Source organism: Melozone crissalis, unplaced genomic scaffold, assembly GCF_028551555.1.
Source record: "Melozone crissalis strain CALT ecotype California unplaced genomic scaffold, PUWL_Pcris_2 ptg000132l_1, whole genome shotgun sequence".
Classification (NCBI taxonomy): Eukaryota; Metazoa; Chordata; class Aves; order Passeriformes; family Passerellidae; genus Melozone; species Melozone crissalis.
Genome location: NW_026535905.1, coordinates 198658 through 342836, shown reverse-complemented (window position 1 = coordinate 342836; position 144179 = coordinate 198658). Strand labels below are relative to the sequence as shown.

Genomic DNA, 144179 nt, shown 5'->3' with positions numbered 1-144179 from the left:
TTTTCCAGGGAAGTCAGCCAGTTTTTAAAGGAGGCCAAATCTGTTTCCACATGGAAATTGGCTCATTTTTGGAGCATAGATGAGTTTTGCATAAAATATATTAAATTCCTTCCCCCACCCACAACCGTGTACACTTTCATGCATCTTGATGGGAGAACTGCTGTTCCACCATCACAGGGAAATGCAATTTCAAAAAGTGCAATATTATGTAATTAAAATGCCAGTCATGTCAGTATGGATGAAATAGAGAAAATAAAGGAAAAAAATCTGGAAAACAAAGATTATCCAATTCAGTCAGCTCTTGGAAATGCTTTTTCAATCTACCTAAGCACTTCCAGAAGCTGCACATGGGTGCAGATACTGTCAACATTCTTGTCTTTCAAAAAATAATCAAAGCCTCAGCAATAGAAAATAAAGTTTGGAAAAAAATCCACAAGCCATGACATAACTATTAACAACTGCATGGTATATTGCCATTAATTAGCAAAAGGCCAGTTATACAACTTTTTCAACGTTAACAACCCCATTTGGACAGCAAGTTTGTTCCAAGAAGCACACCCTCCTCAAATGAGGAGTATCATGGAAAAAAGAAAGATGTTTTAATACATATGTACCAAAGGACCAAGATGCGCTGAAAAACACATGGCATGTCCCAATGCCTCTCTCTGAAGTGTCTGCCATTCGGAATATTGTAATTTAAATACTTTGCCTGTTTATTCTATTTTGAATGGTTTCATTATAGGACTGCAGGGAAATTGTCCGGAGAAACTAGAAAAATAAAAGTTTTTGAAAGTATTTCAGGCTCAGAATTCTCAGAATGCCCCATTTTAACTTTTTCAGTGAAAGAAAAAAATCACTGCATGTTGACACTCAGATATGTATTCTACAATATGTATCTATAAAATAGCTAGGAAATAAATAGTATATTGATTCAAAAGTATATGGCTTAGAAATGACCAAAGAAGATTTCAGGTGGTCTGCATTAAATGCTAAGGGAAAAATTCTGTCCAAAAATGTCAACATTTTGTCAAGTTACATGAGATGGAAACCCAAGTCTTACCCTCCTGTAATCTTACACATCCTGGATCAATTGCATCTTTAGTAAAGGAGATCCTAATGCTTGACTGATGGATGTGAAACCTTATTCCAGATAAGCCTGGAACTACAGCAATGTGTAATTTTGGCACTCACAACCATGCTGGCTATGAGGAAGAAACCTGTGCAAACATGTAGGAATCCCAGTTTATCCAGCTCTTCTCTTGTGGAGAAAGGTCATTGCTTCATTCAGGCGTTCACTAAATATAGAAAATGTTCAGGAAGGTAAGAACTTTGATCTGGAAATATTTGTAGGCTCAGTGCTATGAAGGGATGAGGGAAATGTTTAAAAATGATTGAGGGAAACAGATGTTTGGCTTCTCCATCCACTGCCACTAAATCAGTCACTGGCCTGAACCAGTATTTAACACAGGTGATTTTCCACAAAGCTAATCCTGCTTTCATTCAGGGCATTCCTCTTGCAATAAAAGTCCATCTGCTTGCCTAGCTTTAGACACCAGCATAAATTTTGGCTTGTCCAAATGGATCTTGCAAGGGGGTCTCTGCACCAAGGCTGAGAGAGCCACATGCTGCTTAGTGAGAAATCACAGAGCTGCTCACAGCTTGAGCTGTCTGAGTCACCAGCTGATGAGAAACATGACTTTTTGCTTGATTTTTTTCCCCCCTGTTCTTTTTTTAAAAGGAAGCTTTAAAAAATAAATAAACCCTGCAGGCAAGCAAGGAAGCAAGCAAACTTTCTCATTTCATAGGCACCTCCTCTGAGCCATGGTTAAACACACCACAAAATCCATTTTCTCATGGATTTTTTTCATTTATTTCCTGCTTGCCTCCTTTTGTTTTTCCACAGGCATTAGTGTCATTTTCTCCTCCTGCACACAGGCTGTGAGCATTTACTTACACAGGAAAGGGCTACCAACTGTTCCATACCCCAGCAGCTGCAGCCAATTCCCCTTTGCAAACAAGGAGCCACACTCAGAGGGTTTTGCTAAAGGAAGGTGACAGCAACAGTTTTGAGTTATTGGGTTGCAGGGTAAGGGCAGTAGACTTGGAAATCAAGTCAGCCAGGTCCTCCCCTTGCAGCCCCAGCCCTAATTTAAGGGCTAAGCTCACTGAAGCATCCCATGGTCAGCCCAGGCTGGGTCTGCAGCTCACAGCTTTTCTCCTCTCACAGCTCTTCTCCACTCCCAGCTCATATTGGTCCTGAAGAGCAGACCCAGATGCTTATGGACCAGTCAATAAACACAGATAATAGCTTAAAACGCTTAGCTCCATGCAACTGTCCAGACAATTATCTACTTAATGTATTTACATCATTCTTATTATGTCTCATCAGCTCCCATGAATTAATGGACTTTATCCTCTGCAAGTGCCTGCCACAATAGGGCAAAAAATTATGTCAACATTTGTTCTTATTTTTCTTATGCCAGGGTTCTTCTGATCATCAAAATAGTTTTTTATCTTTAAAATGCTGCAAAAAACCGTACTGTCAACAAAAGCAAGTTTGTACTGGAAAGCTTACAAGTTCAACAAAAGTAATGCTGCTGCTTAACAAAACTGTGATTGCAAAAGAACTCAAAACATTTACACTGCCATGAGTGCAATTTAAGGATATTTAGCCTTTGCTCAACCTTTTACAGACAAAATGGTGTTTCACCCTGTCTATTATAACAACATTTAGATTGCAAAACCTAAATAAGAGTATTAGCAGCAAAACTGCATTGTGAATGCTAAAGTTGTGTTACAATGCTGCAGCTTTACAAATAGATAAATGATTTCATAGAAAGAACCTTTTAAATTTTTTATCATCAAAATTTGATTGTAAGATAAAATTTGTTTAATGTCAGCATATAGGGTAACTTTGCTTATGGCATGCATTTTAGTTCCCTATTACATGTTGGGAACAACAGGTGATAACATGTCAGTATCTTACAGGAAATAAACCATTGGTAAAATCACTGGACTTTTATTTCATAGTTCTGGATTAATCCAGAGCTTTTGTAGAAAGGTATGGCAATTCTTGTAGTCTGGGGCCACTGCAGACTTCTCACAGACTTCTGCAAGCTGAGTCTGTCAAAGCTTAGCCAGGATGAAAAACATTGGAGGATGTTTTGCTTCTCTCTGATTCTGAGAGAATTCTGGGCCAGTTTTTGGTAAAGACTGAAGTGTACCCAGACACAAGAGAACACACTTGGTTCAGGGTACCACAATTTGCACACTCCACTGAAAAAAGATCATGCCGATCAATAAAATACCTGAAATTAAATTATAAATTTAATAATAATAATAAATTATCTTCTGAAATAAATTGCTAAACAAAAATCAACATTGTGATACATAACTTGAATCCACACTTTTTTTTTAAGCTTTAGGCTTCCTTTGGGAAATTCTGTTATGTGTTCACCCACAAAATCAACTCTCTTTTTTCCCTCTACCCTTAACACACATTTTACCCACAAAGGGTGAGACGTGCTGCTCAGTTCATGGCCTCATGGACTGGAATTGGAGGTGAAAGTTGTTTTGGGCTAAAGGAGTATACAGCTGATGTATTGCTTCCATTTATTATTTGATCTCATTCTATTGTGTGCTTCCTTATGGCACACTCAATAGGTCTGCAATCATGGGGAACAAGATAGAAAGGGTAGGGCAAGGATTGTATTTCCTGCCTTGGCTGGTGAATAATTTTTATTAGAGCTTATTTTGAAACACAACTTTGAGATAAGAATACAGCATGAAGGATTAGAGATAGAGTGTTCTGGACTGAAACCTACAGTTATTTATTTTAGCTTTATGTAAGCAACATGAAGAGTTAATGCACTGTCCACTTTTTAACAGCTGAAATGTTTGAGCTTTTGTTTAAAAAAAAATGGGAAATGATACAGTGCTGTTTAAAAAAATTGTTTTTCCAGCTCCTGTGGTACAACAATTGTTCGATATAAACTTTCATGACACTGCGAGCTTCCTCTGTGCTAATAGCCCAAATGTTCTTTTTCCAGCAGGAGGAAAGTGCCTGTGTCCAGGGATAGATCACACAGCTGCCCCAGGACAAGAAACCCCATGGTGGTGCCAAGGAGGGCTCAGCAAGGACACGGAGCCATGTGGGGTTCGGCACTCGGGGAGGATGGAGGGAGGGGAAGGCAGGGGAGTGTCGTTTTTAAAGGAAAAGCCTCGTGCAGCGTGGCTCCTGAGGGAAAGGAGGACGTGCAGTAGAGAATTAAACGCAGCTGTTTGCTTACCAAGGGGAACAGGCAGCCCTGTGCCTGCCCCAGAGCCCTGAGTGCTGCAGGGAAGGTGGAGGGGTGGCACCACAGCAGGTGAGATGTGGGCAGAGCTTGTGTCCATCTGAGGACATGGAGAGGGGCTGTCCTGCAGATGAGAGCATGGCAGTGCCCAGGGACAGGGCTGGCAAGAGGCCCAGGGAGCAGCATCCCTGCTCCACTCTGTGGGAACCCAGCACATCCCTCTGGCTGTCCAGGACCCTGCCAGGGGGCTCAGAGGCCCTGGCACAGAGCCCAGAACACCTCTGGGTTTGATTATGGCCCATGGAGCAAGTTACCAACCTTGTATGAAGATCAGCAAGCCACAACAGTTTAGGTAGAATAATAGGGAAGTTATCACAGAGTGGAAAAAGTAGATTTTGGGGTTTTTGGTATGGGGGTTCAGGAGGCAAGATGGAGGAATCTGGGCATGTCCAGCCTTTCTCCTTCTTCTTCTTGGCCTCCATCTTCTGCTGTGATGGTGGCACTTTTGGATTGGTTTAGAGTAGAAGCTCACTGTCTAACACAGGTGATAGGTATTGGAAAGTAATGTTATATGTAGTTTTTAGTATAAAGACATAACACCACCCCGGGGGCAGGCAGAATGCCTGGAACTGTCCTGCTGGATGGACCTCGGCAGGGCAGGAGAAAGAATTTTATAGATAAGGAACAATAAACAACCTTGAGACCGAGAACTGAAGAGCCCTGACTCCTTCTTCAAGCTCTGGGCTGGGAAAAGAGACTTTAACATTTCTCGGGGTCACTCTGAGCAGCTGGAGATCCCAACACCACTCCCAAGAAACATCACTCCCCTTATGGGCATGGGGAGGATGGGATGAGGATATCCCACCTCCAGCCTTGGGGCTGGGCAAGGCAGAGGGCAACATCTCTGGCAGCAGGTTCCCAGAGATCAGAGGGGCAGAGCCGTGCTTTGATCAATGTGTGATGATGACTTTTGGGAATTATGGCTGAGGAAATGAAAGAAACTTTGCAGTGCAGCCACATGGCTCTTGGAATAATAAAAACCACTTGAGAAGCTGCAGGTTAGGACAGGCCTGGTCAGAAGTTTTCAGAGAAACCTTCAACTCCTTCTTGATGTAGCTTGTTGAAGCGGAGATCTTGCCAGGCTTTTGCTCGTAAAAAAAGCTGAAAGATCCCCCAAAAAAAGTCTTGCCCAGGAAGCAGGTTGCACGAACTCAGGTCATCCAAACCTTCCCACCTTCAGCTGCCTGGTGAGGGTGGCCCATGCCTGACCTGCAGCTGTGCCCCTCACACACACAACACCACTTGTGAGCAGGAAAACCAAGCAATGGACCCTGGCCCAAACAGCCCCTGGGACTGTCCCACGCCAGGAGTGCCAGTGTAGATGGAAATGTGCATCCCTTACCACGGGCTCCACGAGCAGGCTCCTCCTGTCTCTGCAGCCAAGGGGGCACCAGCCAGGGCCAGCAAGGCCCCTTTGCACGCCTCAGATGTCTCCCACCAGCCTGAAACAAGTGCAGCATCCACAGTGCTGAGCTCTCTGAGGAGTCAGTCCCTCGCTGTGGGCTCTGCAGAGCCCCCCTCTGTGTGCCCCAGGGAGCAGGGCCAGCACAGAGCAGTCATCACACTCAGCAAATGCCCTGCAACACCCTGACTTGCCATCACTCAGCCCCTCCCTGGGCTTCTCACTGCTGGATTGCCCAAAGCCCCAGACCTCTGATCCCTGCACACTTTGTCTCAGGCCCCTCTGGCCCTCAGTCTGTCTGTCCAGGCAGGCGGGATGGTGCAGGTACTGCAGCAGTAAAATGGAGGTGAGTGCTGAAGCTCTTCTGCACCAGATGTGCAGCAGTTAATTTGGGATGGCAAACAGCCCACAGTGGCCAGTTCCTGTGTCCTGTCCAAAAGGTGATGACATTCCCTGATTGAAAACATGATCCTGTGCACCTCACAGACAATTGCAGTCACAGGCTAAATCGTATAAATCTACTTTCACAAAAGATAAAATCTTCCCTTGTATATTTTTCCATTGCTCAATTAACTATTGTTTTGCTCAGCATGCTTTAATCATAAGTAAGTTCATTAATAGATGTGCTCTTTGGAATCATGGGGGACTCTGTGATATAATAGCATTAATCTTTCTGAATAACATCATTAATATCCTTTGCCCCTTAAAGGCACCCAGTCTGTCCCCCAGGCAATTATAAAACTTTGTTCCATGGTACTGAATGAGCTCATCCAGCTAAAGTGACTACAATGCATGTCTGCAGAATATTGCTGTTGGTTGAATTCTATTTATTTATCCTACTGGTCAGACACTATTAGAATTGTTTGTGAACATGTTGGCTCTTTTGCTGTAAAGCCACCAGCTCAGCTGGCTGCTCCCCATCTGGATCTCAGGAGAGCTGTCCTATAGAAGGGTCATGAAAGAAGAAGGAGATCTAGAAATCCCTAAGCTGGAAGCTTTTTGACAATTCTCTTTAATAATCTAGCAGTTTGACCACTAGAGATCTATCCTGTTAGGGAGACTCCCATGAATTCAGCAGGTTTGGGAATCTTGCTGAGCTTACTTGGCATTTCAACCAGCCTTGCTAAAACAGAATTCCCAGTTTCTGAGTGAACTGGCAGTTTTCTGCCCAGAGCAGCATCTCCACTCAGTGAGAGGCTGGGCCATGTCTGTCAAAGATTTCCAGCACCAGAACATGTTTGAATATATTACATTTTCCCTCCAGACATTTTGTATTTGGGTTCCCCCCAGACAAAGGGGGGAACGATGAATCTGACTCCATGTCCTCAGAAGGCTAATTTATTATTTTATGATATGATATGATATGATATGATATGATATGATATTATATTATATTATATAATGCTGTACTAAACTATACTAAAGAATACAGAAAGGATACTTACTGAAGGCTAAAAAGATAGTAATGAAAACTCATTACACCCTCCAGAGTCTCGACACAGCTTGGCCCTAAATGGCCAAAGAGTGAAAACAACTCACACCAGAAATTCAATGAAATAATCACCTTTGGTAAACAATCTCCAAACACATTCTAAAGGAGTAAAACACAGGAGAAGCAATTCAGATAATTATTATTTTCTTTCTTCTCGGAGGCTTCTCACTTTTTTAGGAGAAAAATCCTGGGTGAGGGGATTTTTCCAGAAAATGAGAATGCCACACAGACACTTACATCTTCCCATCTTGGAGTCAAGATGCAAACTTCTAAAGAATTTGGGTTTACCTTTTATTCATCCCACCTCCTCTTCAGAAAAACAGACACACTGCTCTTCCCTCCTTTATGCAGCAGGCTGGGAACTATAGATAAAAATTCCTATAGAGAGGTGAGATATCTGAATTTTTTCATGAGTGTACTGGGTAGCTGCTGTGTGCTCTGAGCAGAGCAGCAGAGTTTCGTGGGCTTGCTGTGTTTATTCTGTCCATATTTGGATGGGAAGAGACATAGGCAGCAGATGAAAGTAGTTCATATAATAAAACTGGGTTTGGATGAAGGTCAGCACTATATTGCTGCTTCGTTTCAGCACTCCTGAAATAGTAAGACCTTGTCAAATTCAGTCCCAGAGGAGAGGACCAGGCAGATTTCAGCTCCAACATGTGCCACATAGTTGCACTTGGCCATATTTGCTCACATTATGGCATCTATGTGTGGAGGAAGAAGGGAAGAATTTCCCCGTTTCTAAGCTGTAAAATGTCTTTCAACACCTCTCTCCCTTCCTGCAGTAGCAATTTGTCATTACTGGTCACAGGGAGAGGCGATTACACAGCTACAGCCACTCCATCTGCACAGCCATCCAAAATGTGGATCCAGCTTAAGTTTAAGCAGGAGGAATTAACATTTTTTTTCTTAAATTCCAACTTGCATCTCAAAAATCCCCCAAAGCAACCCAACTCTTCTTGCTCCCTGTTTAATTTCCAGCTATGCACAAATTCCTGAATACAGGAGCACAGCCTTTTGACCAGGGGTTTCATAGGTGCTCCCACAGGCATGATGCACTTTGAGGCTGCAAGTTACATGAGAGGAAGGGACAGAGAAGCATTCATGGACAAGGAACTCTGCTAAACCTTGAGCACAAAAAGGAGTGGCCAAATTCCACCCACTGCTGAAGGACAGTGTCCAAGGCCAGGCTGGATGGGGCTTTGGGAAACCTGCTCCAGTGGGAGGTGTCCCTGCCCAGGGCAGTGGAGGGCTGCAATTAGATGATCTTTAAGGTCCCTTTCAACCCAAACCATTCTATGATTCTGTGGTTCTGTTTGCAGCTTTGTAGTCAGATTTATCTGATGGGGAAGTACGGAGAGGATGGGGAAGCTGCACCCAAATATGACAATGTTTAAAGGTACCTGGAGTCTGAGATCAGGGAGGAGGCATTGATCAGAAACATCCTTTTGTTCATTCCAGTAGGAGGAGGGACACGACCACCCTAGCACAGGGATGCTGCTTCTCCTGGAGGCCAGAATCCTGATTTTAGCAGAAGGGCGCTCCTGGGAGATGAATATCCCCCAATCCCTGCAATGTTAGAACCAGTTACACCTTGAGTTGTTCCTTCTGTCCAGTATAACCATGTGGGGTGAAGGAATGCACCCATCTCACTGAGACCAGCCCAGCACAGGAAACCAGGGTGTCTTACTAACCCAAACTGAGCAGGCAGTGCTCCTCCTTGCTGTGCCACAGCATTCCCAGACATCAGGAACTCCTCAGTGCCAGAAATGCTCTCTCTGTGAGGTGGGAATAATTCCTTTCTCCCACACCTGGACTGTGTGGGGTACTTTGGACAGGGATCTCACGGCTGCAGCTTTGCAGGCAGGCTGTGCACTGTTTTTAGCACAGTGGGAGCCCAGACCCCAGGCAGGCCCTGCAGGCCCAGCAGCGCAGGCCGGTGTCAGGGCTGCGGCCTGTCCTGCCCTGCCCTGCTCGCCAGGCCTCCAACCCCCCTGTCAGGGACATCTGCAGGGCAGCCACAGGCACAGTGCTGCTGACCCCTCAAAAGGAGGGTGGGACAGCTTTTCACCACACTCCTTGCATCCATAGGGGCATGCAAGTTTAGAAATATTGGATGAATAATTCCTCAGCTGCATGTAAGGCACAGGCCAGAGCAAACTCTCTGCTGACTGCAGACCTGTTGCCTTGCAGCTCTCAAACAACATATCTGGTTTAAACCTACTTTCATGCCTTCATCCAAATGTTCCTGCCAAAGTTCACATGTCTGAATATCCCGCTCCTGCCTCCTGCTCCCTCTCCCTCCATCTTCCTCCCCACAGCCGTGGGAACAGAGTTCATCACTTGAGAAAAATGCCCTGCTCGTACCCCCCACTGCTGCTCGCAGCAGACAAAAAAAATTAAACTCTTTTGAGCAGAGAATCCTTGTCAGGACAAGAAATAACACTGAGCTCAGCGAGGATGGCACGTAGAGCCAGAGAGGTGGCTCAGGCTGCGTGTGCTGCAACCAGCTGTCTGTCTGTCACTACAATACAGTGGGGAGGATATGGAATATAATTTCCCTCTCCATTTACATTTAATACAATGGCTTTGGACCACACATTATTTAAAAAAAAAAACAACGTGAAGCCTCAGCACTTGGCTTTCACTAATGGCTTGTTACTCCTCTAACACTGTCACTTCAGTGAAGAGTGACAGTGTGATTTGTGTCTCTCCCAATGACTCCCCTTGCCTTCTCCCCTGCCCTGTCTGAAATCTCCTACTTTTTAAAAATAACACCTCTGTAAACAGTGGGAGGACAGGACTCACATGGGTGGTCTCTTATAATGAAGATAGAGTATCTGGGAACAATATTTTAATGTGTTTTTCTTCTAATTGAGTTTTTCCAGCCTTTGGGATAATTATTTCTACCAATTAGCCCAGTGGTATTGTTAGCTGGAGGCAACCAGACCTTCTTCAGGCCTCTGACAGAGGTTTACAGTATGCACAATGGTGCACAGTCCAGTTTATGAGAAAAAAATTGCCCCTCTGCTCCCAAAAGTATGGGAAACTACTCCATTGTGAGACAAACATTTCCCATGGAAATTGTCCTGAGAAGCTACAGAAGGGTCCACGTTTCAGATAAAAGCAAGTGGGTGGGGATTGTGAACCACAGCTCAGGAAAGAGGGGATAATCCCTGGAAGGGGCAGTGGCACAGGAGAGGGGAGGCAGGGGACGGCTTTGGCCCTTGCACTGTCCCAGAGGAGATGCCAACCCACCACCCTGGGACCTTCCTACCCCAGAAATGGAAGAACAGTGCAAGATTTAACAACAGAAAATAAATTAGGAGTGAACTTAAGGCCCTTCTTTGCAAACATAAGAGCTAAACACTTGTTTTCCCTAATAAATGGGAGCTGAGGGATGGTGCAGTCAGGGAAGGGCCAGAGCAGTGGCCTTGGGCACAAGCCTGGAGTGGCTTTGTTTCACCTCAGCCCTGAGCTGGGCACTTTTAAACACTCTGCTGCTCACAGGCCTGGCAAGAACTCTGTGCAAGGTCCCTGCAACAAAAATATACAATTGTTATAAAGGTAAACACTAATGAGGGGTAATATCTGATTGAAAATAGGCACAACACTGGATAATTTCAAGCCACATCTTACAGGACCAAAAATATTACTTTGGCCTAAATTCAGTTAGTGAAAGCAGCAAAATTTTTCAAGTCGAAGATGAATGAGGCCTTTACATAGCCTGAAATGCAAATGACCTGGTGATGATGGACATATAAATATAAATTCTTACCTAGACTTAAAAAAAAAAAATTCTACCCAAGTTTTTAAAGAAAGTAGGGGAAGAAATGCTCCTCTGTATAAATATCTTAGTGGAATCCTTCTCATTAGAAAATGGTCATTCCTGGCAAAAGAAGACATTTTTGGAAGCTGAAGAGCATCAAGAGAGTTGTCTCCAAATTCAGGATTTTTAAGATAAATCCTTTAAATATGGCTCATTTTATGAACTCTTAGATGTATGTTTGTCCCTATCTTCCTCACCTTCCTTCCCTTCCCCTAACAGGAATAAATTCTTCCCATATTGCAAGAGTCTCTGAACTACTGATGACAATTTCAGTGCTTTAGCAGAGAAGCAGAGAATTTATTACTAAGATAAAAGCCCCAAACATCCATTTCAGCACGTGCTAGGTGTCCTGGTAGCAAGCCCTCAACACAACAAATATCTCCATACAGAGCCAAGAAGACTGAAACTCCAATGGAGGCACTCACGATGACCAGGAGGTGTGGCACAAAGGTTTGGACTGATTCCCATGAGGATTAAGGAGCCAATTAATGAGAATATCAAAAATACAACTCATTCACACCCATTGCCCTTGCCATGCTTCTTTATTTATGAAACATTTTATATTATGTATAAATGGATATATTTAAGGAACGAGCCTCTATTTGTCATGGTTTTTCCTTGGAAGCAATTGCACCAGTTTTTTCCAAGGACCAATACTCCTGTGAGTAGAAATCTGGTGATCCATTTGCCTAGACCATTCCCAATGCTGTCTGAGCTGCTCTGCCAAACCTGCAGTCACAGAGACTCTACAATACCTTTTGTAAATTTTCATTTCATCTGAAAAGTGAGAAAATAAGGGTGAGTGTCTTAAAAGCAGAACTGGATACAAAGGAGGTTTTCTAGCTTGAAAAATATTGTTTGATCTTCTCTTAATGTTGTCAGGTATCCTTTACATTTCAGACCAACAGTGTCTGGTGTTTGGGTCCCAGTTTTAACCACCTCAGGCCAGCCTGTACTGGCTTTTACAAAAGATGAGCAAACTCTATTATAGTTCCAGGTAGGAAAGGGTTTTTTTAATTGAGATCACGCCATAATAAATTTCCTGGTGTCTGTTCTAGCAAAGTTTTAGTAACCTTAAAAGATGGGGGGAAAAAGAAAAAAGATAGAATCCCAACTACCAAATCTTGAAACAATTTCTTTAAAAGAGAGGTCTGTCTCAGATTATAAGAAAGTCCCACTGTGGCTTTCCACAAACTGCTACAGAAAAGCTTAAAATAGTGGCTTGGGCAGTAGTCAACAGGGACAGCCTGGATCAGACCTAATGCACATCCATGCAAGACATTTTTTAACATGTAAGCCAGCATCAGATGCTTCAGAGAAAATTCATGCAGCTGTGGGATAATCTGCCTGCCAGGACAATTTCATCCTAAATCTTTATACTGAAACACTTAAACCCTGAAGAATGAGGTCTGATAGTATTTCCAAGCCTCTGGTTTTGTTAGCTTTGGAGTTACAGTTCACTCTGCACTTGCTCTCACTATAAAATGTCCAATTCCTACTTGAACATTGCTAAATCCTTAGCTTCAAAGAGGTTCAGTTTCAACAATCTACCTAGACTTTGTCAAAAAGGTAAGGAGAAAGAAAAAATGTTGCAAGTGCCTTAGGTATCAGAACCAGCTCCAAGAGAATATAACACTGAGGAAGATAAAGAAGTGTAACTTCAAAAGGTCAGAGAGCAAACTTCTGAAACAGCTGAAGAAAAGCCATCTCTCACTCCAGGTTTAAGATAACTGGCAGAAGAAGAAAATAATTTTGAATGATACCTGCTTCCCCCATGCAAAATGAGGTTTTCACTGGTAAATATGCTAACCTGAAGCTGTTTAATATCACTTTTTCAACAGATGTTGGCTACGTTTGCAAATAGTAACTCCAGGAAATGGTTGAGGTGGATGCAAAGGTACTTGGAAATGCTTTATAAAGCACTGCAGCTTTCCTGCAGGCAGTGGAACTCTGCCAGTTGCACAAGATGAAGATCTGGCCTACCCATTAAAGTTCTCAGATCTTCAAGGAAAGAGGTAGGCATGTGTTCAGAGCTGAGCTCCCTGACCTAAAAACCTAAGGAGAGAGCAGCAGAAGGGAGCGGCACATCTGAACATCCCCTGGGTGACTGTGGGTCACAACTCAGAGGGGCACTGACAATCACACCTGGGTCTTTCAAAGAAGAAATTGCTCATATTTCTGGAGGGTGTACTGGAAAAGGGATCTCAATTTTGCATGTCTTTGTGGGAGGCAGAGAAGGGCACTGCTAATGAGATGTGGGAGCCCTGCTTCTGCTGAAGTTGTGAAATGGGCCCTGAATGTCTGTGTAAAGCAGAAGCTGGTCTAAGGTAGTGAAAATCAGAGCATCAACTTTAGATTAAAATATATACAACCATGCATTTCTCACTCTACACAGATATTTCTGGGCAAAACTGCAGAATAGACCACCTCAAGTGAGGGCAATGCCCTACCTGTCCTATCAGTGCCTGAGAGAAAGCAAACACAACATATGTAGGTCAAGTATTTCCATGCTATACACCCCAAAAGTGCAGTCAGCCAGGGATTTAGCGAGCTGGAAGAACACTTCATTTAATAACTGCTCTTGGACTCTTCCTCCTTGAAAATGCCTTTTTTGAACTCATTTATAATTTTGGCCTCCACATCATCCCTAGCAATGATTTTCACAATTCCACTGGGTGAAAAATTAGAGCTTTCGTAGAACTTATTTTTAAACCTGGTAATTTGACTGGGTGCCCTTGACTTTTTGGGTTGTATTCACCTTCTCCACATTGCTGAGGATTTTATGTGTCTTCATTGCCTTCAGCCACCTCACTTGCAAGCTGAAGGCTCGCAGCCTGCACATGAAAGCTGTTCCATTCTTCTCTGTCCTTTTTGCTTTTCTTTGTGCCAGTTCTCCCACATCTTTCTGAGCATGAGGATGATTAGGATTACACTTTATACCCAAAATAGAAAAGGACCCATTAGTGTGTATTTCTTCTCTCTTTTCCCCAGAAAAGTGCATTTTAAAAGAAGATAATACAAGATTTGCCAAGATCTCTGAAAAGCCCCATTGATTTTATTGTTTCTTCTTAAAGTAAACCACTTTTGCAGGACTATTTCCTTAGATCCTATAGACTTGGCTGTTTTTCCAATAAACTTCAAAGCTAAGTTCTCACTTCCTTTAGCAGGCCCTTTGCTTCAGCACTTGAGTTGCATAATTGTTAATCCAAAACATCCTGCCTCAGTGATGCCAAGCACTTTAAAATTAAAATACACCAAAACTTGGAAAGTTGTACGAGTCACCCCAAAAATAGCCATGCTGCCATTTTCCAGCAGATAGGATTTAGTGCTGCAGTGAGTGCTTGGTGTGTCTCTGGATAATGCCTTGCTCTGGGAGGTGTGAACACTCATCTTGGGCTCTGCAGAGGCACCAGAGCTGCCGGCAACACAAGCACACAGGATCCATTCTGTAGTCTCTGCTGGGACAGGGTTAGGCACAGATTTCACAGCATTTCTTCACTGACCACAGCTGAAGATCACTTTTACTGATTCAGTTCATTCACAGCTCACCTGTTTCTCCTTGTGGTGTTTCTTTTGGCTTCAGGGTGTGAGGTGTCACACTCTGTGTGTGACCCATGATCTTGCTGTCCTTGTGCTGATCCACCTGCCCTTCCTCCCTGCCTGCATCCTGCTGGGAGCCACATGGGTTTCTCTGGACATACTAATTCGTTGTTTTGGGAGGCATTGAGGAAGGACCAGCCTTCCCAGGAGATGCTCTGAAAGTGTGGACGCAGCAACGTCCCTTGCCAAAGACCTTACAGCTGGTGTAGAGCTGTGAAAATTATTCACACAACAAGAGGTTTGAAGTACCAGCAGTTTTCACATGGCAGAAAGGATGGACCACATTTGTTCTGGTTCTTTTATGTGCCCAGTCCTAGGGACCACGGGGTGAATCCTGGGAGATACTTAGGAGAGCCTCACTATTCAGAATAATAATTAAGAATGAATGACTGGATCTTTACCTCCAGCACGTAGAGTTGCCATGTCCAACACAGTTGGCAAAAGGCAGCCTTCAATTCATGCAGGATCAGACCTGTTTAATCCATTAATCTTCACAACATGTTGAAGCAGCTGGTTTTATCATCCTTATTTTTGCAGAAGGAAGAACTCAGGCAGCAAAGTAGGGTGACTTGTCATTTGCCAGAGAGGTTTTCTCCTTTTGTTCCTCTTAGTGGTGCTAAAGATCCCACCTTTTCTAGAATAAAGGACTTAACCAGAAGTCAGCTGGAAGAAGGGTTGAGTTTGGATCAGTCCAGGTTCAGAAAAGAAGGATTTGAACGGCAGGTTGTCCTGGAATGACTCTCACATGACACCCTTGTGTTATCACGCTCACACCCTTGTTTTGTGTCTTTCAGGCAGATTCAACTCTCCCCAAGTAATTCCTGGATTAAAAGTGCAGGCTCATGCTCATCCAGTGCTCAGCACCTCCTGTTTCTTCTGCAGGAGGAATGAAGCTCAATAAACTGCATAACATGCTGAGCTCAATAAGCTGAGTAACAACTCAGCATTACCCAAAAATAGGCCAGGTGTGAAGAGAACCAGAATTCCCTGAAGCCAAACTGCATGTTCATGCAATGCAACACCTTTCTTTATCACATCCAGTGCTGCAGGGGCTTTTTTGCCTTTTTTTTTTTTAAGAGATCTTTTGTTTTCAGAAAATGACAGATCAAGATCAATAACAGCATTAAGCATGGATCATGGTAACAAGGAGCTGGTGGAAGTTTATGGCCACTCAATCTACTTAACTCTGCCAAAGCAATACACACCACCAGGGTTATAAATTATTGAGCTGAGTCTGTAGTTTTAAAATGTTATCCAAAATCAATTGCCCCCCCCCCCCCCCCCCCCGCATTAGACCATTTGTTGTCAACCACTTTGTTAAAGAATAAGCCAGTGGTTCACATCTGCCTGGGAGCAGAGTCAGGCTTGAGCTGTTTCCCTGGCTACTCCAGCTGAATCCATGTCTGTTATCATTAACATGAGTGTGGGTAGGAAAGCAAAAAACCACGCTGGAAATGAAACCAAGCTCTCCTCCCACTGCCCCAAGCACATAAATCTTGTGAGTTAATGGTGCCACAGAATGGGTCTGGGTGGCTGCAGCGGGGTCAGGGATGCACCAGGAATGTGGGGTCAAGCCCTGAGCAGCACTGACCTTTGGAGGAGGCGTGTGTGTCACTGCAGCCCCCCCAAATGTGTGCTCAGTGCCCATCCAAGGTCATTAGTGTCTATCCCCACAGAGCCCTGACAGCCCCTGCAGCCCCTCTGCTTTGTCCCTTGCTATGTCAGCAGCTGTGGGAGGAGCTGAGCTCTCCAGAATGCCCAGAAGGATGGGAAACTCAGCTGGGGTCAGTGGCCACAGGTCATCAGTGGGGAAATGATGATGATGATGACCTTTCTGAGGCCAGCTCCATCCTTTCTCTCCGTGGGACAGGGACACTGCATGTAAAGGGGAGGATGAACCTGTGAATTATGGCCCAGGAGAAGAGGAAGAGAGTAGCTGGGGTGCACCAACCCAGGGGCAGGGGGTCAGGACAAAGTGTGGCTCACACCAGACACTGCCTGGTGTCCTGGGCATCTCCCTGGTGTGCCAAAGGGCTGCCTTGCCTGGGCACAGCTCTGCACTCCTCTTGGCAGGGTGGTGATGGTGGGGTATTGTGTGCTGCACTGAGGGTGGACACTGCCACAGCTTGATGTCAACCCTCTCCACCTTGCTTCTTCCAGTGGGATCACCAAGAGTCAGGATCTTAGCACAGACCACACTTTAAACATTAAAACTAGCACATCAATGCAACCAGCAAGGCTGACAGAAGTTGTTTTTCTCTCACACCAGTTGTATGCTGTTGGCTCTCTGGGGACATCGGCAACGTATCTCCTGGATCTGTAACTGCAGCTACATCACACATTTTGCACTCTCTGTTTCATCACTTGACAGCATTGTTGATCCAGACAAGATGTTGTCATTATAGTGCAAGAGTTCTATTGTGAGTACAGTGCAAGGGTTCCACATTGCCAGAGTTTTGTACCTCCTTGTTGTTTCTCATAGGCAGCTCCTCCAGGCACCGACTGTTCCTTGTCCTCACTGCAGCCAACTGACTCCAGCTCCCACCAATCCACTCTTTTATAGCACTCTTCTTATTGGCCACAGGTGTGGCCTGTTAACATCAGGCCTGCTCCTAACCCTGAATAATTAACCCAGCTGTAACTCTTTAGGGGGTAAGATTACATTCTATACCACCTTTATTTACCTATATTCTATTCCCCTACAACAAGAGGCTGCTGATTTGTGCTCCTGTAGGTGACCAGGCTGCTGTTTGCAGAAGCACCAAGAGCCCAGCTGTGTCATTCACACAGCAGTGGCACTCCTGGGCAGCAAGAAATTAGGCTGGGCACAGAAAGAAAACTTATTTAAAGCTTTTCTCCACTACACTCTTCCTAAATTAGTTTGTTTTGACTCCTGGTAGCTTTTCCACTGGTGTCCAAGCAGATGACTCCAGCATTCTGGATTCACCTTTTCTGTCAAGGGTTTCATGAAGGCAGCTGATCCATAAAGGAATTTAGGAAGAGCTGAATTTGATGAATAGCACACAGTGTCACACAGGTATTTGTACCTGTTTTTTAGCACTATTCTCTACATTTTCAAGACAGGACAAAGTACAACAGTGCCACAGCAGAGCCACCTTACCCAGGGATGGGAAAGCAGGGACCAGCAGACCTCACACAGAGATGGGAGAGCAGGGACTAGGAGATCTCCCAACAGCTTTTTGCCTTGCTCTCACCACCATGTTACACGTGTAAAATTCAAGTGGGCATAAAACCTTCGCATTGACATTACTCAAAGCCCAGCTCTACCCTCACACTGCTCTTTCCTCTGGAGCACATCCCATGCTCCTGTGTGCAGTTATTTCTATTTCTTCATGCTGTCCTTTCCAGCAGGCTGTTCTACTTAACACCCCCCCAGCAGAGCATTCCCAGCAGGGCCTCTCTGCAGCAGCACTGCTTTTAACCTACCATCATCATGGCCATAATTCACTGCCATTGTATTTCTGCCCCCCTCAATGTTAAACATTAATCTTGGGCCCACTATTGACTGCAGAAGGCATCTGCTGCAATCATGTGGGAAATACTGGGCATTATTTGGCTCTTCAGGAGATGGAGGCATGCAGAGGTCCATGCTGTGTTGTTTAGGGGAAGAGCAGGAAATGTCTGTGCATGGACAGTTTTAAAATTTAAATTGAGCTTTCATAACTTCTGCTTCCAAAGGCTGGTTCAGTAAAGCACTAAATCTTTTCCACAGCCATAGGATTCAGAAAGCACAGAAGTTTCCTTGATGATCAACCTTGTTAGCTTGAAGCACCTATTCTTTCAGAGTCGTCATTGTGTGGCAAGAAGAAAGAAAAAATGAGTTCTTGGAAGTAAGAACCCTCCTTCTGTTCAGGTTTGAATAAAGAAAGGGTCACTGCCCCTGAAGGCTTGCCTCTCTCTTTTCCTTTTCTTAGACCACATAAAGAGAAGAGTAGCACCAGTCCATAAGCTGAATACATCAGGTTCTGATCATACACCAAAGCTTTGCAACACATGAAAGTCATATTTGCTGTCACATGCACAAGGTGTCACGTACACGTTAATGCTACTCAGGATTGACTGGGCAGATTCTTGTCTTTCTGTGGTGTGTATCTCCCGTGGCACAATCCCCAAAATTCACTCTGCCCTTGGAAGGAAAACCTGAGAATGTTTTGAACTCTTTTTAACCTGCAAATTGAAGGCTCATGGCAGGATTAGTAGGCACCAATGGAAGTACTAGAAAGTGGGAATCCTGAGAAACATCTCCTTTTCCTTTGTCTTCAAAGCCTTGACAAGCCTCCCTCTCCCTGCTTTTATCTCACCCAAGCTTACCAGCCAGCAAAATCCCTTCCACCAAGTCATCCATGACTCCCAGCCTTCTTTTACTTTTCTGCTGTTTTGAAACACCTACCATGCATAAAAGCAAGGTAAATCTAACTGGCTCATCCTCCTCTCCTTCCCTGTAACAGCTCACAGTGGCAGACTGGAGGCATCCCATAACATCCTTCACATGAGTGCAGCATCCAGCATCTCATGTGTGGGGCCTCCCATCCCTATTAATTGCATTTAAATATCCTTGGGGGCATTTAAATATCCTGTGATGGTCCTGTTTGCAAACCCAAACAGTTTATGGTCAGAGCAGACAAAATTTTATTGTTCTCCCATGTAGTATGGGATGCAAATTACTCCATGGGGATGGAAGGGACATTAAATATTATTCCAACCTCCCTGCTTTGAGCAGGAGCACCTTTCACTGCACCAGGTTGTTAAAAGCCCCACCGAACCCAGCCCTGAGTATCTTCAGGGATGAAGCATCCAAAACATCTCAGGGCAGCCTGTGCCTCACCACATTCACAGGAAAGAATTTCTTCCTAACAGCTAAACTAAATCTGTGTCTGCCATCTTTCAATTTAAAGCCATTCTCCCTTGTCCTATCCACACAAACACTTGTAAAGTCTCTCTTCAGTTCTCTTGTGGCCCTTTAGGTACTGGCAGGCTGCTCGAAGGTCTCCCTGAAGCCTTCTCTTCTCTCTTCTTTCTCTCTTCTCTTCTCCACCTTCAGTCTATTTTCACTGCAGAGGTGCTACAGCCCTCTGAGCATTCTCATGGCCTTTTCTGGACTCACTTCAGCAGGTCCATGTCCTTCTTATGCTGGGGATCCCAGAGCTGGATGCAGCTCTGCCGGTGGGGTTTCACCAGAGAAGAGGAGCAGAATCCCCTCCCTCATCTGGTATCTCTCCTTTGTACCCTCTGGTGAATATATTCAGTTTAATCACAGTATCCCTTTCTGCTCTTTTTCTCTTCTGTCTCGTGTCTTGCCAGTTTTATATCACTGTGAGCATTTGGAGGTTTTTGTTGGAGAAAAGTGAAGCAAACAACATTAATTATGTTTTACTTCTCTAGGTCATCTGCACCACTCCTGTTTCTCATTAGGTAATGGGCTGATGCCTGCTGCTGTCTTTCTCTTACTTTACTGTATTTATAGCACCTTTCTCTTTGTATCCTAACACTCCACACTGGTTGTAATTCATTTAGCACTGAAACCTTTGTGCCCTACATGCTTATTTTATTCCTTGATCTCATCCTCAGTAATGTGACCTCATTCTTCTTTTTAAAATGATTCTTCTGGGACTCTCCTATCCTTACCCTACCCTCTGGCTATCCACAGTGGGTAGAGGTGGATTGGTGAGCTGTTGTCATTATAGTGCAAGAGTTCTATATCACTGTATTGTAAAAGTTCCACATTGCCAGAGTTTCATACCTCCTTGGTGTTTCTTGTAGGCAGCTCCTCCAGGCACTGCCTCTTCCTTGTCCTCACAGCAGCCAGCTGACTCCAGTCCCCTAAACCAACCAATCCACTGTTTTATAACACTCTTCTTGCTGGCTACAGGTGTGGCCTGTTCAAATCAGGCCTGCTCCTAATCTTCAGTAATTAACCCAGCTGCAACTCTTTAGGGGATAAGATTACATTCTATACACCTTCATTTACTGATATTCTATCCCCCTACAGTGAGCAATGTCCCCTGGCTCAGATGCTTGCTGCCTGTGAGGGCAGCTCTTGCCCCTGGCCCTGCTGAGAAACCCTTGTCAAGATGTGGGATCTCACTCAAACAGCAAGGCTTTCTCCAGCACTTAAATCATTCCAAATCCTCCCAGCACCCTCAGGAAGGGGATGTGCCCCAGACAGAGGATGAGGGCAATGACTGTCCCCTGCACTCAGTGCTGGCAGGTCACACCTTGAATCCTGGATTCAGTTTTGAGCCCCTAACAACAAAAAGGGTATTGAGGTGCTGGAGTAAGTCCAGAGAAGGGAAATGAGCTGGGGATGGTGTGAAGCACAAATTTTACAAGAAGGGGCTGAGTGGACTGGAGGTTTAGCCTGGGGAAAAGGAGGCTCAGGAGTTTCTCACTCTCTACAACTCCCTGAAAGAAGGTTGTAGTGAGGTGGGGCTCAGGCTCTCCTGCCACATAACAAGTGACAGGGCAAAAGCAAATGTCCTCAGGTTGCACCAGGAGAAGTTTAGATGGAATATTAGTAAAAATTTCTTTACTGCAAGGGTGGTCAGGCATTGGAATAGGCTGCCTAGGGCAGTGGTGAAATCACCATTCCTGGAAGTGCTCAGATGTGTGTGGATGGGGCAGCTGGGGACATGGTTTAGTGGTGAACATGGTTGTGTTGGGTTAACAGCTGGACTTGATGAACTTAAGGTCTTTTCTAACCTTAATATTTCTATGATTTTATATATCAGGGACACGCCAAAGGAGATCTTCTGTATCCCATGCTGCTGACATGTTGTGACAGCCAAGGGTGGGAATAGTAGACCTCAATGCCACCAGCAGAGGACAAGGGAGCATCCAGAGAGAGGTGATCAGGGCATTACAAAAAATTCTCTGCCCCCAATCAGTGAGGAAAAGCCTCATTTGCCCTCCAGTTGTCATGTCTGATGGATACCTTAGTGTCAGCTAGATACTTGGTTCTGTTCTGCAGCCGAGATGAGCGTTTGCCTGTGCAGATGCTCTGCAGCAAAGTTAAAGGGATGCAGATCTGCCTTGCTCCACTCCTCCTCCCCACTCACACAGGAACCAACACTTCCCAAAGCCACCTCTGTAAAGCCTGCAGGGAGTTAGCACAGCACTGGCAGAAGTGAGGCTGTAAAAAACAATGTTTAAAATGTTAAAATAGATATCTTCTCTGGCAACATCATCTGACATAGAAAGCCCCATGGTACAATGACTCAAACAGTACTGGGAGCTTTGTATGTGTCCGGTCAGTGTGTGCTGCAGGAGGGGGATGCTCGGGCAAGGGAGTCTCACCCACATTTGACTTGCTGAAGACATGAGGGGTTGTAGCCTCACCTGTTCCCTCCCAGGGCTCAGCAGCTCCCACGCTGCAGTCCCTGCAGTGCTCTGCTTCACCCAGCAGCAGCTGAAATGCCTTAGGGCATTTCATGTAACCTCAGCGGGGGTGGCCCTTGGAAACACTGGTAAGGGAATAATTAAAAAAAATTAAAACAAGCAGATAAAGAACTGATCGCAGCCCCAGTACAAGCAGGACACAAAAAAAACCCTTTACATTTACAATTACAGCCCTCTAGGTAGGACACCAAAGACTTGCTCTGTCCAGTCTGGGCTTGGTGAAAACTACAGTGGTTCTGCTAAGACTTGATTTAGTCTCTCTAGGTAGTTTTCCTTCACAATATAAGGTGTCAAATGATTTGCAAAATGTTTGTGATTGCATTGATACATGCCGGCTTTACTGGCCATGCATGTTCTTTGGGAAGTGCTTCCTCAAAACTTTTCCTCTCTGAGACTGCAGGGACTCAGGACTCAGAGGGGAAGGGAAAGGAAAGCTGTTGTGATTTCTGAAACAGGGTGTTCTATTTCAGGGCATCCGGAGGCAAATAGCTCCAGAGAGCCCTGTCTCTGTCATTAGAGACCACAGTTAATGCAGGGCTCAGAACAGAAATCAACAACACTCATGGACTCCTCTTCCAGCCTTCCTAGATGAAAACCTGATTCTAAAATATTTTAAAGATGAGTTTTTATAACACTCACTTATCACATATATGTCTGAGTACTGTGGTGTGTTGAAGCATCAGTTTTAATATCACAGCACCCCTCTACTGCTAACATGACCCTAAATGATCTCATTTACCCAGAAAAGGTTGGGGTTTTATGCCTTAATTCCTTAAATTCAGGTAACTCCAAGGAGTTTCCCAAAGTCAGCCGTGAGCCTGGGGGAGGATCAACAGGGCTGGTTATTTTCCAGCCCACAGCTGATGCAGGCCCTGGCTGCTGCCTGTCTCACCCAGCGAGACCTTGGTTGAACCAGCCTGGCCCCACCAGCCGCCCTATCGGGTTGTGTGGATGCAATCTAAATTCAGCAAGCAGCCCTGATGAATGTTCCTTGTGTTTATTTGACTCACTGAAGATACGCATCGACCTAAGTAGTAAATCTCATGGTTGCATAGGAACTACAGGGATCAGTTCCTTTCCAAATGTGTCCTGGATAGAGCCCAAGATATCTAATACTGTGGGGAAAACACATATTGAGTGTCAAATAAAAGCAACAGCGGCTCTGCAACAAATGGCAACTTCCTCTTGGAAGAGTCAAAGATGGCTGTGACTGCTGCTGGTTTTAAATGTACTTTCAGATTATTAATAGAGACTATTTAAAATAGTTCCTCTCACTCCAATTCCTGCTTTAACTCATACCCCACTGCTAAACATACTGTGGCTGCTCCTACTAATACACTCTCTAACAAATCACAGCCATGCATAGGTTTCCTCTCAGTATTTCCAATTTACTCTTTAATGGGAGACAAATGTGTCTTATTTGCTGACTGCTTAATGAGTCTGAAAGATTTTCCAGGCAGGCAGTGGGATGCTGCTTACTAGAGCTGCTTGCAAATTGTTTTACTTGCTTAAATCTGTGGTCATGGGATATTCACTGGCACCTAGATGCTGGACTGGCTGGTGCAACACTAACATGTGAATTAGTGTACTATGTAAAGAAATAGACATTTTGGTAGGGCTGTTCCCATTTCCACTTGACAAGAGTCAGAAACCAACATATTGAGCTGACAAGATGTGCATGTAAATAGCTGCTTTGCTTGTGTAGTTGTAGGATAGTAATTGCTGTCTGGCTTCCTATTGTAGAAATTCACTGAGTAGCTGATCCTGGCAACTTCAGGTCTGTTGGATTTCATGCTCCTGAGCTTTACTATTGATTATTCAGAGGGACTCTTTGTTTTGGTGGCCATGCAAAGGAAATGTGCCCTCTTTGTCCATTTGTACATGTGTTTTGGGACTGGATTTATTTTTCCTGTATTTTTTTTCCAAGTGTGACGATTCCACCAGGAAACATTTCCGAGCGCAGACTCCCTGACATAAATATTTATCTAATCACCTGCCTTTCCACCTGCTCCCAGGCACTGGGTCAGAGGTGGGAGGCATGGGTCAGGGCTGGGGACGAGGGTAAATGCAGCAGGGAGAGAAGCTGAGGGGGCTGAGTTGAGGAAAGGGGGCCTGGGGCGTGAGAACGGCTGGAGCAGTCGAGGGAGGGCAAGGCACGGAGCCATGGGCAGGGGATTGGTAAAAATATACATTAAAAATTTCATTTGGGGTGGGATGGAAGCAGGCTTTCACTGGCAAATCTCTGGGTGTCCATCTCTCCTCCTTCACAAAGGAAGGGTGGTTTGTGGGTGCTGGGGTTTGTGCAGGCTGTCGCTGCGGGCGTTGCAAAGCAACAAAGAGCCAGATGCAGCGAGTTTGATCAGAGCCAGATGGGGTTTGGGGGAATAAAGCACCCCAAAAGAGGTGGCCATTGGAATAGAAACAAAAAGAGAAATTGTACATTGACCCTGAATTCATGTGACTCAAAAAAAAGGAATAAATCCCTCATTTTTCCAGCATGAAAACCTACACAGTTTTTAGAGACTAAAAGGCCTTAGATCTTATTGCTTTGTCTTTCTTACTGCTAGTAGGGCATTCAGGCTTAAGACACCCATTAAGGACATGCTTTCTCAGGGTATCTGAGGCTTTTTGCTGTTCAATAACAGGAGAAAAAATGAATTAATATTATTCTGTTGGTTTCACAAACTGAGAGAGGGGACTTTTGAGGTTTTCCTCTCTTAGAAAAGTTTTACTTTTCATCTCTCAACTGCACCAAAATTACCCACATTTAGTGCAGAATAGCCCTGTCAGTGTGTGTAGCGTGTATTTGAAATATAGAGGCGTGCCAGATGAAAACCAGCAGTGTGAAATCAGCAGTGCACCCAGAGAAAAAGGCACGGACCAGCTCAGACCCTCTGGGCTCGCTGCAGCCTGTGTGCGCTCCCCTCCACTCCCAGCGCCCTTCATTGCTCAGGCTGCTTTGAAAGACAAAAAGAAAGTTGGGAATCATACACTGACAGATGGGTCCTTGGTTAGTTACTCTTTATTTAGATGGGAACAACTGCGATTCATCAGCTTTTGCTTTTTTTTTTTTTATTATAGCTACATCATGGTGAACTTTCAACTCCTGATCTATTTCTAAGGAGTATTGTGTGGCAAGCGTCTATTAATAACAAACCTTGGGCTGACTGGAAATTTCCTTTTCTCTATTCATATTCCAGTTTCTGAGATGTTTTCACCCAATTTTGTTTCACTTTTCAATGAAAGAACTATGCAGAAACTTTTCCAGTGAATGTCATATTAAAGATATTGCTTACATGCCCATAAATAGGACATAGATATTTCTTTCTTATTCTTGGACTCGCTTTCTTTCTCTTAATTGGGAATTGATAGCTAATTAACTCCTTGTTTCTTATTTTGATAATGAACAGTTTTGATTGATTTTTTGGGGGAAGTATGCTTGTATCTCCTTCCTAGGCATATCAGAGTTAAGCTGTATATGTGAATTGTCCTTTTGAATAGTATTTTAGAAAACTCTATATGCATTTAAAGTTAAGAATGTCCAAATATAAGGTGTCTAGATGAAAGTCTGAAACAAATATTTACAATGATTGACTTAAATTTGAAGAGTGGCTGTGTGCAATAAATGGAAAAAACTTGTATTACATTCCTGCTCATGCCTAGAGGTTCATTTTCCTTTTGGGTTGATGTAGGATTTCACTGCACGTCTTAGACCCAAGTGAATAGTGATTTCTCCAGGATTCACTAATTAAAGGAAAATCCTGTTTAAAAAAAATCCAAACAACAAGAGATTCAGACTCTTTCGGGGTTTTTGTTTCACGTTTCCTACCATCCATCATTACAGGCCTGCACCAGAGTTACTGCAAACAAAGCTGCAGATGGAGTAGTGTCCAAATTTTCTTTTACAGACATAGGGGAGACTTTCACTGATACATTTTTTCCAGCAGCACAAACTCAAAATATCAGAATTACTCACTTTTTCAGGTATTAAAATGGGTTGAATTTTAAAAAAAGATTGCTACGTTGGTCTTTCAAAAATACATTAAATTATTTTAGATTTGAAAAACAGAAGGGGACCATGTCTATGCTTAGTTACCATAAAGCACTTAATGCATCTGTGGCTATTCATTTTTTAAGGAATTCATTCTGATTTTTTTCAGGGGAAAATCTCAGGGAGCTCAAATGGTAAATTTAATGTCTTTAATTCTAATAGAATCGATCCAAGTCTGCTCTAAATTATTTTCTATTTGGACCTGATCTACCTCAAAAGCAGTCCATAGCTGACCATTTTCAGGTCACTCAGTGCTATGCAGGTTCAACTTGGAAATTCTTCCTTTTTTCACGTGCTATTAACACTATCAAATCTTTACCTCAAGGTTTGTTCTTTAACAGGCAAAGTGAAAGAAGAGCCCCTTTGTCAGAGGATATGCCCCAGTGCTGCCTTCTAGACAAGAGCTGAGTACACTGATAACCCGTGAGGAATGGCATGCTGGTGGGAGATGGGATCATTGGCATGAACAACCCCCTTCCTTGCAAATTGCTGTCTTCTTCACGTCTCTTTGGCAAAAAGCTCTCATTGATAAACCTCAAAGGAAATGGGCATTCCCTCTGTGCTATCCTCAGCTCACCTGTGTCAGCCTGAGCTGGCCCAGGGCTGCTGGAAGGCACTGGGATGGTGCCATGGTTTTGCATGGATAAAGAAGATGCCATGAGAGGATTCAGTGGGAGGCCCCTTAGACAAACCTGTCCAAATGCCAGGAGCACTATTCAGGGATTCGTTTTGTGCACGTTCTCCTTGCAGGAGAGCTCGAGGCAGCCAGCACTGCTGACCTGGTCCAGCTCCTCATGGTGGGGATGGCCACAAACCAGCGCCAGCGCAGAGCCCGGCCCTGCAGGCACCTCCCTGCCCCGAGCCACAGATCCTGCAGCTCCTCCTCCTCCTCCTCCTCTTCCCCTCTCTGGCTCTGCTCTGAAACCCCCGCGGGTCACACAGTGGCCAAGGAGATTAGGGCTGGGATTTGTAAAGATGATGCCTTTTCAGAGAGCTTAATAGGCCAGATGCTCAGCTGAGGATCAGGCCATCTGTCCATTCCAGCCCTACCTGTGCAGCAGGTTATGGCTGAGAGAGGGAGGGTGACAACTTGGGACTGCAGCCCCAAAACCCAGGGACACAGCATCCTCCTGACACAAAAAACTTGGAAGAGAAAATGGGAGGTGATGTTCCTGGCTGATGTAGGCACTAGTAAGAGGGACACAAGCCCCACTGCATGCATGGCAAAGAACTTCTTTGCTCTTCCAGCAGATATGAAGGAGCCTGAGAGTCAGCAAAACCCATAATTATGCTCACTTTAAAATCTTTTGCTCTAGCAGAGTAGAGTGAATGGAGCCCCCCCAGAAATGAGAGTCAGGCCCAGTCCCCAAAGCCAGCTGCTGCTTTAGTGCAGTGATCTGTCTCCATACTCCCTGATAAGCAGTCTATGCCCTGTGACTTAAAATAAAAGGGAATGATGGTCTCTGCACAAACCCAGAGAAGAGGTATTGATTTGCAAATAGTTTAAAAGAATATTCAGGGGTCATGAGCTGACCCTTTCTCAGCTCTGACATTTTATATCAGGGGGGATCCCATTGAGATGGGAATTCATATCCTAGACATTGTTTTGTCCTGTTTCATAAATAAGTTGAATAGCTTAATTGATTGACACCCACTGCACTTTCCCAGCTTCCTCAGGCTCAAAAGTACACTGCTGGTTTCTGCCATAAATAATATGAACTTTCAATCAGCTGCCAGGCACAAAAAGGAACTGAAAATTCTTCATACAATAGCTGCAATCTGGCATACGAGGCACGGCAGGTCTGAAGGGAGAGCAGTGTTGGATGTCACCAGGTACCCATTTATTTCCTGTGGCACCAATAGCATTTTGCTACCCAAACGACCTCAATCCTAAAGGAGAAGCACCCAGGGGCCCTGCAAGGAGGAAGGCTGGTTTGCCCTGGGGTTGAGGTGTGGGTTAAGAGCCTGGTTTGCAATACTGTGAGCACAGCATGGAACCACATGCTGGACCATCAAGTCCAGTCCCTTGGAAATGCTGGTACAGCATCCCTTCTTCCCTTTTAGATTCTGATCCAACTTCATCTCAACCCAAGTGACAATATTCTCCCCCAAGGGCCCCATTTGTCCTCAGACCTCACTCCTCTGATTATTAAAATCTCCTAATTTTCAATCTTTGCTTAAATACATGCTTTGTGTTTGGCTGAGATCGATCTGTTCTTATGGCAAGTTTATTTTTTACTTAAAAAGTTCTTTTCCTCCCTGGATATTTAGTCCCCAATGTATTTTGTTTACATTGCTCCTCCTCAGTCTTGCATGCACTAAGGGAAATGAGCTACACACTTTACATCTCTTATTTTTAATACAATTTAATGGCCTTCTCAGCAATTCTGGTGGCTTTCAGAGAGCTCTTGGCTAAGATACGGCCCACACTTTCAAAAAGCAGATGCAAAAAGAGTGTGAAAGTGTTGAGGACTTCCTCTCAGGGAAGGAAGGTGTGGATGTAAGCACTTACCTTCAGCTGCCCAAGTTGGAAAATGTTAGCTTCTGACCTCCCTGTGCTTTAATTTCCTCACCTGTAAAACAGAAAGAACAACACAGACCTCAAAGGGGAGTGATTAAGTTTTCCAGAGTGCTCCAAGACCTTCAAGGTTTTGCACGTGAAGCTCTTTGGTGTGTTGTTCTTCACCTGTTACCTCTCAGGCAGTGCAAGCCCGGCAGTGAGGGCACTGAGCCAGGCTAAAGCCAAGGAGGTTCCTCCCTTGACTGCAGTGGGAACCTTTTGTGCAAAAGGCTTCATAAGGGGTGGCAAGCATCTGTTGTTAAACAGAGCAATAAACACTGGGAGAGAAAGAACTCTGGCTGAAACCATTGCAAGGCCAAGTGAGAAGATCAGTATTTTTTCTTTAGAAATAGCAGCAAACAGTTAAATCTATTTTTCTTGCTTTGCTTCAGCAGAAATTTCTCCAAGGATGATCACCATACTGCACCCTCATCTGTAATTAATAAATGTTTGGAAGGACACTTTCCCACTCAACATATGAAACTGTAGATGATCCCTTAATTCCCCAGACATTTGCAAGCCTTGTCTTGTCAGAATTGAATTTACTACAACTGATTACCCTGAGAATGCACTGACCTTCTTAGCTCCTGCTGTGGTCTTTATTTTTTCCATGGCAGATAATATGGAGACCAGAAACTGGGGACTTGGTAGTGGGGATTATGTGATACTAATGAGACAAGGCTTATTGTTGATGTTAGCTGTTATTACCACTAAAAAAAGTGCACAACTCCAGACAGATGGACTTCACTTTGTTACACCAGGAGGGAGCGAATGCATTTTGACAGTAGCAGCATCTATTTAAAATCTGGACCACATCTGGTGCCTCTCTGAAGCAGACCATATCTGATCAATCAGAATTATGGCTCTTCAGTCTCCAGACGAGTTAGAAGAAATTCATTATCTGTTTTGAAGCCTGCTTCTCTTTCATCTATTAAAAAAAATGAATTGTCATCAGATCCATTTAGCTAAAGAAGGAAAGGAAAAAAAAAAGGACAGTAATTAAACTAACTAGCAAGCTCCGCATCTGAAGATATGATTAATTCTTTGAAACACAGTGCATGTAGGTACTTGGCTCATGCAAGGCTTCAGTCAACAGTTTCTTAGCTGATGAAATAGATAGCCTAGGACTTATCTCCATTTCTGGTTAATTCATAAACTCCTGGAAATACCTGCATGAATTTCTCCAAACTCTGTCAGAAGTCAATATTTGTCTTTCAGTGACATTCAGCCCCTGGGCATGAGAGTCACCACTGGGACAGCAGAGTCTCCCTGGGGGCTCCTGCTCCAGAGGTGGCACCCCTGTCCTGTGCCCCCTCCTGGACCAGCAGCTTCAATGCTGAAAGCTGGCACTGAATGCTGTGGATTCTGCCCCGCGTGCTCTGCTGACCCCAGAGGGGCTGCGAGCCTGGCCTTAGCAATGAGCAGGCACGGAGTGCACAAGGGTCCTGCTCTGGATCGCTTGAATTCCTTTGGGTTTTTCTGATTACAGGGTTTCTTCTTGCCTTTGCTGATGAACACAATCACCACACCAACTGGAACTCAGCCTCTGAAGTTGTCACTGCTCCCATCCTTACCGTGTTTTAATGGGACAGTTCAGAAAGAAGCCTTGTGAAAGCAATTGGCTTGTATCTCCCTCATTCACAGCTTCTCAAACAAAACTTTTATTAAAAGTTAAAGCATTTTATAGGTGTTATAACTAAAGTTAGTGCGAGGGTAGGGAAGCACAGCTTTCATGTGCAAAAGTATAACCTTGGAAGAACAATTTAAAATTCTCACCAATATTTATGATTTATTTCTCAAAATTCTTTGTAAAACTGTTGTTTTTAATTCCTGCTAATGAGAGCCAGTGAAATTATCTACTTTTTTGAGTGAGGTGGAGGCAGTGACTGCAACCTTCCAGAGCAGCATCAGGTGTGCAAAAGAGACCAAGGCTGGCATTAATTTCTTCTGTAGCGGTGATAGCTCAGGAGCAAATGATTTTGACTGCTTGTTGATCACGTCCAGATGGGTAAAGCACAAAATGAGGTTATAATAACTGCCTGCCTCAATGCTAAACCACCCTCAAAATTAGGTGGGGCAGCTCCAAAGCCATTTATCTACCATGGGTGCAGGACTGTCATGGGAAAATTGACTCAGGATGATATATATCAAAATCTCCTGCTGGCAGTAGTAACTCCTCTGGAATTTCTACAAATCATGGATGACAATTTTCTAACCAAGAAATAAAAGCTAACAGTAACTAAGGTGGAAATGATTATGTTGGATCCCTGTCTGAGCCAGTTAAAAACACATGGTGTTGAGCACAACCAGGTTCACAAAGCTGAAACAAGTACAAGCCAGTTGTAAGGAAGGACTGGAGACTAAATGTGGTGCAGGCAGTGAATGGTTTAAAATTATTTAGCTAGATGTAGAAATAACCAAGTAACAACAACAAAAACAGACTAAAACTGTAAGTAAGGAAGCAAGCGTTGTCCAAAAATCTAGAATAGAAAAGGATGCAAAACAAGCAATAATAATGGATGGATGTTTATAAAACAGATGTTACAAACACTGAAAATACATCCTGGAGCTAGACAAAATTAATAAGGAAGCAAAGGGATGCAAGGAAATATATATGGACAAAAAAAAGGACAGTAAGTAGCAGATGTTTGAGTCCATTGGGACTAAGACTAACCCTACTAATACTGAAACCCATGACTAGTAAGAGCACCAGAATAGTCAGTAATAATGCAGAAAATCAGACGTGTTTAACAAATGTATTCCTTCTCTTCCCAGGAATAAGCCAGGACATGTTCATATCATAAGAAAAGAATGAATATTTTCTACTCAGGCCATAATAAAAATGGAAGGAAAACAGTAACTACTAAAGTAACTTTTTAACAACCAGCTATGTGGCACCAGGACTACTAAAAGTGCAGGTTAGCAAGTTCCTCTGAATGCTGATTTTAGTAACTCAGGCCCAGCAATGGCAGAAACATGAGAGAAAGCAAATACTATTGCAATGTTTGGACAGGGTGAAGGAAATGATCAAATAAGTATAAATCTGTCATCCTGGCACTCACAAAGGGTTGCAATAACAGAACAATTTTACAAGACTTAACTACTAAAGATTTCAAGTAGGTATTCTAAATATTTTGCAATTTATGGAAAACATAAATTTGCTGTTATAATCACTGGCAAAGACAGAGACAGATAAGACCTGTTGACTTCACTTGTTCTCACCTCCAGAAAAGATGGGAAATATTCTGCATATTCACCAAGTAAGAAATATTTGGGGTTTCGAAAAATGTGACATAAAATACAGACTTACTTTCTTTGAAAAATATTTGTTATCAATCTCAGAAGGATGAAGGAGGTCCTAATTAGTGCTTGTAGAATTTGACCTAATTTTTAATTTAAAATTATCAGCTGTAATCTGTAAAATTTTTATTTAGATGCGGTGATGAAGTAATGTTTTTTTGTCAGTATACTGTTTTAAGAATGGTTTAAGGCTTTAAGGCAGTGCAATCCAAAACACCTGTAGACATCCACAGCTGATACAAAATACTCTTCTCTCTATTGTTACGTAGGCTTCAGTAATTAACCTCTGATATAAAGAAATAAAGAATTTGTGACAGAAGTGGAAGAGAAACAGTTCAATTCCATCTAATTTCCACCCAAGTCAGAAACAGGCATGAAGCCTGGTCTCCAAAAATAACTGAAATGCTTCCTCTTTTTTTTTTTCCTTTTAAATCTGTCATTTCTTTGCTGAAATAAGGCATATCAATTCCTAGAGGTGAAGAGATAAACTCCCTTTTCATCCTGAACTTTCTGCAATAGCCCCCTCTCCCAGATGGAGCGTGCAAGGCAGGTTGTGGGGTTCAGGGGATTCTGTGGCTCGAGCTGCCGAGCGCTTCCCCATTTCTGCCTTTCCCAACAGCCCTTTTGCCATATGGAGAGGAAACCCAACTTTCTATCTCTGAACCATCACACCTGCTTTGAAACTGTCTGTGACTTGAGGGGTGGGACTGAGATCCAAGATTAGGACCACAGCAAAGTGCCTAAATTCCCATTTTGGTCAGTGGAAATGGAATCGACACCGTCTGAGAGCTATTTTCCTGTAGAAGGCACTCACTCTTATCAGCAGGTTAAATTCCACAGAAGTCCCTTTAACATCCAATTTTTTTCAGAGAAATTGATCCAGTGTTTTGCAGCAGGACAACAGAGCCCTCTTTTCCAGGGCAATATTTCAATCTAAGTTTCTCTTTAATAAAATTTCTCCCTAGGGTCATAGAGAAGGCATTGCTTGCTTCTTTAAAGGAAATGTTCTTTTAAAGACCCCATAGTTCCTCAGCTTTTGTAAACTTCTCTGCTTCACAGCTCTGTCCTCTCAAATCTTGATGTCTCAGAGGTGCAGCTACACCAAGACTTTTGCAAGCACCGTTCAAGAATAAGTAAAAACAAAGCTTTGCATTGATATCGGCCTGGTTTTGGCTCTCTGTGAGAATTCACTCCTCCTTAATTCCAGATGTGCCCACTAACTCTCTTGCAGGAAGGCAAAGGACAGTCTCCTCCCAAATGCTGAGTGTGCACAGCTGGGACAGAACAGCATTGGAGGCAGGCTTGCAGGGGCTGCAGATCCCTTGCGCCAAGAGGGATTGGCTCCCTTCCTCAGCCGGAGCAGGCACAGCACCCTGTCCTGCACAGAGCCCGCAAACCACCGCAGGCCTGGCTCAGGTCACAGCCCGGGCCAGCACAACCTCCAGCTCCAGGAGCAGGGTGGGAGCTGCATGGGAACGCCCGAGGGAAGGAGGCACATCTGCACCACATCTCTGACCAGCAAGATAAGCTGCCAGGAGGCTGTTTATGGGCGCTCTGTTATCGCATTGTGATTTGCAATATTCCAACATACCGTACAAAAGAAGACCCCAAACTGAGACAATGCCCCACAGCACCAACTCTGATGGTACAAAAAGATTTTCCACACCTGCTAGCCTCACACCCAAACCCACATCTGTTTAATAAACAGTAGCAGGAATAAAAAATACCAGCTCTGGAGTTTCACCAACAATTAGAGTAAACTTGTTGTTATGTCCACAATCAGCTATTTCTGCTTGAGGACTGTCACACATGAGAATGTTTCTGAGTTGCTCTTATTTGGGACAAGGGCATGATACAGGTGTCATTTTAAAAGCACTCAGATAACCTGACATAGATTACTTTTAAAGGGCTCTCATGGTGGAACTCAGACACAAAGTTATCTTGCTCATACATGTGGTATCAGCATATTTTCATCCCTGATTGAGTTTGAATTTTAAAGTTAATTACATTAAGTTAGACGAGATGAGGAGATTTTGAAGTGTGCTGACAGCCTTTTTGCTTTGCAAGCCATGCCAAATGTCAGTGACTAGCACCTTACAATCTTCTCATCTTCATTCCCAACATTTTTCCTCAAAGTCTTGTATTTCAAATTCTTTAGGTATTCTACAGAGCCCTACCTAATCTTCCCATATAGTGTTGTTCACTCACCTTCCACACATGCCAAGCATTACAATGCTTGTTGACTTAGCAATGCAGCCTTGCAAGACCCCAACACACTTGTCATAACGAGGCTTAGAGTGAAAATGCTCCATGGAAGAAAAAAGAAAACACTTGTATTTCTTTTTTCTTTCATTTTGCTGAAATACTGCATTTTAATTTGTTTCTTTAAGAAAGTATTAAACACAAAATATTAATAGTTTTTATGGCTTTTACAAGAATAAACATATTAAAGCAAGACTGAGCTGGACCAAGAGTGCAACAAAGCATTATACTCCTAATTCCTAAAACCAAGTAAAAATTCAATGTTGTGGCAGGAGTCAAGGTTCCTCCAGCTGATTATTACAGATTTCAGTAATCTGGGAACTGTAATGAACCTAGCCCAAACCCTTCAGCTGTTAAATGAGCCTACAAAAGAGAAGCACTTTGCCAGGGTCCCCACTGAAGCACGTCTGCCATCAGCTGTGGACACGTCCTGCTGGGTCCCAGCCCTGCTGGGATGTGCTCCCCTCTCAAAGCCAGCCAAACCCATTTGTGTCACATGCTCTGCCTGCCCAGGACCATCCCCTCTCTGCCCCTGTGCCCGTTTGGCAGGGCCCCAGCCCTTCCTCCAGCCCATGCTCCTGTCACACACACAGATTGCAGCCTGAGCGCCCATTTGGCACCTCAAACGCACAACACCTGTTTTGAAGGTTAACAGATAGTGACAAGCATAATCACAGCTTCTGCTGAAGTTTGAGCCTGCCAGACAGCCACTTATGCTATTATTTTCAATAGTTTTTTTCTCCCCACGCACAAAACCCATCACTTTTTCAAGGCAGTGCCACAGGCAGCTGCAAGGTGCTCTGTTTTGGAAAGGTGGTCACCTTTCCTTGGGCTCCTTCCTGATGGCCAGCAGCTCTCAGTGCCATTCCCACCATGCCATGGCACTGCTCGTGGATGCTGCCCCTCAAAGGTCACGGTACAAGGATGCTCCAGCAGCTTTTCCCACCTTGTGTCCGTCAGGTGAGGCCATGTCTGAGCTCTGTCCTCACGTTTCACCTTTGGGGTCCTGGGGGCCGTGGCCAAGAGCAGTCACGAGCTGCCCCAGTTGTGGTCACGCTGCAGGCCGGGGACTGGAGCTGGGGTCACTGCCAGGGCAGCAGGGGGAGGATTATATATCCTGTATGTCCTTGTCTGAAGGTTCCCACGGCCGCAGAGTTCCTCATCATCCCAGCACAGGGGCTTTCGTTTGTCAGTGAGCTGCTTTGACAGAGGTCTGCTCCACAGGCAGCAGCTGGGCTTGTCTCTTGTGCAGGGAGGAAGAGAGGGGAAAGGGGCTTAAAAACTGGGAGTGCAGTAACAACCCAGCTCCCCCAATGCACTGGCATTCAGCCCTGCAGCCTCATCTGGGACACAAGTCCTGGCCATTACAATGTGAACAAAAACACTGTCCTAAACCTTCATATTTTCAGCATTAGGCTTCCAGAAACTTCAGACGAGAAGCAATTATTCATTTTGCAGTGCACCATTTTCGTTTCATCTTGGCACAGAGAGGAGAGACCAAGCGTTCTCCTTCCTTTCCTGGAAGAAGGTCTAAAGACACCAGCAACACACCCAAGGTCCATTTCAAGGTCCAGCTCTATTGCAAGCCCTGCTGACCTGAGCTGAGCAGCACAGACACAAGTGAGGACTCTTTCTTCAGGGTGCTTAACACACTCTGCAATTGAATACCTGGGGCAGAAAACAAACACTGGGCATGGTGGATGACCTGGAAGGACAGGGGATGAAAACCAGGTTGTTACTCCACAAAACAGGGGCACACAACTTTTTGAAAAGACCTTTATTTTTCCAATTAAACTGAAAAATAAAGGAAGCTTTATATGCTCATTTGAGGGGTCATTAATTCTGTCACCAAAAATATAACAAATATAGCAGCATGGCAAACAGCCATGATGAGATGGCAGTCTGCAGCACTCCTCTCCAGTGAAATCCATTGCTTGTTTCCACTGGAGCTGATGTGCTTTCTGTAGGACCACACAAAATAGACAGCCCTGTCCCCATCCCATGAGTGGGGACAGTAGCCATGGTTAGCAGCTTTGCAGATGGTGACAGGGACAGCACTGGCATTTTCATTGTGAAAGTCAAAGGCTCAGGATGTAGCTAGGAAAAAATTACATTACTGGTGTTTGTGATGTGCCAGCATAGGGAAACTCAGAGGACTGTTTCCTTTGGGGTGGGAAGATGGATAGGGAATTAGGTTTTTCTCTGCTTGCTTCCCTTCTACCTGGGGTGCAGATGAGCACGGCTTTCTCCTAGTTTTGGGGAAGGTAATGTTTCCCCTGTAACTTTCTGGCAAAATACCAGTTTGGGGAACCCACAATTTCCCTGCAGACAGGAAGCTGATGGCAGCACAGTTTCCAGTGCCCCTCTTACTTGCTGTGAGTTGGAAGGTTCACAGACCTGCACAGGGGGGTAGTCATGGGGGACCTGGAGTCGTCAGATGCCAAAATCTCGTGCCAGCTTTCCCTGACCTGAGGTTGCACTGGGGATACTTGGAGGCATCATATCCCAGAAGACAAGCAGAGGGGCTTGGCATGGAAGCGGAGCTGAGGAGATAAACAGCTGTCAACAACAAGCCCAGACCCCACCTGCCCTGGGCAGTGAGAGGGCTGGGACAGAGCAAGGAGCAGAGGAAGCTGGGATCAGCTCCTGTGCATTCCAGAGTGGCCTCATGGTGCAGTTGGCTTCAAGAGATGGGAGATGGGCCTGTCGTACCTGGTGTATCTCCTACCTGCACCACGGGCTGGGAGGGGAGTCATGGAACATACCCAGAGTTGCAGAGGGTGGTTGCCTGACAGGGAAGCTCACAGCAGCCCATGATCCACCTGCTTCTGGTGTGGGGCTTCCCCCCTCCACGTGCTAAATTTTTGGCCGCTATTGTGGATGCTAAGAAACAGAACAGCTCAGCAAAACAGCCTGCAGGAGGGAAGAGGTTATTCAGAGGGTGTTTGCCCGGGCTCTGCAGCAGCAGTGCTGTGTTTGGAGGCTGACAGCCCTGCTGGGGGGAGCAGTGCGAGGTGAGGAGACAAGTGCCAAGTTCTCATCAGCCTTTTCCAATCACAACACTGCAGCTAAATTTAAACGAAATCTGTTCCCGTCCATTCTGCCTGCCGTGCTCTCCCCTGTCACACACACAGAGACCTGAATTTGATACACCCCCCAGTCACTTTTTATTTATTTATTTATCTTCAACCTGTTCACCTGGTGACCACCCATCCCTCCAGAACGCCCCATGACCTCTGGAGCAGGCAGTGTGCCAGGGGCACTCAACCACCCCTGCATGGGAAAGGACAGAAAAATGCAATAAATTTGCTGAGGAGGTGCACTCACAGTCTCCAGGAATTATTCAGGACCTGCAGCTTGTCCAGTTCCCAGGTACCCTGGACAACCATGGGGTACCTTCTCCACTAAGAGTAGGGCTTACAAAAACCAAACAGCTTAAACCAAAGCTGTTCCCAAAGAGAGGACAACTTCACAAATGTTATTTTTTTCTGAGTGCAGATATTCTTGGCAAATGCTTTTCCTTTTTCTGAGAGAGACAGAGCAAAAGTCTGCTCAGACCTCCTGCGTCCTCAGCTGTAGGACAGGCCAGTGAAGAGCAATGAAGCAGCCCATCAGCTGAGCCCATGCTATTAAACCAGTGGTGCCACACAAGTTTTCTCCATATCATATCATCAAATAAAACTGAAATTCCCATTCCTTTTCCATCCTGCACTAATGCCACTGGAATGACGTGTAGGATAACACCGGGAAAGTTACTGGTGCAAAGTAATTAAGGTTTTAATTTGCACACTGCATGGGCTGGGGGTTGTTACCCATTTAATAAATCTCTTTTGTCATGTATCAGAGGCAGAACCTTTGAGAAAAAAATCTGTTTACACACTGCCTATAACTGACACTGCTAATTAAAATATTGTGTGGTATATTGTTGATAGGATACTAGAAAAGCCCAAAACAGGAAGAACACCATTAACAAAAATATAGGGCATGTCCTCAGCAGAAGGAAGAGACAAAACACACCCATATTCCACAATGGTATCCAAAATTTCCCTGTTTGGCAAAGACAAAATATTGTCCTGAACACAGCACTTTTGAATGAAATTCAAGATGGGTGGGTGGGAAAATGCCAGAACCTGTTATTTTTTCTTCAAAAGGGAAGGGAAGGGAAAGGAAAGGAAAGGAAAGGAAAGGAAAGGAAAGGAAAGGAAAGGAAAGGAAAGGAAAGGAAAGGAAAGGAAAGGAAAGGAAAGGAAAGGAAAGGAAAGGAAAGGAAAGGAAAGGAAAGGAAAAGGAAAAGGAAAAGGAAAGGAACAACAAAAATTCCTTATGATCCTGCCAAAGCAGTTTTTGTAATTACTAACCCAGGAGAGACCTAGGTTATCAGTGGGGTTTCTCAGTGTGTAATTAATTAAAGTAATACATAACAACATTAAAGAACTTGTTTGTTTTGCCATGGTCAGTTATGACCTTACATGAGACCTGTGACCAAACTACCAGGACTTTCTTGTGTCTGGTCCCAAGGTGCTGGGATTTGGTTTTTATTAAGTAACTGCACAGTGTGCATGTGCTCTCCACATAAAACCAAGGCTGTGAGCTCTCAGTGCCACTGAGCACATTCCCCCTGATGTGCCCAACAGCTCCCAAACACACACCTAGCCCAATCCCTTCCCCAGAGATGACATGAGGACTCATCAGTTTTAGCTGGTTACATTTAAAAATAAAGAGGATATTTGTTTTTCATAACTTCCTTTTAGAGTCTACAGAATCTCATAAACAACAATGGTGGACTCTGGGAAGATTTTAAAAATCTCCTCCTGCTTTGGAAGTCAGAAGTGAGACTCTTTGACACTACACAGGCAGGTGTGCAGAGGATCCCTTTGATAGCTGGACCCAACCTCTTCTGCATTTCTACTTAGCTGAAAATAATCAGATAAATAATTACTGATTAATGCTGGTTAATGCTGAACCACTCTGTGTCAACTCACAAATGATCTACCGGTGCTACACAAGACACATGACCAAAGCCTTCACCCTGGAATAATCTAGAAGAGGGCTCATATTTCTGATTCAATATCTGTTTTTGCCACAGAGGAAAAATTATTTCTGCAATACGGACTTGGAGACAGCTCTGCTGATGATAACTTGTCAACAGGGCAGCAGAAAGGCAAAGGCATTAGCCTTTCAGTCCCTGTGTATGGAAATGTGGATGGATTTCTGGGCTGCTGCTCGAGCCCAGATACCAGCTCTGCACTGTGTTTGGAGCAGCAGATAAATAAAGCCACCTACATCACTTATGAATAGCCAGAAATGGTGGAGAGCAGGGAGCGCCTCCTCAGGCCTTCAGGCAATGGCCACAGCTGAGCTGAGGGCAGGGGCTGCTCCTGACCCGCGGCTGAGAGCACTCCCACAGCACTGAGTCATGCCAGGACACGGATCCACCCTGGTGCCTCCAGCATGGCAGGTGGCACAGGGCAGCATCCCCTAGCCCTGACTCATCCCTGCACGGCACTGGGCACCCCAGAGCAGCAGCGTGGGGACCCCAGCCCTGTCTGAGCTGGAGCCCAGACCAGGCCCCAGCCATGGCCTGCAGGGCCAGGCCTGCCCACCAAGGACACCTCACACACGTTTATTTCAAATACAGGGAGGTGATCCTCTCCACCGGGCAGCTCAGTGATGCTCAGCCAGTTAGACTGATCCGAGAGTCCTCAGTGGGATAGAGTCAGCATTTAAGTAGATCATTGACAGAAATAGAAAATCAGGAGGACCTAGGAGCTATTTTGGTCTAGCCTTTGACTGTAAATGGTGTGGCTGATAGCTGAGATGACTGGCTCCATTACAAGTAAAACACTCATCTAGAGTAAACAGATGAACTGACTCAAACAGACCAGCTTCTGTTTTTACATTTTTTAAAAGCCTTTTCCTATGAGAAGTACTCTTAACAAGGTCTGCAGTGCCTTATCCCAAGGTCCCTTACAAGTGAAACAATTAACCCATGCTCTCACCAAATACCTTCTCTTTTTCAAGTGTATGCAGTTATTGATGTACACAACCATTTTTAGATGACCCCTTTTCATGCAGAACAACAATATCCATATATGAAAATATAGCTCATATCTCCTAGTGCTATCAGAGAATTTAGTTTCTAGTAGATAAGATTGCTGCACTAAACCATGTTTGGGAATGCAATATCCAGCCTCTGATCTTTGACTGCTTTAATATTGGCTTCCCTCTGTAGCATTTGAGAAATGTTAATGGTCTCTTTTTTTGAACAGCCAACACCTGTGAGAGGGAGGGAAGTGGAATTCTCTGTTTTACAGAGGATCACCATTAGCAGAAACAAGCAAAGGCCAAGGTTATCTGCAATGTCTACAGCCCAGCCACAAATAGTTCTTCTGGGTTCTATGGAGGTTATTAGAAAGGTGAGAAAGTTGGTCAAAATATTTCTTGGAAACCAAACTTACCCTGGCAGTAGAAGAATGCTTAATCCAGAAAGAAATAAAACAAAACCCAGCAAATGAAAACAAGCCCCCAACACAAACCCAGAGGGTGGAAGCCCAATTAAAGCACTGAAATACAGAGTATTTTTCCCAGCTGTGAGGATCTCCCAGAAATTAGGTCCTTCAGTCCTTCATTTAAGAGTTTTAACACAAATTCATTTGGAATCCCTAAGCTTGATACAAAATGATGTTGTGTGGTTGAACATGGGGGAGGTCAGACTAAAAGAACATCACAGTCCCTTGCAGCCTGAAAGTCTGTGACAGATCAGTGTCTTTCATATGGACAGCTCTTGCTCCAAGCAGATGTTGAATTATTTCAGCATTTAAGTGTTTTGCTGCTGGCTCTGATAGGATTCTGTGCTCCTCCATGCTGCTTCCCAGCTCTTTATCTCCAGGAGAATGCCCTGCTGGTAAGGGCTGACATGAGCCTTGTCTTCCAGACACCATGTTATTATAAAAAGTACCAGATCCAGAAATGGACTGGCAATCCAAGATAAGAGAGTGGCAAAATATCAATTTACAGCTTCTTGCTCAAGACAGGCACGTCCCAGAAACAGAACAGGACACATGGACGGGCTGCCTGCTCACATTGCTCCACCATGCCAAGGATCCTCAAGGCTACATGCCTGGAAGATTTCCAACAGTACCTGGGATGCCAGAACTGTGCTTTAGTAGATGACACCTCCCAGTATGTCACTTTGGACTGATGTCACTTGTGGAGGAACCTATTAGAGTTCAGCCTAATTGCAAAATCATGAAATAATTTAGGATGCAAGGCACCTCTGGAGACCCCTATGCCAACCCTTGTTTGAAATAGGGTCACCTTCAGAGCTGCCTGCTCCACTTTTAAGTCTCTTCAAGGATGGAGAATCCAAAAACTGAAACTACTGAAAGAAGAGCCATAAGTAATGGAAACAAACTCTTCTTGCCAGCGGTAGAGGGTAGAGCAAGAGGGACTAATAAAGGGGAGCACAGGAGGTTTCCAGCAGCAGCTCAAGGCTCAGCCTAGCAGCTCTGGGACCTGTGACTGGAGATGGGGTGTGAGCTCCACCCCTGGAGGTTTTCCAGAGCAGGTGGCACAAAGGCTGTGCTGGCCTCACCTCTTGTGGCCTGCTTTGGATGGAGGTTGGATTAGGGATCACCAGAGGTCCCTCCCAACCAGTGTGTCTGTGATTCTGTCAACAGACTGTTCAATGGATCAATCAATCAATGGAAGCAAACATAGTTTTTGCAAAGTTGTACCTCAAAATTCTATCAGATATTTTGGAAGGATTGCCAACCATGAGGGACAGAGCAGCTGGGTTGATTCACTGCACCTGGTTTTGAAAAACACTGATTATTGGTAAAGTCTCCAAATAATTAATTGCCATGGGTTATCATAAACTCATACCAGATAAAAACATAGAAAGTTAAAAGAGGAATAAAGGATGGTATGAATGCACACATACACATATGGCTCCATATTTTTGCATCTATTTGTACATTCTGACATATGTAACAGAAGAAGAATTCTTGGAAAGTCCCCCAACACCTTGTAACCCGTGCTGGAGTTTCAGGTGATTAGTGCAATCACAGTCATCTGGGAAGAGAATGAGTGAGGGGGGAAATGACCAATGATCAAGTATTTAAAGTTATTCAAGATTTTCTGATCTAAGCCTGAATGGCAGTTATGGTGGAAAAATGACAATAAATAGCCAGGCAATGAAGCCACAGTTAAAAGTAAGTATCAATAAACACAGATTAATTTATGTGGGAGAAATCATCCTAGCCATACACAGAAAAAGAACTGAATAATTGTGAATAATTGTCTGAAAATTACAGGCCAGAGGCTTTGAAACAGAGAGTGATAGCGTTTATCAGAAGAGGGCAGAGAACAAAATTAAAGTCCATTGCACACCCTCAAACTTTGCGGAGAGAAATGCTGATCAGAGACCTGGAGTGGCATTTGTGTGCCAAGTGACAGCATGAGCCCTGCAGCCTGCAAAGAGCTGATGGTGGGGTGTGTCCCCACATGCAGTGACACCAGAAGCTGGCTGCTCCATCTCTGGGTTGGCTTTCCCCTGGCCCTGGCACGGGTTCCTTGCAAAAAGCATAGCTATGCACAATTCATACCCAGGTGCCACCCATAACATGTGCAGGAGACAGGACAACTAGCAGCCTGACACCACTTAAATATTTCATTCTGCATGGCCAAATTTCAAATGTGACAAGGTCCACCCAAAACCCCCAATTTCAGCTTGCAGAGGGAGAGTGAGAGAAGGGAAGAAAGCAAGAGACAGACCTCTGACTCACAAGTGCTCAAGTGTGATAAGAATAAAAGAGAAATGGCTCAAAAAAAGTGGCTCAACATCTTTCACACCCACAGGCTCCATGACGGGACTGTAACAACCATGTAGTCTTCCAGAGGCATCAGGAACAGCAGGGATTCCAGTTCAAGGCCACTACTGTCTACTTATTAATAGTATCAGTGAGTGGAAACTCCAATTTCCAGTTTTGTAAGAGAACTAATTGCTCTAGAAATCTCTGCTCTGTGCAGGAAAAATAGTGACATGGGCTGTGGCAGGTTCAACAGCCTGGAGGACAAGGCCTGGGCACACTGTATTCCATGGGCCAAATCAGGCCTGGTGCACAAAATCTGACTCACCTGTAACTGTTCCCAGGTAATGAGTCCAGTGAAAGAAAAGCTGTGAAGCTGTCTGCCTCTTGGATCATGAAGAACTTTCTCCATCTCTGGGCCACATGTTGCCCTATGAGGCAGAGACCTGAGCTGCCAAGTGTTTTTCTGAACAAATTTGTGTCTGATGGACAACCCTTTACAGAAAGATTTTCATTAAAAGTGCTTAAATATACCGGAAGTTTTACAATGTAGGTTATTAAGAGCTAGGATGTCAAAATGACATCCTAGAGCTCCCATCCATTCTCAAATCTGGATTTCCAGACACTTTGTACAGACCCTTGAGCTCTTGGTATGACAACCATCTTCCAGATGGATTTGGGCTTCTGCTCCTAGTATAACCAGTGTGTAATCATGGATGCAGTAGTATTTTTGGCAGTGGTATTTTGACTTGTACTTCTTACAGAATGTTGTTACGGAGTCCTGCAAACCCAAGCAATGCCACTTCTGCGTTTTAGTTGTGCCTGACAGGTTTCAGAAACCAAAACTCAGCCCCACAAAGTTTTGCAAGCAGAGAGTGTGACAGGAAAGTTGGCTGGCACCCAAGCCCATCCTGACAGGGGAAACTGGCTCAGCTGTTTCTGAAAACACCTACTCAGGTTCACCCATGCAGCAAGCGGTTTTACAAGTTAGTCATTAACCACCTCACCCCCACTGAGTAAAACAGCCTTGGCTCCCTGCAGCCAAGTGTCTTGCAGATGTGTAATGGATCCAAACCCTCACACACTCTTTTGGAGTCTTGGGCAGGAGGAAAAGGGGTCTTGGAAGGAAGCTCCCTTCGTGGTTTCAGTGGGACTCCAGCTGACAAAGGGGAGTCAGGATTCTCAGTGGGTGCAGAGCCAAGTGCTGGAGATGACTTACAGAAAGTCAGCTGAAGCCTTACAGAACCTGAGGAGCTGGAAGCTGCATTGTGTGGCACTGCTCGCTGGCAGGAGCTTAGCTAGGGCATGAGAAAAGAGCTCTTCTAGCCCCTGGAAAAGGCTCAAAGCCCCATGGTGCTTGAAGATGTCTCAGACACAGGGGATCGGGGCATGTACCCTCACAGGAGGGAGTTGTGGGGATAGAGAGGGGCCAGGTGGAGAGAAATGAGAGCTGGTAATTCAGGCATGCAGCAGAGCTCTCACTCCCACTTCTTGTTCACAACTTAGGGATACATGAGTTGTGTATCCTTATCACTGTACCATGCCTCCAGTCTCCAGGACAAATTCTGTATCACAGAATTTTCTCATACATTCATATTTTCAGAGGCCAGTTAAATCTGAAAGGAATGGAATAGCTCACACAGAAGAGGACCAGCCCTTTTTGCTCAACTTTGAAGAGATCTACTTTGAGAGAGCTGCTTCCTGCCGTGGCTCTTTGTCCCCTCAGAGCAGGACAAGCCTCATTAGCGCAGGGGAAGATTTCCTGACCACCACCTGGTGCTCTGGGAGACTGCAGTGAAATGCTGGAGAGAACATTTCATAAACAAAAGGCTTCCCTCCCCTTCACATCAGCAACATTACGGAAGGAAACAAAACAAAAAGTGACAGTGGGCTGAGATAATGCCCTGCAGCCTTGTACTCCAAAACCCCACAGTGGCTGAGGGGGTACTGGCAGTCTGTCCTCCTCTGAGTGTGCCATGGGTGTGGCTGCATGTCCCGCGTCCCCAGCTGGAAATGGGGCCCAGCTCAGCCATGCAGGGAGCTGAGCCCCCCAATCCTCCCTGCTCACCTCAGGCCTTGCTGCGCCCCACCACAGGCCCTGAAGGAAGGAGGAGTTCCACTTCCCTCGCTTCCATCTGGCAGCTCTCGGAGCAACAAATCAAGCGACACCTTGTTCGTTTGGAGACAAAAGGGGAGGGGAAGAACAAAAGGTAAGAGCAGGCTCGATTTCCATCTTGTGGGCCTCCCTGAGGGTCTTTCCTGTCTACTGTTTATTTCTGAGGGCCGTGGGGAAGCCTCCAGTGCAACCTCTGCTCCAGAGAGCCTCGAGCACTCGGGAGAAGAAAATGACTCCGAACTTGGCAGCACAAGGCCCAGGTTTGCTGCAGTGTCCTGCCCCCCTCTGGGGCACAGAAAGGCAAACGCCTCAGAGGATGCCTTCAGGGCACAGCTTTTTGCCACAGGCCTCCAAGCAAAGGCAAACACCCACTGAAACTGTGGCTCTTAAAAGGATGCAGGCGGCTCCTGCGTCCAGCAGAGTCATGGCTGTCAAGGAGCCAAAGGCATGTCTAGAAATGAGACCCCGCTGCCATGGGATCACACGGGGTTTCTCATGAAAGTGACTCAAAGGGAATGAAGATCTCACCCCTCAAGGCTGCTGAGTTTGCTTGTCATGCTCATCTGTGAACACTTTTAGCCTACAAACCTCAGGCATGTGGCCAAATAGTTATGGAAAGACATTGCCCTGTCCAGATTGCATTGGCAAGGAGAGGCAGCATTTGCTGTGGCACTTGCAGAGCCCTTGTTCCTGCAGTAACGCTTGCAGGGCTCTTGTTTAGGATGATTTATTTTTAAATAGGAGCCAAACCTCAGTTTGCAAACACAAGGGCCACTTTTCCCTTGAAACAGGCAAATGTGGTTGTGAGGCCTAGCTTAGGACCACAAGTGCAGATCCTACAAAGATAAGAGAAATAATCAGAGGAGACCCTGCAGGGTGCAAGTGCTGTGTGCCCAAAGCATCCTGCCAAGGTAGGAGCTCATCCTTGCTGGTCTCACAGGTACACAGAGATGCCTCTCAACAGGGGACAGAGTTACAACTGCACTGCATCAAAGGTGTCCTTTCCCTAATCAGCTTTTCAGGCTAATTCCTCCTTTAACTGAACCTATTCCCCAGTCCTGGGCATTCAGGGGCTGTTGCCTTGTGGGGCTCTTCCCTCCCATGGTCAGGTCCCTCTCTGGCCAGAGGAGCAGCCTCTAGAGCAGCTGTGGGCTGGCACCTCATGGGCAGTGAGGCTCCCCTGGCACAGCCCAGGGAGGTGACACGGCCACACAAGGGCAGGGTGTCCTTGTTCCCCAAAAAGGCAAACGCCAAAGGTGTCCCCTGTGGGCAGGTTGGTGCCAAGGGACCCTCTTGAGCTGGGCTGACACGTCCCACATGGGCAGTGGCCTCCAGCCCTGCCAATGTGCTACAGGTGGCCACAGCAACTGCAAGCTGTCCTGAAACTGGAGCCTTTACAACAAGTTAAATAACAGATATGGTCCATTAGTTTGGCAGGCCGACAGGCCCCTGTGCCAAAAAGCCCATCTCTACTCAAAAGGGACACTGTTAACAGTAACTCAAGAGGATGCAACAGAAGAAAATAAACAACAGTTGAGGCAGTTGGTGTAATTGGCCAGCAGACGAAAATAAATTTATGCCAGCTTGTGAATACAGCTGCTGAGCATGATTCAGTGAGTAAATCGTGTGGCACAGAGCACAGGGCAGGCAGGAATAAAATTAAGAAAGAGACAAAAGCCAGGCTGCCTCTTGGAGAATATCACCCCTCCAAGCACCCAGCTTTTCCTATTTCTGCCCATTTCACTCTCATGTGTCCCCTCATGTTATTAATGTATGGGTTTCCCAGCCAGCCATAATGTTTTTCAGGAGGGCATATGCTTGAACCACTGCTAAAACAAATACCCAAACTCCACAAAACCCAAGCAGAATTTTAAAAAAAGAAAATGTTCAGCAGAAAATCCCAACCATTTCAAGTGCTCTTTGAGCACCATACATGAATAACAAAGAGTGAGCCTGCCATTTATTCCTTTGCGGATCACTTTTAAGATCAGCTTTTGTTCTGTGCTTTTTAGAGCAGCTCAAGTCCAATGGACAAAAATTCCATTCCCAGGAGCACACAAGAAAGAACTGGGAGCCCTGGGCTGCACATTTCACCTTTACTTTTTCATTCTATGCTATAAATGTTCAGCATGGTCTTAACAAAGTGAGCCAGCGTCTTCCTTTATGCAGTGGGGCTGACAGCTTGGAAACTGCAATTCTGCAAGCAGGAGAGGAGGATGGAGGCTGTGGATGATGTGAATCACCTAGAAAAAAGGAGACCTCAGCCAGAGTCGATGGGACCCTACCAAACATTAACATAACTTCTACTTTGCAGATGTTGCTTCCTGATTTTAGAGATGCAGAGAAAAGAGCTCCCATTTTTTCATCCTGGCCTGGATATACAGAAGGCATTTTAAGACACCTGTTTATCTCCACTTGCTCTTATCAGCTCTCTCTGTGAAACACCAGCCTGAATTATTTTTTTTTCCAGAGAAGCTCCAGCTCTCTCTGGCACAAAGATGGCTTCAAAGGCAGCAGAACCCCAACGCTCATGCTGTCTTCCACCTTCAAAGCTTGTTGCCAGCTCAAGCCCATCCTTTGCAGACAGCTAAAGGTTCTCCTTTTTACAGAAACAAGCTCCTAGAAAGAGTTTTTCTTGTTGTTTTCCTCAAACTGATGGGCTGCTTGTTTCCCCCTGGTTTATTCACTCTATCTTTTTCAAAACAGCCAACCAAATCACAGTGCAAAGCAATGCGGTCACTATAAGCCCCACAGAAGATGTTATCACTGCTATCCTATGATTCCCTCAGTCTTTGCTTTGACTGCCTTGTTTTCCTGAGCCATATAGGAGGATAGTGCCTCTCAGCAAAATATAGACATGAGAAGTCTCAAGGGCTCTGCCTCAGACAACAAAGACACCAGCATTTCCTTGACAATTATAACTCCAAGAAATACAATTTTTCCTCTTTTTAGTTATGGAATAAATATTTGGGCCATATTTTCAAAGTGTATTTCAAATCCCAGGTAGGCACAGCAAATAAACAGCCAGGATTTTTCCCTAGATCCGAGAGGGTCTTTGAGAAATCAGGTCATAAAAGTAAGAGTGGGAGCAGCTGAAGGCAAAGACCTTCTACCAAACCTTGCCCTAAACAGCTTCCTGTGCCTACAGTCACTTCACTGTTCTGCCTCCCATGGAGCTTGGGAAATAATGTCACACTGGCAGCATCAGACAGCTGCAGGGGCAGGGACCTCTGAAGTTAATGTTGTTAGGTACAGGTGACACATTTGAGCAGATATATTTTCATGCTCTGACAGGATGAAACCAAGGCCAGGAAGACCCACAGCAGGTGTCTAGCCTGGATTTGTATGCCCAGTGCAAAAACCATTTCCTTCTTTTCATACAACAAACACATCTATAGGGTGGGCACTGTAGGGTGAGGTTCAATAATTAGCAGTGGGCTGTGTTTGGTGCACGTTTGGAACCACAGTGTTCCTTTGGGAAAGCTGTTGGTGGGCACGTGGGGCCGTGCACAGACACGTGGAGGCCCTGGCTGCTGCTGCTCCTTGCTGAGGAGGCTCTAGAGCCTGTCTGTGTACTGCACAGTCACTCATCCAAAGTCCTCCAACCGCCTTGCAAACATTCATTGTGGACTCCTGTGCTGGGGATGCAGGTAAATATCAACTGCCCTGTTTTACAGACAGGTCGACTGTTGCATAATCTCAGCTGATGTCATTCAGAAACTAAAACCAAAAGGTCATTTTCTGTTTTAAGGACTATATCCCTTTCCCTGCATTGTGCAATATTTCTTCATGTTATATAACCACTTTTTCCTGGTATTTTACATGTGTGACTATTCTAAATTCCGCTGCCTTCCATGATTGTCTGTTCTGCAACCACAGATAAGTGTTGTGCTTATTTATTGAAGATATCCCTTATCTGCAGGCTTTCATCACATGTTGGAGTCCCCAGCAGCTCCCAGCCCCATGGGCAGGAACCCAGGGGGGCTGTTTGGACCCAAACCCTGACAGAGCTCATTGAGGCAGCCTGTGAACCAGACACTCAAACAGCTAATGGCTGTCTAGACACATCTGGAAATCTGAAATCCTGCATCCAGCCTGGGTGGGAGCCACATCTGCCCAAGTAACAACTGGCAAATCTAAGCTGTCTCTGGAGGCTAATTTTCAGGGTTTGGCACACAAATTCCCCCTTTATTTGGAGAAATGCCAGAGTGATCAGAGGATTTTCAACTCCCCAGACCTCCCTAGGGTGGTGGGTGTGCTAAACCACACCTCATAAATGGAGAAGTTGTGATCTCAGGACAGACAGCTACTGCAGAGTGATGCAATCACAGGGATGCATACCTCAGTTGTGGGGCAATTTCTGCTTGTATTATTGGGACCTTCTGCTGCTGCTTCATTATTGAAGGGTGCAATGACAACCAGCTTCAGAATAACCTTGTTTGCAACAGGTGCAGCTCCAGATTTCATATCTCCAAGTTCATCTTTTGTTTGCTTTTCTCTTGTTGGCCAAACTTCTGGTGGAGCTCTGCTCAGGGTGACAGCACCTAGTTACAAAAGCTGGGTAGATAAGGAGCAGGAAATGAGTTTCTCTAATGGATGCAAAATTCAACATCCAGATATCAAGGTCAAGCAGAAAATGAGATTTTTTTCCCCCTCCATTTTTTTTAAACAGGGTGAAACAAGAGTGATATTCTTGTCACAACTGCAATGTAGCTGGTGATGAGAGGCTGTACTTGACTCTGCAGTGTCCCATGGAGGATGTCCACAGGAAAAGAACTACCTTAGAGAAGACTCTGACAAAATGTGCAGCCCAGGATGATCCCCATGGGAGCAGCAAAAAGAATGATTTCCCAAGGAAAGCTGTGGTCTGACAAAACTCACCCATCCATTTCTTTCATTGTCTTGTTCCCCTTGGACCAGGGGCAAGCAGCCCTCACATTTCCTCTGCCCCCACACTGCACAGTTATTTTATCACTCAAAATAACCAGGCAAGGCGCCCTGCAGCCTTTGCATCTTCTCAGCATTCATTGTGGAAGTTCCATTTTCATCCCATCATAGTGGTGGATCAGGCATTTGGACCCATATCTACCAACCCAATAGCTTGGTTCATATCTACCGTATCTACCAACCCCATAGATGGTGCTTGGGGCTAAACCATCATCTTTTGGGCAAGTTAACTTCAGCTTTAAACTGATTCCTCTCCCATAGGGGCAACACAGTGTTTCTGTTAAACTGGTTCCTCTCCCATAAGGACAACATGATGCTCTGATGACAATGACCTAAAAATGACCACAGCTCAGCACGAGTAAGAAAGATGAAGAGTTGGTACCACTTAGGAAAGGTGCCCTCCCTGCCTAGCAGCAGTTAAAGTTACACAACACCTTCTAGGTTTCCCAAAGGACCCTTTTACTCTTAGGCAGGCCCTTGAACTTTCTCTTTTATGCTGCACAGAAGGGAAAAACACTAGCCTTGCTGATTGAAAACTGTGTTTCAAGCAGTAAAAGCTGGCAATACTGAGAAGAAACATAAGCTCAAGGAGGAACTGTGCTCCAACGAGTGCCCTGTTGTGAGATAAGTTTTTCTTTTTCGTGATGAATCAACATAATAATCCATCTGTAACACTAGATGTGTCTGCCTTACCACAGCAAAGGGCCATCTGCCCATCTGCATATATGTTCAAAATGCTGCTGGGACAGCCACGATGGTCTCTTAATGAAAGGCACTTGGCAATTAGTACTTCAGTGAAATCGTGCCTGGGTGGCTCTGAACCCTCATTTGTCCTGCCCGCTCCAACGCAACAAGTGTCTGTAACTTTTCTCTTTGTTTCTATTCCAGCAATTTCTCTTTCAGGCCCGGCGGGGAGGGGTGGACACGTTCTGATGCCTGCAGCAGCAGGAGCCGGGGCGAGCTGTAATCAGCATATGTGCTGTGTGAGCCGTGGCCGCGCATTAGCGGGACGAGCCGCTCCTGATTCCAAAATCCCCACCTGCTCGGGGCCAGGCCCAGCACAGCCTCCACGGCGGGCTCCATCTGTCTGACAAACAGCCTGCGCATTTGCTGAAAACCCAATCATTCTGCCTCTATTTGCTTCCTTTCTTTTCCCTCCCTCTTCTCTCCCCCGCTCTTCTAATTGGGGCCGGTTTGAAAGGGGCAGACACCCACAAAAACAATGCGGCACAAATGAGGCCGGGCTGGCGTTCGTTAAACTGCTCCAACTGAAATCCGCTGGGGCTGAGCGGGCAGAAAGGAGACAGACCCTGCCAGCCTCCAGCCAGAGCGGGAAAATCAAAAAATAAAATAGGCTACAAAACGGGGCAGAAAATCCATCAGGGAAGCCTTGAGTTACAGTTAGAGAAAGCGGCTGCAGCCAGGATGCCGAGGGTGCTGCGGGTCCTGCGGGGAGAACCAGGGCGGGGAAGATGTCAGGTGTTCAAAGCCCTGAGCACCAGCTCTCCATGAAGCGGCCTGCAGTCTGCCCCCAGCTCTGCTGCAGGCTCTGTCAGCAGCGCACAGCCCCAGAGTGTACAAGAAAATACTGAAAATTGTGTGCACCGGCATTGCAGTGTCCAAGCAGGCACAACCAGGAAAGCACAGCCTCTTGGAGGAGATCTTCCCTTGTGTCCACAGCCAAGAATCATCCGGACAGTCCTGTGGTCAGTGAAATAAGCATATTTCTCTCCCAGCTGCAAAAGCACAAATGACAGCCAGGAGGCTGAATTGCTCCCGGCCTGGAAAGCACAGACTGCTGCATGGAGCTTGTAGGCCAGGACATTCTGTGGTCATGAATTTCCTTCATCTAATCACTTAACCTCATTAGGGAAATGACTGATTTCTCCACTAATCAGACCTTCCATTTCACTTACAAAGGAAAGACTAAAAAAGGGAACTAATTGTGATTCTGAAAGACCTTTTACTAAAAACTTTTACTAAAAACTAAAAAGACCTTTTACTAAAAACTTACTTTCAGCAATCTACCAGGCAGTAAAGACACATAATTTTCCCAGTAGTCTGGATGATCTCCATAGTACTCTGTTGTGTTTTCAGATGGACTACTCACAAAATGCATTAAAATTAGACTGTAAAAGGTATTTGCAAGGATTATCACTGGTAGAAGCACCAACTTTCTGGTGAGAAAGTGACACATGGAGAATGAGTCTGGTTTCAAACAAGTCAAAAAGGGTGTTTCTGGGGAAAGCACCTACCCTTTACAGATGATAGTGAGATTTTTCTTCATTCTTTTCCATCACCTCATTGGATTTCTCCTTAGCGTGGCAGAGCAAGGATCTGAAAGATGCATGCAGTTAATATTTAGGATAGGAAGACTGTGGGAGAACAAGGTTCACTACACACCTGAAAGTGTTGATAGATGCCCCTGATGTTGCTGCCAAATCCAGTAAATTCTCTGTGGCTTGCACTGCTCAAACCTGGCTCAGTGTCCTTAGAGGTGGAACTCTTCCATGCTTTCATGATTCACCCTTTTCCTGTGGCTTTGGAAACCCACATACTGACCCATGCAAGACAACCTTCCGTCCCCACAGACATCTCACCACGATGAGCAGCTGTGCCCCAGCCCCCATGAGCCCCCGCTGTCTGTCTGTCTGTCTGTCCCTGCTGATTCCCCCTCTCCAAGCAATGCCATTTACCATTCAAGAACCCAACAATTTACACGCCAAATTGCAGTTCAAAGTTTGCAGGGGTGGATTTCAACACCTGAAGTGGTGCTTGGCCTTCAGCCAGGTGAATTGTTGATCCTATTTTCTCTGCCCAGAAGGAGGGTGCTGAATTCCCTGCACCCATGTGCTCGCTGCCCTGGCTGCACTGAGGGCAGAGCATCCCTGCCCCTGCCATCCACTGAACCCTGAGGGGGGTTTTGATGTCACTGTTGGACTCATGGAGGGCTTTCCAGGAACAATTCTGCAGGGGCGTGTGTTGTGCAGCCACTCATGTGCAATGGCAAAGGGAGAGGTGCTGCTGCAGCTCTGGGGAGATTCTGTTTTATGGCTCCAGTGGGGAGAGATCCCAGGCACTGAGGTGTGTTTGCCAAGGGATGAGAAACACGGTGACTGACAGGGAGCGACGAGGCAGGGACAAGGGAAGGGCCCAGCCCTTTGTAAAGGGTCTGTGAGGGATCCTGGCCCTGCTTCAGCCCAGCCCAAGGGCACCAGTCCCTTCCCAGTGATGCTGCAGGGTGCTAGAGCACAGCTCCTCACCAGGACATGGAGCAGGACAGCCTTGCAGGCTGGTGTCCTAACCCTGACCCTGGGCTGTGGCTCCCTGGCTGGGCTCACCCAGCCCGTGTCCCCAGCACTCATGTCCAGCCTGGCCCCATCCCCTGCCCAGCAGGGGGACGCAGCTGCCCCCATGCTGGCACCCCACACACCCCATGGCAGCTGGGGTCCCATGGCACAACCCACCCACCCTGCTGTCTCCCAAACCTGGAGCTTCCTACCTCACTGCAGAGCAAATCCGACACCAGGGCAAGGAGGAGAGGTGGGAACAGCACCCCAGGAACCCCAGCACATGGTCAGAGCAATTAAAACAGGGGCAATGTTATGGATGGGTAATGAGATGATTGGCTCTCGCAATTAGAAGATAACTATTGTGTGAATAGTAATAAAAGCTTCAGTGATGTATAGTTATGTTATTGTAGTTTAGATGCCCTCTGTTCCCTGTTCCCCTGTATTGTTGCCATCAGACAGCCTGGGCTGTCCAGGACAGGTACAAAGAGGCTGCACAGGTGTCCCTCACCTGGGGCAGGTGGGAATGGAAAAGCTTGGGGGTGCTCAGGGGGTGAGGCATGGTGACCCCTGATCTCCAATCCAGGTACAAGAAAGCAGTTTGCACTGATAAATGGCACAGAAGAGCTGACTGACAGACCTTGGGAAGGGCCAGGGCCGGCTGATGCAGCCCCCAGGGGTATAAAACACTGAGCATCCAGCTTGAATAGGAACCAGCCACATGGTATCCACAAGGGCAGTTCCCAGCACTGCAGCTTTTTCCTTATGTAGTCCTTTGTTGTATCTTTGTTGAGATTTAATAAACCTTTTTAAATTTTCAAAGTGAGCAGTTGTTTCTCACAGGTAATAACAACACAGGACAAGCCAACTCGCTGTGGATGTTTGCTAAAACATCACAATTTTTCACAGCCCTGTGCCCAGTTTCAAACAAAACTTTTCTCATGAACAAAAAAACCTTTTTCATGGAAGAGATGAGGCTGGGAGGGAGGAGCAGGGGGAGTCACCCAGTGCTCTACCAAAGCAGGGAATCCAGCCCTGGGAATCCAGCATTCCTCCCCTAAACAACTGGAGTTTGGGGCATGCTGGATGTAAACTCTGAGCAGGCAAATGGCAAAGCTCATCCCAAAGCACAGGAACGGCCTGGCTGAGGAGAGGCTCAGGATGCAAATCCCAGCTCCAGCCCCAGCCCGGTCCAGCTGCCTCCTGTACCTCTCCATCTGCATGACCATCCACAGAGGAGCGGGCAGCCCGCAGCCCAACAGCCGGCCATTGGCAAAATGGATTATTTCACCCTTTTGTCCCCGCGTCTGGCTCTCCCCGTTTGCATATTCAGGCTTTTCCCCACCCTGGCATCTCCCGGCTCAGCCCCTCTGCAGCAATTCATTTGTTGGGAATACAAACACCCCAGTGAGGAGGGTGGAAACACCCACTGGGACAGAGCCCGAGCTGGGAGCTGGGAGCATGGAGTGAGCTTGGATGCATCCCTGTGCAAGTGGATTTAGGAACAGGTGTAACCCTGAATACGGGAATCTCTGAAAACACAGCACTACACTAATTAGACAAAGAGGTACATTTTGAAGTTGCTCTTTTCCTGAGAGTCACTGCTACCACTCTGAACAGCTCGAGCTGTGCAAGATACAGGTTTCTTCAGGAGTTCAAGGTCTCAACAGCTTTCTGTATGCACCAATAAAATGAACAGTCCCAGTGCTTTCCTGCCTATGGGCTGAATTCACATTCTTTTTCTCAAGGGCAATAGTTTTAGGAAACTTCTCTTGGCAAGAACTCAAAGAAATTGGTGCCTAAAGACTATCCCAGCCATTCCCACTAGCCCTGAGTAAGGCTGACTTAAACAAATTCCTTCCTTTAGAATGAATGTGTGTTTCAGACCAAAAATATACTGGGTAGAAAAACTTGCATTTGTTGCAGTTCAAACATTGTGCCACAAACCTTTTGGTTTAAATTATGACTGCCTATATAAGACTTTTTTCCTATTCAAATTTTACTATTCCTGTTGAATTTTGTGTGTTTTCCCTCTTTGTTTCTGTCACCATTTTCTCATCTGCCTAGACAGATTCCAGTGTAATGACATCTGAAAGCAGAACATCCGCATCAGACCGGCAAGTCAGACACACTCACCGTGCCCTAGGTGATGGAGAGGAGCTCCCAGACCAACAACATTTTTATTACAAGGTCCTGATTTTAGAGTTGTTTCCAATGACTTAAAGGTGTTCAGGCTGAAGTTCTTCCATGACAGGTATTTGCTTTGGATTAATTCCTTCCATTTTTTGGAAAAAAGCTAAACTGGTTCAGTTTGGTTCACCAAAACCAAAACAAACCACCAACCATTGAGATGAGAAGCCTTGGAATCTATAGGGACCCACATTCCTGTGATCATCACAACACTCATGTCACAAATCAGCATTTGTGATTCCTATAAAGTTTCATCCAATTCTGACCTTTCCTTTAAGGTATAGAAACACAGAAGTGTGCAAACTCTTATTTGAGACTGGAAATTTCAGCATCTCAGCTCTCTGAATATTCCCCATGAAATGGGCACACACCTGCTGTCCCAGCTCTCCCACTGCCCAGGGAGCCCACACACCACCCAAATCCACCCAACAAACCAGCTCTGGACACAATTTTCCAAACTCAGAGAAAATAATGGATGTAACTGAGCAGTCCAGAGGACAGAACAGAGTGATGGGGATGGGGAGGCACTAGGGATGCTTGTGAGTCAGAGGGGAAAACCAGAACTAGATCATCTTGTAACAGCCAGACTAAATTCCAGAGTAAATCCTGAGCTCCCTAGGCATGGACATTGCTCTCTTGGCAAGTAAAAAGCTATGAAGACATCTGCAAAACATGTCTCTTATTTCCTCTCTGGTGGATCCATTCTGTCTGACAATAAACTCAGTAATGTTGGGCTGTGTGCTTGCACAGGGACTGGCTCTGATGTGGCCACACAGAATGACACAGGGTCATTTGGGCTGGAGAAAACCTCCAAGGCCGCTGAGTGCAACCCTCTGGCCAAGCACCCCTTGCCAGCTGGACACAGCACTGCCTGCCCTGGGCAGTCATTTCTGGGGCACCTCCAGGACAGCGACTCCACCACCTCCCTGGGCAGTCTGTTCCAAGCCTTAGCAACTCCTTTTATGAATAAATTTTTCCTGATGTCTAAGCTGAACCTCCCCTGGAGCAGCTTGAGGCTCTGTCCTCTCATCCTCTCACGGCTGGCTGGGAGAAGAGCGTGGTCCCCACCTGGCTCTGAGCTCCTCACAGGGAGCTGGAGAGTGCAAGGTCTCTCTGCAGCCCCTTTGTCTCCAGGCTTTGTCTCTCCAGCTCCCCCAGCTGCTCCTCATAGCCCTTACAAAGGTCATGACAATGCTGATGACCAAATCTGCACAATACTAATAGTATATTTTCCTGTCTTGTTTCAGTGGAGGACTTGTATCACATAATGTTTTCAAAACTGTGCTAGAGGTGGATGAACGTTGAAAAGTCCCTCAGAATTAGCAAACAGCAGAGTCAAGGCTGTCTACAGACCCACAGTTTGCTGACATGCACCTTTCTGCATTATGCAAGATTGTCCATTCCTGTAAGAACATGCTCCATTTTCCATGGGAACACATCTCAGGGCATGGAAAGAGCTTTGGGAGAGCAGAGCAGAGCCATGCAGCAAAATCACAGTCTAGGGCTGCAGCAGGGACCATTCCCTTGGTGTTCCCACCTCACCATGAGCTCTGACACTTCCAGGAGCCTGTTCAGACAGTGTCCCAAAGCCTCACCTGATGGACAGTAGCTGTGAGACGAAGCAAGGAAGAGAAAAAAAGAGAAAAAAATTAAAAAAACCAAACCTAACCAAAAAATGTGGAGCTGTGGCAGCTGAACACCATTCCAGGCCATACCTGAGGGCTCTGAGACACATCCTCACTCCATGCTGCTGCAGGGAGTTCAGCCAAGTCAGTTTGGGAAAGTGGGACACAAGTTTTGAGTCCTCTACAGGACAGCCCTCACTTCCAATTCACATCACTGCTCACATCACACAGCTTACCTGAATGAGGAGACCACAGCTCTTCATCCAAACTGAGCATCATGAAACATTTAAACTTATGGTTTGGGTTTTAAAGAGTTTAAGAAATGAAATGCTGCTCTAAGGAAGTTTTAGACTTGTTTCCATGGAGTTCATGCCATGCTTCCCCAGCTCAAAGCACTCACAGAGTAGATCTCAAAGGCATTTTATAGCCACAAAAAGCCATAAGAGCAGGGAATCATCCAGTGCTGCTGATGGGTCCAAGAAGCTGCAGAGAGTGAAAGCAGCCTCATTTTCTCCTGGTAAATACCCATCCTTTCAGCATGCCAGTGACTGTTGTGATGGCCAGATGGTGGTGGAAGCAGTAAGTTCAATGATGTTAGCTACACACAAACTCCAACTGATGTCCAAACTCATTTTGAAAACACACCTGATTGGGCTGCTCAGCATATGGCAGCAATGCTCCACTGGAACTGCATTTTGTGGCCTTTAAACAACTAACAAAACTAACAAGGGGTCCAAGGATGAGCAAGCAGGGCCCCAGATCCCAACTATTTGATGCTCGTCCCTTTATAATGGTGATGAAAAGGTGCAGAGATGTGGTGGAAGTGCCAGCCTGCAGCTCCTGGACCACATCCAGGTAAGAGGAGCAGGTGTCACACATGCCACCAGCACAGCTGTGCCACCTCTTCTAATGAGGAAACATCCCAGGTGATCTGCTGAGCAGCACTGGATGATTCCTAATGAAAGGATGAGCCCTGCTGTGACAGCCCAATTGCAAGCACACAGATCTTGGGTACTTTTGAATACAAACAATGCAAAATAAACACAGTGAACAGATTGAGAAAAATTATTCTGGCATCTGCCAACCTCCACTAAGGGCTTTCCAACAAACCTGTGGGTTTCCAGAGGAATGGCAGAGGCCATCTCTACACCAATAGGTAAGCAGCAACCTCACCTGTGATTTGAAAGCAAAGGCAAATTCACTAGGCACCACCCCTCAGAATGGACCTGCACACACAAAATTACGTGTTTGTGTTTTTCTGAGATGATTTAGCCCAACTTTACACCACAGAGGCCTATATTCTAACAGTGTCAGCACTGAGCAGGATCCACAGATCCCACTCCATGCATTGGAGCTCCTTCCTTTCTGCTCCAGTGCTCTCCTTGCCCACCTTATTTTCAGGTGCTCTTCCTCCAGCAGTTATTTACCTTGGAACATCAAGGCTTGCTTGGAGATGCAAACTGCACAGGTCCAGAGAAAATGGGACAGGATCCAGAGGAAAAGGACCATGGAAAGTCAGCCAGCCATGTCCCCTGCCCCAAAGCAAGCTGTAGCACAGCCATTGCTGCTGGCAGATGCTTGCTCTCAACAGATCCCCATTTGTGGAGCAGCTACTGCTGGCTCCCCACACATCTCTTCAGTGACTCCCTACCCTTTTGTTTTATACTTAGCCTTAGAAGAAACTACCACTCATCCCAGCTACAATTCAAGCCCCATCTACCATATGATTCCAAGCCCAGTCCTTCCACTGCATCCTCACAAGTGCCTTTTCCCACATTTTCAAGGTCTCAGTCACACCACTCTCCCCTGCCATTTCCTGCCCTGTGTGCAGTGTCTCAAGTTGCACCTCTAAAGTACAGATTATCTTGGATCTCCCCAAATGCACTTTTGTGAACCATTTGTGAACCCCAGCCTGAAACTTTTCCAGCACCAGTAGGACCAGCTTTATCTGAAACAGTGCTTGCAAGCTGTCACAACTCTGAATTTGTGCAGCTGTTTTACCCTGCCTAAATTTAGTGCCTTGCTAAAAAGGATCTTGTCTTTCCCCACCATCTCCTCCCTGCTGCAACCATTTCTGCAAGATTATTTTGAATTCTAATGCTATCTTATCTTTCACATCTGTCCAGTTTCCTGTTGACTGTAGGTTTAACGTGCATGCTACTTTGTTATCCAGGTTGTAATAAAAATGAAAGAGATAAGTGACCTAGAGCTACTCCCTGCGCCCCACGCAACACAGCCTTCCGTTCTGACACTGGTGCAAGATGGAAGGAAACCACTCCCAGAGCAGAGCTGCTTACAGCCCCCTCAGCTGCTCCAAGCACAACTCAGCCTCTGAAACCACTTTTCCTTCTTGCAAACCATCCTCTGTTTGCCCAACAGCCTCCACACCATCCTGTAAGCAAGAGCAAAGGGGCCACATTCATCATCTGTGGTTTTGTTTTAGAGAGGGGCTTCTGATCTCATGGACCTTCTGCCCCATCTGAAGGAAGTTTCAACCAACAATTCCTTTTGCTGCTGGTTCTCATGGGGGATTACACTGGAATCTGCAAAGTGCACAGATTCCTCCCAGCAGATTTCTTCATTTGCCAGTGTCACTGCACAGCTGTTCAACTGCTTATTTTCCTGTCACCGACTAACACAAGCCTAAACTAGATAATTACTACTTCCTACTGTCATGAAATTCATTCTTCAGTATCCAAATCCACTCCTTTCTGTTTGCTCCCATGAAAGGGCTATTTAGAGTTTTAACAGCTGGTTTAGCAGGAGACTGAGTCCTGTGTTACCATGAGCAAACGGATCTGTAACTTCCCTCGGGAAACCCCTTCCTACTCCAAGGACGGGGCAGGAATGCGGCTTTGTGTGGGCTGAAAACAGCACACCTACAAAAGCAATTCATCAACACCACAGGCAGGCTGTATTTCAAAGCTAGAACAAATATTATCTGGTTGTCTACCCTTGCCTTTGCTTTATCACCATCTTATTGATAGCTTCAGCTTTTGTTATTTTTGCATTGACAGTGCACATCTTAACCTCCTTCCATCTGTGTCCTCTGAGGGATTTTCTTCTTTTACTTCTTCCAGAAGCTTGTCTTCCTTGGGGGAGGAAGAACTAAATGGATTGCCACATTAGCTTTCTCATTCCATGCCATTACACTTTTAACTAGAGCTTTCAAATAGGTAAATTAGCTTTTAAGTGATCCCAGTTGTACCATTGGCCTTTGCTACAATCCTGCATTAGAGCTGATTCACTTTTACTTACCTCTATTGCTCAATTAAGAGCACTGAGAGAGGAAAAGCCGTTCTGCAGCCCAGGAGTTAGCTGGGCTGTTCCCTTACCCACAGTCTCACCACACTGCAGCATTTTCCCATCCACAGTGAGGTTCTGGCTGCACCTCACTCGCTGTTTCTGGAGGAAAAGCACCAAGAACAGAGATCCTCCATCACACAGGATTATTCCAAACGCTGCTCTGTGCTGCCCCACAGCAAGCACCTGCAGGGTGAGACATTCCCAACAGGAGCTCCTGAAGGAACTCAAGTCTTGGCTCCAACAGCAACTCCTTTATTCACTCCTCTAGAAAAAGGAGAATGATTTTCATCACCAGAGACAGGCCTCACTGCTCCCACACAATTTGCAGGAACACACCAAGAACCTGGCAAGCCTCTGCAGTGTTCCTGCACCTCACTATGTACACACGCCAGTATCAATAGCACAGACCATTGCCACTTCAATGGGAGCTGTAAAAGAAAAAAGTTTAGGGCACCTCCTCCCTGAATCTTAAAATTTTACTAAGATTCTGAGTTATGTGCACTTGTTCAGTAATTAAGGGCCAATCCCTTTATGATCAAAGGCTGACCCTAGCCACATGGCTGGATCCTGTATCATACCTTGCCACACACTTTAACACATCCCTCATGAAATTTCTTCATCTTTTAATCATGTTCCATTAGCTGGCTGGTTGCTGTATTTTGGTTTTATGGCACAAGTTCCAGTAGGAGTTGGCTCATTTAGGCACAATAACATGATAGACTCAAATGCCATTATCTGAGTTGCCTACCCCATTAAACCATTTGGAGATTAATTTCCCCCTTGTTGAGGAAGTTCCTTATTGTAGCTGAACTAAAAAGTATGTGTTGCAATAGTCTGCAAAGAGTGCATTATGACATTTGAGATTATTCCAGTGTATGTAATCATTGAGACACTTTTGGGATCCAGCATGAGTTATTTCACAGAGCTCCAGACAAACCTGACATCACTTTTGTTTCAGATGACCAGAAATCTGCCCTTCCCCTCCACCAAATTCCAGGCATAAATACCCCATTACAGAATCTACCACATTTTTCACCAGTAAAATCCATGAACAGACACACAAGTGCAAAGCAAAATGTCATTTTATTTAATTCAAGGACTATTTTCCTTCTAGTATTGCTGAAGGGATCACCTCCTGGGGAATTGATCATTACAAAGTCCCTGTCTAAAAGTTCAAGTGCTCTTGTTGTACATTCTTTTGAAACACAGAAAACATAATGACCAAGTAGGTGGGCAGCTACTTGCAGTTTTGGCCCACCTGAATTAGCATTGCTTCAGGCTAGAAAACAATTCAAGTAGTAAAATAATGAAAAATGTTAACCTTTAAGGTCACTACCATATTCTGATCAAAAAAGTCCTGAATGTAGGAAAAGAACATTTGTACATGTTATGAAGTTGTTTTTTAACCAGACACTGTCAAAGATGGCAGTTAAATATTTTGGACCAGTTGTCAACCAGATATTTAAGAGTTCTATCTGAAGGTTTATTACCAATTTCATTATGCAATTCACTTTTCACATTAAGCTCTTTAACAAAAGCAACATAGACCCGCACCAGAATCACTGTAGACAGATTTAGTTTTATAGAATGCCCTTCTGAAAATTCGTTTCAAAATAGAGATGCTTTTTCTCCAGAACTGTAAAAGCCATAAAAATGCAAAATATTTGTTAGGAAATTTTTAATCAAAATTATTCCTTAATGTTCAAAATAACATTTAACCTCCTACATTTTTTGTCGTTGTTGTTGCTGTTGTTGTCATCCACGTATTGACCAACAGAGACTAAACAGGTAACAATGGTTCACGTTTTTCCCCCACCTGAAACACTTCTTCTAACACGGCCCCAAAGATAGGCAATACAGAGATTCAGGGACATGGATTATGCACGGCAAAGGTAATCCTCTATCGCTTTAATTTAGAACAATTCTGATCCTAGCGCCCGGCTCGGAGGAGTCTCAGTTGTTCTCGATCTGCTCCAGGTCCAGGTCCCCGCAGTCCAGAGGGAAGATGCCCTCCTCCTCGTGGCTCTCGCAGTCGCTCGTGTCCTCGTCGCTGTCGCCCGCAGGCTGGCACTGCCGGCCCTGGCAGGGGCCCTGGCACCCGCGGCGCCGCCCCTCCTCGCGCTGCTCCTGCACCGGGCTGCAGCCCGGCGTCACCGCGCCCGTGAGGTCACTTGAGTCACAGGGCGAGGACACGATCGTCTTCATCTGTGTGTCATCGTCGTCATCTTCATAGTCGAGGGAGCAAAGACTTTTGGAATTTTTTAAAGTCTGCAATTAAAAAAAAAAAGAGAAACCATGACTATACTGAACATGACTGGACAGGAGGAACAGAATAAATTCTTGACATTCTTGAATGGTTTGAGTGTATGTACTCAAGAGTGCCACGTGTTTAAAGTAATCCTCGAAATGAGAGGCATGAAGGAAGAGGAAGAATGGTATTTACTTACTCCACAGTCAGGCTTTGCATGGATATTTTGCCTAGATTCCCATCTGTGAGAAAAACAGTCCCCTTTTTTATGCAGGAAGACCCAAAAACCTACCCTTGATCAACTACATGAGGAAAGAGAGACACCCACCCAGTTTGCTGTATTGGGTTTCTGGCAAATCCAGAGCAGAGCATTTGGTGACACCAGCATTTAGGTCAGACAGCTGCCTTGCAGCCTGGTCAACAATTAATTTCCCCTGCAGACAATGAGCCCTCAGGCGTCCCCTCAGAGACTGCCAGGACAACTGGCACATTTGGGTAATCTCAAACAGAAGAAACCCAAGCCTCTACTGGGAGCATCTTGCTTGGTTAGTCTTTCGGCTGGGTACGGTCTGAACAGGAGCTCAGGAGCAATTCTGTTTCAATTCAAAGGACATTAAAACTAGAGGGGCACTCATCCTTATTTGTACAATGGCAAAAGAAAAACACTCAGTAAATGTGCTACCTCTGTACCAGAGATAAAGGAAAATACCCAAGCTCCTCATGGAGCAGAAAGGGAGCCTTGGCTAGAATCCAGGGAGAGCATTTATGAAAAAACCAAATATACAGAGAGCAGAACTTAAATTTTAACAAGTGAAAACCTTCCGAATTGTGCCTCATGCAAGCACCCAGTGAGAGGAGGGTGAAACAGCCAGGGCTCCTCTGAGAAGTGGTGCAAGACAGAGTAATGTCACACTCATTTTCAGTCTCTCACTGGTTAAGTGACTCCAGCCTCACAGACAGCAATCATTGTATTACAAGGAGATCCATAGGGAACAGGACCAACTTTCACACCCATTTCCAGCTTCCTCCTCCAATTTATCATTTCTTAAGTATTTCATATTTGTTTATTTGAAATGGGAACATTCCTAGTATGCTGTATTCCAGATGCTCTTCCAGACATGAGTGTAATGGTTCCTGCTCCACCAATGAACACCAGCACCCACATAAAGGGGCTTACCAGCACCCACATAAGGGGGGTAACCAGCACGTTTGGGTATTTTTAAACAAAACTTCACAAATTCAGAAGAAATTTGAATTAGCCTTGTCTGTAAACAGCTGGTTAAACAAGGAAAGCTCACCAGGGGGAGGGAACTAGTCTGATCCCTTAGGCTGATGTAACATGTGGAACGCCTTGCAGAGAATCCCACTGCCGTGCTGCAAGGTCAGAGTTCCTTGGACAGCCCTACATCCAATCTGCAGGGAAAGCTCGTGGAGGGAAAGCTCAGGTCAAGGTGCAAAGCAGAGCACGCGAGGGCTGGAGCTCAGTCACAGCACAGGCGGGAAGGGATGGGATGGGATGGGCAGGGATGGGATGGGATGGGATGGGATGGGATGGGCAGGGATGGGATGGGATGGGATGGGATGGGATGGGATGGGATGGGCAGGGATGGGATGGGATGGGATGGGCAGGGATGGGGGCCCCATCACTGGTGCCCCTCCACAGCAAAGGCACTGCAGCAGCATTCCCTGAGCCTGCACCACAGCTAACACACCAGTGCCACACATTTCTCCACTGATCAGAGGTTTGATCTGCTCTTCCCCTGCTCAGCTTCCATATCTCACAACACACATTAGATGGTTGGTTAACAAGTCATACATTTCCAAGCAGAAAGAGCAATAAGGGATAACCTAATTTGTTTGAACAGACAAACAAGACCTCATCTAGGAGCTGATCTATATAAATCCAAGGCCTGCATTCAAAGATGAGCCCTCAGAAAAAAAATACTGCTAGTCATAGTTCTGCCAGGAGGAATTCAAAGTCTTTGTCAGCCATGGTTAAAGCCCTTATCCAGTTTTGCATGTGACTAACACCAATAAGACAAACAACCTTGCATCATCAAAAATATTTGTATTTTCAAATTTTACTCCCTGTGAAAACAGCTTCAGTATAATATTCATTCCTGCTTTCAAAATGCTTCCATATAGCATTTTACATTTTATTCAAGTAGAAACATTTGAGTTTCTCTCTATGACTAACAGGTACAAATTTCTCTCCTATTTATTTAAAAGCAAACCAGTATATTTTTAAAGTAAAAAACATTAAAGGATGTTTTAATCTTAAGTCTATCTCATGGCTTTGAAAAACAAAAGATGTCTTCTATCTCCATATAGAGGACAATATTTTCAGTTCTTTAAACTTATAGTAGGAGCTGGGAAGAAAAGGAACCAAATAAAGAGAAGCTTTGAAAGTTCTGCTTTCACTGTCTTAGAAAGGAATTCCTCAGTCCCCCTTCAAAATATCTTTTATTCAATTTACTGCAAGAAATTAATCCAACCACACAGCTGTCCTTCTAGAAGGTTTGTGTACATAAATGGAAAATTGCCTGTTAGCTGTACTGTGCTGAAACCACTTGAATGGGAACTTTTAGCTGGTTTCAACACAACAGCAAGTGCATTCAACTGGTTCTTTGTTCACCCACTTGTCACAACCTCACCAAACTAAAAATAGGTGGATTTATTATCTCGCAGCACAATCCAGCTCCTTTCACAAAGCTAAAGGTAGGAATTGCAATGCATTCAGGCCCTCTGAACTGCAGCTTTCCATGCTGCACTGGTACAGTACCACACCTTTCAACAACAATTGCGCTCAGTGGGGAGCCTGCGAGTACTTGCTCAATGGTCCTGTTTCATAAAGGATGCTGGACTGGCAAGACAAAAGAGTCCACAGTTGGCAATGGATAGAACTCAATCAGCTAGAAGCATTCTTTTGTGTGATGGAAAAAAAGGAAAAAAAAACCCTCAGAGTTTTAAAAGAAGTGAGGTGATAAAATGTCTGAATATTAAGGAAAAAACCCCAACTTTGTACCAAAAACAATGGTGGAGAAGGAAATAAAAGAAATCTCTCTAGACCCTTGCCATACAAAGCAAACAAGAAAGGCCCAGAGCAGCCTGAAAGGAAGCTAATGTCTGTACTCTTTATTAAACCTTCACTTCAGAAACCCATAATACATCACTTTCCAAATATAAAAAGCAATAAAAAGGTTGTTTTTGTTTTACTAACAAAACTAGAGCATTTGCTACAGTAGTCAAGGGAAAAAATAAGACATTTATGAGCATGAAAACCTAGTGCACAATGGGAGCAGCAGTTCTCATGCTTGTCCCCCAGTGCACCCTTGGCTTTGAGCGGGTGAGGATCCAGCTGCTCTGAGCAGGGGCAGCTGCAGCAGCTGGCTCTCCCTGGGGAGCAGAGCAGGCCTAAGGACCCCAAGCCCCCAGCCCATCCTGCTGCCTCCTCAGCACCAGTCACCCTGATGGCACAGGCTGGGCACAGAGGGAATTCACCATACTGGTTATCTGGTTTGCTTCCTGCCCATCCTGAGACCTCTGCCTGCGGTGGCACAGGAGATGCTGCTTTAACACTGGCACACAGCATTTCTCCACTGCTGAGGTCTCTCTACCAGCAATACGAAATACATGGATGGTGCAGTGGTCCTCATGAGGAGGAGATTCTGGAATTTCCTGGAGCATCAGCATCTAATCCAAGAGCAAAACACTGAAGTAGCAGAAGCCAAGCATGGAGCAACATGTGGCTTTTTTGTTCCTTCCCTCTATCTAGCCACTTGATGGAGATGGGGCAAGTCAGATGGGCTGCACTTCTCCCTTTAGAGCTTCATGGGTCCAGACTTCACTTCCTTGAATTAGGTTTCCTGTAGATTAGTGAGACTGGCTCCAAAAATGCCTTTAATGATGGTAACTCATAGCTAAAGCTCAGATCAGCACAATGCATTTGTGTCTCACACCTGTCCCCAAGGAGGTCACAGCTGACTCTCAGCAGCAACAAAACACAACCAGGGAACAATTTATTTTTTTTTTTTAAGAGATTCCATTAAGTGAAGCTAAGGGGGAGGCTTAAGGGAGGACTTTGTCAGAACTGGCACAAAAGCCTGGTGCTGAGCAGGGCTCAATCACACAGAACAAACCATCACCTGGCTGACAGCACACCCACCACACATTGATGTGAAAACTGAATTTTCACTTCAGGCACATTAGTGCCTTCACCTGTGACAATTCAAGTTGGAGATATGTACAGAGTCTACTGTAAACAATTAGAAATGTCAACTTGTTGTACAGATTAAAAAATATCCCATCACACTCCTAATCCCTGCATCTTCTACTATGCTATGCATGAAGTGAAAAACAGTAATAAAAATGCTGTGTTTATGTAACAAACTAATAATCTTTCTGTAGAATAAATCTCTTGACATTTGACTCTGACTTTTCTGTCTTGAATTGCACTGAGCATTTTGTGAACACTGCAGTGTTTGCAGATAACCTTTGCTTTCAAGAAACTTGCAGCTGAGTAGAAATGCTGCTTCATTGGCACAAAGTGGTGCTGACAGGAGGAAAACAATACAGTATTCTCCATGATGTTATGTGCCTGAGGCTTGCTAATGCACTAGAAGTTAAACCCTTAAGTGGGAAAGAATCTCCCCCTGTTCAAACAAGAAATTAAAAGGTGTAGAAATAAATTAGATCTTATAATTCAAGTGTCTAGGAAAAGACTTAAGAACCAAAACCACTGCAGATTTTTAAGTTATGCATTTGAAGCAAATCAAAAGACCCATAATTAATTGTCTTGCACCAGGTTAAAAAACAAGTAGTGAACAAAACCATTTTTATTTATGTATTATGTGGAAACCATCAAATCCCAAGAAAATTCCTGACACCTTCATGGGCAAAATCAAGTCTCTGTTCAAATTGATTTGGGAACCAAAGATGCTGTTCCTTTTTTTTAGCTCTGCAGTTATCCCTCGTTTTCCTGGAAATCTGACATGTACTTTATATATTAAAAAGGCAATGTTTATGTCATCATCTACAGCTAATAATCAGAAAAGAACTGGAATAGTGGATATGAATGAGAAAGAGCAAACAGCCTCCAACATTCTGCCATGTAAATAGACACTGAGCTATAATAACCATTCTCCCAGCACAGAAAGAATTACTGCTGCAATTCTTGTAGTCAAATAAGGTAAAACTCTATTTGCAATGCCAAAGACCCAGTTAAAACTCAGTACAAGCTGACAGCAGCACACAGCAATATGGCTGTGACTTGAAATGACAACTGTTCAGTGCTTTGTCTCTGCTCTATCTTCAAAGATGATTTCAATTTTTTTACATGTAGGTGTCCAGGGAGGGAAGGAAACTGCCATCAACTCCTTTCACATCAGATGCTGAACAGCACCATGATGTAACAGGCTTTCATCTCCCACTAGCCAGACTGTTCTAGATTTAAGTGTGCAGTTTTCTGGTGTAGTCTACCATGAAAGTTGATTTATTTATTGGCCTAGATATTTATGCTCATATTCTAAATTGTGCCAGAGTGTCCTTATAAGTTTTGTTTATAAGCTGCAAGAACCTGTGATTTAATTTGGCTTTCTATTCAGGGCTATTAGTTGAAAAAAAAATAGTATGTCCTAAAGAAATATTTAAGTGAATAAATATTTAAGTGAAATGGTGAATTAACTAATTATGCTCAGATGTGCCAGAATGAAAGGCTGTTCATTGTGTAAACTGAGAGAAACCACTGGAACAGTTAAAGTCTCCAAGTGCAAAATGATAAAATGCACCAAGGCGGGGGGCAGGAGGGGAAATGTGGGTGCAGTTCCCTCACTGCACCCACACAGGGCCCCAGCTGGAGAGGGGATCTCAGACTCTGCACTGCAGCCCCGAGAGCTGCACAGCAGCCACTCACCCAGCCAAGAAACCTGCAGGACCCAGTCAGCATCACTGCTATCACACCCAATCCAGGACCCTGCAGGGCCCAGTCAGCATCACTGCTATCACACCCAATCCAGGACCCTGCAGGGCCCAGTCAGCATCACTGCTATCACACCCAATCCAGGGACCCTGCAGGGCCCAGTCAGCATCACTGCTATCACACCCAATCCAGGATCCTGCAGGGCCCAGTCAGCATCACTGCTATCACACCCAATCCAGGATCCTGCAGGGCCCAGTCGGCATCACTGCTATCACACCCAATCCAGGATCCTGCAGGACCCAGTCGGCATCACTGCTATCACACCCAATCCAGGGACCCTGCAGGGCCCAGTCGGCATCACTGCTATCACACCCAATCCAGGATCCTGCAGGGCCCAGTCAGCATCACTGCTATCACACCCAATCCAGGAACCTGCAGGGCCCAGTCAGCATCACTGCTATCACACCCAATCCAGGGACCCTGCAGGGCCCAGTCGGCATCACTGCTATCACACCCAATCCAGGAACCTGCAGGGCCCAGTCGGCATCACTGCTATCACACCCAATCCAGGAACCTGCAGGGCCCAGTCAGCATCACTGCTATCACACCCAATCCAAGACCCTGCAGGGCCCAGTCAGCATCACTGCTATCACACCCAATCCAGGATCCTGCAGGGCCCAGTCAGCATCACTGCTATCACACCCAATCCAGGAACCTGCAGGGCCCAGTCAGCATCACTGCTATCACACCCAATCCAAGCAGCCACGCTGGAGGATGGCAGATCCCAAACACATCAGGGATTACAAACAGCACGGACTGAGTTAAACCAAATACCTACTGCCCCCTGCCCCAACTCTGACCTGAAAATCATCCACCATGGGCACTGCACATACAACAGTAAATTTCACACTCTAAATATCCCCTCCAACAAAGCATCTTTTCCTTTCAGTGGTTTGCAAAGATGATCTGAACAGTTGAGAGCATCCCCAGCCCCCTCAGAGCTACCAGCTCACCCCTCCCATGGATTACATGCACTCAGGGAAGGCCCATCATTCAGTAACATAGGAAACTAAGGAATTTAAGCAGATTAAAGAAAAGTGTGTCAGCCTAAAAGAGTTTAAAAACTGAATTTAAGCAGCCAAATCACTACTGTAATTTGGTAGTTATTCCTTTAAAAATTAAATTTTGGTCAGATGGGGCAATTTAGTGCAGGAAACTTCGTGCTGGGGTTTAGCAGCTTCTACAAGTTCAGGACCATTCATCTCAGGGGTTAACTTTTGTTTGCTTTTAAAGGCAAATTGAAAGTTAAGCAAGTTAATGCAGTACTTAATGTAATACAGTCAAGAATATGATTCAACACTAGTGCTAACATGGAGAGGTTGAACATACATAGCAATTTTCCCTTTTATAAAGCCCAAACCAACATTAAACCACATTTTTAAAACTTTACAGTATGGAGTTTTAATCAAGGTGTTAGATTTTCTAATTCAGTGGATTTGTGAACTGCAACCTTTTACCTTCCCTGTCTGAGTATAAATCACGCAAGCTTTTATTGTAAGAATGTGGAATTGCACTCTACAAACATCAGGCCTACCGATTTCCCCTGCATGTAATTAAGCAGAGAAAGTTTCAGCTCTTCTTAGGAGCAGTCCAGCAGGCACCTACAGATGCTATGAATTATGCCATTAGCTACAACAGAGGGGCTCACACAGAGGATTTAACTCCTCTGAAGTGACCAATAACAAGTACAGTGCCAAAGTGGAACACAGGCCATTGCTTTGTTCAGTGCACAGTGCAGCACAAGGCTCGGGCCAGGGAGGAGCAGGTTTAACCCAAACAGGACAATTCCTGGATACAGCAGCAGTGTTGATCTGAAATGCACCCATGCATCAAAACAGAGCTTTCTTCAAAGGCAAAGAAGCACCACAGCAAAGTTATTCCAAAGGGCACTGAAAGAGCAGGGAAAGGGCCTGGATGGAGGGTTCTTGCTCTGGCCTTGCTTCAGCAGCAGCTGCAGTCAGGGGTCTCTGCAGCACCACAGAAACTCTTCTGCCCTAAGGTAAACCACTGTCTCTGCACACCTTTACCCAGATTTTTACTACTCACTGCTTGACCCTAAGCACATCTCTATCATGGATAGTGAATTTATTTACCTTATGGACAGACTGAAGAGCTGGACAATACGGAATTGGGCCTTACTGTGCTTGAGCTGCATAAGCTCAAGAAGCTTTGGTCTGGCAAATCCAATCAGCCAACAGCACTAATGAGCAATGGTGTGATGGACAAACAGCTGCACCACTTGTGTGCACACAGGGATGATAAACACATCTGGTTTTGTAGAAGGACACAGAGGGAAACAATGCAAGCACATGCTCTCCCAGCAGAAGTGATTCATGCTTTGCCAGAGCTGCTCCCTTGTTTCCTATTCAAGAACTATTACCTTTCCTTTCAGAAAGAAAACAGGCTGCAGAAGCAAGAAACAACTTAAACTGTGTATTACCCTCTTCTGTAGTAACATGATAAAATAATTTTATGAATACTTTGTTAAACCAAATCTAATTAATAGAGATGAAAGATGCATCTATTTTTCCACATTTCAGAATGGGAAATAAGAAGGCACACACACACATCATTAACATGAGCTACACACACATCCCCAAACAGAAACACAGGCACAAAAGGAGCAGCACAAGAAAACTGCTTAACAAGACTGTGATTGCTTGCAGCACCATCTCTCAGTGTTCAGCATTCAGGATCCAAAAACAAAGACCACCCTGGGTAGTCAAAGCCTTCTGATGTATTATTCCTCTAACAGAAGAATTAACAGACTACAATCAGCTCTGAAACAACAAAAACAAAAAAGTTACCTCTAACCCCAGGAGTTTTAATAAGTTTCTCAGTTTCTAACTAGGCACATTTAGACAAGAAGAGAAAGAGCTCTACCTGTGCTTCCACAAAACTCCAAATAAAAAGTGACATTTCAAAGTTTGCTTTGCCATGCCAAACTCTGCTCTCAAGTAACAAGGTTTAAGTTGACTGATTATGCACTGGAGTAACACAGGACAGGATTTGACCCTTGTGGCTTCAAAACATGACCATATTGGCTTCATTTCCTGCCATTTATGTGTCATCTATTTTTATAGAGAAGTTCTATTCCTGAGAAGTTTAGCCAAGGTCTTATTCCTTCATGACTTTGCTATGAGCTGCAAACAATTACTTTAACAACTGAATCACATATGCACCAATTGCTGCAGCGTACATCCACGCACCAACTTCTCTTCAAATTCCTGCACGCTCTCTTTTCATTTTTCTCCTCAGGTCCCGTATTAAGTTGATGTGATGGGTCAAACTTAGGAGAAATTAGAGAAGCAAACCCCAAATCCTGATTGCAATGCTACCCTCATTAGTTACTGACAGATGTCACACTCACCTATGTTATTGCGTTATGCTGGAGCCCCATCATAACCAGCATTTTAAGGGATTCCATAATTGGGCCATAAAGTTCACTTCTGCCAGGGGAGGGGCATGGAGAGAAAAAAGGGAAAACTACCCCATCAGCTTGGGAACAGTTCCCCCTTCCTCAAACCAATTTTCCAAAACAAAGCCCTAAGATCTTGCTGTGCAAGTGCACAGAGGGACACACAGACAAAGCACAAGTGCTGCTATCAATCTCTTGCTCAGCTCAATGCAAAACCCACAATTTAACAATAAATTCTTCCAGGAGCATTAATTCAAACTGTAGGTGGACCTTGACCACTAATTATTTCCAGGGACAAGTTAAATTGAACACAATGAGTTTGCTTAAGAATTAGTACCAGAGATTGAATGTGAATGGGGCAAGGACTGCATTTTTCTAGCTCAGTATCTGATTTTGGACTATTTGAACTTTTTTGAAATAATATGGTTCAGGGAAGTGATCCTGATATTAAGTGACAAGACTGCTATATATTTTTAATACTTAGGCAACTTGTACCAAAACTTCTATTTGCTAAATAAAATTCAGACAAGTTGTTTATTGGCTCAAATACCAAAGCTGACAGCATGTCAGCAGTTGATGCTCAGTATGTTTTATTTAAAGTCAGGAAACCATATATGTGGTCCTTTATCCTTCAGTGCAATACTTGTTTTAAAACACATCATGCCAAGTCAGAAGAGAAGCAAAGTATACACAACTTGTGTAAGGCAGAGTCAACACTCACATTCCCAAAACGCTGAGGTAAAACGGAGCTCAGCCTCTCACTGCATGGCCTCAGTTTTCCTCTGTTGTGTAGTAAATCCAGAGTTTGCATGAAAAAGCTGCAACATTCAAAAAACCTGTACATTCAATTACCACATGTGCCTTGTTTTAGAGATGAGGATCTGTTTATGCTATCCCAGCTTGCAAACTTCCTAGCATTCCTTTTGAGTGTTAGTCACATGGTTACTAATACAATGAAAACTGAAATCAGGAAACTCATCCCAAGGCTCATCTATTTAAAACTCCTCTTCTGCCAATACTTAAGCTTTATTGCAAAGCACATCAGAATAAAAACAAATGAGTACTTTCAAATATAGAAACAGATGAGCTATTAGATTATCTGCAGCTCACCTCAACACTAAACCATCACCTTCCAGATCACTTATGCAGAAAACATGCCTTATTAAGTATATCCCATTAGAAGCTGCATCTAACAGCAACTTCAGGACAGAACAAACTTCCCTTCAATTTTTATGTACTTGAAAAAGCGTGTAAACAAGTCAATATTTCCCATGCTCATGGAAAAGCTGACATCACTAAGTGATGAGAGAAATGCCCATCAGTTCATTTCCACAGGTTTGAGATATCTGTTCTGCCTTTATCACACCTGTGCACCAGTGCATACATGCAGCAGGAATTGATCAGTGCAATGCAAGTCTAGCAAAAGCCCAAGGGACAGCTGGGTTTGAGACTTTTCCAAGGGATTTTAAGAAACTCCTCTGCATAGAAAAGCCTCAGCTGGATCAGCTTGGTTTAAGGTCTCTTTTAGATGATGATGCATCGAGTCAGAAAGTGACTGTCAAAAAGCAAGGGAAGCTTCACAACAGATAACAGAGTATGGAAGAACAGTCTAGTTTCAGAGTTAAGTCCTTGCATTCAAGTACCACAACAATGTACTAATCTATTAATTTGATTAACATGTTATTACAACAATATAGAATATTTAAAGAGCCCTCTCCCTGAATTACCCTGACTTAAATTCCAAGATGTACAACTTCTTTTTCTAATACATTTTAGAAATTGCACTGGGATTTCATTTGTTGCCAAAAAATCTGGAAAAAGTTCCCATATCAATGATGAAACACTACTCAACACTTCTGCTAGCCATCATCTCTTGCAATTTAGAGCACAGGAAAAAAAAAAAATAACTTAATCCTCTGCCACCTGCCAAAACCCAGATGGTAAAACCTGAAAAAAGTGCTCTCACCTCTCTTTAAACCCTCTGGTGCAGCTTAGGCACATTAACTATAAGTACCCTATATTTAACACTGAACCATAGCTCTTAACTCAGTATTGCATTGTTTTCCAAACAACATCACCAATAATTTTAGCATAATCCAATTTTCTGATGGGATAAGTAATAATTAAAAATGAAATATCCACAGCTGGCTGAAACCTGGCATGGGAGTGAATAGATGGCCCCTTTCTTTTCTCATAATGTCAAATGCAGCTGGTCTGGTACTCATTAGCTCTTTCAGCAACAAATACTTATTGTACACACAGGAACTTGCAAAGAAGGAAAAGCAACTCTGCAGCAGATACTGAGCTGCCTCCTCCTCTTCTCAGCACGCTGCTTACAGGAAAGTACCATGAACATCCATGCAGAGCTGGCTGCAGGTATGGCAAAGCAGCTCGGTGATGAGCAGCTCTGGGGATCTGCAAGACATTTGTTACAGAATCCACTCACTAAAGAGGGGGAAAACCTCCATCCTTAATGAGATTTCCTTTCTTCACTCTCCTCGGGGCTTACACTCCCTCACTGTCAGCACAGGGAACCTCCAGCACAAGGGCTCACTTCATTAAATGCCATTTTGGGCCTAATTTCACATTGAGAGCCACTGTGCCGAGGCAAAGAAAGCAGAACGCCAGCTGCTCTCTGTGCCTGCCACCTCAACAGCGTTTCATTCACTGCCCCAAAACACTTCCAGGCACCCATTCAGAACCAAGCACCCCAGCCTGCTCTGTCCTGTCACAGCACAAAGTGCTGGCTTGTCTTCAGCTCACTTTTGATGCTTGCCTATCATCTCCCAGCCCAGCCTGCTCCTATCTCCTTTCCTTCTTCCCAAGCCTGCTGGAATTTGAACTTTAAATGGACGCCCTCCACGGCAACAATAGATAAAAAAGGAGCCTTTGATTGTTCATGCGTTGCAGAAAAGAAAGGAGGAGATTCATCCTGGCTGTGACCTAGCAGAAACTCATCAAGCACAGCTCCCCTTCCACTGCAATGGGATGCCTGAGCCTGGAGCCACTCATTCAAGCTCCCTGTGTCTACGTTTCCATTCAAACAGGATCAATTCTTCAGGTTTCCCCTGCTAAGGAATTAAATGTTGATCCTCAGAACGAAGGGCAACACCAAGCTTGGAAAGCTGCCAAAAGGTTCTGTAACACTCAGCAGTTTGGAGTTAATTCAATACTTATTGATACCTAGCAGGATTTATAGCTGCATTATTTATAAGGGGGGAATCACAGAGCCATATTTAGACCTTGGTAATAAACTATTTTTAGCAGCATCTGTTTTTCTAGCTTGTTCCCTTGCTTAAGCAAGAGCATTCTTTTATCCAGCTCCCTCTTCCTTGCCCATTTAAAAGAATCCACAGAGTCTAAACTGAAACATGAGTTAGGATCACTCAGAATATTCACTGTGCAGCAATCCTCCTAATCACGTTCTGGAAATCAAACCTGCTGACTAAGGACAGTCTTGGGCTGATGTAACACTATATATGTTGTGTTCACAGAAGAGAGCAGATTGTTTTAATGTAAGGGGCAATGTGTTTCACACAAAGGAGGTTACTATCTGGAAAGAAACAACTGATCATTAACTGCATTAAGCCATCTGAAAAGTGGCTCACAACTCCTGGCAGTGCTTTTCTGGGACGTGGTTGCCAAGTTTCACCCTCATTAAACACACAGATTTTTCTTTTTGGTCACAAGTACATTCTGCCAGGCCAGGCTGCTGTTAGAGGGAGAGAGAAATCATAAGCAGCTGCTGCAAGCACCTTGTTTCAGAGATGAGTTTCAAGCTGCAGCTGTTACCCACTCAAAAACTCCCCCAAACCTCAAATTACCTCTTTGAGTTTACATTGATATTCTGCTTTTAGCATGTGACACAACACTGGTGGCCTCTGCAGCATGACAAGGGACAGAACGAAGGGATTGCTGGTTCCTTGAACTCTGAGGGAAGCAAGGCTTTGAGTACTTCACGCAGATTAAATTCTCAAAAATGCACTTGATAGCAGCAATATATTCATATTAATCTCTTGGCTCATAAAAGTTTTTACCCAAACAACAGCACAAATATTCAAAAGTTTTGCTGTTGTGTCAGATTAAGAAATTTTCCTGTAGAGCAAGGCAGAAAACTCATGTAAAATATGAGCTCATAGGGTTCTTATTTGTTCCAAAGGGCAGCAGCCATAAGGGTTGCAAGCTGGTTTCCTAGGCCTTGCAGCACAGGTCAGGCATTCCTAGGAAGCAGACTGTGTTACTGTGTGCAGCAGAAAAACAAAAACATTCCCAGCAGGTAGCACACAGGTCAAAATTAAATTCTACAAATGCACAACAGAAACATGCAGCCACTATAAGGGGTTCCAACAAAGTCTTGAGGGCTTTGAAACTCCAAGCAATCAGTATTATTAATAGAACATTCACTTGGCACTGGCATTGTGCAACAATAATTTCAGTGTGGAGGAAGCACAGCAGTGCTGGGATGTCTCCTTCCCCCTCAGTGCCTGTTCTTCTCCCCAGTGGGGGAAAGAGGACACAGCACTCCAACAGCAAGGACAGCACGCTGCCAGGAGTATGGACAGGCTCCCTGGCAGCACAACACACGGACAGCCCATTCCCAGGATCAGGGCCAGCGTGGGGAAGGCTGCTCCTGCTGGGAAGCATCTCCACACGCCCCAGCACAGCCACTGTGTCCCACCTGCCCAATCCCCACTCGGGGACAGACAGGGGCTCTGTCCCTCCCCAGGGCTGCTTGCAGAGCACACCCCTCACGGGACAGCCTGCCTCGGCTGGGAGGGCTCAACAAAACCCATGCCAAGGACAGAGTCAGGCTGCAGCACTTGGAGCGGCCACACAAAGCACGTGGACAACAGCCAGCACATACAGTAACTGCCGCAATAAATTTAGGATTTATTGCCAAGTATGTCTAAGAGTAAAAACTAAGATTACAACTTGTAGTTCAATTCCCTAAGGCTGTTGCATAACCTGCAAATATATTACAACATGAGAGCAAACTAATACTGGTGATTACCCAGGAATATAGTCAGAGGACCTGGAAATCTTCAAAAACGCACCTTGTTGCAAGCTTTACAGCAAAGCATCCGACTGTCATGGGGGCAAGGATGCTTGCTTGCACATAAACAGACACTTTTGTGAAGATCTGGAAGGTGTAACCTCCCTGATTCCTTTCACAAAGCTGAGGCCTTATTAGCCAGTACATATGCACATTTAATACGATTCTGCATTCAGACAGTACTACAGGGACAGATGAATCACAGTCTCAGAAAGCAGCTGGAGAAGATGATGGCAAAAAGATCCAGGATCAGGCTCACCAGGATCTGCCCATCCACCCTTCCCTTCCACACCAGATGGCTCTGGAAAGGCAACAGTTATCTGTCCTTAAAAATCGGTGATCACAAAGAAAAGGCTTGGTGGTTAACTCTCAAGTCCATACCCATCTGAGGGGTGGCGGTGTGCCAGTGAAAGAACTGTGGCAGGCCAGGAGAATCTGTACAAACTCCATTTCCATCCTGGTCCATTCAGGGATCTCTCCCCTCCACCCCAGTGACCAAGGGATCCACAGATCCAACACTGAAACCCTCCCTCAGTCAATATTCTTGCATATCCAGCCTATGTGAAATTGATCTGCAGCTGGTTCTAACTGTATCAAGTTATATGTGCGTGTGTCCCTCAGGGGTCTGTGTTGGGGCCAGTTCTGTTCAATATTTTTATTGACGACATGGATGAGGGCTTAGAGTCTTTTATTAGTAAATTTGCTGATGATACTAAATTGGGAATGTGTGTAGATCTGCTAGAGGGACATAGGGCTCTGCAGAAAGATTTGGAACGGTTAGATGCATGGGCACAATCAAACGGGATGATCTTCAGTAAGTCCAAGTGCCGAGTCCTGCACTTCGGCCACAATAACCCCCTGCACCGATATAAGCTGGGGATGGTGTGGCTGGACAGTGCTCAGGTGGAAAGGGACCTGGGGGTGCTGGTTGACAGTCGATTGAATATGAGCCAGCAGTGTGCCCAGGTGGCCAAGAGGGCCAATGGCATCCTGGCCAGTATCAGGAATGGTGTGGCCAGCAGGAGCAGGGAGGTCATTCTTCCCCTGTACTCAGCACTGGTGAGGCCTCACTTGGAGTATTGCATCCAGTTCTGGGCCCCTCACTTTAGGAGGGACGTTGAGTTGCTTGAGCGTGTCCAGAGGAGGGCAACGAGGCTGGTGAGGGGCTTGGAGCACAAGCCGTATGAGGAACGACTGAGGGAGCTGGGGTTGTTTAGCCTGGAGAAAAGGAGACTAAGGGGTGACCTCATCACTCTCTACAACTTCCTGAAGGGTGGCTGTGGTGAGCTGGGGGTCGGTCTCTTTCTCCGGGCAACAACAGATAGAACAAGAGGACACAGTCTCAAGCTGTGTCAAGGGAGATGCAAGTTAGAATTAAGAAGGAAGTATTTTACAGAAAGAGTGGTCAGATACTGGAATCATCTACCCAGTGAGGTGGTGGAGTCATCATCCCTCGAGGAGTTCAAAAAAAGACTGGATGTGGCACTTGTTGCCATGATCTAGTTGAATAGTTAGAACATGGGTTGGACTTGATGATCTTATAGGTCTCTTCCAGCCTTGAATTTCTGTGATTCTGTGATATATTGGCAAAAACCAGGAACCAACAGGAGATTCATATTTTACCCTACTACAAGCAAAGTCTGATCCTCCAAGTCTTGAACTTCTAATTTTAAAATAATGCTCCAAAAGCACTGAGGTAGTTTGAACAAAATGTGACTTTTTAAAAAAGTCAAACAGTACATGTATTTTTTAGACCTCAATAAGTTTTTTACCACCACTTAGCATTTTGGACAGTATTACTTCAGTCCCCACGATGGTCATTATTCAGCAACATGTTTCCATGTCAAGGTCTCCAATGGTAGAGCACAGTGAAAAAAGTACAGAAAGGGCTTATAATATATAAATGAATTGTGTATGTGCCCCGTAAGCAGCCACAAACAGATCTGTGTCTCCTGACACTAGTCAGAATAAACACATCAATACTAGCCTGCAAGGTCACCAACATTAACTTATTCAGTGTTAACTCCTCCTGATTTGGAGTGGTAACACCCTTGTTCCTCGCAGTAGAGACATTTTATCCTGACAGGTACACAGAATTCCCTGACAATACCCAAGAGCTCACCATTTTCTACAGTGGCTGTACTTACACAAGCACACACGGGCTGGTGTCCCCTGCCAATGTCTGCAGGGCACCTGAACCAGGGTGTGCTACACTTCCCTCGAGCTAAAGGTGGGAGTCCAACTCTTGAGCTGTTAAGATTTAAGAAGTGGGTACGCACTCCAGGTATTGCAAGTGTGCATTACAAGGGACTCCTCCTTCCTCCATCAAACAGAATAACATATTTACCCGATTAACCACAGCCTAAAGTTTAATCTAACTGTTTTTGAATCAGACTGTATCACTACAAGAGGCAACAAAAGCACTATGCTTGACATGCAGGCACCCCACAGACTAGAGGACCCATTTCTCTAAAAAGTGAATTCTTTCTGCTGCCCACTCTTGCAGGGAGAGGACACCTCCTGCAGAGCTCGACCACCAGAGAACAGAGGTGAAATAAGCTGAATTTAACCAGGGTTCTGTCCAAAGGATATGAAAACAACCAGACAGTTTGGATGTCCAAGAGTTTATTGGTGCCTCGAAAGATGGGAATCAATTAAGTTCTTTCAGTATACTGAGGCCATTCAAGATTATCAATTACCACCTAACTACTCAGATTATTAATTACCACCTAACATACTCATGCCTTCTGCTGTTAAAGGACCTTAGGCTCAGTAACAGAAAATACAGAAAATTCTCATTTCTTCTTATGGTTATCCAAACTCTCCACATGGGGTCCTCTGCCCAGGAGAGCAGAAAGAATTCAGTTCTTTTAGAGTATCAATACCAGAGAATACTATTTTTCAACATGGAGCACATATATACTTTAGTTATAAGTCTGAGGTGAGTCTGGAAGTGAAACACACTCCACTGCAAAGTAAAGTATTTCTGTTCATAATAAATTCCATTATTACACTCCTACTCACCTGACAAAGTACTTCTATTTAACAAGCTTAAGGGCCATTTACCAACCCAACTGCACACTTGCATGCCCTGAAAACACACCTTACTGTGCCAACTATGTGAGCTTTTCAAAATTGAAAAAAGCAAGCTTATTGCTCTGGGACGTGCAATTTTAACAAGCCTTGGAAATTAAACTAAAAAAGTTTTTGGTTCTATAGTAACACAGGCTCAAGTTCCAAGAGTTACACAAGCAAAATAATATTAAGTATTTAGCACAATGGCCTGTGCATTGTACTTCAGGACTGTACACTCTGAAATCCCTGGAACCTTCATCAGGTCCATATTTTTAATCAGGAAAGTATTCTTAAAACAGGATCCTTAAATGAAGAATAAGATTCTCAAAAACAAAAACCTGCTAGGCGAGCTATTATGCAAAAGTAAACTCTTAAGTAAATGCTGAAAGGAAAGAAGTGGAAAAAACCCCCCACACTAAGTTTATATTTGAGGGGCTTGGAGCACATCAAGAGTCTGAGCCTCTGGATCAATTCTGGTTTTGTGCACTAATGAAGAATTTCAGTGAGGCTCTGTGTTGACTGTGCTTCAAGCACATCTGATTTCTGCCACTCTCACACACACTGCAGCAGTTACAAGTAACCTTGGAGCTCTACAAAATCGGACATGACAGTTAAGCCACAAGCACCTGTCATATGTTTTAAGATCTTTCATACTATTTGTGCTTCATAACACTACTTCAATCACTTATTTTAACCTACCAGTTCAAACTTAAATACCCTTTTTTAAAAGGGACAATTTTTAACACATTGGTGGGATGGAGTTACCCAGTATTACCTGAAGTTCAGAAAACTTTCAGTCCTGCTAAGCAATTTATATCACATTACTCTTGTTCCAACACTGCCAAGATCACAAAGTCCTCCTGCTCTTTACTGGTCATGTGAATTAGTCTAGAAGACAAGCAAAGCACACACTGATCAACGTAAAACAGAACTGAAAACTGAGATAGTTAAAATATAACTAGACAAATGAAAAAAGTCTCATACAGTATCAAAAGCCACACCTGAAGAACACTGGGAATATGCAAAACCCTTTCCCAGAAGGACAGTATCTTTGCAGAGCTTAAATTGCTCAACCTCTGGTGTTAAAGGCCCTTTTAAACTCTGCATTTGTAAAACCTTTGGAGGCCCAAGCAATCATATACAGAGTTTTTGAATTGTGACAAACTAGTCTACCTCTTGCCTGAGAAAAGGACCCATAGGCTCCATTCCTTTGGGTTTTACTATTCAGGCTTGGCTGAGGGAAGGCAGGAGCCAGCAGTGTTACTGAGGGCGGCACTGCAGCCCCTGCTATGCATCCCTCCTGGGTAAGGGGGAAGGAGTAGGAACTCGACCCACAGCAGGCACAGTGACCCCAGAGGGACCCACTGAGCCAGGCCCTGGTCTGAGGCAGAGCTAAACACCTACCAGAGTGACATCTGCCACTTCTCCTTCCCCCGGCAGGCACAGGATGCTGTTCTCCTGCTGCATGAGAACATTGCGTCCTTTTGAAAATTAAATAGTTACATTAAAAAAAACTGCAAGTAGAATTTCAACACTTTGATATTTCTGCTCAAGGCACACTGTGCAGTGATGCCTAGAACACTAGAGTACTGCAAATAGTGAATGTTAATTTTCAACAGGCCTCCAAAATATAGCTCAATATTTTATCCCTCTGAAACACATCATGAAAACACTTTTTTGTGCTGGAGATACTTGTTCAAAAAATTCTGCTGACTGAGTAAGAGGGCCTTCTTACAACCCTCAAAATACCAAGATATGCCTCTTCTTTTTTAGGGGAAAACTGAAATTAGGAAGGGTTGGCATTAACAAAGAATAAACAGGCACTACACTAAGAGAAGAGTGTCTGCATTCAGCTATTCTACAATTGTCACTGTCCTTCACACCTCACACCCTTCTCACACGATAACTGCTGCATAGCAAGCCTCAGCTCATACATGGGGCCTTCCTACAACTTGTCCCCTCAAAGCAACGAGTTGTCAAATTGGTGCTATGATTAGGGAAAAAAATTAAGTCCAGGCTTCCTTTGGTAATACTGCAAAATAATTAATGTGAAAAAATGTTAGTGCTGTTTTCAAATTAAAACCAGAGAGTGTTTCCCTACTACAGGAGAAGCATGTTTGACAGAATGAAAATAACCCTTGTCAAATCACCCTGTATACCTTGCATTCATAAAGCACAGCTGAATTAAACATAAGTACAGTTCAGATGAGTACAGTGCATTTCATGCAACTGGAAGCAATGGTATTTGGCCAGAGAAAGACAAATTTGTACAAACTACTACAAAACAAGTTCAATGTTTCCCCAAACATCCTTCTTTGTAATGCCTATAAGAAAGAATATTCTTTTGGATAAAAAAAAAACCCCAAACTGCCAAGACTAGCTGTAAAAAGTTTCAGTTACACTTGACACAGTAGTTGTTGAAATTGTTTTAGTTGACATCAGTTGATCAGTTTCTATATCTAATTTGAGTACTTGAGTACTTAGTCACTTGGTTGAAGTTGAAGAGGTTGCCACATGAATAACTGAGTTATCAGCACCCTGCTGGCTGCCCAGGCTCAGCAGAACTGGAAGCAGGCAGAAACAGTTGCCTTTAAGAAGTGAGGATGCATTTGCTGTTTTCTCAAAAGCAAAGGAAGACAGTTAAAATGGAAATGCTGTTAAGCACACATCCGGATCGATGGAACAGTCATTTCACAGAGCACTCAATGAACCAAGTTATTTTTTAACCACTGCAAGTTCAAGATTCTTAAAAAAGGCAGTTGGGCGGATGAAGTGTGTCACAGCAGTATTGCAACAAGAACAACTAATGGAAAACTACCCGGGCTCCTGTTCCACACAGGCTGCTGCAGCTCAACTCCAAAGGTTTGGAGCAAGACAAACTCTTCACATTTCTACCATTTTATTGTTCAAGCCAGAGCATTTTAGCCACTCCACGTTTTTAAAAACACCCTGTCAGCAAGATACATCTGACACAGCAAAATTAAGTTTAACACAAAGGGACCTATACTTATCCAATTGATGACTTACACTAGAATTTTTATTTAATCCCTTTTTACCTTCTATTGCATGTCAGAGTTAAGAACTCCTGTTCAGGAGCTTCATTTTGTTCTCTATAGTTTCATTATTACAACAGACCTAATCTCCAAGGTACCACCTCAGTTCCCAGCTAATGCAAATATTTACTTGAACTATTTAATTGCATTTTTAAAGCAGACAGGTGATGTCTGATCAAAGTATTTTCCTGAAAGTCAGATACACAACACAGCAGATGTGTTCACGTGGCAAAGCAACCTCAAAATCTGTGGGGGGATCTCCAACACTGGAAACAGTGCAGAGAAACTATAACCATGACAACAGCAAATCACCTGCAGGACAAGGCTGCAGCACCTCCTGATATCAAAACAACACGAGTCCCAACTTCATCCTGCACTGCCCACATACAGGCAGTGCTCTTCACTCCAAACTGACACTTGCAGTCTTGATCTCAGGAGCAACTGTGAAACCAGCTCCTTCTGCTACACATAAATGAGTAATTTATATAAATAAAAGTGAATCAATTTAGAGAATTATTCAAAATCTAAGAAAACCATGTTAAAATAACTCATTTTTTCATCTTTGCTTGCATGGAAAATTGGACAACTCCAAACATCTGGATACAATGAAACTAGCAAGATCTGAAAGAAAATTAGTCTCATTTAGTCTTGATTTTCTTTAGACTCACCTGAAAGTAACTGTACTAACTTCTGCCATAAATAATTTTTGTCATTCAACAAAAAATTCTTTAATCTTTTCCTTCAAAATGCACAGTAAAAACCTTCTACACCTGACCACTTGAATGCTGGTAAATCCCCACAGAGATTGCAAAACCACTCCAAATCCACACCAGAGGAGTGCCCACCAGCACTGAGTGACCTCCCTGTGGCTCCCTCCCTTCAGCCACACCAAAAAAGTCCCCAGATTTTAGAGGCTTCTGGGCACTGCCTATTCCTGGGTGATGCTTCTAAAACAGACAAGGTCCCTCTTGCTTTTTGCAAACTTAAAACCATTCTCATTTCAAAATGGAAATTCTCTCCTACACACATGCACACAAGTTCTCAGCCTTGTAATTTTTGCAACAAAAGCTCATTTCACATCAGAATTGCAGCTGCATTTGTTGGAAGCCAATTTGCTTCCTTCACTGAAAATCCCCAGCAGTCATTACACTCAAGTAATCTTACAGATACAAGTTTGAAGCAACTTATTTTCCTTAATATGTTTATATACCACACTGAATTTAAGAAGTCTTTTTGAACATCAAAAACCCCACAGAAGATGAGTCTTCTGCAGTAATTCAGTTTAAACCTAGTACTTTCTTATCTTCTTGTGTGCACTGATCTCACAGGAAGTTTCTTGGGTGGAGACTTGAGAAAGTTTCCAAAAGCCTCTGAACTGTATCTGAATTACTAGTTTGGTTTTATTCCACATGCCCGCTTTCTACCATCCAAACAGACCTTAAACCAGAATATAGTTCCAGAGAAAAACCTCTGCCTGGCATATCTTCATGCCCTTAGAGCTGAGATCACACACCCCACTCAGCAGAGCAATCAATGCCATATTCCACTTGCCCTTACTGACATAATCAAAGCAGGTTAAAAGACTTTTCCACAAATGAGACAAGTAAGGGAGCTGAGTGACCAAATTCCAGCCCAAGGGAGCCCAGAAGAGCAGCATGACACAGCCACTCGTGGAAGTTACACCTTGTCCCAAAAGGAGAGGGTTGAGTTATTCAAAACCATGCTATGACACAGCCCTTGGAATAAAAAGTCAAGTTATAGTCTGTACTAAAGGTCCTGAGAGCAGCAAGCCTGCACTGCCTACAAAAAAAATAAACTAACACTGAACCTCAATTGCTTACTCCAGCAAAGTACACAGAAAGACAAGCCCAGAAGAAAATAATTGTTACTTCTTCATCATGACCAGACAGTTTTCTAAGAACTTTATCTCTTCCAGCTTTATGTACTTGAGAGCACTGGTGTATTTATCTCAAGTGTGGCACACAAACCTGCCCCCAGCTCTAATGCTGTCCTCCATGACCAGCTAAATCATCATCTGTGAGTTCTGCAAGACAGAGCAGCGATACTGAGACCCTCACACAGAGCAGAAATTTAATCAACAAACAGAACAACTGCTCAAAGATGGAGGTGCCAATACAGCTTTGTGACAATGCATCTGAAGACTGCTTAGAAAAAGGGAAATAATATGCCCCAAAGAGCACATTATATTAACATACTTCAGGAGCTCAAGCTGAGTGACATCAGCCACATAAGGGAAGGCTGGAATATTCATGAACTTGACTGAAATGATATCATGGGCACATTTATAGAAAAGCACAAGGTCACACCATCAAACTGCATCACGAGGAATTAATCAGTCGGAAGGGTCAGAGCAGGACAAGAAAAACAAGTGACTGCAGCCAACAACACAAAAGAGCTCTAAAAGGAGAGAGAATAAAAGCAAACAGAAAAAAATACTAGTCAGAGGTAGGCAAGGTTCACAGTCTGCTTCAGCAGAGCCTGGTTTGACACTCAGCATGGCAAAAGAGACAATCAGCAATAACTTTCTCTAAGCAGGCACCGTGCAGAGGGATCAGCTGGAAGGAAGAGCTTGAGAACCAGCTCCAGGGCACCAACACATTTGATAAGGACATGTGATATCATCAGCCATAAGTAAGTTAAAGAAATCACTCACAACCTTCTTCTTCATGGCAGTTTTCTAACACAAACCAACCATGTTGGGAATCAACAATAAAATCCAGCTCCAATTAAAATCCATGTTAGATGGTGCTCATGTGCTAATCCTAAAGTAAAACGAAACAAACCACAGCAATTTCTGCAATATTCACTTGATTTTTACAGGATATTGAAGCCCAGGAACCTGTGCAATCTCTTTCAACAAGAGACTTCAGCTTGGCCATACATCTGACAGTTGGTACTTCTTGGAAATTGATGCTCCCACAGTATATAAGCCTAACAAAGAAGGTTAAGGAAGAGAAACTAGCAGGGTGTGGAGTGTTACACAAGAACAAATTTATCATAAATCTCAGGACATATTTAAATAGATCACAGAAAAATATTTTGACCACAAGCTGGCCAGTGAAGTGTGAAACTAGCATTATTCTGTGTACACAAAACCTTTTCAGATGGAGAGAAGAAAAAACGTGAAGTAGGTATGAGTCACATTAAAGAATTTAAATATGACTGCTTTGGAATTGACATGTAGAAGGGGAAGGAGGTTGAAAGCAGAGGGAGTTAACAGCAGCACTCACAGTTCACTAACAGTTCCACTGAGGTTTGCTCTTACAGATTAGAGGTTATTACAAGTACGACAGTTCACTAAAAATGCATTTCAACATCCTGCCCCTCCTTCATTTCCTCTCTGTAATCCTTTGGTTTACACTTTCCAAACATGAACTTCAAGGATGAAGTTATTTCTGCAGTAACCCAAAGGTAAAACCACTAAGATCATATTACCATTACAAAACTGGACTTGACCCTCAGTGTGAATGAATATAGATCAAATGATGCCCCATAGAAGACACAAAGTCTGTTTCACAGCAAGGGAAAGGCTTCACCACAACAGAAGAAAACCCACCCCAGTATGACAGCAGCTACATCAGCCAAGCAGTACTGCTTGCAACATCTCCTGTAAGATATCAAAGCAAAAAAAGGTTGTTTTGTTTTGTTTTTAGATAAACAGAGGAGAAACTCAAAGTGTCCCAAACCTGTCACTTGTTACACTCTGCAGACAGTATGTTGTAGCACTAGCTTGAATCTCCTTTCTATTTAGGTCACAGCTCCTGCTACTCCCACAAGTTACACTGCAGGACAGAGAAACCCCTCATATTGCTGCTATTACTTGCAGTGAACGTGGCAGTATATTGATTTTTGCTTTGTGTAACTGGCACTTGGTTTCATCACTGCTCAGGAGAACAGGAATCATAACTGAAGTTATTTCACAGGTGCATGAGAAACTCCTTAAGTAGAAGATCCAGCATGTATCAGTAGACTCATACATGAAGAAAAAAACAGCATTTATGCCTAAATAGACATTTGAACCCAAAGGCCACCTCAAGAACACCAGCTTTACAAACAGTGCTGCTCAGGGAATTAATAATTGGAAGAGACAGGCATTGAGAGCTATTCATAGACCTAAAAAGGTTGCAGAGGACACTCCTTCCTTCCCCCTCAAACTCTGGCATCCCCTCCTCAAGTACACTAGCATGCTTTTTTTAACCCATAGCTTTAAGACACCAACTTCCAGACTATCAAACTGCTGACAGTGGCAATGAAAAAAGAAAGATATTCCCCACATTCTGCTTGGGAACAGACCTTTTGGGCAGTTTCACCCTTTTGCCACCATCCTCTCACTGCTGATTGCCACACATGCAACTTGTCTCATGGTTCCCCTGAGGTCTTCATATTTTTCAGGGTATGTATTAAGACAGAAAAAGCCAGAACTATGCTAAGAGGATTTCAATTTAATATGGTAATGTTAAAGACTCAAAACCACAGTCATTGATTGCAGAAGCAGATTCAGTAAAAAAAAAATAAAAGTGCAAGCCATAAAAAGAGTTGATCACATTAGCAGAAGGATGTCCTGTGTGTCTGAGAGCAAAGAGGGACAGGGACAGGTTTGAGTGAGCTCACAGGGCTTCACAGACGCTAGGTACTCTCATTTGCCATGGCTACAACATCCAGCACACATCAGGGTCACCAGATCCCAAGCCTACCTAGTCAGGGAATGTTTTGTATAAGGCAGCAGCCTAAGAATAGCTCAGTGCACTTATATAGGACTGTGGGTCATGCCACCACACAAGAGGATCAGCACAACTCAGTTCCACTGGATCTTTCTGCTACAAGTCACAGAATATCCCTCACTGCCATAAGGAAAGTGGAGCAGGACTTACTGATGCTCAGCACCAAGAAGGACAGCTGGTTTTCTGGACAGCTATTCTCCACAAGGATCTAAACAGGATTTTGACACCAGACCAAAGAACTTTGGAAAAAAAAAAAAATCCCTAAACAGAAAGCAGCAGAGCAGAGCTGCAAAAATAACTCAGAACAAAGCCAAAGGGACGCACAGAACAGCAATGTACTCGAAGCAGAACCTGAGGAATGGCAAGCTGTGTAAACTACTTAATTCTGCACATGTCCCGTTCTCACACAGCAATAGACAAAGAATCGCTGTTACTTCCAACATTCAGTCCTGCTGTTCTTCCTCCAAAAGAAAGAGCAAGCAATAGTCCCTAACATCCTTATAAAACACGCACACGCAGGAACACACAGACACAGTAACAGGGAAAGAAGCTGGCAACATTTAGGAGAAAAAATATTTTAGACCACGTGAAATTAGGCAGCAGACATCACGCTGGGTTGCCAATTCCCAGTAAACACAAACATGCATTTTGTAAAGATGCTTAAATGCCATCTGAAAAAAATATTGACTCCTGGTAGAACAGTTCTACACTTTAGGTTTGTACCACGTAAGATTCATCCTAGAGGAAAAAGCCTGATGTGCAGACAAAGGTTTCCTTTTTCAAGGCCTGTTACTGAAGGAGCTTTTCAAGTTCAAGAATCTTACTTTTTTCAAGAACACAGCTGGGCAGAATAGCATCCAAATTCAACAGTATCAGAGGCAGGGACTAGAGGTTCTCCAAACTGTGTCAAACCAGACTAACCCCTTCAGGCAACAATGTTTAAGGTAAGAAAAACAGTCATCTGTCTTTGAAAAATAACTAGGTCAAGAAAACACTCTGCTGTGGCTAGAAAAAACCCACAAGGCCATTTCTTGACAAACTTTATGACCCATGTAACTCCAGTTTGGAATGTAGTTATCAGTTATGTTTCAGCACAGGAAACTTAAATCTGTTTGTGACAGCAAGATCATTTTAAGGAGCAAGACTGGAAAAAAGATGGTCCCCCTCTAACACTGCTCAAACTAAAACAGTTTTTTCTAACAAATTAAGGACTCCATTAATTAGAAGTTACAGCTGTAAGTAAAGGACCTTTCTCATCATAATGAAGGGCGGAATTCCCCAAGATCTGGATTAGCCAAGCTCAGATGCATCTGAAATGGAGACCTAGATGGACAGCAATTCCTGACCCCCTTCCCTCCCCTTATTTAAGCTACCTAGATATTAATCTTGTTCATGGCAGGAAGAGGTAAAAGCATCAAATTTAACTCTGACATTATCTCCAACAACTTGGCAAACTGCAGATTAATCCTCAGGTACTTACACTGATACCAGAGTACATCAAGTCTCAGTTAACTGGGCCTACTTACTAAAATAGGACTGGAAAAATTAAAAACATGTTTAAACTCAAGCCTTGTAGAAGCTGAAAGTATTGGGACAGGACCTGCTGGTCCTGCCTGAAGGATCTGTCATCAATATCAACAGTTCCTCCCAATAAATGTGAGACTATACAAGAAGCCTCAGGTGTGCCCTGGAGCTCTTAGGACAAGTTTCCTGTTCTACAAAACCTATTTTGAAAGGCTTTCCTCCTCAAAAACAGCTGTTCCTTGGACAAGGTACAAAGACTAACAGCTCTGTGTCAAAAACCATCAGTAACCAAAGGAACTTTGCTAGTTTTGCAGCAGGCACAGAGCTATAGATGAACACCATCAGATGCACTGCAATAGCAGGGATCTGGAGAGCACTGATGCTCAGCAGATACCAAATGCTATGGGCAGGACTCTCCCACAAGTGAGAGCTCTGAGGATTCAGTGCCCCAGGCTACTCTCAGAAGCAGCCAAATACTGACAACTGCAAACTTCTAGCTCACTGAAGTCATTATTTGTAGTACTTTGAACTAAGCTAAAAATACATAGTCTTTGATATATCAAGGGTTCTTCTTCTCATCTAAATCAGTATGAAGCCAGCACTACATGCACACCAATACAGGCAAAATATATCACTTGTCTCCCTCACTATAACAATAATTACTTTTTAATAGACTACAGTTTCATTTTTAATAGATTATAGCTTAATCTGTGAGGCCCTAAAATATACCCACAAAAACTAGGCAAATAAAAACCCCAGAAGGTAACCCTGTGATATCAATTCATATTGGTTTGGTACCATAATATAAAAAGCTACCATTTAAAGGTTTCACATATCAGATCAAATCATAAACTGGGTAGAGAATGTTTCTCTAAACCACCCCAGTGAAAGTAAAAATACCTGTCAGGTGCTAAAGCTTAGCAGGACCAGGACACTAATTATCCATGATTCATTAGCCATCCCACAAATCTGTTACTGCTTCCTCATATGGAAAGTTCTCAAGGACTGTCATATTCTGAAGCCTGGCAGTCCAGAAGATGACTCACTCACTTTGAGACAAAACATCATTACCAAAATATAATGCCTGTTTCATACAGACACTGTAATCACCATTGTATTTGAAAGAGGAAAACAAGGAAAAGGAATTCAGCTTCCCTTCCTCTGAGTCCTCCTCATACAAAACTCAAACCACAGGGGTGGCAAGGGGAGGGGAGTGAGGAAGGGAAAAACAAATGCTGAAGTGGTTTCCATAACCAAACCCTCCATAATTTCAAAGCATGTATGACATGAACATGCTGCAGAGAGACCACAGGAAAGCACAGCTTCAGGGAAGATAATGCCTTACACCAGTGCCTTGCACACTGCCATTTGCTTAAGGACATCCTCAAACAACAAAAGCTCAAGTGGTTGGAGAGCCCAGACTTAAAATTACACAACAGAGGTTGTGAAAAGAAGTGTTCCACAGTTAGCATACCTTCATCTACATAAAATAAAACACAAGAAAACTAAAGCAGCAAGTGATGAAGGCCTCTAATACAGAAAAAAGGATACAGTTTAAGTTACTTTTTATTCCATATACAGAACTTACCTGAAAAAATTCATTCAAGTTCCCAATAAACACTTTATTGGATGGGGCAGGGGCAGTCTCAGTTACATCCCAGATTCAAAAAGAACTGGGAGGAAATTGGGAAGCAGTAGCTTCAACATCTCATTTCATATTTAATTACAAATGCCCTTTTCTCTAGCTTCATTCAACTGTAAAATTATCTGAACTGTTAAGTTCAAGAAATTACTAGAGCAAACATTAATTCCTATCAGAGATGCTTCTACTTGACTTAAAAAGTTGTATTTTTTTTTTAAGGAAAATCAAAAATACTGAAAACCTTGAAATTCAAGCATCCCTTTCAGCTTAATTGATGCTTAGGGCACCCAAACATCTCCTTCCTGCAATAACTACACTCTAAAGGCAGCCCTGCTCAGGCTTACACCCTCTGCACAGGTACTGCAGCCACAAAGGTGCACACAGACTGTGCAAAAGCAAAGGGAATTCCACAGGCAGTGTCTCTGACAAGGAAATCCACTTTGAGCTGAGCTACATGTCCTTGGATGGAGCCCACAAGTTCTACATGAAAAGCTCACACCAGTCAGTTCAGCAGCTACACACCATTGGCACCATCTGGGATCTTAAGTCCTACAAGATTCACTGTTAAATTTAGTTATGACCTGTCCTGCCTTTCTTATAGGCAGACAGGGGAAGGTTTACACAATGTTTGCCTCCTTCTGGAAAAAAAAAAAATCTATTAGATTAGATACTATTCTCCATTAACAAACTGTTCTCATTTGTACAAAAATTCATCACAACACATTAAAGAACTAAAAATCACACTTAAATCTCTGCACCTCCCCAGCAGCAGAGAAAGTTCCTCATGTTTGCTCCCCTAAAGGCCCTTAAAAGTCAGTCACGGCACGAGTGTTGTCCTTAGGCACTGCTGCTACACACATTTTGGTGGAAATACTCAGCTCTTTGTACAAGAGTTCTTCTGTTTTCACCTGGTACAGTGCCTGACCTTATTTAAAAAATTAAAGCTTAGTTTTGCTGTGTTGCTTTGCTGGCTATTAAGCATAATACCCAGCTTTAAAAATAAAGATTTTAACACGCTTCACATTAAAAACCATCTGAGAAAGGATGGAAAATGAACATCAGTTTTGCAACACCACAGTGTTAATAGGAACAGTGTAATTATAGATAAGCCTTTTAACTGATGTTAACAAAGTCACTCTTGAAATAGAAAAATTCAGAGACCTCCTACGTTACTTTCACACAACAGATGTGCAGTTCATCTATTTAGGATTAGAAGGATGAAAGAGCCATACAACTATGCCTGAAATGACAAAATCCAACTCAAAACTGATTGTCAGATAGTAACATAACGCCCAGTGGAAAACAGAGATTTCTGACAAGGTTAAAAAGCTGTCTTCAAGCTTAAGTCAACTATTTATGCCACAAATGCATACTCTAAAAATAGTTCTCATACCCCCCCGAAAATACTGCTGTTATTTAAGCAAGTTCCTGCTCAAACAATGGACACAGCAAAGAGACAAGTACTAGCTGCTACATATGATTAAGAAGTTTAGAAGAATGCTATACTGATTTACAATGGCATAAAATAAAATTGTGGTGGGGAATGTTGTTTTGGTTGTTTGGGGTCTCTTTTAAATATTTGGAGCTTAAGCCGACTTACAGGCTTTTTACTCTGATGCAATACATGTTAAAGAACTTCTTTTTAGTTTTTGAAACCAGCAGTTGAGTGTTTCTAATGTAAGCACTCCAACATAGGAAGCAGCACCTGTATAACACCTTGTATAAGTAGGGTAAATAAAGCTAAAAAGGTTCATCAGTTTCTACACAATATTCATTTCATTGACCTATTTTACTGGAGTACTTTGAAGGGGTTTAAATCAAGAGACCTAACTATTAGGGAAAGGAATAGTGTAAATGTTTGACTGGAAATGGAGATCTAGCTGAACCTCACCTGGCCCTACTCAAGTCCTTGAAGCTCTGCAAGAAGCTCTCATCCCTGGCTATTATTTCTCAGAGCAAAAACTCTTGCTCATGTGTAATTCTCTAACTCTTGAAAAAAAAATATCCCAGGCCAAAAAATCAGAGTCATTCATAAATTTTTCACAAAGCAGAGAAGTGTAGCTGGATACAGGCTCCCAGGCTCTAGGTACCACAGTTAATATCTGCTATTCCTCCTCTTGCTCCTGCAGAAGTTGTTTTCAAATGGAGACTGAGACATCTCACCTGTTTTTATTAACTAGAGGATCAGGGAGATTAAAGCTCTATTTCCATGAAATATTATCATGACAGTAGGAAAGAGATCCAAAAATACATGACACTATCTTAAGTGAGTCTGAATAACTTTTACAGTTTAGGCAAAACTGCCCCTGCTTCCCACAAAAGATTATTTTATCTGCTAAGGAAACCACATCCCTGGAGGCATTTAAAAGGCTACAGTGGACCAAATACTAGAAAAATATATATTGTGGGAAGTAAGCATGCATGAACAGAGAATGGGACAAGATGATCTAGGACATCTTTCCTCAGCCATGATTTCCACAATCGTTTTTCACAGATTGATAGCCAAATGTACATAGCTACTCACACAATTTGATTTAAACTGCTGTACACCATTTTTTATTTAATTTGACATTATGGGAGGTTTCATCACAGTACATAGCAGATGCATATTGCTTAACTTCAGAGAGGCAAGTTTAACATACAGTCTAAGCCAAAAATACTTGGAAATTTATTAGACAGGTGTTGTGCAGGGAGGTGCAGAGCTCAGGAATGAATACCTGTGCTCTTCCAGCAGTCACTGGTGCTGGGACTGCCCCCGGCCAGCCGTGAAGTTGCTCAAGCAGTAAATGCCACAGGAGGAGGCACCTCAACAAACTGCTCCCACCTGGCCCTCCAAGGAGAACTGCTTCCTGAGAGTTGGTCTTAGCTCTACTGAAGCTCAGAGGAACTGCAAGTACCTTACTGTACTCATTTTCATTCAGACATTTGTTCTCCAAGACTAAATTACTCTAAAAGAAAAACCACACTGAAATATTGAAGTTTTTAGCCTCTTGCACATAGGAGGATGCTGCATGGGCAAAGAGTAGAAAATTCTCCTTGAGGTTCACTGCTCACAATTTATTTCCAGCTATAAATTATGCTTATGCCTAGAATTACACAAAATTGATTTGAAACCCTGTTTTACTTAGCTGGGCAATTTTGATACAATGTTGATATTTGAAATACAAATGATGTTATCTTTTGCTTTCTTGGTTTATGATCACTTACAGAAATTACCACCACAGGAAGAAAAAAAAAAACCCAACAAGTCCCCAAAGTGTTTTTCAAAGCAAAGGTAGGCCAGGATTAGTTCTATTTTTCAAATGTGAAGTTAAAGGCTCCCCTGGTAATAGGCATTTAATTTTAAAAAGAACTAGAATTCTGTTCCTGGCTCAATTACTTCATTCATAGCTGTTCTTTTTGGTCTCCATCTTATACAAGGGGAAACTACTACTGCTGTACATCTATATTTGCCACCATTTTATTGATCCAAATCAAACCCAGCCCAATCCTTCTGTACATATTACTCATCTGTACTGCATTTTCCACAAAGCATATTCCAAAACCCAAGGGCACTGAAGGTGCCCTGCAGCATAAGATACCCATGTGTAGTGCAAGGACACGTAGCACCTATTCCATCTGAGCAGGGCTGCACCATCCCTGCACCACTGAACTAAACGTGTCAGACACAGAACAGCCAGACCCCCATGCTGACCAGGAGGGGCTGTGGCACATCATGCAGTGAATCTCAAGGGCTGCAGTGACTGAATGATGCCGTGCTGCAGCTGTAATCAAAGACCCTCCCCAATCGCACTGCACTCGTGTGCAGGCCGCAGAGCGGCCTTTGCTGACTGCACAAGCACAATGACATCCACCCCAAATAACCTGTTTGTTCCCATTCACACAGGAGGCTACCAGAGACAAGCTTTACATAAGCATCTCAAGCTATTTAAAGCAACATGCTTACTATTTCCAGAACACAATCTGAATGAACTTCATGAGCCAGCACTTAACCTACTTCAGCCAGTGCAGCCCTGACTCACAGGGCACGCACCCGGTGAGCTTAGTGAGGGACTTGATATCACTTCTTTATCTTGTACATGCTAAAACAGCAACCTGGGAGAGAGCTTAACAAAGGGAGCAGCTCCTTCCCTACACTAATCACAACAAGAACTCAAAGAATTAAGAAGAATGCTTCTACATTTACTTAAACTTAGTGACATTTACTTAAACTTAGTGAGGTCACAGTATGGCTAATGCATAAACCTGTCCCCACACTAACCATTACAGTAACCTCAAAGGTCAAAACCCAGCCATTGCCTGGCAGTTCTCAGACTGCAACCACACATTTTGTTACCCTGGCTTACATAACTAAATAAAATAATTAGTATTACAGCTCGCCCTTGTAGCTATTCACAACGGCTTCTACAAACTGCCCCACACAAAGTGAAACAAGTAAGTGGATGTAGAGATTGCACAACAGAGATCAGGAGTTACCAGGAAAGTCTCTGTAATAAAAGCAGCAGCAATCTGACCCAAGTTCAGTTGCAACACCGCTGATGTGCTCTGCCCTTTATTAAGTACTGCCTTCTCCTCCCATCCTTCACATACCCACCCCCAAAATTCACCTCTGCTTTTGTATGTTTTTGAACTGCTGTTTCTACCAACTGCTGTTGGTTGAAATCACTCCCAACTAGTCCTGCTGCTCATTCTCACATGTAAGTGATACTAATTTGGCTGTTTTGGTCAAAGTTGATGTATTTGACTCATTTGTTCACACTCACCCTGTGAGAAACCCTCATTCCTATACAGAGCCATTACACTACTATCTGCAGCATAAAGGCAGTAGTCATAAAGCAATTTTAACTCAATTTACTTTAAGGATCAAAGTTATCCAAATGTTTTGCCTGCTGTCGAGCTGAAACTTCAAGAAAGACTAAATCAAGCATTCAGGTGCTGCAGGTGATGAAGAACTGCTTACAAAAATTAAATTGTTGCCTAACACCACGGAGGTCCAAGACATAGGATTAAAAAAACTGATTATTAATAGAAAATAGCTCTATCAGCAGTTGTCAGAGCTCGAACCACTGATGCACACTCAGAAAGCCCCAAGATGCACACTGGCAGGAGCCAGGCCATGCTGGAGGAAGTATCACATTGCACATTCATTGTTCCTGCATCCCTCAAAGCAGCTGCTCTGGCTGGGCAGGGTGCCAGCTGCAGCTTTGACCTGACCTGGTGTGGCATTTAGGAGCTCTCAGTACCAAGAAAACCCAGTAGTAGAAAATCCAGATGACTTTCAAGCATTTCTAAGAAAAGAAGCACCCTGTACTAAGAAAGTACAGCTTCAGTCCCTGAGTTATTTGACTGTTTAAAGACCCTTAGAACTCTTCATTGTGTTATCAGTCTAATGTTAATTAATGCATGAGATGCCCCAGGATTCAATAGTTGAAACTATTACTGATGTGGATAAAGCCAGGTATGTGGTGTTAACTATTTAAACAGACCAAGCACCACTTCACAGAAAACACAAGCAGTTTGGGATTGTAAAGCATGCTACCAGGATTATTACTTTCTGGAACCTCGTGCCACCACACTGGGGGAGGAGTAACACAAGAATGTTGAACACCAGAAAGACTTCAAACCACAGCGTGTTGTTTGATCTAAAACAATTAAATCTCACTGTCACAGTAAAACTTGCTTACACACCAAAAAACACGTGCAACCTCTTGGCTGCTCTTGCCTTGTCGCACCTCAGGATCAACTGACATAACTCACGAAGCAGAACGCTGGAAAAAGCTCAGCAGTTTCCACTTCAGCAAAGCAACATTTCTGTGCTCAAGCTGCAGTTCGCAGTGTGAACACCACCCTGATTCACTCTGTGGCAGCCTCAGACAGAGCGGGTTTGCTGCAGGGGAGCCCAGAGAGGCTCGGGCCACACTCAGCACCTCACACAGCAGGTGACAGTGCCTGCTGCCAGGGAGGGGCTGGCACTGCGCACTGCAGCCAGCCTCTCGTCTCATTCCTCTCTCTGGTCTGCTTGTGAAGCTGCTCACTGCAGCCAGCCCCTCGTCTCATTTCTCTCTGGTCTGCTTGTGAAGCTGCTCACTGCAGCCAGCCTCTCGTCTCATTCCTCTCTCTGGTCTGCTTGTGCACAAACGCTCACAGGGCACAGACACCGCGCTCTGCTGTGTGCAACTCCTACAGCTCTGCCTGCACACAACACTGAATGGACAAAGTAACTCTGTGCCTTCGGGGGCTGCAAACAGCTAATGCTTTTGTTATCTTTTCCTACAGTCTTTTCCACTTGTTTTTACAGCTGTCTTCATGTCCTAGAAGGTCTGATGTTTCACAGGTTTGAATTTGCAGCTTCTAGTGCAGAAAAAGATCCTTCCCAAATTTAGCACTAGGTGAGAGCTAAGCAGGCCTGTACAGCAATCTGCCTGAACGCTTCCATCTCTTTCTGCATACGTGAATCACTCACTTTACTGGATATTAATGGAGCATTTTCCATGAGAATTGAAAGTATGGCATATTCCTTCCCAAGAGAGCATGAAAACCTAAACCAGAGGGGGAGTGCAGTGAAGTGTGAAGGTCTGTGGAAGAATAATACAAAGTCAAAGTACATAGAAATAAACAGTTTATGGTATTCAGGGCTGCCCAACTTCTTTACCTCTTCTGAATAAAGGTGGAAATCAGAATATTAAAGATGCAACAGTGGAAGGAGCAAGCCAGGAACAAGGACAGAAATTAAGAACAGGCATGGATAAATTAATAATCTGAATTTTCTCATCAATGAAATCTGAATTTTAAAAGCAATGACAATGGAAACTTTACTGTCAGAATTAGACTTTTGATTTTCTAGCCCTAATATTTATCAAATTAAAAGGGACTGAAGCAACAACCAACAAGTACATTTTCAGAACTCAACTAGCAAAAAAACCAGTTCAGTAATGGAAAAAAGCCCAAAACAAAAAACCAACACCAAAAAAAAAAAAAAAAAAAACAAACCAGCTATTCAAGATCTTCATTCAGATGTAAGAACCCTTGCTTCAAGCTGAAGTAAATAAATCCTTTAGTGCTGATAAATGCTGATTTGAGAGAATTCCTTGCTGAGAAGCCTTCTGTAACTTCAGCAGGTGTTTGTGCAAACCTCTCAGGACACCAGAGCAGTGGCAAAAATGTCTGCAGCCCCAAAACTTTCATCTTCAAGCAGCTGTGGCTCCAATATACCACCTTCAGATCTATCATAAATCATATCTGCCCCATGTTAACTTCTCCACAAGCACTATTATCTAACTGCTGACCTGGTTTTGAGCAACCACTTGGTAAGTTGAGCTTTTTTGGAAGATTTGAGAACATCAAAATATTTGCAGTAAAGCTTAAAACAAAAATCCTTAAAAGCACTTGTTTTCAACAGAGGTCTTTCACAAACTGACTTGGAAGTGAATTCAAAATCACAGAAAAAGTATTTTGGGAAGCAATAAGGAGCCACCAAGATACATGAAAGGAAGGTCTGACTGAACTTCCCCTAATGGTAACCCTGATCTTCACTGAGCTCTATGCAGATATAGCCCATCTTGTATGACACTTCCAAACAAGCTTTCTGTAGTATTAGCTCATGACATTGTGCACAGCAGTCATTTTGCTTAAGACCACAATGTAAATTTCAAAGCATATACATCTGCTAGGATTTGGGGCATGCAGAGAAGGTAAGATAAGAAGACTTCTAAAATAAAATGGGTAAGCAAGCTGACATTCTAAAACACCCTGATATTCCTTGGAAACTTAATTCAATTTTTGCTTCAAATGTTTCCAGTACTTGCCTCGTTTTTCAACAGATGCTTTCATTCAGGTTTAGAATGTTTGGAAATTGATGTATTTCCAAGCTATAGTTTGTGCCTTGGATTAAAACACACAGTAGTATCTTAATAGGAAAATTCTATTGAAATAGCAGGAAAGAAAGCATCAGGTCTTGACACTGCAGAATAAACTACTCATCATGAAATCATCACTTCAAAATAGTCTTACAGGAAAAAACAGTCAAGACTGGCTAAATATTAGTGCATATACAATTCTGCAGCAACTCTAAACAGCCAAAAAACTTCCTATAGACATGGGCTGTAACAGGTTTCCTCCATACACACCACTGTATGGATTATTTAAAAGGTGTAAGATCTGAGCAACTGAAGCTATTCAGTGGCCTGAAATACTGCATCTCCCCTCCAGAGCTTGAAGAATGCAAGCACTGAGCCTAGCCAAAAAAGGGGCAGGTTTTCAATTGTACATAAAGAAACCTGCACCAGACCACACAGGCAGTTGAAAGGCAAATCCAATAATACTTCTGGTCTAGATTAGCAAACTAATCCCAGCAGTGATTAACACAGAGAAACAGGTAAGATCTGATTAGCTAACTAGCAAACTTGCATCTCAGCCAAAACTCAGAACACTGTCTAGTCGTACCTAGAACTGAACTGATTATCAACCTTATCAGTAACTACACAGATTGCTTTACCCCCACAGCTCCACCAAAAATGTTATATTTTTAAAGAGGAAAATCCTTTAAGATATAAGGAAGTTGTTTCACAAAAGTACAAGGGAAGGACAGTTGCCATCATAGAGACTTTTACCCAAGTGGATATAAATCAGTCAGCATCAGACAGTTCCAGTATCTGACTGGTATTTTTATATAAAGCCTACTAATACTGGGGTACCACAAACTGTATGTTTTAGCCAACACTGTGTCCTATTCAGCTTTTCTTTTGCACGGTGCATCACATAAGGGACACTGGTGCACAACTCTGTCCCTTCCTTACAATTTTACTGCTGCTTTTGCAAACTGCCTCCTCGCCGCTGGTCATAACAGAACTATCACACAAGCCTTCCAAGCCTGCTATCTACTGAAGGCAGTAGGGTTACATTCACAAGCACAAAGTGTTCTCTGACCATAATGTTAGATTCAGTTTTACATTTTTAACTGTAGCACTCAACTCTGTTGACCAAGAAACTCCAAAGAAGTGAGTTCTGCTACATGCATTTGTATTACATACAAAGTATAGGCATGCACTGTTTTCTAGCTCTTGAATCAGCACCTCTAATGAGGAGGGAACTACAACTCTAAATAAAATTCTGGAGTAAAACACCTCTCCATTGAGCTAGAGCTGTAGTTGCCATATTAGAATACTACCTCTCAACTGCTTATTTGAAGCTTCTTTAGTCAATCCATTTATACAGGGGTTTGCTTGTTCTTATTTAGCTTCATAGAATTACTCAAACCAAGGGAAGTAAGATTACTCAGAAATCATTGCATGGGGGAAGACAGTGGTATCAACTTTTTCCTACCATGCCTACTTCATTCCTCATGGCGTCCTTGCTTTTCAAAATGCAGGCCATTTTTCTGTGGTCTCTGCTTTTAAACATCTTTCCAGAGCTCTCAGCATTCTGTATGCTTCAGAATATATTCTATATGCTTCAGAACTTGAAGAACTGGGTTTCACAGGCAGAACCTAAGTGGCATTAGGGTACAGCGCAAGCATCCTGCTGTCCTGCCAAAGGTGACAGACACAGGGCACAAGCACACCTACAACTACAAATTAGTACCGCTGATCTAGAAACACCCTTTCTGCAAGAGCTCCCTTCCCACACTGAGCAAAGCAAAATCTCACCCGTGTCATTTTAAAAAAGTCTAAGGATGGCCTGTTCCATCGTACATCCTCCTCCCGTCTGCGCTTCAGCCGGCTTTTCTTCTCGTTGAGCACGCAGGGCTGCGAGCGGCACCTGAGCAGGCCCTGCCGCCGGCTGAGCTCGGGCGTGGAGGTGGGAGTGCTGCTGGCTGAAGGCAAGAGGTTCCCCGTCTCAGTGATGTGCTCCTGCGAGAGGGACAGGCGGCGCCTCGGGTTAAAGTCACAAGGGCCTCCGGAGTTCCAGCGGGTGCTGGAGCTCGTGCTGCCCTCGCTGCTGTCCACAAACCCGCTGCTGGCAGAGGAAGGTCTGGGTACCGGAGAGGTGTTGAAGCTGGTGACAGTGAAGACGTTGTTTAGGGACAGGATGTTCTGCGGCAGGCTGATGCTTGTGCTTCTCTGCAAGGTGGCGCTTCCGTGGCTGTTGCAGCGCTGCAAGGTAGCGCTGCCGCCGCTGTTACAGCGTCTCTTGGACACGGGAGTCCACACCTTGGAGCCGCCGGGCTTCCAGGGGGAGCGGCAGCGCGCCAGCTCGTCGGGCTCCGACAGCGAGCGGCAGTGGCGCTTGGTGGGCGGCGCCAGCGGCTGGCCCGCGCTCTCGTTGAGGTTCAGCTCGCTGATCCAGCCCGACACCATGGCCGCGCTCGACGCCTCCTGCTGCCACGGCAGGCTGCCATGGCCCGCGGCGCCGGCGCTGAACGGGCACGCTGCGAAGGGGTACGCCGAGCTCCTGCTGCTGTCCGGCTGCACGGGGTAACCCCCATTTAAAGCTCTCCAAGGACTGTCTTCTGAAAGCAAGACAAGATACAGGTCAGAGGTGACAGGACAAAGAACCACTTGTGTTAAGCCTAGTTTAATGTAAAGCCATCGAAACCATCTTTAGAAGGATGAACCATAAATACTCAGCTCCTAATCAAAACTTCACACTATAAAAATAAGTAGAAAATTCAAAAACACAAAGACCAAAGTATTTAATCAGGAACCAATGAGGCATTCCAATATATACGTACCTTGCTAATACATTTTCCTTTACGCTGAATAACTACAATGGGTTTTTTTCAGTGAGCAACACAACAGTTGCCTACTGCACAGCACACACTACAGTTAAATCAGACTAGTGAACAAGCTCAGGTACAAACAAAACAGATTAACAACATAAGACGCTGTTGAGAACACAGATTCTTGCAAGAAGCCATCAGGGAACTTTTTATTTTTTTATGCAAGAGCTGGATAATCACTTCAAACTGCTGTTCTTCATTTAGCCCTTATGATTTTCTTATCAAAAACACCTTATTAAAGAAAAGTTCCAAAGGATGTTCACATTCACTGCTCTGAAAAGCTTTACTTTAAATTAAAACAGCATAACATTAAATCAGACTGAAGACCATTGCTTCCCCCCTTACATTCTGACTATAAGAAAAAACCCCAAATCTTAATTTAATGCAATGCATAAAATAAAGTATCCCTTAAGAACCTCCTGCAAGCCTTACTGTGAATGCAGACACAGTGCACAACTTCTCATCTCAAGTGGCAAGGCTGGGTTAAAAGCAGTCTGCCAGTGCAGCCTCTCGCTCTTTTGTGAAGCGTTTCTTTGAGAACATTCTGCACATTTTACAGCTGTTCCTCCACGTTATACAATGAAGTGTAAGAAGAACTACAGCAGACTTAGGATTTGCAAATTGAAAAGCAGCAAAACTGTTGGCCAGCTAACAGTGCTTCATGCTTGGTTAGAAAATTTGCTAATTTAAACCAATTAGCCAAATAAGTTTCACTTACCCTGGCTTTAAAGAAAGAACATTTAAAATACCCATTTTTTCCCATACATCTACTTTAAGAACCTAGATAGAGCCTAAACACTGAATACTAGTATATTCTTGTGCTTGATTTTCTAAACTAAGTTTTAGAGTAATAAACAGCTAAAAGACTTGCTGAGTAGCTTTAAAAGTTGCAAACCCAAATAGTTGTACATGTTCCATGCCCAAAGTATGTAATGGATTATCCTGTTTATTTGGATCTTATTTAAAGAACACCCTATTGTCTCAAAATCATTTAACTGTGCAGACAGCTGGCCTATTCAAACATGTTTTATTAGAATTCCTCTGTCCTTCCTCCTCCATTCTTTCAGATGGGCACAACCACATACTGTGCTTTGCCTTAAGCATGCAAGCTCTTCAAGGCAGGGACCATCCATAATTCAATGCAAGTAAAAGAGCCAACACAATGGGGTCCAGCTAATGTATGAAACTCCTAGCATCTACTGCAGGAGAATTTCCTAGCTGGAACTCACCTGATTTTTTTTTTAAATCCTTAGGAAGCTTTCTTCCAGGCTAGGAGACTTATTTAAAAGTTTAATGTAAAAATAAAAAAGTCAAGAATCTGTGTTTTAATTGTTTACACGGCAGAAGCACCTAATAATTTAGTCTGGAAAACAGCTCTAAGATCAGAGTCCAATCATTAACTTAAATCCACCAAGTCCACCATTAAACCATGTTCCAAGTACCACATCTACACGTATTTTAAGTACCTGCAGGGATGGTGACTCCACCACTGCCCTGGGCACCCAGTTTCCATACTTGACAACCCTTCCAGTGAAGAAATTTCTCCTGACATGGAATCTAGGCCTCCCCTGGTACAATTTGAGGCTGTTACCTCTTGTCCTGTCACCCGCTATTCAGGAGAAGCCTTTCCCTCATGCACAAGACAGGTCACCTTGTTAGAGAATATTGAGTTGGTCCAGCAGGACCTGCCTTTCTCAAAGCCCAGACTGACGGGCCTGTAGCTCCCAGATCTCCTCCAGGCCCTGCTGGCAGATGAGTGTCACATCTGGTGACCTCCAGGCACTGGGACCTCCCCAGAGAACCAGGAGTGCTGGTAAATGCCAGAGTGGCTCAGTGAGCCCATCCATGGCTCCCTCAGTCCTCCTGGGTGGGTCCCATCCAGCCCCACAGCCCTGTGTGGGTCTGAGTGATGCAGCAGATCCCTCACCATTTCCCCTTGAACTATGGGGGCTTCATTCTGCTCCCCATCCCTGTCTTCCAGCTCAAGGGGCTGAGCACCCAGAGAACAACTGCTCTTACTGTTAAAGGCTGTGGCAAAGAAGGCACTAAATACCTCAGCTTACATCATCCCTTGTCCCTATATCCTCCTTGCATCCAGTAAAGGATGGACATTTTCCTTAGCCCTCCTTCTGTTGCTGAAGCATTTAGAGAAACATTTTTAATTGTGTTTTATGGCAGTAGCCAGATCAGCTTCTTGTTGAACTCTGGCCCTTCTCATTGTCTCCCTGCATAACCTGACAACATCCTCATAGTCCTCCTGAGTTGCCTTCCTCTCCCTCCAAAGGTCACCTCTCCTGGCTTTTTTTCTTAGCCTTGAGCTCCAGCCAAAGCTCTCTATTCAAACAGGCCAACCATGTTCCCCACTGGCTCATCATTCACAGCCTGCTCCTGCACCTTTAACATTTCCTTCTTAAATCACATCCAGCCTTCCTGGACTCCTCTGCCATTCAGGCCTGCCTCCCAAGGGACTCTGCCCACCAGCCTCCTATTTCTGCCCTCCACAAGTCCCAGGTGGCAGCTCTCCTAATCCCTGCCTCCTCCTTTCTCCAAGGATCCAACCCCAGGCAGCTCCTGATCACCACCTCACCACCAGTCCTTCCCTGTTTGAAACCAGCAGGGTCTCTCCCCTGGCTGAGCTCACTCAGCAGCTGCATCAGGGAGTTTTCCTCCACAAAGTCTAGGAGCCTCCTGGACTGCTTCCTCCCTGCTGTATTGTATTTCCAGCACACATCTGCTAAGTTGAAGTCCCCCGTGACAACAAGGACCAGCAATTGTGAGGCTTCTCCCAGCTGCTTACAGAGTATTCTGTCTGCCTCTCTTCATCCTGGTTGGGTGGTCTGTGACAGACTCCCACCAGGATACCTGCCTACTTGGTAATGCTGTTTGGACAAAGCACCATTTGAAACTTCTCACAAACCAAGATTCACATTTTATGAGGAATCCCACTGAGCAAATAAAAGTCCTCCTTGCTCAGAGAAAACACAACATGCAAAATTTCAACTCCATGCCTTAATAAGGCAGTACAAAGCTCACATATCAATAACTGGAACTCTTCTTTTTGCTAGATGAAGCTTATTCTAACAGGACCAAGGGGAAATGAAAGCAAATAACACTTCTATGAGGGCACTGGACTTCACCTTCAGGTTTGCATCATGCTGGATGGTCTGTGTGGCAAACAATATAATAAGATGTGCAAAGATTTCTACTAGCTGAGGAACCTGAAGACGTTTAACATGAAAAACAGCATTAGTGTGCTTCTGCACACCAAGGCAGATATTGAACAAAAAAAAAGTGTTACACGGGCTTTTTACTATGCAAAGCAGATCACAAGTACAAAACTAACAACCAGCTATTCCCAGTATTGTTCAAAGACCAGCTTAAACCAGCAGGCTCTACAGCAGCATGCTCCATCCCCCTCACCTTATTTACAAAAGAAAGGCTGCTTGCTATACCAATTACCTCAGTAAAACACAGCTAAGGTTCCTGAAGAACTTACCATTGATTTCGAAAGGGAACAAGCTGCCACTTTTGTTCAGCTTCTCAGATGAGTACTGAAATCAATCAGAGAAAAATAAGTTTTAACTGTGGAAAGAGTCAGCATTCACTTCAAGGAAACTGCATGCAGATTTTAGTTTTCCTATATGTGCAGTTAACAATGCCTTTAAAAGATGGGGTTTTCCAATGTAACTTGAAGAAATTCCTGAACAGCTGACCTTTATAAATAAGCCTCTGGCATCTAATTATTTGTAATGTTTTCTGATATATTGCTAAGTATCAAACTGTTTCAAGAGTTACAACATTAGCCCATGCAAATAAACTGAAAAAATTAAGAGTGATAATTCATCCTTAATGAAAGAGCTTTGATCCAATTCTCATTTCAGCAGAGAGGAAATTACAATCTGGCAGTTGGGTTTCCATTTTCAATCTTAAGGCTAGAAGGCAAAACACTTCATCTTCAACTAAGGGACAGGAACAGCTTTCTCTAAATTAAATATACAAGGTCTTGAAGTTCACCACCACGAACACTGATCCAATCAGGCTTTATTAGTATTTTACATTTTCTTATAATCAATGCAGCGCATTTATTTTTTTTTACTTCTTCAAAGTAGAAAAGCCATTGAAAAATATCTTTTCTATCATCAAAACATCTTTAGCAGACTGACTGCTTTTTAAATCTCAGCTTATTGGTGGAAAATAACATAACAGGCATGCTTAAAACAAGCTCTGTGTGTAAAGGCCTTCAATTAAGCCTCATCAGTAGCATCTACACAGTAAGACAAATTTGTAGCTAATTTACCTAAAAAAGTATTACTACAAGGGCATTCTTAATGTTGTAGATTTCTCAGACAAAGCACAGACCTTGCAAATCCAGCATCCTATAAAGGAGCTATAAATAAGTGGCTCATAGCTCCATCAAGCCAGGGCTCATTATTCACTCCCCCACCACCACCTCAGGATGGAGAGGAAGATTGCTTTAAAAAACAGCAACACACTTGATGTGAACATTGTTCTTTGTGTATAGCCAGAGAAGATAGCATTGTACATACACTTCCTTTCCAGATACAAAGTCAATTTTTAAACAAACATCCTTGGGCTACAAAGCCTTTTCTTTTTGTTTTACTGTAGAGCAGCACATAGCACTAGTGACAACTTTATATCCTTGAGCCCCACAGAGACAAACACTGAGCTGTGGTAATATTCCCTTGGTGTTACTGTTTCACAGGTAGGAAATAACAGCACAGATTAAAGGATACGAGAGCAATGAGATTTTTAATCTTAGTTTTTTAATCAGCATCTGCACATGAGACAAAGCATTTCATTTTTACTTTGTAAATACATCTACAGATGCATTTATAACCTCTTTTTAAAGAAGCTACTCTGAGTAAACAGCAGAACCCCAAGTTTAAATCTCCATTGGATCTGCTGTTAATTACTCCAATTCAAACCATTTGAAGTCTGCAACTTGCCAGTTCCATAGAATTCACATTTAAAAAGCCAGTACCCATCGTTTACTTTAATCAGGTACCAGCTTCATATGAAACACTGGAGCACATTAAGGTAATAGTGGTTACATTTCAGCTGTCCCTAAAGGAAAAAGGGACAAATTAGAGACTTAAAGACAAGGTCTTCCATCAAATTCTTCCTTTCCATCATTCCCCTAATAAAAGGCAATACCAACCTATTCAACTATCAGACAGTAGCTACAGAAAACGTTTTCAAAACAAAATTTTGTGTCAAAAAGTCTTAGAGCTGATTTATCCTGAGCCAGATGAAAAGAGTAAGATGAGTTAATACGGGCATAACAGTTGGGGCTGTTTAAAAGACTATTTATTCACACAGGCCAAGATATTCAATACCCATAAGGAAAAGCACCTCAAGGACAATCCTACATGGCAGTTGATACTTAGTTTTTACAGTTTTCAGCAAAATGCATCTTTAAAAAGGTTCTCTTCACGAATGCCCAAGTTATTTGATTACCTGTACTTTTACCACCTTAAAAAGCCTTGTCCATCAGTGAGAGACTGAACTCCTTTATCTCTGACAACTGCAGAGCTCTGAAACCATTTGTCAGGGGGCCCATGGACAAAGCAGGATCACATGCACACAGACTATCTGTCCTCCAGAGAACTGCAGTGCTCTCTAACTCAGAGAGAGCAACCTTGTCCTGCCAGCTATTTCTGACCAGGCTCTGGAGAAGCCAGTGCTCACTTCCATGACAAAGCAGACACTTCTCCTCTGCCACTTGGGATCTCTTACACAGACTCCTCCTAAGTCACAAAAAAATTATTTGCTAATTCTTTGGAGATTCAGACCAAAAACTCTAAGAACACGACATGTGACATCACATGCCGAAAGGGAGAGTAAGCTGCACTATTTCCAGCAAAAGCTCAAGGCACTGAAATAAGGGCTGAGTGACTAAGAGGACAGTAAGTAACAAATCTCCTTTACAATATATGCTTGGCTCTCTATAACTGAAACAAAAATTCTTGGAAACAGTGTCTGCTGGTGTATTTTAACTACCTCTGGAAGCCTAAACTTGAGAAGACCCTGTCAGGCTGTAAATTTTTATAGGAGGGAGGATTTTCTTTATCTATACAGCACATGGCACAAGTCCCACTGGATATCACTGCAACAGGGCACTGAACCAGTTTATCAGCTCTCCTGGGCTGGCCACACTCTACCCTCCCCCAGACATTCCCTTTGTGCTAGGAGCTACCTGAAGCTTCCTCAATTAATACTTTATTTTGTGATTATGCCTGAAAAGTGCTTGCAATTGCTGAGAACCTTGACAGGGAAGTCTGGTACCCTCTGTGTGAAGGAAATTTTCCTTAGAATAAGGCCAAATTATTCAACAAGGTCACTTTCCTGAAGAGGAAACACATCCATCTTGCAACTACTGCTTTTTGAATAGATGTTAAAACATCCACAGAGATCTCAAGCCTCTGGAGAATTTATTAGGGAAATAATGGCACATTCTAAGATAAACACATAAAACAATGAAGCTACAAGTTTCACCTGAGGTTAAAATTGTTTGCTTCATGCCAAGAAGTGGATCTACTTTCAAATGCCTGTTCATAAATAGAATCTCTTTTGTGCAGCTGGACAGACCGTGTCCAAAAGGAAAGGAAAGGTGTGGTACGACATTTAGGACAGTGCTGCAAGTTTCAGTTGGTTTTCTGAATCTTAACAGCTGTTCTTTCATTAAAATACTCACTCAAAAAGACACCTAGTCTGAACCGAGTACGTGCAAGAGCTGTGCAAGTGAAGATGACAATGAATTATAATTTACATCACTAATTTTAAATGTTCTTTGCTAGCAGAAGCCAACTGTAACAAAAATAAATCTTGCTATTCTTCTACGCTCCAGTGTACTGCATTAAGGACTTCACAGCCTGTGCTATCCCTCCTCATTATACTCAGAATGACAACTTCATCTTCATACTTTTAAAATTAATGGCTTTAATTTCAAGGCTTTTTTTTTCCAGTTTCCAAGTACATTTGAGTTCCTCCAATTTATCAGTATCCTTTCCAAACCACAGGGAAGCCATTGTTTATCATTCAAATACTAATTTAACCACCACCATACAGGTGTGACTCAGTCTGAATAAGCCATGCCAGACCTCTGTTTCTCTACCAAATATCCTCCAAATATGACTGGATATGAAACAGTGAGGAGGAACACTTTGACCTTTTCTCAGGATGCAAAGAAGTGATTAAGTCAAGTAGTCTGACCAGTGGCTTTTCCTCTGAGGAAGAGAGTCTAATTCTACATCTTTTAACATAAATAAGACTCAAAATTTAAAAATAACAAAATCCTACATGCCTGCAAGGGGTTTTACTGTAAAACTAGTTCCTTTCACAAATCCTTGACTGGCAGTGCTCATGCTTCCTTACTACCACACCTTGAAGTCTTACAGCTGTCACTTCACAAACCAACATGAGATTCTATACAGCAATATGAAAAATATACAAGTTTAGTCAGAATACAGACAAATCCAAGACTTTTGAATTCTATAAAAGTTCTGAGAGTTCAAGGGACTAGAGACCAACTATCTGATTTAAGGCTGCTGTCAACTCATGAAAGTCACAATGTGCTCACAGAACTTCTCTTTTGCGAGGTAGAGTTGAGCAACCAGGGACACTACTTTGTGAGCTACAACATCCAAATTGAGGAAAAAAGCTTGGGACAGGCTCCCTGCTTCTACAGCAAGTCACTCAGTCATTTTCCTGAAGGCAGGTGCAGGACAAGGCTGTACAACATCACTGAGCATGCACAGGCTGAATTACACCAGCGTGGAAAATTAGCATGCCATTTGAGAGAGCAGTAAAAAGCTGCAGCCAGTACTTTACAACATAAAAGAGAGGTACTTGGTCACCACACAGCTTACACAAATGAAAAAGTGTACTCTGTCCTATGCATGTTGTCTTTGTGCCCAGTTCGGCTGCACAGTACATGGCTTTGAAAGAGCCATTCTTTCTTCTTTTATAACCCTCATTCATGAGCTGTATAACAGAATAGCTTTTCCCCAGCTATTTTATCTACTTGTGCCCAGACACTTGTGCAGATGCACAGTAAAAGGTATCACAAAACTGATAAGGTTTAACTACATTAACCCAGGCAAGAAAAGTTGGTCTTAATCCTCAATCAGCTCACAATGAGGTTCACCACATGGTGTCACAGAACTTTGTGCCAGCACAACTAACAAAAGGTGCAGCCAAGATCACTTCAGAATTGCTCCAAACTGCTGCTATTAGAAGAAATTACAGCATTAACCTGAACTTCTTGCCAAAAAGCCTAAATGTGCTAGCAGTGATACGAGACCATCACCAGCAGTCTTTTTCTCTTAGTGACATTTAGCAATTGCCTTCACCAGTGGAAAAAGCACACTTTTTTACCATCTTAGGTTCTCATTTTAGTCAGGAAGCCATTATTTGCTTCCATGAATCCTTTTTAGTAGGGAGCAACCTACTTGCACACTTTTATTCACACTTGCTTCTCTACTTCCACACCTCACTCTGCAATTTCCACACTTTTTCAGGGTGCCATTGTGTACAAACAGAACCTGTTCCTGTCCTCAGAACCTATTTTCTGTAAGAACTAAAGCACTTAGAAAACCAATTACTTGACAGATAAAAGGAGGAGAGGAACAGGAGAAGGCTGAGGACAAAGCAACTGATGAGACATCATGTGCCATTTTCCACTCTACTTGTTCTTTTTCATGCTTTATTATAAGTCCAGATAAGGAGAGGAATAAAAAACAACCAACCTACAACACATTACAGCCAACACACTCCTGTGCAGACTCCACACAGTGTAAAAGCAGTATTATGGCCTTCTCTGCTATTAGAGGTCTGTGGTCCAAAACTTTCAGTGACTTCTAGTAAAAAGACTGGAAATTGCAAGGTGCTGCAACATGTTTGTCACTAAACACTGCTACAGGCTGTAAGTCATTATTGGCTCACAATCAGGCCCCAGAGTTTAGTTACAAATGATGACTTTGCCAGTTCACAGACACAGCAGATTCGCCTACAAACTGCATGGCCCAAATGCTTCATCAAACCAGACAAAATAAATGCGAGCTAAGCATGCACTTCTGAGAGTGAACATAACTTCAACACCTTAAATCTGCCTTTCAAGAAAAGCACATATTTAAGGGGAAGGTGAAATTAAAGTAAAATCAATTGCTGGAAGAACTCTAAATGGACCTGCTACAGTTTTGAACATAAAACTGCTTGATTAATGTCTACTGTTACATATCCTTACTGGACAAGGAACTGCATATATGAGAATTGCAGGTGCTTGTGCACAAATTCCACCACATGCAAGGTATACTCCACCTGCTTTGGGCTCTTGAAATCAATAAGGAAGCAGTTCAGTTGTTTAAGTAAGTTACAACACAGAATCTAAAAGTAACTGACATACTTCAGGTCCAATATTTGATTATTTTAAAAAGTATCAAGACTGGAGTTGAGCAACACCTTGACATTTAGTTAAGTTCTCTTGTGTCCCACTGGAACATTGAAGTTTGACTTACAGAAGGGTGCCACTGTAACCAAAGTCAGTAAAACAAAATTAGTGCATTCCATACAGAACATGGTTTCAGGGTTCTCAGGTAGGCACCTAGAACTGACAAGAGACTTTTCTGCATTACTCACTCTGGAGTAGCTATTTCATTCACAAGGGAGAGGTGAAGAGAATAGATTCCTTCATGCCTAAATTGCGTGTCTGAGTCACACAATGCACCCAGGGATTAAACCAGCAAGAATAACACTATAAACTACAAAGTTTTTCAGAGCACCAGGCATCTGAGACACTGACAAAGCCAAGATCCACTCTACCAGGAACAACAACAGTCTGGTAGCAACCTGACTTTTGGTTTAACTGTATTTACTTGATGATCTGTTTTCCTTCTGCCCAGTGGTGACAGCTACCTACATGGCAGTCAAGGATTGTTATAAGTAAATACTCTTGTCAGATACAAAGCTATCAATCACCTGGTCAGTATGGAGTGAAGCACACATTTTTATGGGTTTACACACATTTCTATGGGTTGAAGTTTTCATTTTGCTAGCAAAAAAGGAATCCTGAGAAGCTTGGATAATCCTTTTCAGTCATTAGATGAGAACACTATTTCATGAAGAGACATGGCTTTTGCTATTTAAAATGAAGTAGCAAGGTTAAAAAGATCATTAAACTAAAAAAGCAGCACTTCAAAAATGGACTAAAGACCCACTTTTCCTTCCTATTACAACTCTCACCCGACCTTGCAAACCAGTTCTAACTCAAATAGCTGAATTCTGGCTGATCTGCATTGTTGAATAGGTTATGCAGTTGTGAGTTACTCAGCATTTCACATTTATTTCATGTTGTTTTGGTAGATCCTTACCAGATCAATATTGTATGCTTTACAGGTCAGATCATCCAAGCTCTGGTTCTGCAGCTTTTCTGTTATTAGTGTTACCATGGTAGTTGTTCCTTTTCCACTGCTCACTCAAGTGTTGGAGGCTCTTCAGTCTCTTCTTTCAATACTCATGAGCCATTTCTGTTTTGGTCTACAATCTTGAGATTTATGCTTTCATCTTACTGCCAAAGTTTATTTCCAAATGCTGTCAGTGTATCATGTCTGCTTTCCTGTAAAATTAGATTAGAAAAAAAGGAAAAAGTCAGAAAAATTCTTGCGTATATATTTAGTATTGTAATAACACAACTCTTATTTGGACTGTTCCCTCATGCAAATATATCACTTTGTGACCAGTGCTGATGGCCTGTCATTGCAGATTACACATCTCTACTCATGAAAGAATACTCCTATTTGAGATTTCACTGATTAAAATTTCAGAAAGGAGATGAGACTCATTAATGATGCAGATCAGAGTATACTGTTTGGCTGTTTCCTGCTTCTGCCTAGGAGTTGAACCCAAGGCAGAGGGAAAGCTTTCCCTCATGCAAACTACTGAAGCCTAGGCCAGGTATATTGGAACAGCACATGACACAGGCACTCACCCACCCAACTGTTCTGCATGTTTAACACTATTTGGCATGTTAAAGCATTCTACTGTATTCTTTCACCACTAATCCCCTCTTAAAAAGAAAAGTGAAGCAGTGGGTAACAAACACCATACACACGTCCCAAACCCTCAGCTACTTTTAATATCTTGCCCTGTGTTTTTCTCAGCTTTTTCTTTAAAGGTTACATAATTGTTACATGTCAGCAAACACCAGATCTGGTAACCAGGACAGATTCCCATACACACAAAAGTATCGCAGACAACAGCTTTGATATCTTTATTCTCTGAGCAGTCATCTAAATCAAAAGCACTGGGTTCATCAGCTCTCTCTTTTATCTTAAATACCCTCTACATATTTCCTCTCTCTAGTGGTCTGCATTAACCATTCTTGGTGATTTAAGCTGGCCAAGCATGTTCAGGGACCACTTATGGGATATGAAGTGGGACGAGATCTTCATAGAGGTATTTCCAAATTTAAACATGAGGCTTTGGGAAGGAACATTGATGCTACCAGGACTGTAAGTTTACTTACATTTCCTAGTTTTAATATCTACCATTTTAAAAAGGCAATAAATTATTTTCAAATAACATTTCCATAAAATATTGCCTCTTCTACACTACTAATTAGCTGTTTAAATAACCAGTAGTAGCAAGCAAAAAAAGCAACTTGAGGCTGTGAGTCAAGTTAAACCAACTTAAATCTAGGATATTAACATTAGTAATGGTGATGCTAGACTATCTTTTAAACCTGTTGCCTTTAAGTACATCCTCAAATATGCTTTTCATATGCTAACCATGCACTATTTCACCTTCACAGCAGTCTGCTACACACCAGCCTCCCTCAGCCTAAAAGTTATCCCATAAATGTAACTTCTGCCCAACTTTTGGCCTTGTTACTATATCTATCTACATCTTTTTTTGCTGTAAGATAGAATGCTTAGAAATGCTCTTCCACCACAAATGCTACCCAGATAGCTGGAAATTCAGCTGGTCTGTTTTTACTTCATGTGCCCTATCTTTCAGAAAGGCACACAACATGAAATATTTACATCTTGTTCTGAAATTACAGGTAAAATTTCTTAAAACCCTCGAGTTCACACACTCACTGGTAAAGGTGGCACTTACACTGTTCAAAATGAGCAGTCAAAGCAAAGTGTGGCTCATGAAATACTGAAGCCAAGTTTGAGGGCAAGCATGTGAACACAGCAGTATCTACAGCAGCACAATCAAACATTGCTGTGCCCCTTTTAAACCTGGTGGAGTCTAAAGTAAATCTGGAAATCCAGAACACAAGTCACAAGAAAGGCTGCCTGGAGGTCAGATGTTGTTCCTTGACAGGTTGAAAACATACTGAAGAGCTTCATAACTGGTGCAAAGACTTCCAGATCCATGTTCAGGATGAATGTCTCCATTAGTGAGAGGCTACTATTAAGAACCAGCTGAAAAGTTCAGCACATGTTTAGTTACTTCTATTAAGAAGGGCCATAGAAGAATTTGTGGGTTTTTATTTCCCTCAAGCAAAAAAATCAAAATCCAGTAAAGCTACTAAAGATGGGAGAAAAACTAATCTGTAATCAGTTAATCATATTTTGCTTAGTACTTCAAATCTTTAAATGTTTCAGTGCAATTTTCAGTCAATTTAATACAAGCTAAAATAAGGAGAGACTAGACAGAATGACATTAGACTTTAGTTAATGAACCAATTGAATCCAAGGATAAAGGGAAAGCAAATGAAATCACAGAAGCACAGCACTTTCAGAATCATGCTGAACGGTATTAGCCACATTCATAAATCCTACCAGCTACTGAAATTAGTATTTGGGCACTGCAACCATTCAGGCCCTTTCTGACATCATGGGACCCAATCAGCTGTGAAACACAGGCAATGTGGAAACCCCCCCAAAAGGTTTCAGTTTAGCAGCTCACACAATTTTTCAAATGGAGACATGCTCCACTGACAAAGTTTTATTTTTAAGCATGGGGCAGGGACAAAAAGGTGCTAATAGCCTGAAAAGCTTTCATCTATCTGCTCCCACTTTCTCCTGCTCCCCATCACAAGTAAATTCCATTTCTCAAAATGAAGCACAAGTCTGACAGCAGGGCTTGTAGTTCACATCAGAAGCACACTTCACAAGTGAATTCCCTTCTCACCCTTCTTAAACATGCTTGATCAGCACATTGGTATTAACTGTTTTACACCAAAAATCTGTTCTTACTGGGCACTCCTTGTTAAGGGTGACACAACAAATGTTTCAAGTGGTCAAAATGTCACCAACACACTCCTAGCAGAGCAATGTCACCATCACACTCCTACCACTGAAAGCCATTCTAGGTTGCAGTTGGATGTGCCTCAGCTGCCAACACATTCTCTTCCCTGGTTATTTGTGGCCCACAGCACAGTGCCAGCACAAGTGTTTCTGCTCATCACAGAGAACTAGATCAAGGAATTGTTATAGCTGGATGAAACCAAAACACTTCCTTTTGTTACTGGGAAATGCTGTTTTCCAGCTGGATCAGCTCCCCAGCGTGGTTTGCCATGAACTGGACACAAACATTTGTGTGGGAGCATTGTGGGATGCTGACACTGCCTGTCCAAGTACCTGCCCAACCACAGTGTCAGAAAGAAAAGAAATCCCCCACAAAACAAAGCCAGTTGACATCAGCATTTCCTACACTGAGGCACACAGATTCTTCTTTAATTAGAAACTAGATACCTCCTCCTGAAGCGTGGTTTGAACGTGTTTTGCTCCCATCTTCCTTTCCCAATCTGTACTCCTTTGACTGGTCAAACTTTCCAGCTCAAAGGGGTCTGAAATCCTCCCTGCAGCCTCAGCACCTTCACTCAGTGACAAACTCCTGGCTCACTCTGGTTGAGCCATGTATTCTCTACAAGGAATGGTTTCCCTCATCTTTGCTAATTAATATTGGCTGCCAGGAGACAAGAGATTCATCAGAATGACTTATCTGTGGTCATTTTAAATCTCTGTTTTTATGTATTTATAAGCTTTTTGTCCCTCAGTACCTCCTAGAGGGAAATTCCTCACTTAATTTTCCTATTTTTGAGGGTTTAGTTTATTTATTTCAAGACTCTCTGCTATGGTATGTGTTTAATGGATCTACAGAGAGAGTAGAGCAAGAGGTTTACTTTATGCACTTTTTCCACCATGCTATTTTTCTAGAGCTGCTTAGAGGCAGCCAACTTTATTTTTCAGTCTCTCCTTATGATACTCTTTATCTTATCAGGCTGAATCCCTCTCAAACTGCTCAGCACCTCACACTCATTGGATTCTCAGTGACCATCCCTGTTAGGGCAATGAGGATGCTGCTGGGTTGACATGTTTTCAGCTGCCCCATGGCAGAGATCCTGGAAGTACAGCCCACAGGTGACACACGGCTGCCAGCTCAAACAGGAACACCCTCCAAGCCTTGAGCTGGCCACAGCAGGCCTCACAGCTCCAAGGTGGATGGAGTCCTGCAGAACTGTGGCCATCTTTCCCCGAGCACTCCATCCTTTGTGGAGCCTCATTAGGTAGGATAGTGAGCAAGCCGAGACCTCCAAGATAAACACACACAACAAAAGATGTTACTCAGTCTCTGTCCTGGGAGAGCCTTAATCTTCCTACAATCTCCTTGAGCTGGGGAGGAAGGGAAGATTTTTTTGTTGCTGTTGAAAGGCAGACTAATCAAAAGGAATAAATGGAATATAAAAATCAAACTCCAAACGCAAGCCAAAGCTAACATTCCTCAAAGCTGGAGAATGAGATGTGATGGAAGCAGTATCACCACTGTCTCTGATTTAAAGTTCTTTTCTATTCATTCTGAAGGCTGAGAAAGGTGGAGATTCATTATTATATCTCTATAGTACTACTAAAGGAGAGAGGGTTTATTTCTTTAAACTCGTAATAACTTGTAAAATCTCTGCCAAAATTAACAGTGGAGATAGAACAGAAGTGCTCGTGTCACAAATTCTGTATCTTCTCAGTGACATCACTAGTGTCTTTTTTGGGGAAGACTACTAAAAATACAGATTATCCAACCTCCCAGTCAATTAAAGCATGTCAGAAGCTCATTCAGTTTGACAAGCTACTTTCAAAGAGATGAAGAGTCCTGATGAAGAACACAAAGCCAACAAAAAAAAAAAATCTCCCCTTGGCTCTAAGAAAGTAAGGCAGCCAGACTCATTTCCAACCCACTCCTCCTCTGCATCCTGCAGGACAAAATGTTCCAGCAACAGCTCATCTCAATGGGAAAATTTACATTTGTTTGAAACACTTCTAACAATTTCTTCTCTGTATCTGGAAGTTCTATCTTGGATAAAGAAGAAGAGATGACAAGATTTTTAGATGATTTCCCCATAACACAAATGTAGGTGTTTCTTGGTGATCACTGTTCCATTCTTTTTCTGCCCATGGTATTAAAATGACCTGTGAGAACACAGGGTTGCTCCCTCTGTGACTTCACATTATTTCCCACTCTTCATTCTGAGTGCTGCATGGAACCTTTATTACCAACAATCCCATACATGCACTTAGCTTGCTCCCAGCAGAAGAAAAGGATTAGCTGGAGTCAAAATTCCAACTCGGATAAGCAGGTCCTTTACAATATTATCTCTGCTTCAGCAAGCCAAAGGAGCTAATCACTGCAGCACTACTAACTCCAGATCTAGGTGATCCTGCTACTAGACTCTAGATGAAAGGTGATGTGATTTTTGCCTCCTGGCACTTTCTGCAGCACCCAAGAACACTTCAGAATTGAAACACCAGATAAAACTGATCAAGTTTTAACAGAGCATCATCTGTCCCATCCCACTTATGTTGGAAGCAACACTAAGCTGGAAGACCAGCTTTTCAGAAACTGCTAAGCTAATACTTTATGCCATCTGACAAAAAGCTACAAAATGTCTAAGTTTCCTGCAATGCAAAATTCCAACTTCCAAAAGGGAAGAGAATATTCTATTTCTAAAAATACATATTTACTACAGTGCTAAGAAGTTCATAGAGAGGCTAAGCATTCCTTACAACATAAGTCTATTAATAATAACTTAGAGCCCAGAAAAGTTGTTGAGAGCAGGCACTTAAAAGAGAATTATTTGGATCCTATCCTTTCCAGCATTAATCTGCAATGTGGTTATTCTGCAAACCTTCCAAAATTCCACATCAAGTAAAAAAAAAAAAAAAAAAAAAAAACAGCTTTAATTAGAAAGCTTCCTACAGCTATAAAGTTATCAATCAACATTTTGGGGGATTGGTACCAAAAGGAGACACCTCCATTTCCAACCTATTATACTTCAGGAATCCTCTCAATGCCATTAACTAGCACCCCTTTATTTTCTGAGGTTCTTTACGAAGAGGTTTTTAACAGTGCGTTAAAATAAGAGTTTCTGATCAAAAGGGACAAAGAGAAGGGAGTTTATCATCCTAGTTTGTGTTCTGTAGAAACTGTTTCACAGTCTCTAAAAAATTCTGTTTAAACTCTAGTTGTTGTCCCTGAAGGGCCCAGATGTGACAAAACAAAGCCTTAACACCCCACTCTACACATTCTAGAACTCTGAACAAAACCAAAGAACCCAGTTTGCAATTTAGAGTTTCTCTAAAAGGACTGAAGACAGATTTCATGAGTTACAGAACCTCTTCTCTTTCTCCATGCAGTGCTTTAATAAACCAGGTTTTATTAGAAGGAAACGCCACAATATTGAAGTGTTCAAGCTTGGATTCAGGTTGACACAACTCCAGCACAGAACACCAAGAAGGGACAAGAAAAATAGGACAGAAGACATCCTTTACATCAACTTATGGCCATTGGAGACAAATTTCAGATATTCCACAGGCTCTGCAAGCACAAGGAATATCAAGAGCTCAAAACTGTCTGCTGAAGAATGTACACCATTAATGTGCAAGGCAGGACTACAGACCAATGCTTTGAGGTTAAAATTAGGGGTTGGGTTGTTAATGCCTCCAGAGACAGATGAGACTAAATATTAGGTCCACTTACCTCAAATGCAGAAAAATCACTGCTGAGCCCAGAATTTCACTGTTTTTAAAGCATCACTAAGACCAACTGGACACTGAGGCAGTTGAGACAAAATATAAACTGCTACTAAAATAAAGCTGCATCCTACACACTCACTTCTACTCCACACTTCAGATCCAAGAGCTCCAATAAGAAGGAAGGGAAGCCTCAACCATCACCCACAGCCTCTGGATTCTGCTTTACTTCAAAAAGACAGGTGATATGCTGGAAAGAAGTTAAAGGTATTACCTTACTTTGGTATTACCTTTGATGGTTTGGTTTCCCATCCTTAGCTGTACAATTCACCCAGCTTGGCTGAGGAACACATACAAAACAAAGACCTAAAATAATTTAATACATTTTGAATTAGAACCAAAATATTTTACATGATGAACTGTTGTAATAAATACACCCCTTTTACTTCTCAAGTTACTGTCAGTAGTTTGGGTTTGGCTTTAAAGCAAGATGAGAGTCACCTTCCAGAAAGGACAAAAAAAAGGGTGGAGATGGGCAAAGTTAAACCTTTGTCACAGTTTATAAAGTACACTTCTCAAAGCAACAGAAGTGGTGAAGGAAGCTCAAGAGACTTTTTCCAGGTCATACCTAATTAAAGCAGGGAACATATCACTACAGAAAACTAGGGCCAAGAACTCAACTCAGCCAGAGGTTAAAGCATTTCTTATTGCTAACTCATATCAGTAAGAAGTCAGTCTCTCAGGTTTAAACCTGCCTTTCAGACCTGATCAAGACCAAATACTAATATCACAGTCAAGTCATCCTGCATCTTTTAAAATATCTTTGTCAGACAGGACAACAGATGAGCTGTGCCTTGTGTCTGATGCTGTACAAAGATGCTGTTCCAAGATGCTTATGTTACTTACGCTCTTTCCTAAAATAATCCACCACAATGACAAGGCAAGGATTTCATTAGCTTTGCTGAAGAGTATTTACATCTACCCTGTTTGGAGTTCCATTTGAATGAGCCATCATCTCTGGCCCATGACCAGTCACCTCCCTGCAATGCGAGATTTGGACTCTCTCCTCAGCCCTACTGCAGAAAGCCCAAGGCTACAATGCAATGTTGAGGAACAGAATCTGATCTACTGGGGCTTGAACACATGAGCACCAAGCCTTGGCTTCTGTGGTAATTATGAACTAAATGAGCTAACAGTCATTATTTCAAGACTGCACTACTCAAACCAAGAGCTACTGCCTGTTTAAGCAATTCAGAACAGAACCTAGTGGGCAATCTCCACCTTTTCACTGTAATGTTCAGTGGATACCACTAAAAGCTCAAGTCCTACACAAATTACTTTCACCTCCACATCCTGCTTCTACAAATATGCTGTTTAAAACCAATGGAAGTATTTACTTAATATATTAAGCCTCCAATAAGATACAAAATTCAGACTCAAAGAGTAATTTATACTGATAATATTAGTGTTTGGAGAAATCTACCAGACTTTCACTAAAGCAAGTGATCCAGACTGTACAAGACCCGTAAGATTTTTTTTCTAAGGCTTCAAGAATGAAAAAATAGATCAACTGGCCCTACTACCAAGACAGTTGCTTCACTTCACCAGTTAGAAAGCCAGAGAGGAAAACAAAAATAATAATGAGTAGTACCACCTACTTTTGCTTCGTGTTTGCCCTTAAAACTGAGAAGTAAAACAGACACATATGCATACTTCAAAGATACCCAGGGCTGAATAAAACAAAGCACTGACCCTTTACTTGTATGGCAGTGACAATGCTTACCCCACACACATCCTGTTTCCCTGTGGCAGAACGGAATAACACCAGCACTGAAGGACTGCTCCATTACCAAAGCCTATGGGCTTGGAGCTGAGGGATTACACAAATCTCTTCCATGCATCCTGCTCCCAAAACACACACAGCTAATAAACCTCCTCCTGTTTGCCTTCAGGTTCATTCTGAGGAGTTTCAGACATCTGGTTGGCTTGTTTAAAATAAAAAGCCCAACTAGTAGGTTTGTTTTTATGATCCCAAGTGTGAAATGTTCTTGCTGGAGGCCTCAGGCCAGGTGAAAAACACTTATGTTAAGATGCTACTTCATGGCATTTCAGGGATCTAATGAGCTATATAATCTGCACACAGGGAAGTCTCCCTTCATTAGCTTGCATACAACTATGCAAATTAAAAATGAGGAACCTACGGTAGTCCAAATATTCTTCAGTAAGTAGTACAGCTGGTGAACTGCAGATAGCACTAAATTTAGAACTCAAGTTCTGAGCAGTATTCTGTAAATATCCATACATCTCAATGCTTACAGCAACATGAAGCACATTTCTCCAAGCCTCACTGTACTTATTTTTCATACTATGAGTAATATTTCCTTCTCATGACAAAGGATTATGCCCAATTTAGCAGCTTAAGAAAAGTGTCTTTGTCTCAAAATTGGAACTCTCCAGAAGATCACTGTGCAACTATACTGAATGAGCATATGGATGTGTGTACCCTTATTTTAGCAGTTTGTTGTTTACATATTTTCATATAAAACCCTAAAGAAAGCAAATTACAGGAAGAGTTTACACAACAGTAAAGTCTATGGAGGCCTGCATACAAATAATTAAAGCTTGCTGCTACATTATCTGTGTGGAAAGAGCAGGGAAATGCATTGAACAGATATGAAATATGGTGTGCAGCTGACAACCAAGTTCCATCTCATGGCCCAAATCTGCTCTCTATCAGGGCTCACCATCTGCAATTTGCCACTGAAGAAACCCCAGGTCATGTGGCAGGAGATAGCACCTCAAGAGGTGGCACACAAAGATCCAAGCTCTACAACACCCATCATCTACTCACCAGGTCCGTTAGAATCCAGAAAATACAACCCAAGTACCACACAGCTTTCAAATAGTAAAACTTTTCTTTTAAATAAAGAGGTATTGGTATCACACTACAAAGAGACAAACTGTGTGGTAGTTTAAGGAATTTCTTGTTGCTTTGCTAAACTATAGCTCCTATCAACTTAGTAGCTGGTTTCCAACTTGCGTTTTGCACATACCACAAGCTTCTGAATGGGGAAGTCTCTGAAGGGATCTGCACTACATGCAATGTGCTCTACATGTGAGCTCTCAGTCCACAAATGACCCAAGTATGAGCAGACCACAAATTAAAGCTCATTAAAATAATGGAATGAAATACAAAGGGAGTATACATCAATACTGTGTGTGCTTTCAGCATTCAATTCAGACATTACTTCAAGTGTCACCAGAGACATCCCTCTTGCCAGACCTATTAAAGGTACCTCAGTAAAAATTAGTTCAGTTGAGCCGTGCAACTCTTACTAGCTCACTAGAATATTTGAAAAGCAGGTAACTACTTTGTCTCAATGCAGTTAGCCTTGAGCAGCACTCTGAACAGCTGGATCCAGGAAATGCTACAGTAGAGGTCAAGACACAAACCAAGGGCTACACACTGCAGTAGGTATTTAGAAAAAGCATTTGTAACAATTACATCAACTAGTGAAATTTCATGAGACAAAGTTACACCATGTCAGAGCAGGAAAAGAAAGTGAACTATTTTAGCTACATTATTATGACTGTTTTTTCTTTAAATACTGCACAAACACCTTTGCTTGATGGAACAGCTCACTATTTTCTGTGTACTACCTCAACACTACCTGATGTTCAATGAACAGCTCATTACTTCTAGCAGCAAATTCTATGGAAAGATTTACTTGTCAAAGGAGGTTCACAGAAGTTACCAAAACTCCAAATTACAAAGTTCACTCACAGAGGATGGGCTACAAAGCCTAAACGTAAAACCATGCCCCTGGTACAGGAAGCAAACAGGCACAAGGTGCCAATTAGTACACAAATACTACAGACCACACTTCGGTCAGTATAAACCAAAATAACTATTTCATTTGAGCACAGAAATGCCAGTAGAAAAACGAGAGTTGAGGAAGGCCTTCACTTTTAATCTTTCCTGAGTGGAACAGAAATGTAGCAGCTTTGAAGGGCAGAAGTTAGGTCACCTGCCAAGTCCAGCACTCAACATCCACAGACAGCAACTGAGCAAAGCAGGGCAGGACCAAGAGGGTTGGAGGAGAAATGGAACCTCCCACTTGGGCAGGTACCTTCACAGATGACAGCATTCTGACCAGCTGAAGCACAAAACAGTAAAGACTTAGCTGATGGAGTCAACAGTAAGAGAGATGTGGTCTTTCAAATGATCTTTCAAAGATGACAAAAAGTGTACCCATCTAAGCTTCCTTTAAAATAAACCTCTGAAATGACACCTGGGTTCCTGGTACCTTCACACATGCAAAGGTTAAGCACACTATAATCTGCACAAAGCAGTGACATCTTTTCTGCTGAAGATCTGAAACAAACAACTGTGTTAGGGGAAGTCACTGGCTGAGCACCTGGACTCAAGAAGAACTGAAATGATAAACAAGGTTCTGACAGCTGCAGCCTTTTCTGCAGGTGCAACAGGCATTCACTTCATGGCAGTTTGGCTCAGTTCAACAGCCAGGTCAGAACTCAGAAACAGGTTTGGTAGTATTTGATCAGCTTGTGCTCCAGTGAGAAAAAAAGGGAAAGTCCCCCCAACCTAGTTCCAAAGTTTAAAACTGTATATGTAACAGGACTATAAAGTTAAATCTCAAGAACACATGGAATTTTGCAGCCAGCTATGTTAGTAAAGTGGGAGTATCACACTTTATACAGAAAAACCTGCCATAGCCATGAACACACCTGAAAAGAGTTTTCTGAACACAGCTTCCCCATAATCCTGTTTAAGGTCTAACACTTACAAACAACTATTAACCTAAAGCACCCTCTGCACAAATTTCACCATGCACATTGCCTTTAACTTCCCAACACCAGCTGATGCTGCCTTACTGCTCTAGTAACATTTTGTGGGCTCCAAGTGGTCACTGAGGTAATCCCATCTAACAAACATTCAATATCTTTAGCAAAGGACTATCAGACTTCCTAAACCCCTGCTCAATTTAACACTGCAGTATGGTTTCAAAGTGTACCTGTCTATCTCCTTAGAGCATCCAGTGGAAAGGATGAGTGGAAGACTCATTATTCCAGCCTGTAGCCAGGCACAATAACACTCTAACTGCACTCAAATACATGTGTGATGAGAATAAGCTGCTACACATGCAGGGACTATAAATAAGGCAATGATAAGAGCAAGTCTAAGGGAATTCTTGAATGGCAGTGATGTAAATAAAGTTTAGAGAAGGAGGTGCTGGAGAAAAACCAACAAATAGCACTTAGAGAACTGTGTCAAACAACCCCAACAGAGACAGGGCTCAGAAAAATCCATTTCCATGCAGCACAAGATTTATTATGTGCATCAAGTCTGACAGGGGAGATAATATGAGAACTAAGATTTCAAACAGAGAAAATTGCACCTATAGAGACATCAAGAAATACTTACAAATACAATCCAAGAAAAATACTTTAAAGAAAAGCTCTTCCAAATAGTGGAGCTTATCCTTTGACAGCATGCAATGAAAGAGCAATTTCATCTCAAGAATGGACAGCTTCAAAGAACTCTAACTACAGATGACTTCAGTCACTCTGCAACACCTGGAATTATTCGCAAGGTACTAGATTCAGGCTGTTATGTGGTACATTTAAATACAGACAGGACAGGTTGGGGTTTTCTTAAAACAAACGAGGGTTTGGACATCAGTTTGAGGTTAGGCCTGTCTTCATTCTATGTCTGCATTAAGAAAAAGGTCAAAATGGATGCAATGAGTCTTTAATTGCCCCACATTTAAGCAGAACCTCTGGGAAGCTTCTGTGAGCACTGCAGGTGTGCAGCACCCACCTGGCTCACTGGGACAGCAGTGCAGCAGGGTTAGGGACAGGGAGGAGCCTGTGAGCTCACACACCACACTGTACAGCCTCCTGCTGCTGGGAGTGAGCAAAGGCATCCTGCAGCACCCCTTGGCTCACTGGGACAGCAGTGCAGCAGGGTTAGGGACAGGGAGGAACCTGTGAACTCACACACCACACTGTACAGCCTCCTGCTGCTGGGGGTGAGCAAAGGCATCCTTGGGGACAGTCACAGCCAGAGAGCAGCTGCCTGCGGTGTGTGGAAGAACCCAGAGCAGGAGCCCAGCTCAGCTCCATGTCTGTGCTGCTGGCACAGGAGCCCTGCTCTATGCAGAACAGCAGCAGGGACTGCAAGACAGCCTTAAAATCCTGCACAACTCTGACAAGTTTGAAAACTGTTCTGCAAGTAATGACAGGATACAAGTCAGTTCTGAGAGGCACACTCAGGCAGGATTAAATGAACAAACAGGAAGGCAAGTTCTCCAGAAGAAGGCTGTGAGCTAGGTGGGATCAACAGGCTGACCTTGAAAGGAGCGCTAAGCTGGTGTAAAAAAATCCAGTGTATGGGGATGCATAAACAGGAATACCAGCTCCAGGACACAAGGAGCCATTTTTTCACTCCACTCAGCACAGAAAGTCTCAGCTGCAGTACAAACTTGGGTTTTGAGCACCACACTTGAAGCCCAATGTGAACTAACTTGAGCTGAAAAAACATGATGTCTCAGGAAGGTCTGAATGCATTAGTTTTATTTAGGACAAAAGTATCACGAGGGTGGAGGGTAAGACAGAAGGAAACGGGAACATTGCAAATAACAGTTCAAATATTTTTAAAGATGACTTACTACAGGGGAAGGAATAGCTGTCCCTTAGGTCCAGGGAATTAGGCAATAAGCTTGACCTGCAGTAAGGAAGATGTCTGGTTTCATATTCAGAACAAGTTTTAATACTGAGGACAGCAAAGCACTGGACTTAAGAGAAAGAAGAGCTGCTCAGGCTTCTGTTATGAATCACTTTAGATGTGCAATACCAGTGTGGGGCAGGAGACTCACTACCAGCCTACACCTTTCACAGCTCTACTTTATTTTTTAATGACAAGGTCAGTTTCAAGCCCCTATAATGTTTTTGCTTATGCTCCCACAATGTTTTTTGAGTTTCAATGAACTAAAAGTTACTTTCCTGATTTTTCAAATTAAAACTTCAGGATTTGCACAATCAGGTTATTGTATTATTACCAAGAAAGTGTGGGGCAGGTGTGACTTTCTCCACACAGAAATCAACCCTATCCTGTGGCAGCATGCAAGTTTCAGCAATATTGCAGTATCCTGCTGCACCTTTCTTGTGACCAAGAGAAGCCAGAAGCTCATTTCTTCAGAAAGGCAGGCATGCTTTGCCTTCTAACAGCCTAGCAGGGTGATGTAATGGCTCTCACTGATGTGGTGGCAAGGCACTGTCACACAAACATGTGTGAGCACCTTTTACTGCACTGCCTCAGGCTGCCTTAGGACCTCCTGAGGATGGAAAACGCTGCGCACAGCAGCCAAACACTCCAAAACAAAAATTAAGATATGCAGCATTTTACAGATGGGGAGTGGGAGCAAAGAGCATTAGTTACAGCCAGAGGTCACATTTAAACAGCAAAATCCAAAGTCACTAAAGCACAGAGGAATTAACTCTTAAGAGCTGAAGCATAAATAGGGCACCTAAAAAGCATAAAACAAAACACTATCCTTTTTCATCCTCTGTAATAGTTCCAGGTACTTTCCTGCTTTATTAAAGGACATTCTTCTTGTGAAGCATGAAAGCAGAAGAGCAGCAGCAGTCCACCTTGTTCCCCCACAGTTCAGCAATTTCTTACCCAAATATTGAAGCAGAACAGTCTGGTCAGGATGGGGTGCTAATGGCAGAGGAGGATGAAGTCAGCAGGCACATATGCAGCCAAGCTCAAGCAGACTGCTGTGCATCCTGAGAGGGGAACAGGCCAAGCACCAGGCTGGCACTGGAACACGCTGGCTCACAGCCCAGTGCCAGCACCACCCCTGCTGCTATCTCTGCACCTGTGGGAGCCTCTGGCAACGGGCAGCAGCACCTCAGCTCAGCCTCCCAGTCACTCACAGTCTCAAATGCATCAAGGTTCAACTCTGTTGTTTCATTTCATGTTTTATTTTTAACAAATGAAACATGAAGTGCTGGGTACTTGTTCCTTTCCCCCTTCCCACTACAAGAAATACATGCTGTACTTTAGTCAATTCATGTGAGTAGTTCTTGAATGCTGTTTTCATTGCCCCTCTCATTCACTAAATACTGCATCAGATGCCACGCTAGCACTAGCAGTCTGGAGGCAGGCTCACACACCAGTACCCTCCATTCTGATAGCAATGAATCACTTGCCACTACTATCACACTGGGATAATTAGGCAAAGAGGCTCCCTGTTTTTTTTTTTTAAACCAGGATTGTAATTTTAACTGTCAGTTCATTAAAAACATTGTACAAACATACAAACAGGTTTCAGGTATCTAATGGAGACCAGCACTTAACAAAATCCATAAATCACACCCTCAAACAATCCACAGACCAGAAGTTTGCTGTTATAAAAACATAACATGGTACAAAAACCACCTGCAACCTCAATGGCCATTTACATATTGATTAAGAAATGCTGAGCTGCAGAAGGCAGAACCCCAGTTCCAGACCCATCATCCTGTCCCAGCTGTGTTCCCACAACTCTGTTTCATAACCTGCATAACACCTGAGGCTCCAAACTTTAACCTCTTCCATATTCTGTGCACTACTTTTGGCAAGTGGCAGCTGATAATGCCACAGGGTCTGACACACAGCTTTTGTCACTTTTCCCCTTCCTTAAACACAATAAACTTTCACCCCTCTAAAACCAAAGGAGGTCAGATCAACAGAAACCTTGAAGGAAGACAGAGAAGTGCATTTTTCAATGGGGAGTTAAAGGAAAAAGAATCTTTAAAAGAAGAATTTTCATTCAGAACAAACTTTTGAGGGCAGAATAAAGAACAAAAACATCATAGCGTATCTAGTAGTACGTGCATGAGATGGATGAATACTTTACCAAGACAAAACCTAAAGCCACAATTAAGAAGGTGAAACATGACACATGTGCACAGCACTGAAGGAATGATTTAGAGCCACTGACATCAACACAAGCTGTGCAGAGCAAAAATTAAACACACTGCAATAATAATCTGAACTGCCCAATTAGGTTAAAAAACACATTTACCCTACAAATTAAAAAACCTCCCAAACCCCTCAAAGGCATTAATGCTGTTCACAATGTTATTTGAGATGCAAATTAGGTACCTAAAGTTAATATAACACCAAGAGAAGTTTCTATTATTCCTATTAATGGCTAAAGGGGAGGTGACAGTACAAGAAAAGCCACAGCCCTGTTACATGAAGTCTTATTAGGACAGCACACATTTTTCTTCATTTTCAATACCTTCACTTTAATGCAGAACTGGGCAAGTTAAAAATGTGATTTTTCATAACTCAAGAAAACTGAAGTGAATTAAATAAACACCAGGTTGGTTGACAAGGGTGGCTGGATGAGGGGAGTCTTAAGGAGGAACAGGCATTCCTTTAAAAAAACTGAATTCAGATCCTGCCTTCCAGCACCACAGACCTCAGGCTAAAGCACAAAAGTAAAGGTACAGACAGTGATGCTGCAGTTGTTTCTTCAACTATTTCCTGTACCAGCTGGGTGCTCCAATTCTGAAGCTCAGCAAACACAGGAACAGCTTTCCTGCAGCTCAAATACAACGATGTGCAGCTCTTGGTACACTGAGTCAGTTTTGCTAATGACACTTACACTGAAAGCTCCAGGCCAAACAAAAAGCTGCAGCTTGATTTCACAGCCTTGGCTCTGCGTGCACAGACAGACCCCCACGCTGAAGGACAGCTGCCACCACTGGCACTGGGTGTCCCAAGCTCTGGGCACTGAGACAACTGTCCCTGACAACTCTGCCAGAGCTTTCCTACAGTTTAATTCTCACAGGAACCCAAAACAATGTTGGCATACCAGGTTCAGAGCAATGATGTGAACACCAGCTCATCAGAACTCTTGATTTTACTGTTAACACCCAACTTGCAAAGCATAGCTGCATTTTATCACAATACACTCAAGTTCAAACAGAAGAAATCCAATTATATTAATTTTGTTTTTCCAACTCAGTAAATATCCTAATTGAAACATTTCCTATTACCTTAAAGCATAATATTCAACTGCTTGCTTTAAAAAGTGCTGTCAGTAAACTGAGAGCCATAACCCAGATAATGTATTTAGTAACAACCCTGCCTACTTCCTCCCCTCAACCTAAAAATTAGCAGCAACACGGCCTTCAGAAGTTATTTACACCCACTGCAAAGCATTAGCAGTTAGCTGAGCAGCTTCTTGCCAGCTTGCTAATGATATTATTCCCCAAACGACCAAAAAAGACAAGACAGCACCAAATGTACAAAGGGCTATGTTAAGAGTTGACAGTTACCTTGATTTCAGGTTTCTCTACACTTAACAGTACCAAAATATCCAGCTGGATCATCACAAAAAAACTGCAGGGCAGCCTAGAAAGGAGTTAAAAAATATGCCACACCCCTCCCCTTTCTTTTTTACAGGCCTTCTCTTGAGTGAGAAGAAAAGCCTTAAAGAAAACCATTTTCTGGAAATATGACTGCCTCAATTCCCCTAACAGTGTTTATAATTAAGAGAAATCAAAGTGAAGGTGGTGGTTTTCTTTAAGACTCCTCACAGGATTGCAGTGCCTCAGTGCTAAAATCTCTTTAAGGACACAAACTCTGTAACAACCAAAAAGCAGACTGTCCATGTAAGGGGCCCCCTCACAGGTGTGCAGAGTAAGGAGATGAACATTTACCTGGCAAGAGAGTATCAGACACTGGACCTGCATTTCCATGGATGTCATGAATTCTGCCCATGAACAGGGCCTCTCTGTGCTGATGAACCCCTCCTTCAGGAGTGCTCAAAAGCCCTCCACACCTTTTTGGGAGTAGTCTCATCCCCCCATAAGGTTACTTTACAATATCTAAAGTAAAACTTGGAGATAATCCCACAATGGACAGAAATCTCTCACAGTTAAAAACAGAGTACCTGCAACATCTGGTAACTACCAGATCTCAGGAATGTAGTAATAAAAAAGTCCAAGAAGTTTATTTAACAAAAATAAAAATTACAGTTTAAAGCAAGCAAAGTTTTGTCTGAAAAGAAAGCACAGAACTTGTGAGCTTGCAGGGGAGAGAGAAGCTCCCTGTTGCCAAAATACAAAATTTCTGTTTATATTTTGATTATCAACATACACAAAAAGAAATGTAAATCATAACATAAATACTAATATTTTCCACTAAAGGCTTAAGGAGACCTCTTACTAGTTTTTAAGACAACTCAAAGCAGGACCACAGAGGACAAACTTTTAGAACAAAACTCAAAGCCAGCATCAAAGAAGTGGAGGAGCGAGGAAAGAATTGTGTTTGGAAAGGTTTAAGTACACCATGATTCCAAAGGGAATAATCTATCAAACCACAGGAGGTGACTAGAACTGCCATCATCACTGCTAACACAAAGGAATGTAGACTGGGGGGAGGCTACAGAGGAAGGGGGAGAAAGCACAGAGAAGGGAAAAGAAGGAACTAAAAAAAGGGAGCCACAGTAATGGCTACCAGACTCTCAAGGAATTCCTAAAGGAAAGAATAAATCCTTCAAGGTTTTGTTTTAAATAAAGCAATCCATGCAATAAATTGCAGTCTTCTCAGCACAGTCAGGCTTTCAGTCTCTCTGTCCACCATATTTTCATAAATATACTTTTACACCTCTACTAAACTTTCAAAGCTTTACACAATGGTTGCAAATATAAATATTTCTTCTTTCAGCCTCCTCATTCTTCTGAATCATAGTACCCTACAGAAAAACAGCTTTTTGAAAGGAAGTAGGGAACTTCAACCAGCCTGAACTTAAAATAACCCTTTACAATAATTTAACCAACTTTAATTCCCCAGTCAGAGAGACAATAACCATGGGTTAGGCACTGGCAGGTACAGGCCACTAGAGGCCTGCCAGATTACCACAGCAACATCCCAAAAAGGTATCATATCATTAGGGGGCTGATCTTGCAGATCACTATTTGGAGTTTGTGTCCAACAGGGAGCATTTACTTCCATAGGGTGAAGAGTAGCACCTTGCTACTGATGCAAAAAAATAGGGCTCATTAAAAATAGCAGACACGTTCATATGAACAGCGTTGCGAGGAAATTCAAAGTGAGTGAGTAGTGAACCCATTTTCTAGTTCAGAGTTCCACCAGTTTATGTAGAGCTACTTAAAATGTATGGGTTTTTTTGTCTGAGAGCAATTCTTCCAGACATTTTTGGAAGCTCAGTAACTGTAAGGATACAAGCTCTTTGGGCTTGAACAAGTACACTGCACCTCCAATAAAACCAGACCAAGTAACATGCTTCACCAGGAAAGTTTTTGCTATTCAGCAAGCATTGTGCTCCACATTTCATAAGCCCCACTAGAAGCAAGCAGACCATTCACAATTAAAACACACCCAGAACCATTTCAGCTTGCCACAAGAGATACGAACTTACTGGCTCTTACCAAAAATGGCAAATTTTTCTGACAAAAATATTTGCTATCAGTCAGGGAGGCAATGCAACAGCATTGGCTCTAATAACTGTTCTCAGGAGCTAATTTTAAGGTAGGCACAGCAAACCAGAAAATGGATTTGACCAGCTGGCTCAACCCATTCCCAGGCAGAGGACTTGGTGAAAGCCAGGGACAGAATCGCCCAGTCCCTCTCAATCCTGCAACCCAAAGCTGGGGTGCTGCTCCAAATCTTCTGAATGCTGGCATGGGGATGTCTTTCCCTAAAGGGGAAAAGGCCTGAACTTGTCCATCCCACCCCCAGGAGTTCAGATCCCTGAACACCAATCCTGAGAAGCCTCCAACAGCGGGTGCCTGCTCTGTTTCACAGGACCTAAAGCGACCTCCTGAAACAGCACCCAAATTTCAACCACACATTTCCATCCAGCCTTCCAGCAGGCCAGAAGACATTTAATAAGCCAAATAACCACAACAAAGCCATGTTACTGCCCTTAGAAAAGCTGGGATAACACAAAGAGGCCATTCACTCTCCCATTGAGCCCAACTGGTCCTTAAAACTTCGGGGCCATAAACTAGAAATCAGCTTTCCTATTGCTGTGGGGAGGGGAAGGAAGAAAATAGCCACCGTTTCCACCCTGGAATCATTATGGAAGGCAGCTATTGTGGAAAAACAGGCACCTCCACAGAGGTAACTCTATCCTTGAGCCACACAGGGGGGGGGAATCGCCTCAAAATCGCCGGGGTACGTGCCTGCAGACATGCGTTTCCAGGGCAGCGGCACAAAGGAATGTCCGAGCCGGCTGCGGCCGGGCACCGTCCCTTCCCTTCCCCGCGCGGCCGGGCCGGGCCAGGCCCGGGGGACACGGCAGGGCCGCGCAGCCGGCCCGGATGGCGCCCAGCAGCGCCGGCAACGCCGAGAACTTCACCGGGGGCCCCGGGCTCGCTGCTCCCGGCGGGGCGGCCGCTCCAGCTCCCGGCGGGCCAACACGGCGGCCCCGGCGGTGCGGGGGGAGCGCGGCCCGGGCCGAGCGCGGACAATGACAGCACAGCGCACGATCCGATGTGCGCACCGCTCTACCTGTGCGCCGAGGTAAGCGGAGCGATGAGCAGCCCGCAGCCCTGCGGCAGCGGGAGGTGCCGCTGCGGGAAGCGCAGCCTCGGGCTGACACCCCCGCCCCGCAGGGTCCCCCGGGCCGCGCTCGCCGCCCCACCCGCCCGGAGCTGCGCGGTGCGCTCGGCCTCCCGGGCTCCGCCAAGGGCTGTGAGGATGGCCGGGCCACCTCCCCTGTGCCCCGCACTGCCTGCGGGCCGACAGCGGGGCTGCTGCCTGCAGGGCTGTTATTACCTGCCCGGCTGCTGCCTACACGGCTGTTACCTGCTACCCGCACGACTGCTGTTACCTGCCGGCCGCGCTCACCGCCCTCCCCCCCGCTCTCCCCCCACCACGGCAGCCGCCGGTACCTGAGCGGCCGTGCCGCCTCCCCCGTGCGTATGGACCGGGCTGCTCAATGGCAACCGAACAAAACACCGCCGGCCACGCCCCCTCCACCGCCCGCCCGCGCCCATTGGCAGCGCCGCCCGCCCGCTGAACCTTGACCCGCTCTGCCATTGGCCGGCGGCGCTGTCTGGCTCCGCCCACAAACGGGCGGGGGGCGGGCGCTGCCCCGGTCGCGGCAGGGACGCGCAGCTGTGGTGCCGGGTGGGGTGCGGGACGCGCGCTGGACTACAGCCCCCAGGAGGCCTTGCGGCGCCGCACCGCTGTCATTGGCTGGGCAGCGCGCGTGCGGAAGGGCGAGGGGCGCGCGGAGGGGAAGACGCGCTTCGCGCGCGGGGGTGATGACGTCATCGCGTGCCCGGATAGAGCCGCAAGGGGGATGCGCACCCTCCTCGTCCTCCTTTTCCTTTTCCTCATCTTCCTTCTCTTCTTTCTCCTTTTCCTCTTCCTCCTTCTCTTCCTCTTCCTCCTCTTCCGATTGCTCTTCCCCCTCCTTGTGGCTCTTGGCATCCTTTCTGCCCGTGCTTACTTAGCTCTGGCCCAGCTGTGGGCTCTGGTGCATGGGAAGTTGTAGCTCCTCTGCTTCCACCGATCCTTGTCCGTATTCTTGGCAGGGATTTGGCTCCATCCTTGTTATCACTTTTTTGTTCGCAGAATTCCCCACTGAAAACAACTCACCCCCTGAAGCATTTCATTGCTAAATCCTATCCAAATTTAGATGATTTTTTTTTTTTATAATAGTGAAGTGGTGACGATGTGTTTGCCTGTCACAAGCAGGCCGAGGTGCGGCGGGAGCCCCGGAGCCCCCGACCCAAGCTGCTCCCGCTGTCGCTGTGGCCGTGCCTGAGGCCGGCGCTGCCGGCGCTGTGGCCGTGTGCCTACACTGCCCTCTGCTTGCCCGCTCCCTGCTCCCGCCCTCACCGCCGGGAATTCTGCCCCAGAGCGGGGGTGAACGCTGCCCCCGACAGAGCGGGGGCTGAACGCCGCCCCAGAGAGAGCGGGGAACAGAACGCTGCCCCAGAGCGAGCGGGGGGCTGAACGCTGCCCCAGAGCGGGGGGTAGATCGCCGCCCCAGACAGAGCGGGGGCTAAAGGCCGCCCCAGACAGAGCGGGGGGCAGAACGCCACCCCAGAGAGAGCGGGGGGCTGAAGGCCGCCCCACAGAGAACGGGGGGCTGATCGCCGCCCCAAAACGTGGGCTGAACACCGCCCCAGAGAGAGCGGGGCGCTGAAGGCCGCCCCAGAGCCCGGACAGAACGCTGCCCCACACCTGCCGCCCGCCCCACAGAGCCGCTCCGATGGGAGCTTCTCCGTGAGTCAGGCGGAGCGAGGAAGTGGGATGTGTTTGGACAACAATTACGCCGTGCGCTTGTCGGGGCAGAGGCTGCTTTATGTGGGTGCATAATCCTTAACGTCATGAGAAACCAAACCCTGATTTACTGCTGCCCACAGGCCCGACATAACTGCGGTGCAGGTATTTCTTACCCACGGTAACTGTTATCTAGCTCTTCTTGTGCCTGTGACAACCATCTGTTGTTTCAGCCTTCTGCAACCTGTTCTCCTGAGTTTGCACATGGAGTTGTGTTTCTCTCACCTTTCCTTCGACCCACGAGTTTTTCAGCTGAATTTACCTTATTTCCCTGAGGGATTTTGGTGAATTACAGGACAATGCTGCAAGAGATATCCAAGTTAATGTCGCAATGAAGAGTTCAAACCAAAATTGTCTTTCTGGGAAATGCTTACTTTGGCTAGCTTGCTTTCAAATTTGAACCTTAAGAGACCAATAAATTAAACCCAATTTTATTTTAAACAACATTACCAGGTTTTTCTGCTGGTCCTCATCACTCTCCTTCCATCTTTTACACTCTGTACAACCCCACAGTACTTTTTTCACACAGTTTTCCAAGATTCTTTCCCCTGATTATACAATGAATATTTAAATCAGTGTTCTAGTTCTCTGTAAGATCAACACATACCTCTCTTCAGAAAGATCTTGCAAGTGATTACAGGTACACAGAAGAAAGCGCACAGCATTCTCCCATTGCTCAGTCCTGGCTCTTGAAATGCTTTGTGATTGTGCTCATTTTGCTCCTGGCCCAGTTGTGGATTCTGGTGCATGGGAAATTGTAGCTCATCTGCTTCCATGATCCTGTTCGTATCCTTGGCAGGCATTTGGCTCCATCCTGTAATCAGTTTTTGTTCTCAGAATTCCCCATTGAAAACAAGTTATCCCTGAAGCATTTAGTTGCTAAATCCATATCCAAATTTAGAATTAACAATTTTTTTTAGTTTGTTTTTAAATGAAGTCATGATCTAATTTGTCTTTCACAACCATTATAAGTATTCCACTGGAACAGAGCAGCTCAGGTGTAAGATTTTTACGTAACCCTGGTTTTCCTTTTCCTATGACTTTAACCATTTCCACAGTCTGCAAACATTTGTGTTTCCATGATGCTTTCCTCCAGACTCCTATTCTGTTTCAAAACCAGAGTGAACTCTGTGTATCTGAAATTGAAGTTTCTTGATTGCAACTGTTGAGTCACAGCCGTGGCTGCAGCATGGGGGAGGCAGGTGAAAGGGGCACAGCTGCACTTCCCCAGCAGCCAGGGCTGCTGCTCTCAGCTTCCACAGGCTGGATATTCCCATCTAGGGCAAAACTTTGCAGGAATTAAACTGTCTTATGCATTAAATCAATCCCCAAACTTCTTTCTCTAATGCTCCACTGTGATTTCTCCCCTGATTTATCACTTTCCATTCTCCTCTCCAACTTTATCTGCTTCTTTCTTAATGTGACAATGGCTCTATTTTGGCTTCTTTTGGGATGGAACTGCTTTTACCTCTCTGTAGTCCAAAACCTCGTGGGAAGATGAGCCTTTAACAAGAGATGTTACAGAAGTGGTACCTCCTGTGACCCCAAAACTTATCAGATGGGGAAGCCAGGTACAATGGTCAACAAAAACTACAGGATGGGGTGGGAGAGAGGAGTGAGTGATCATGTCTGAGCAGGGCAGGTGGTAGCTCTAATCAATGTCACTCAGTATTCCACCAGAGCCTTCTTTCATTTTATACCCAAGAGTAAAGCCCTGGCAGGGATCCAGCTTATAATGCAGATCTTGGTAAACACAGACCTAAATTTCCCTCATGACAAGGTTTGATAGTAATTGTCTAGCACTTTAAATATCTAATTACAAACATGCTACCACATGGTAAAGTGGCCCGTGTCTGTTCACTCAACTGTGTGTCTTCAGCAAGGGCCATCTGTTTCCAGCAAAACAGTGAGACACGAATGTAGGCAGGTTTCTAAATTAAAAATTAAAAAAAATAGAGAGGGGGAAGAAAACAAACTAAAGAGAGACACAAAGCTGTCTTTACAATAAAGCACAAGCTGAAATAGGTGCAATCAGAGTGAAGCTCGGGAGGCAGTTTTCACCTAGGGAACCAATGGGTGGCATGGCTTCTTTAAGATGTCCTTCTGAGCATTATTTTATTCACCTAAACTGCTGAATTAAGAATATGGAAGTCTTCACTACAGGATGAGTTTGGTCCATCTTGACCCCCATGTTCCATAAAGAAATAGCAGCTCCTCTATAACCTCCTGTCTCCACATCCAGGTCATGGATCCAAGTATTCAAAAAGGGAATGTTTTCCTTTTCCCCTCCTTAGAGCATGGACATGAGTGATGAAATAAACAGGGCCAGGAGACTTCTTCTCCTTTTTCAATGCCTTTATTAAAAGTGATCAGCTCAGGATTGGGTGGCTCGACGGGTCTGCAGTCTCCGTCGTCTCTCCCAAAGCGACTCGGAGGAGGAGGATATGCACAGCTCTGTCCACAAGGGGCAGAGCTGGGGATCACGTCCTCGTGGGAGCCTTTAGGGCCTGCTGATCCCGTCAGATGGTGCCCCACCTACTCAGTCGGCCTGGTCTCACCGCCGGGGTCGTCTCTCTTAGTCAGGGCGAGAGGCTCTGAAGGTCGTTTGCATCTCTGCAGGTTCAGCATTCGGCTCTTCACGTCTAGACATCACTCTAGTCTCTCAACTCTTAGGTGGCTCGTTGTTTTGGGGTTTTCTCCGTACACCGGGGGACCCATGCTGCATTGTGGTCTTGGAGTCACTTTGCATAGCCCCCCCCCACCTTCTACTGTTCGGGAAGGTTCCCACCCTTCTGGGAAAGGTACAACTTAGCCTCGGGCGAGGCTCTGCTGATACAAAAGGAGCGATTAGCCACAACGACTCGTGATTACAATAACAAAACACGAAGAACTTCAGCAGCTACCCGTGGTCTGGCTGCTTTTTGTAACTTTTTCTCACAAAAAAAATATTACCCGAATTTTGTTCATAACAGTCCCCCCTCTTTTTCTTTGATCGAGCTTAAATTCCAAGCTCGCATCAACTCACAAATTTTTTTTTGTTTTGAATCTACTATAAATCTCTTGTGCACTTTGGTAATCATGGTTACTTAACCTTGTTACTTTCTTTGGTTTCTTCAGGTTGGTCTGCACGGCAAGTACTATTCTACTAAAACAGATAAATAAGCATAGTAAAAAAAGCAATCTTCTAAGTACACACACAGTGAGAAAAACTACCTTTTCCCATACATCCTTTTTGAAAATCTCCAGGTTCTCCCACCCACTGGAATCAAGTGTAGGAGTTTGTTCTTCATTATTTACACATGCTAATCTTTTTATTTCGTTTGAAATGTTCCTAATAATTGAATTCTTTATTTTTAATACTGCCTGGAGCCGGATTAATTTGTTTAACATAGATATTGAGATCTCAATTTGGCTTTTACAATTTTGGATTTTCTCAATTTCTATTTCACTTTCCCGGTTCTGTTTATTTTCTCCCAAATCATTATATATAGGAACTCCCAAACTTGATCCAGTTTCTTTGGGTAATAAGAGAATTGGTTTTATCGCTCTAGCAATGCAGTTGCCAGATGAGATCAAACTTAGGGATTTTGGGCTCCCCTGAAATGTGTTCCAAAAGGGGTTGATCTCCTTTCCAGTACACTTATATAAATACTTGTAACAAACAATTTTTCTTACCATTTTCACCATTTCTTTACTTTTTACTAGATCTGCTGAGCTTGTTTCAGCAGCATCACATTCAAAGCACAACCAGGCTTCCCCTACAGTACACTCTCCTAGGAGTGGCTGCCCGAAAGTGGCAATATTGTATGCTCTCCAATACACTCTCTTATTTTTCTGATAAAGGACCAATTGGGAGGGGTTAACACGATCAGGGTCAGAACTGATGTGGACTCTCGACAAGGAGCTCACTTCCTCCGCACAGAGAAGTTGGTAGCATTCACTGCACCGCTCAGCTGGGCTTCCCAGAGCACCACCAGCAATCAGAGCCATCAGTACTACCCTTCCCAAGAGTCCGGTATGGGTCATCTTGCACCGTCTGCCCACCCGGCCTTGCCTCTTGGGGAATTTTACTGAGGAAAAGCTTCCAAGCTCTTTAGAGTCCCTTCTACCCACTTCTCTGGTTAAACCCCTCTTGGTCTGTTCCCTACCAATTTTGGTTTCCCCTCCCAGGGGAGTGTTCTGTGGAGGAGTAACCTGGAGGTTTTTTTGAAATAAATTGGGGAACTTAACTAGAATTTCTTATTTACAGTCTTAAACTTTTTACCAACATAGTTTACACAAAACAGTTTTGAAACATTTTAAGCAATATTAGAACTCTTGATACCAATTTTTTCCACACAGTTCAGTCTATTTGACTCTTCCTTCTGAGAGTCAACTTTAAATCCTTTGGTCCTTATACCACAGTATACTCAGGTGATTTAGCTTGTGAAGCAGATGAATCCTTGTCCAGTGCCCGGAGGTGAGAGTGGTGTGGACTCTGGCCCAATGCCAGAGGGAAAAACTGGGAGTCTGGCCCAATGCCAGAAGGAGAAAGGGGTGGAGTCCGGTCCAATGCCAGAGGGAGAATGGGGTGCAGTCCGGTCCAATGCCAGAGGAAAAAAAACCTGATGTTGAATCCTGGTCCAATGCCAGGGGTGAGAGTGATGTGAGTCCAACCTTTTTCCTTTTGGTCTGCACCGTCGAATTAGTAATGAAGAGTACCTGAAACGGGCTTTCAAACACAGGCATTAATGGTCTGCTATTTAATGATTTTATCAAAACTCAGTTTCTCTGTTTAATGTTATTGGTTCTCTCATCAACTTCTACATACTCTGTATTTTGCAAGGAGTTGTATTTCTCAGCTAACTTAACTCCCAAAGTATTTTTATTCTCTTATATCTCTGTGTATTTAATTCACTGGTTTTCTGTTCTATTTTCAAGATCTTATTTATCTCTTGCTTCTGTTTCTTACTTTCACTTAGAGCTTAAATATTTCTTTCAACCCCTTACACTTAAATTTTTGGGGTTTTTTCTTACACCATTCTTCTACACAATACACTTCCCTCTAAGGTAATGTGGTAAAACTTATAATGCACAATCTACATTACCTCTATTCTAATTTGTCTATATTCACTCCCACACATTCCTTCACACCTTCAAGACACAAACTGGATCATTATTGCTAGAAAATCACGGGTCCCTGTAGCCCCCCTTCACCCTGGGGTTGGCCCACAGGTCTCAGTATCCCTGGGCCTCTTGGAAGGGCCCTGACTCTGGTTGCCTCTGGTGCACATTCACCTGTGAGGCTGTCTGCGTGTCACTCACGCTCTTACAGCTACAGCTCCCTCACACACCTGAGGAGCACTAGTCTGGTTTGCAGGTCACCCACGCTCTTTGGCCACAGCCCCCACCCGCCCGGGGGACACAAGCCTGGTTTGCAGGTCACACATACACACACACACACATACCCACACTTGCACTGCCCCCTTCCCACCTGCCCGGGAAGTTGAGGCTGACTTCGTGACTCACTCTCATACACACAACAAGACAACAAAAAGGTACCTTTTACTTTCACATAATTTATTACACGTTAAGTATTACTGGCCAGTTTTGGTGCTATTGGATATCCTTTCTACCTAGCTGTTTTTTGTCTAACTTCAGATGTTTTTCACTATTCTATACTATACTTCTTAGTACTTTGTTGAGACAGGACTTATCTGTTCCTGTATCTACTCAAAAATTCAAATTCTTCATTTAGGGGGCCCACCTCAAAGTTTACCAAGGGGCTCTTCTAGATGTCGCATCGGGTCCCCTATAGTGTAAAGCCCCTGACCCTCTAATCGTCACCTTTAAGGATCTTCCCTAAATTATCTTGTTCCTTGGCTATTGCCGCATCGAGACTAAGCTTTCTACAAAACCTCCTGACATGTCCTGGCTCTCCACAGTAATAGCAATGTCGCTCTCTCAAAGGGCCTTGAGGTGTCTCCATCCCTCTTGCACCTGACAGTACTGACCTATCCTTGCCTCCTCCTGGTGGTGGACCCGCCCACCCTGCACTTTCTCTAGCTACAGCAACCATGATCTTAGCCTTGGCCTTTGCTTTTTCTTCCTCCCTCCTTAAATACACCTTCAATGCCGCTTTTAACAATTCATTTATGTCCTTCTCTTGCCAATCTTCCATCTTTTCCAGTTTTCTCCTTATATCAGGCCAAGATTTGGTAACAAATTGGACTTTTAGCAGCATTTGACCTTCTGAGGTGTCTGGGTCTATTCTAGAGTACAACTGGAAGTTCCGCCTTAGGCGATTTAGCCATGCAGCAGGAGCTTCATCCTTCTCTTGTGCACCCTCAAATGCCAATTGGGTATTAGTTCCTTTGGGAACTGACTCTTTGATCCCCCGTATTATCAAAGACCTATATTCCCTCATGGCCTTCCTCCCCTCCTCCTGGTTAGGGTTCCAGCTGGGCTCCGTTAGTGGCAATTTCTGTTCACCTGTTGGCACCTGGGGTCCTGGACTGTTATCTTTCTCCCATATTCTTATGCCAGCCGCCCTTATCATCCGGACCTCTTCTGGGGAAAATAATATACTCAGGATGGAATTCATCTCCCCCCAAGTGTAGATATTTGGACCTAGAAATTGATCCACTTGGTTGGCTATGCCCACTGGGTCCTCAACTAAATGCCCCAACTCTTTCTTGAATCCTCTCACCTCAGAAGCAGTTAGGGGAGCATTCACAAAGCCAACACCTCCCGCTACTCCTCCCATAGGAACCTCTCTGAGGGGAAAGAGTCTCTCCGCCTTGGAGGTCTTGGATCTGGTGCTACAGTACGGCCCATCTTCAAATGCCAAACTACTTTGAGGAATATCTGGGTTACCCTGAACTTCCTGCCCATCAGCAGGTGTATTTGCTGATAGCTGTTCATCGGGCAAGGAGGCATTTGTGTCCCAACTAGGAGGAGGTAAAGGGACAGCAATAGGAGAGGGAGAAGAGCCTGAGTGAATATTCAGCGGAGCTGGAGAAGGGGTGGAGAATGCAGCAGGTGGAGTAGGCGCTTGTGGTGATGCAGAAGGATCTGGAGGAGCTGAAGGGGGCGGTGAGGGAGTGGTTGGAGGAGATACTGGGTTTACCATAGCGGAAGCTGAAGAGGTAGAAGGAGGAATTTGAGCAGGTGGTAGTGAGATGGCAGCCGGGGGAGGAACCGGACCTGCCATTTGAGGTGCTTGTAGAAGAGGATTATAAGGTGGAGGGGCAGAAGGAGGCAAATAATCCAGGGGGTCCCATCTTTTACTAGTTCTATCATCCCCTCCTTTGTTCCCCTCTTTCTTCTTCTATACCTTACAAATTCGCACCCCTTCATCCCCAATAGCACTCTTTACCCAGCAAGATATATACAGTAATTGCTCAGGATCAGTATCTCCTCGAGCTGTCAGATAATTATTTAATTGTTGGCACATCCACTTATCCTTTGTCCCACACCAAGGCCATCCCCCTTGCAGTTCTAATTCTGGCCAGACTTCCATACAATAATGGATCATTTTCACTTTATCTAATCCCTCCGTGGCCTCTATAGAATCCCATTTCACTAACAGTTCTCCTAAGGGACTACCGGGAGGTATGTCTCTCAGTCTCTTGCCGGTCTTTTTACTACTACAACATCCCATTTTTCAGGTCTCAATAAAAAAGTCTCAAAGGTGCCTCAACTGACCGGTAATTTCAAAAAAACCTTGTTTGAGGAGCTTCAGCCTCCTCCACTGAACTTCAAATTTCTGCCTGATGCTCAGGACTTTATACTGAAACAACTGCCCAATCTCTTGATTGCCCAACTTTCGTCAGGTCTTATATCTATCGGGACTTGAACACACGATGCCTCGGCCAAGAATCCGGGTCGTGCCTGACTCCCTCAGTCAGGAAAAACAACTGCCTGATTTTTAGTTTGCCTAACTCGCCAATTTTTAGGCTTCACCGTATCAGGACTTAAAAGCAAACCACAGCCTCCTTCGCTGGGGTTTGTGCCTGACTCCCTTTGTCAGGACTTACTTTGCCTGCAGGGCTTGCGAAAACACCCGAATCCTTCTCGGGACTGACAAATCTTACGCGAATCCTTCTCGAGACTTACAAAAGTGCCTGACCTCCCTTTGTCAGGACTTTGGGGTGCGTGCCACTCATACACAGTAATTCACTCCGCACGCCCGGAGTGGGGGGGCCCTTTATTCCCCCTTGGGAGACGGCTTCACTCACACTGAGTCCACTCGCTTCCCCCTGCTCCTGGCCGGTTTTCTCGCGAAAATCCGGAAACGCAGTACTGAGGGGTCCCACTCGCTTCGAAGGTCCGGCTGCCGGCCCTCGTCTCACTCACACACGTCTCCCACTCCCGCCACCGAGTTTCTCACCAGTCCGGTGCTCCGGTGCTCCTCTGCGTCGCTGTCCTGAGCCGATCCCTGGTCCTAGTAGCCAGCTGTCCTCTGAAGATCCAAGATGGCCAGTCCTGAGTCTTCTTGCGGCGTGGCTATCCCGGACGAGCCCCCAGCTGAAATAAACAGGGCCAGGAGACTTCTTCTCCTTTTTCAATGCCTTTATTAAAAGTGATCAGCTCAGGATTGGGTGGCTCGACGGGTCTGCAGTCTCCGTCGTCTCTCCCAAAGCGACTCGGAGGAGGAGGATATGCACAGCTCTGTCCACAAGGGGCAGAGCTGGGGATCACGTCCTCGTGGGAGCCTTTAGGGCCTGCTGATCCCGTCAGATGGTGCCCCACCTACTCAGTCGGCCTGGTCTCACCGCCGGGGTCGTCTCTCTTAGTCAGGGCGAGAGGCTCTGAAGGTCGTTTGCATCTCTGCAGGTTCAGCATTCGGCTCTTCACGTCTAGACATCACTCTAGTCTCTCAACTCTTAGGTGGCTCGTTGTTTTGGGGTTTTCTCCGTACACCGGGGGACCCATGCTGCATTGTGGTCTTGGAGTCACTTTGCATAGCCCCCCCCACCTTCTACTGTTCGGGAAGGTTCCCACCCTTCTGGGAAAGGTACAACTTAGCCTCGGGCGAGGCTCTGCTGATACAAAAGGAGCGATTAGCCACAACGACTCGTGATTACAATAACAAAACACGAAGAACTTCAGCAGCTACCCGTGGTCTGGCTGCTTTTTGTAACTTTTTCTCACAAAAAAAATATTACCCGAATTTTGTTCATAACAAGTGACACTTTGGCATTGCCTCTTGGGCAAAAACAACACACAGACCTGAATGCTCTGGGTGTGTGTCACAAGGAAGCTGCTGCCTATCTAGGCAAATTACCACCTAAAATCAGGAAGGGAACCAGAGGAGACTGTGCAACTCAGTTCTTTTTTTGTTATTATTTTCATACTGTTTGTAGACAAGGAGCCCAGCAGCTATTTGATGTAAGGTCATGAAGTGCAAAAATAGCTGAGACACTCTGTAACGCGTACAACTGCTCTTAAAGGTCAGATGAGCATTTCCAACACTGTTTCAAACTGAATGTAAAGTGTTTGCTGTGGACACTGATTAGGTCAACATTAGTATGCCAAAACTTAGTGTATTTACTGCATACAGTGTTCTTTTAACAGCGAATTACAAAAGCAAGACAAGCAGGTTGGCATAGCAAGTCTCAGGTAAATTTCCTCCAAATCATGCTATTTCTCTTCTTGCAGCAATCACTGTTGGCCATTCATCTGCTTCCCCATAAAATATATATATAGTGGCAAAGGGGCCTCTGCTTTAAAAGACACATTTATGAAGGCTTGTCAGAAAGAGTCCATATCCGATAAAATCCTTCACTGATCCTGTTTCCCTCAGGGTCACTTTGCACTCCCCTGAGGAGCCACTGAGGAATCCAATGTGGATTCCA

At 44.0% G+C, this 144179-nt stretch overlaps 1 protein-coding gene across 3 annotated transcripts; it reads right to left on the bottom strand.

Annotated features, from left to right (window-relative positions):
• Positions 1-62293: 62293 nt before the first annotated feature.
• Positions 62294-133472, bottom strand: FAM53A (family with sequence similarity 53 member A). 3 transcript variants are annotated; one of them, XM_054293234.1, is made up of 5 exons: positions 133360-133472; positions 112389-112633; positions 105497-105551; positions 100928-101730; positions 62294-62819 (listed from the first exon to the last, which is right to left on the bottom strand). In XM_054293234.1, exons 2-5 carry the CDS (start codon positions 112464-112466, stop codon positions 62505-62507), a joined length of 1251 nt encoding a protein of 416 aa, XP_054149209.1. In that variant the 5' UTR covers positions 112467-112633; positions 133360-133472; the 3' UTR covers positions 62294-62504. The 3 variants fall into 3 exon arrangements, with proteins under 3 accessions (XP_054149209.1, XP_054149208.1, XP_054149210.1); XM_054293233.1 differs by lacking the exon at positions 133360-133472 and adding an exon at positions 132939-133011; XM_054293235.1 differs by lacking the exon at positions 133360-133472 and adding an exon at positions 132156-132223.
• Between the last annotated feature and the right edge of the window lie 10707 nt (positions 133473-144179).

Bases quoted from the DNA above. Each gene is read 5' to 3' on its own strand.
- FAM53A (XM_054293234.1), bottom strand. From the start codon at position 112,466: ATGGTAACACTAATAACAGAAAAGCTGCAGAACCAGAGCTTGGATGAT. The intron at 101,731-105,496 runs GTAAGTTCTTCA...TCTTGCTTTCAG, and splicing joins GTTCCCTTTCGAAATCAATG to AAGACAGTCCTTGGAGAGCT. The intron at 62,820-100,927 runs GTGAGATTTTGC...TTTTAATTGCAG, and splicing joins ACTTTTTTAAAATGACACGG to ACTTTAAAAAATTCCAAAAG.